At 40.2% G+C, this 141,112-nt stretch overlaps 6 protein-coding genes across 12 annotated transcripts; 2 read left to right on the forward strand and 4 right to left on the reverse strand.

Moving 5' to 3' along the window:
* The first annotated feature begins 9,565 nt into the window (after positions 1-9,565).
* LOC120801133 (general transcription factor IIF subunit 2-like) lies at positions 9,566-53,451 on the forward strand. The gene is made up of 8 exons (XM_040147696.1): positions 9,566-9,755; positions 10,074-10,147; positions 10,412-10,430; positions 10,878-11,022; positions 49,525-49,606; positions 51,364-51,460; positions 51,894-52,037; positions 52,889-53,451. Exons 1-8 carry the CDS (start codon positions 9,690-9,692, stop codon positions 53,021-53,023), a joined length of 762 nt encoding a protein of 253 aa, XP_040003630.1. The 5' UTR covers positions 9,566-9,689; the 3' UTR covers positions 53,024-53,451.
* kctd4 (potassium channel tetramerization domain containing 4) lies at positions 33,821-34,597 on the reverse strand. Its single transcript, XM_040147695.1, has one exon. The coding sequence runs from the start codon at positions 34,595-34,597 to the stop codon at positions 33,821-33,823; it is 777 nt and encodes a 258-aa protein (XP_040003629.1).
* A 1,278-nt stretch (positions 53,452-54,729) lies between the features above and the next one.
* Positions 54,730-83,344, reverse strand: ranbp2 (RAN binding protein 2). Of its 2 annotated transcripts, XM_040147885.1 has the most exons (30): positions 83,053-83,344; positions 81,675-81,742; positions 81,464-81,575; positions 78,632-78,784; positions 78,104-78,334; positions 77,819-77,961; positions 76,860-77,055; positions 76,262-76,402; positions 75,755-75,914; positions 74,999-75,180; positions 73,405-73,604; positions 72,289-72,412; positions 71,398-71,559; positions 70,715-70,852; positions 69,891-70,022; positions 69,475-69,702; positions 69,263-69,346; positions 68,663-68,801; positions 68,417-68,511; positions 63,839-68,324; positions 63,229-63,306; positions 61,629-61,805; positions 61,076-61,162; positions 60,686-60,861; positions 59,064-59,331; positions 58,346-58,435; positions 58,083-58,237; positions 57,682-57,955; positions 56,909-57,264; positions 54,730-55,892 (listed from the first exon to the last, which is right to left on the reverse strand). In XM_040147885.1, exons 1-30 carry the CDS (start codon positions 83,122-83,124, stop codon positions 55,587-55,589), a joined length of 9,213 nt encoding a protein of 3,070 aa, XP_040003819.1. In that variant the 5' UTR covers positions 83,125-83,344; the 3' UTR covers positions 54,730-55,586. The 2 variants fall into 2 exon arrangements, with proteins under 2 accessions (XP_040003819.1, XP_040003820.1); XM_040147886.1 differs by lacking the exon at positions 63,229-63,306 and having other exon boundaries at positions 83,053-83,343.
* A 272-nt stretch (positions 83,345-83,616) lies between these two features.
* On the reverse strand, positions 83,617-115,930 carry LOC120801212 (LIM and senescent cell antigen-like-containing domain protein 1). 6 transcript variants are annotated; one of them, XM_040147892.1, is made up of 11 exons: positions 115,703-115,930; positions 94,416-94,575; positions 92,678-92,744; positions 92,370-92,490; positions 91,819-91,968; positions 91,195-91,345; positions 89,257-89,349; positions 88,776-88,824; positions 88,457-88,532; positions 87,711-87,899; positions 86,306-86,394 (listed from the first exon to the last, which is right to left on the reverse strand). In XM_040147892.1, exons 1-10 carry the CDS (start codon positions 115,729-115,731, stop codon positions 87,755-87,757), a joined length of 1,041 nt encoding a protein of 346 aa, XP_040003826.1. In that variant the 5' UTR covers positions 115,732-115,930; the 3' UTR covers positions 86,306-86,394; positions 87,711-87,754. The 6 variants fall into 6 exon arrangements, with proteins under 6 accessions (XP_040003824.1, XP_040003826.1, XP_040003827.1 ...); XM_040147893.1 differs by lacking the exon at positions 115,703-115,930 and adding an exon at positions 112,453-112,544; XM_040147891.1 differs by lacking the exon at positions 115,703-115,930 and adding an exon at positions 109,371-109,492.
* A 2,236-nt stretch (positions 115,931-118,166) lies between these two features.
* LOC120801380 (GRIP and coiled-coil domain-containing protein 2) lies at positions 118,167-140,055 on the reverse strand. The gene is made up of 24 exons (XM_040148309.1): positions 139,857-140,055; positions 139,153-139,215; positions 138,941-139,025; positions 138,760-138,839; positions 138,530-138,634; positions 137,881-138,379; positions 135,529-137,378; positions 134,759-134,822; positions 134,489-134,589; positions 134,018-134,116; positions 133,173-133,292; positions 131,971-132,135; positions 131,603-131,707; positions 130,358-130,520; positions 129,683-129,783; positions 129,360-129,437; positions 129,044-129,181; positions 127,091-127,212; positions 126,099-126,275; positions 125,558-125,766; positions 123,752-123,979; positions 123,262-123,401; positions 120,590-120,791; positions 118,167-119,975 (listed from the first exon to the last, which is right to left on the reverse strand). Exons 1-24 carry the CDS (start codon positions 139,860-139,862, stop codon positions 119,902-119,904), a joined length of 4,974 nt encoding a protein of 1,657 aa, XP_040004243.1. The 5' UTR covers positions 139,863-140,055; the 3' UTR covers positions 118,167-119,901.
* Positions 121,483-122,640, forward strand: tmem223 (transmembrane protein 223). The gene has a single exon (XM_040148310.1). It carries the CDS (start codon positions 121,681-121,683, stop codon positions 122,506-122,508), a length of 828 nt encoding a protein of 275 aa, XP_040004244.1. The 5' UTR covers positions 121,483-121,680; the 3' UTR covers positions 122,509-122,640.
* Positions 140,056-141,112: the final 1,057 nt, after the last annotated feature.

A 141,112-nucleotide genomic window follows, 5' to 3' on the forward strand; every position in this document is an offset into this window, starting at 1 on the left:
GCTAATATCAAAAAACAACAACTCCAAAGGCTACAAGGCAATTGCCAAAGATCTAGAAATACCCTGTTTCAACAGTTCGTAATTTTATCAAGACATTTCACAGTCATAAAACTGTTAAGACGCTTCCAGGATGTAGTGCTAAGAAGAAACTAAATGAGAGATGTCTGCAGAGGTTGATGCAGATTGTGGAAAAAACACTACACAAGAAATCTAAAGAGCTTGAGGCTGACCTGGAGCAATCTGGAGTGGTGGTTTCAGGGTGCACCATATGCTGCACACTAAACCAAGTAGGGCTCCATGGGTGAAGGCCAAGAAGGACACCAATATTGAAAGAAAGGCACAAAAAGGCAAGACTAATGTTTGCAAAAACTTTAATAGATAAGCCAAAGTCTTTCTAGGATAATGTTCTATGGACAGATGAAACCAAAGTAGAGCTCTTTGGGAATGTAGAGCATCAGTTTGTTTATATGCGATGAAATGAAGCCCATAAGGAAAAGAACACCCTACCTACATGATGGAGGTTCAATCATGCTGTGGGGCTGATTTGCTGCCTCTGGTACTGGAGGCGTTAAATGTATCAAAGGAATGATGAAAGCTGAAGATTACGGAGGCATTTTAGAGCAAATTGTGTTACCAAGTGTCGGAAAACTAGTTTCGAGGCAAAGGTCTTGGGTATTTCAGCAGGACGACGACCCAAAGATCACATCCAGCAGTACAAGGGAATGGCTGAAAAGGAAAAGATGGACTGTTTTCAACTGGCCAGCAATGAGTCCTGACCTAAATCCCATTGAAAACCTTTGGAGGAAGTTGAAAACAGCCATTGCAAAAAAGGACTACTGCAAACTTAAAAAAGCTTGAACACAAAGCAACAGAAGAGTCACAGAAACTTCCAGCAGGCAGGTGCAAGAAGCTTCTAAATGGCTACAAGAAACATTTAGAGGCTGTCATTGTTTCCTAAGGTTCTGCAACCAAACCAAATATTTTGAGTATACAAAACTGGTTAATTTGCATTTATTTCTGAAGTTATTCTAAATTTTGTACTAAAATGCTGGGGTGCCAAAAATTTCAACCAGGACTGTAAAGCTCCCACAACAGTTGACAAACAAAGAAATAATTAAACGTTACCTGTTTATGTGCTCCACAGTCAGGTACCACAGTCAAAGCATACCTTAACATGGAGCATGACAAATTTGACAAATTTGTCTTCAAACATTTTTACTGATTTCAAATTTAAAAAATGTTTTTATTCTAGATGCATTTTTTGTTATTATAATTTTTCATATTATTACAAGTTTTTTGGTCAAGTGCTGTATGATCACACAAGCAAGGAATATAACTCTGGTTGTCAACAGTAGCCCTCTCTGTATAGTTACATGCAACGCCAAAACAAACATGGATAAACAGACATACACATGTTATATATAATTCATATTAATGGTGGAATAAATGGTTCCATGGAAAAGCAGAAGCTGTTTGATCAACAACAAGAGTTTGATTAACTGCAGTTCAAAGTATTCTAGTAGTCCTGAACATGCACATTTCGACTGTATGTGGTGTGTGCTGATATCTAACTCAACCGACAATGAGAATCGCCTTTGTTCAGGCTAACAACAAGCAATAATTACTCGCTGAATAACTAAAATGAGCCATGGCCTACTGAAGGACAAGTAGTTGTGAAGTCTTGAGGATAGAAAGACAGATCTATCAGAGTGGAGTGGTAATGACGGTGGTGAAACCAACCAAAAGTTCTTGAAACAACAGAGGCTTTTGCTGTGGAGAGCATTGGGCCATTGCCAGTGATGCAGGGTGCAGGGTGTCTGTGTCCCTTGTCTGGGGCTTGTGTCCACTGAGCCTCCCCTGCTCTGAATTGAGGCCAGAACAGATGCTGGCTTTATTTTTACTGGACGATTCTCCAGCATAAAATCACTGTGTGTGTGTGTGTGTGTGTGTGTGTGTGTGTGTGTGTGTGTGTGTGTGTGTGTGTGTGTGTGTGTGTGTGTGTGTGTGTGTGTGTGTGTTTGTGTTTGTGTGTTACTAGATGTTTAAATGTCCTGGCCCACCACATTCATTCTTGAATTTTTCCTCCCACAAATACTGTAGTCTCAATTTAACTTGGCGCTGCTGTACTTCACTGTTATAAAGATAGAAGAATGAGGAAACCTTATGAATTAGAATAGCCGGGAAAAGGTGCAATGGTCCTGGACAAAAGCAAGAGTTGCAGTTACAGAAACCTGCTTTTCATTTTTACAGTTCTACACATTGATACCTAGATAATGTAGATTGCTCAAATGCAGACAAAAAGTATTAAGCATCCACTTTGGAAGTTCATATCTGATGATTAATCATCCAGTCACAGGCCTTTTTCTATGTAGATTGCTGCCACCTGCATACTTCATTATAGATTTTCAGGGATACTTCACCCAAAAATACAATCTATAATCTATATTTTTATGTGTGATTACTGAGGGAGTTGTGTGGGGTTTTTTTTTGTAAAGTTCAAATAATGAATAATATTGAAATCAAAGGGTTTAGTACTAATGTTTAACATAATGTCATGAGCATGTCGGACCACGTGTTACATGTTACAGGTAAATGTCACATGGACACCCACACAGTCAGAAATGTATTGTCTTACACTTAACCTTTCAGTGTTTGTTTCGTTCTTCTATCTGAATGAGGGTAAAGACCAGAGGACACGTTCTCTCCTTATGTACAACAACCAGCAGACTCACATAATATGCCTCCAAAGACTTGTCAAAGCAAGGTCCTGGAGTCTGATCTCTGAATGTCTCGTCAGTGACATTTAAACAGTACCAAAACAACCGACTGCTCCCTCATAAATGCTAGTATGGAATGAGGAGGGCTTTACTTGGCAGTGTTATCGGTGTAAATGTGAAGCAATCCTCAATAAGAGTAAACAGATTGCCTTTAGGGTAATAATAAGTGACAAAAATCTGGATTAAAGGCTTTTATGTTAAAATGCCCTGTCCTTATATAAACGTTTGTTTATTCATGAATGCACTGACAGACTATAGCATACAGTCAGCGCAATGAATTAAACAAAGCAGTAACTTTAGACCTGCATGCTTGGCTGTTGAGTGACAGGGAAACTTAAGAGCAGCTGTTGGACACACTGTATTTAATAATGAAGTAGAGGATCTAAGATGGCACAAAGTCACATTCATGTCGACAGAAACTATGTATGTAAGTTATTTTATGGGTAATCTTTAAATGAACCTTCAGGATTTGTAGGAACATATCTGTTGTTCACATGTACAATCATGATGTAAGGAATTCCAGTGCTGAAATTTCATAATTGTTAGCCTTCTTTTTGCATTTTATGACCACCTATCAAGAGTCCCACCAATATGCTGTAAATAATTGTCTTTTCTTTTCCATAAATTATGATGTACTGAAAAAGGACCTTAGATTATTGCACCCCCATCAGTTCAGTCAGCATATTTGTTAGAAACTGTAACTGTGAAGACACAACATATCTCCCAGTTTCACGTACACAGCTAATGACTGCAGTCTCATCAACAATATCAAACATATACTATACGCTTATTCTATATAATAAATATGCAGTATACAAGTTGTCAGTTGCTGTCTGACGTATCAGCAATGGTGCGCTACTGCTACTTGATTAACAATGTACTCTAGAGCATAAAGTATTTTTACATCATGCAGAATGTGGTAATATACAGTAGCTCTGTCAGCTTGATATGAAATCTGCCTGATGACTTTACACCTCACAAAAAGCGCTCCTGCACTTCATAGACACAGTTTTTCCACCTGCCGATGCCACACAAGATGCCTCAGTATTCAAGTGTGTATAAAAAAGAATATTCCTTGAGGTTCGAAGGGAAGGGCCCAATTATATATAAAAGCCAATTAATGAATCCTGTTTAGAATTCAGATTTACAGAGAAACACATACAATCTGTGGCCAACTTTTTAAATTCACCTACTCATCAACAACAAACATCCCAGAGAGGGACTCACATGTTTGCTATTCAATACAATATAGGTCATGAAGGCGGGCTGAAGAGATGGTTTGTTCTTACTGAGATGTTTGCAAGTAAAGTCTAGAGTTTACAGAGAACCGTGCTATAAATGAAGTTATGAAGTTAACAACACTGTAATCAGATGACGGAAAACAGAAAAAAAACCCCATCATCTGCTCTGACGAATCTTTTATGACAATGTGAGTGAAATCAAAATTTTTTAATAAACAGCATAAATCCATATATATATATATATATATATATATATATATATATATATTTGTCAAAGGTACAAAATGGTGGAGGTTGATTGCGAATTATAAATAAGATAATGAGCATGAAATCTATTGTGCTTCTTTTCCTCTTTACTGGAAAGTCCCTTTCTTATGCATGTAAACCAAACTGTCACCTCTGGTTTTGCAATCAAGGTGTATGAACCAGAAAACACTGAAAAGGCAGAATGATTTGGGCTACATTTACAGGCCAACTGGTAAATAAAAATAATTGTAACCTGGCAGGAAACCTTAAACAATATGTCTTCAGTCCCTCTCAAAATTCATTCTATTTCCTTTCCTTTTCTTTTTGGCTTCCTATCGTCGAGACTGTATCTGCCAACGAGGAGCTACCCTGGAAACAACCCTTTAATGCATTTTGAGCACTTACTGTGGAGATTATAAGAATGGGACTCATGTTTTATGTTACGATAATGCCAAATCTCGTCAGGTTCTGGAGAAATCCTTGTTTCAGTGGGACCACTGCTTGATCAGGCTATGAAAATAATATGATAATATCATTGAGAGATTGTCTTTTTAGCATCTAAAGGTTGGGGTTTGTTGATGGATATGGTTCAGCATAAATCACTGTGCTGGCATTTAACTCTGTGGGAGATTCATAACCCTAGTCTTGCCCTGAAGTATACCCAGACTGTGGACAAAAATGCCTACCTCAAAGCGAGGTTGACCTTGAGAGGAAAGCCAAAACCCTCAGCCAGTCACTGCCAAGTTCATTTTATCCCTGATGAAAAGGGATTTCTGAATCTTTCAACCAGCAGAGGACCGATAGAGGATTTCTGGAGTCTCACAGAGTTTCAGACTTGGGCACACACACTTTCAACACATTCCAATGATGCTGAAAAACTGCAGCCAGAACAGAAGCTGGGACACTTTGGAGACTGTGGCTTGATGTCTCAATGTAGATCAGAGTTTTCTCTGTGTTAAGTGAAATGTAAAAGTGCTGACAGAGAGGACTCAGTTTTCTCTGAGCGAAATCTTTGTGTTACAGAGATAGGGTTGGTTTGTTCTAGGTCACACTAATGAGAGATCCTTATGGGGCACAGGAAGTTATATTTCTCCACGTCCAGAGAGCAGTGCCAACTGCTGAAAATCTTTGCTGCCAAGGCCAACACATTATTTTTACATGGAGGTCTTAGTGTTTACTTTCAGCTAATTGTGTTCTGTGCTGAGTGTGCTGGCTTTATACCAATCGAAAACTAAATCAGCTGAACACCAGCTCTGCTTGAACATTGCTTTGAGAATCTGTACACTGCACAAATACCAAGACTAAAAGTATATATTGACCACAAAAGGCTGTTTGCCTCAAGACTAATTTTGCTGTTTTTATCAACTTACCCATGGCGGCGTTGAATGGGCGTTTGCTAGAGGAAAGGCCATAAAGTAATTCAAAATTAAAACTAATCACTCCATTGGGAGCGTGAATGTGCTCAGCCAATTTCATGGCCGTCTGCCAATTAGATCATGAGATATCCTTCATGTAAAACTGACATCATATTTCGCCTGAGAGTGGTGCTAGATGAAAGGTCAGTGTCAGTGCCTGAGTGATTGAAATGGAAAGGGGACAATTGCTGTAGAGCATGCTTAGTAAATTGCGTGGCAGTTTGATGATTTTTGCCAATTTGTTGTGTAAAACGGGATCTTTTACCCTGATGGTCTATGGCAAAAGTCAGTGTGTCCCAATCAGGCTTCAACATCTGGGGATCATAAATATCATAGCAATCTGGCCAGCCTCGGTCGTGTTGTTATGGACCAAAGTACTGGATAAAATGTTCCAATTGACCAACTGACATAGCTGTCCCTAACACTGATGGGTCAAAAATAAGTAATGTGTACACTGTTTGTCAGCGTATTCTTAAATAGCAGAAGTGGATGGAAGAGAGTTTTCAAAGTTTTTAAAAAATGTCCTGGAACAGCCACGGTATTTAAGATTGCATGGTGCCCCGTGTGCAAGACTGCAACTTATCTATTCGGTTTATTTTCTTGCGTATTTCACCTCATTAAACATAATACATTTATATAGTGGAGAAAAACTATAATGGAGTATATAACAAGAGCCATAATTGGGAAAAAAAATCTCTATATTTGTAAATACATTTTAATAAATGAAATAAAGATTTCCATTTTTTTCTTGTTATTGTTCATTCATTCATTCATACAGTGGTACTATGTCGAGTTCTAGTACTTATCCACAAGGTGGTAGTACATACAAATCAGCTGCAGTGGTAAAGGACAATGCTAGCGTATTTACTCCAAATGCTTCCGTATCCGCCACTAAATTGAAGATGCAAGTAAAGATGCTGGTTTTAAGATAAGCTTTGTTTCTCTCTGTGTCTTCTCTATTTTCCAAGCAGCTCATCACAACTGCACAATCCTCAGAAATTAGAACATTTTTATCCAGACCTCTCCAGAGATGATCCTGGTTTAGACAAAGACACAGGACATACTTAGCTCACAGAAGAAAAACAAACAAACTGCAAGCAAGATAGCATCATCATATGTTATTGTATGTAACTTCACATCAGTCTAGATATGCATCAGTACACGTTTGCTTTGTTCTCATGTCATCTGCCACCGAAATAAAATGATGAGACATGGACCATCAGCAGGTCAAGGTACAGTATATTTAAATCAGTCATACACACGTGTATCTCAAGTCAAATTAGAAAAGGACAATCAAACAGGCAAAACAGTGTTAGAGTAATGGTTGTGTATTATACTATATATCAAAATATTTAAAGATGATCATAGCATGGAATTTAATTGTAAAATGACTCTGAATTTCATTTCATTCAGTCTTGATGTCTTAATCATACACAAATGTTTCCCATTTGGGTTGTTGAGACAGTTGTGGCCAAATGGCAAACAGCACTGTCTTTTCTGACTGATGCAGAGCAGTCACGCTAAAATGATTCATGTTAGTGACTTTGAAAGCTAATGTTGATTTACTCTGGTCTCAAAATACATCCTTCGTTTTTAATAATAATAATTAGTGCGCAGCTGAACTGGCTTACCTCTTCATATAGTGCGTAGAAGCAGTGACTTCAAGTCATAGAAGGCTTTTTAAATATTATTTGTGAAACTTCATTTTAACAAGAATGCAGAATTTTTTTTTTTTTATCATAGTGTAATTGGAGTAAACAATGAAATACTAGAAGAAAGAAATAATCTCTATGAAAGGTTTGAGGCTATCTGGCTTTCTTTTATAATCTTGTATGATAAGTCACTCATAGCCAAACATTTAGTGGTCTATGTTTGTTTTTGTATTTGTGATTATATGAGGTTTAAAATTCAAACACACAATGCTATCATCACATTATATATTGCGAAGTTGTTCTAGAAAGTGAATCTCATAACTCTTATCCCAGCCCTCAATTAGTTCAAATCCGGTTTACCACTGTCGCGACTCATGTGTATCCCTGCTCTGCAGTCTGGCAGCATCAAACTCAGACAGCACTGAAGAAAACACCACACGACTGGTTGGTGGCAGGAAAGACAGTAACTTGACTGATTGTGGATGGAAATTTGGAATTTTCTTTTTCTTCACTGCTGATATACACTGGAAGGAGAAATGCTGCCCTCTTGTTGCAATAGATGTAATGAAAGATATTGAAACAGGAAAACTATGAAAATGTGGAGAAAAAAAAAATCAGAGATGGACAGTAAAGGGTAGAATAGCTCATCCCAGCTTTTCAGGTTCACACATTATCTTATCAGACATAATGTGCGAAGAGAGATCATCTTCACAGGCGCTGCTGCAGGTCCAACTGGACAGTATGACCGAAAGCGAGTGTAGGCTTTCTGCTGATCCACATGGTGATGCTACCAGTCTCTGTTAAAAATGACATAGGTAGACAAAAGAGTTGAAAAGTCTTTTCATTAAAATAAATACATATGCGTGAATTTTTAAGATAATTATAAATGACAATGATCAAGAGTATAAAAGTGAAAATTAATTGTAATGTTTAAATCTTGATCATATTTATGACTCATAGAAAACATACGTTAGAAAACAAGCCACAAGTGTATAAATACATCTAAATGTTTAGTATTGTTGTGTAACATGTCTTTAAAAAATCAAACATATTTTTTCATCAACATTTTATTATTGCCAGTCAATCTTAAATGCAAACCCACTATTTGATGTGTCGCCTCAGTCCAAATCCATTGCCTTGTCATTCATTTTGACAAGTGAGTCAGCACTCTGTTTAACTGTGTCTGTTTTATATTTGCTCTGCCCTCTTATCGGACATCTAGTTCTAAAAGATGCTTGATAATGTTAAGATGGTAATTGTGACCTTATTTTTTATTATTGTGCATTAACATTTCAGTGGGACATTTTTCCGTAATTTCAATCTCGCAATAAATATCTAAAAAGAGACGCAGGAAATTTAGCTGCAGGCCCTCAAATGGTGAGATGGCAGACAGTTTCACCTTTTGACTGGGAGTTCGGTGGTCTGAATGTTGAACTTGTGGGCTACAGTCCATCCAGAAAGCCACCCACAGTACGGACATGTTATGCATTCAGAACCATGCTTGACTCTGGACTTAAGTGCCCTGATCATCAGGCTGAATTACAATTTTGTTTTACCTTGTGGAATAAATCAGAGATGTGGGCGGTGATTCAAAAGCTCGGGATGTTAAAGGTTAGAAGCTGTGTTGAGCTCTTGTGGCACTATGACCTCAGTCCGTAGCCCTTTTTTAAATCCGAATTATGATGAGGATATTTTGTTAGACGCCGGCAGCAGTTGCAGGTGGAGGAACAAGACCATATAATTGATCTGTCCATCATGGCCCTATTACATGTAATCTGCAAAGGGGCTTAGAGGCAAAATGAGCTGTTGATCTCCTTATAACCTTTTGTTCCCTCCCTTCTCTTTGCCTAGTGTGCAGTATTTCTCTGTCAGAATATTACATGGCCCAAGTCTGCTGCGTGGTAATTTTTTTTCAAACGCTAAATGTATGCACAATATAAGCACATTATTAGCTCAATGGAGATCCTAGATTTCGAGAGAGGAGCATCAAGTTCAGTTAATAGAGCAGGACCCAATTTAAAGCCCTTATACTGTGCCAGGTGATGTGGTGCTTCGGTGGTGCAAATTCTCAAAACATTAAAACTGTTTATATTACATCACAACCGATACAGTATTATATCACCACAAACTGAACACCACACAGTCATGTGATTGTCTTAGTAGTGGGATGTAATGTAATTTTAATGAGGTCACAAAATCACAAGGAAAGATGAAACAGGAAGTTTTATTTTGTAGCTGATCTGCTTAATTGGGTCCTGCCAACTGACGTGAGGCGTTAACGACACCGGTTTACCTGCCAGTTCTTTTTTTTTTCTTTTTTTTTTTTTTTTACCTGGGAGCTCTGCTAACGTTGAAGCAATGTCGGATAAAACGGAGGTTAACCTGACCGGAGTCAAACAGAGTAAAGGCGTGTGGCTTGTAAAGGTTTGTTTTCCAGGTGTTGTGTGGGGATGCACTGCTACGGGCTAACCGAAGTAGCACTTCTACCGCACTTCGGGAAAGCCGTACTCGTCCAACCTCAGATGAAGCATTTTAACGCTATGCGTTTGCCATCCCGTCAGTTGAGGCTCGCAGGCCACTGACCAATTTTAACTGGACCGAATTAACCAGTTTAATTGAGTTAACTGACCGGATGGAGCGCTTACATTAAAAAGAGATGCGTTAAAACCGTAAACAGACCTTGTGTATGTGTTATTTAGTAATACGAGTGACCTCTTATATTGCCTTCATATCCCTCACCAGGTTCCCAAGTATTTATCTCAGCAATGGGACAAGGCCACGGAAAAGGGAGAGGTTGGAAAGATAACCATTGGAAAGTATGTACCTTATTCTGAAGTGTTCATCAAGAAGTTTTGAATACCTTTTATTATTATCTCATTTCATTATCCTGTCAACGATTAGTCGATTAAATGTTTAGTCGATAAGTCAATTAAAAAACAAACAAACAAACAAAAAAAAAAATTCCTCTGCAACTATTTTTAGAATGGAATAATTGTTTCAGTCATTTCTTTAAGTAAAAATGCCAAACATTTACCGGAATCAGCCTCTCTAATTTCAGCAATTTTTCTTACACCTGACAGGAAGCAAGGCAAAACAGAGGTGAGACATCTTCATATACCAATGAACAGGCAGCTTGGACAGTAGGCCTGTATAACCGTTGTCTATGGCTTAATGGCAGTGATTGACACATTCACTTCTAACTGTGATGAGATGATCTTTTAAGCCCTTTCCACTTATTTGGTGACTTATTTGGTTGGGTCACTGAAGTTAAGGTGAATCAACAAAGACACTGATTCAGCAGGCGCAAGTCTAAACTACTTTTTGCCAGTGGTTGTTTTTACCCATTTAATCTGCCTATTCTGTTGTTTTCCTCTTTCTTCTTTTTTGTTTTCTTTGGTCTGTCACTGTTTGCTGCTGCACTGACCCAACTTCCTCTCAGGGATCAATAAAGCTTCATCATTATATATTTGACCTTGTCTGATGAATTGAAGAGTAGGTTTATAATATGACTTGTCAGCAGTGTCTTGACCCAGCTCTGTTTCTCAGGTACGTTTCAGCCTGAATGCGGAGCTGAGTGCGCTGGGCGCAGTGGGGGAGAAGGATGGATCACTGCAGGTCCCAAGGGATCATCCGTTCACAATGCACACAGTGGGCGGACAGACCATGGCTGTCTTCAGCCAGAACGACACAGGTCGGTCTGCAACTCAGCTGTTCCAGCCCTCGCCGCTCTCTTTCTTTTGTGCTACATAATGTCATGTTTGACAGGTGGCTAGAGGGTTCGGACTGAAATAGATCTGACAGTGTATGGGATTCCTCTAATGGTCCACAGGGCAGTTTGGTTTGTGAGCTTAACAAAAGTCCATATCCTAGACAGATATGGTCTGTAACTCTTAATGCAGGAACCTGCAGATCAGTCAGTCTGAAAAAGTGGTAGACAAGAAAAAATGATTTGCTTGTCGTGAAAATAAAAAGGTGTGCGTATATGCATTGATTCAGGATGAGGATGTTGCTGTTTCCCAGAAGAAAAAGAATAAATATAAAAAGTCTGTCTTGAATCTGAAACATTCCGAGTTTAGAGTTTGGTTGACTTTCTTGCGCTATGTTATAACCTTTGTTAATTTTCCACATTGAGTTGTTGTGAATTGAGCTAAAATCAGCAATAAAAATATCCTTATAAAGAATTTTCTGGTAGCTGTACATAAATGTTTAGTTTAAACTGGATCAAGCGACAAATCCTGAAGCTGCAGCGTTGACAGGTAATAGAGGAAACTAAAGCTCACAGGGAATTTACTCAAAGTAGTGACATATGACGTTACAAGTAGCCTTAGTTCATCTAGTTTCTTAGGTTTTCTTGCTTTGGAGGAGAGCTGGTTTTGATAGATTCTGCATTGATTGCACTGTAAAAATCATGAGAATACTCAGGGTGGCTTTTGATTTATGGAGGATGTTTTCTGCCTGGCATGATGTGTCTTACTGCTTTCTGAGCCAGAGAGATTAGCAGAGAGATTAGCATCAGATGCAGATCTTAAAAATAGCTGCAACTGTGTGGTTCATTGTCTAACAGCATGTGACATGAGAATTACAATAGATTTGAATGTTACTTTTAATGGAATAACTTTATTTGATAACTTTCATGTAACAGACTAATAAAGGTAAATAATAATGAGCTTGATTTAATTAATGTTTCAAGACAATACCAAGGGAAATCACAGATAATTAAAAATCAAATAGAAAATATAATGGGAAAAGTAATTGGAATGGAGTAAAAACAAAGATAAAATAAATAGCTGGAAGCGCTTTCAAATCAGTAAAATCTCAAGAGCAATTCTGTACCTCCCAGGGTCAGTATCAATGACGTTACGACTTCTCAAGGTATTTTTGAAACACTTCTAAGGGTGTTTGTAATTGGGTGTTGATGGCACAAAATCAGCAAGCGTGTTTTGAGCATTCGCCAATTGGGGCCAAATTGGTTTAATAAACAGAGTTGCCAAAACTCTATCCAGAGGGGAGAGTGTGAATCTAAACGGAGCAGTCAGTGGTTCTCTAGTGCAGTTTGGCATGAAAAAAAGGTTTTAAGTGTTGCTACTCCAAGAGTGACAGGACTTTATATAGAGAGCAGCTAAAATGTGACGTGATCTACAGGAAAATGAGAAAAGCAGAGTTCTGTCATCTCTCTTATTGTAAATATAACAGAAGAATCATAAATTAGCTCCTCTTAATGATGTGACTGTATTGTAGAGATGCCAGAGTAGTTATTCACCGACAATCCAATATATCTACAGTTTAAAGCAATGTTTGATATGCTGTGATTTGTGTGACAGATTGGAAACTAGCGGATGGCACTGACAGTGGCAGTGACTCAGATTAATGAGCTGTTTTCTTTCCCCAAGTGTTCTGTTAAAATATTGGTTTGGCTGCTGTAGTAAAATGCCTATAGATTTATGTGCATTTCCCTAGTGTAGTCATGCGTTTAATTTCACTTCCATGTCTAGTTGACTGACCATTTTTATTTGGCCAGTGGCATTTATGACTTTGGTGGTTTAGATCTTTAGGCCAAATTGAGCCCATTTCATACAAAAATCATTGTGTGAAATGTTTTTTGCTCCCTCTAATGCAATCAGGGTCCTGTCTTGAAGGAGATTACAGAATGAGCCCGCTGTGAAAGGGTTCAGTCAGTCCTGAATCCCATGATATGAGCAAAAAAAAAAAAATCCCCCTGGCGTGTGAACTTCATCCCACTTGAACTTCTACAGCGAGAAGGGAAAGAAACATAGAAGGAGGTCACTGTCAAGCTTTTGAGCTGTACGTCTGTACAAGGAGCCAAGGGAACTCGTCATGAATCAACGAGCGCATTGATTTAAATTATGAGAAACAGCCAAGAGAAACAGGAAACATTTAAATAATTATCTCATTAAGCAGCTGAGCAGACGGTAAAACAAGATACAGGCAAACCCAGGAGCACATCAGTTAGATTACGTCTGTTAGCAGCAGAGCACTTATTAGAAGAGGAAGTACATTGGAGAATTATGATGTTTTGGTCAGTATAGCTTATATTTTAATAAAGATGAATCCAATCATACTGTAGCTAACTCAGGACGAATATTACTTTCTAATATTAATATGTAAGTGAAAACAAGAAAGAAAGAATAAAATTTAAATTTAAAACGTGCACTTTCGGTATTTTTTCTTCTTTTTCCAGCCCACAGAAACTAATCATTTCCCAGTTCCTGTACAACCTTGTGTGTCCACAACGAACAAATATATCCTCCAGCATTTTGAATCAGAACATTATGCAATCCTTTTAAATGTTTTGATGGAAGCTTGTGTAACTGTTTAGGAAAGAGAGGTACATTAGCTCACAATACTTCAGATGAGTAAAAAGACTTGAATTTGGTACAAACCAGATTCTGTAGTTTGGAATTGCATTGAAAATTATACTTATATTACTATACTACGAACATAGACCAAAAAAATCCTGGATTTAGAACAAAACAAATGGTGAGTTGCTCCTCAAAACCATACACACATTAGTTTTTGTCAATCGAAAAATATCTGACTCTTTGGCTGCTAAGTGCTGCACTATGTTCATCACCTAGTTGCTAACTTTATCTGTTGTTTGGTGTTGAGCAGTTAGTGTACATAGAGGGTTCTTAGAGCTTTTCCACTGAAAATAGCTGCCTGCTCTGTACTAAAGTGAAGTGAAGGTGAACAAAAACAGTTGCGGGCTGGTTAGGTAAACAATCTGAAACTCTCCATATAGCCCTTAAAGCCAAGTGGAGCTGCAGATTCACTTCATAATTCTCTGTAGGATCAGCAATACATGGGACATTGTCACGAAAATATCGATTTATCGCTGTTTTAAAGGGCTGTGGCAAACATTTACATGCTAATCAACTAGTCTTAAGACCAATAAGTGAAGGGAAAGGGGAAAAGTGGGACAGGGCGCATGGGTGAACGACTGAAAATGAGTGTGCAAGAGAGGTAACATTCGATGAAACTGAGATTCAGCTTTGTTTAATACATATTTTCTGTGGAGGTTTAGCAGAGATTTGGAAAGTTGGAGTCTCTCTGTAACGTCCAAATTTTAGCCTGTGTTAGCAGTCCAATCTGAGTGAGGTCACACCACTTTGCTTTCTTAACATGTAACCGCAGCTTAACTGGCAGGAAATTTAAATTTCTGCATCTTAATGCATGACAACAGATGGCTTCTCATCAGCTACATCTCTGTCATTGTCAGTAAACTGTGCCTCTAAAGTGTAATGAAAATTGAAATAAAACCCCCTCTTCATCAGGATACATCCGACAGTCACAAGGTTTATTCAATCACCGCCCTCATGCACTTTAGGTGCACCCACACTTGCAAGTGCATTAATACCTCCTACATGTGATAATGGATTTTTCTTTTTCAAGTTTTTTTTCCTATTATTTCAGTCTTGTATTACCACCAAAAACAGCAACACTTCAAAATGCTCAGCACTAAATTATTTTTCCTGCAAAAATTCAGTTGAATCATTAAAAAATACATTCAGACTCAAGTAAAACTACTAAAGCTTTGCATTTCAGGGTCAGTAGAGGATCATCGACTTTATATTATTGTGTTTGTGAATGTGGAAACATGGCATTCAGGAGGCGTAAAAAAACTCTTGGTATTTTATCTTAGGGATGTCAGTGCTCCACATGCCTGGCTTGACTGTGAAAGAGCATTGGAAATAAGAAGTAGGATAATGTCCCCAGAGATGTGGTGGTGTGTAGTCTCTATTTACCTGACTGACGCTCAGCTCCACCCCCACTCGCCCACAGGAAGGTGTACTGTATGACACTGGACTCCCACTCACTTTCCTGCAGTCTTACACACGCACATGCACACACAGGTACACACACACACAGGTAGACACACACACACACACACACACACTACACCTGCATGTACACATTTGCTCTGGTTTGATCTACACTTGCACTCTCACTCTCACACTTTTTGCCTCACACCTACTCAGATTTGAACAATTCTTGACACCTCGGACAACACAGGTCTACATTTTAAAATACTAGATTTACATGTGAGAAAATCTAGCCTGAAATCTAGTCAGTTTTACTATATTACATACACATATGGTCCTTGTAAAATTAGATTTTTAACATTTAATGTAGATGATGACTGTAGACATCAAATACAATGTTTGAGGTCAGACACTATTGGCTCTTCGTATAGATTTTTCACATACAGTCTTAACTGTCTGAGTGACAAAGACAACACACGGGTAAATCATGTTGACAGAATAAACTCACGTGTTAATATAGTACTACTGCTATTGTGGGTCTCTTACTACTGACCACTTCTAACATTATTACTGCTTCTATTTCTCTTACAGTACCACTACCACATAATGTGCAAAGCTCACAAACTCTCTGCTCATTTTGTATTTTTCGCAGAATATGAAGCTAACACTGCCAATTGACGATTGAGGCATTACAGGGCACAATATCAATATCATACTGACACTGATAATCCCTGATTTAAGTATTTTCACAACACTTCAGTTCATAGGGGGGTACCTCTAAAACTAATATCGAAACTCCATCAGCCTCAGCTGTACTCGAGATTAATGCAAACATGCTAACACACTAATGTTAGCATGCTAATTGAAAAATTAAAACAAACAAACAAACAAAAAAATGGATTCTTAGGTTAGGTTAGGTTTTATTACTCAGTACACAAAATTCATAATGACGCTAGTATTGTGTTTAAGTGAATCATAAAATCATATATTGTAAATCGCATAATCCATTCCTCCACCTCCTTTTATAAAAGTAATCACTGAGCCAACAATAGCGAGAGGTTTCTAATGGTGACCGTCAGTGACTGATACGTACGCGAATGGTGTCCTACATGGCTTTTGTACTGTAAGGCTGCTAGCTAAATGTTCCTCCCTTATTTCCCCTCTCGTTTTTCTGCTTTGTTCCAGCAAGGCACAGGTATTGATTAAGAGGTTGCTAAGCAACAGGCTTAGCTGCCACAGAAGTGTGCAGAGGGGAACAGAAAGCCAGATGTAACGTACTGCTCTGTTACAGTATGACTTTTCCTCAGCTGCGTCTGTAAAGCTTTTCTCTAAAACTTTGCAATCCTTGAGTCCTTTGTTAAATGACTGAAGTGCACAGAACAGGATGCCTGCATTCATTTTGTCAATTTGTAAACTTCTATAGATTCCAGGAGTTGCTTGGTATTGTAACCTTGAATAGCCACTTTGATGCTCCTGCTTTGTATATACACTTTTTAAATACGCCTACTACTTGTTGAACTCCAGGGTGTGAATTTTTTTTTTTTTTTTTTTTTTCTGATAAATTTCTATTTGCTGCATTGCATTCTGGTCTTTCAAGCACACTATGGATGTAGAAATTGACTCTAGAAAGATGTTTTATTCTGAAGGACACACACCAAATCTGATGTTCACTATCCATGATTTAGATCACTGAAACTATGTGAACATCAAACAGTGTTATCATAACTGTATGTACTGTGTTAGTGTTTCAGCATGGACTTTCCTGTAAGACATTTTTGATGCCTAGACTAGATGCACTGACTACAATTTTCAGACCAATCTTATAACGAAAGAGGAATAAATAGTCACCAAGTGATGCTGCTGCAGTTGTTACTGTTTTAGTTAGTTTTTGTGCAAAACATTTCTTACTTAATTCAGTTTTTCTATATTTTCCTCACACCTGAATATAAACACAATAAATAGTCTGTTCTTTGCTCATACTTGTCTATGAAAAAGATAATTGACCCATCTAAGTGAGTCCACAGTTCTTGTCTTATACAATTAGAAAATATCGGATTCTTTGATTGGAAATTCACAGGTACAAGCCTGTGTACGTAAAGACATGTATAGAAGTTAACTACGAATCTGAAGGTACACTTCGGTAAAAAACAACCAACCCTGAGCTTATGTTATGTACGCTGCTAATGACAAGCAGAAGTTAAGGCCCCTTAAAACTTGCAAATATTTCTCTATAATATTTAATATTTATGACTAAATAAGTACCAATCAAAGTTAAAGATTTGAATAATACATCTTCAGCTATTATTTAACAGTCAAAAACTCTCAACACAATTAAACAATCCACCAGCTGCCATCAGATTTTGATTCAAATGTTGCTTTGATTAGTGCATGGAAAGATGTGACACTTGAAACCAGTTCTAACTTTGCCAGAAAATGTAGATTTATTTATGACTTAATCGCTCATAGTACGAAACTAATAGAAAAAGACAGGGGTTCCTTCAGAGATGACACAGATCAGATTTGCAGCCTAAATTAATTCACTTTCAGATCTGGGTCAGTTTTGCATCAATATGAACTATGGCACCGTGTTTTGTTCCCAAATGCAATGACAAAGTGTGAATTTGCTAAAGCTCTGTTTTGCACCTCTGACTAGCACCTTCTGCATAGCAACACCGGCCAAGGCTCATGGGTATTGTAGTATGTACCTAGATCCGTCCTCCATATTAAACTGACAGAAAAAATGTTATCTCTCAGAAATGAAGTTGAAATAATTAAAACGGATGGCCCTAGCATATATGTATTATTGTTACGTTATTCAGGGGAGGCCTGTGTTGTGTTTGTGTTGAGGAATATTGAGAGTATCAGAGTTTAATGCAACTCTATATTCAAGATATGTCCCAGTCTGTCTGATCCACAGCTTTATAATGTCACAAACTCTAGTTTCACTGACAAATACTGGGATTGGCTTGGCTGTTACTCCGATCAGGACTCAGCCATTCACGAGAACACCACCAGGTCTTTTAATTTGCGGAGTTAAGCAGAGACGTGGGCTGTGATTCAGAGGTCTGGAAGCGGGCTAAATATAAGAAGCAGAAATTCATTAATGTTTCTGTGGTTTGTGTGAAAGGGAGAAACTGCTGCTGTCCTGCTGTGATATTATTTGAAATCCCTGTTGCAATGTAGTGTCATGCACTAAACCAGTGGAACCGTGCGGGCTTTTGGTTGGATCCTGGGCAGACTCGTAGGTGTTTTATTGAAGGAGTGTGGTTGGCTTAGCTTTGTAGGTTCATTCCAAAAGTGTGCCTCATGAATCGCAGAGGGTTTAAAGAGGAATATCTCTTGACTGCATACCTCTTGAAAAGCATGACTTTATAGTCAGACGACACTAACAACACATGCTTTCAGGACTATATTTGACTTCATTCACAACGATTCAGCGGGCATGCAGTGTGAATCGTTGGCATTCATCTCCAGCTTTCAGCAGTTCCTCTCACTGTACTGGAAATTGTGCACTAATAGCTGTGTGGTTGGGCCGTTTCCATGGCTGAAGTCAAGGAGAGCAGTCTTGGTGTTTTGTTAGGAGAGTTAGGGTTGTGTTCTGCCTACGTTAATCCATTGGGAGGCTTCAGACTTCCTGCTGTAGGAGAGCTCAAACCCATTGGACATACTCACTGTCAGAGCTGGTTGAAGTTTTCCGCTCTCCCCTGTTGCTTGAACCACCCTGGTATTTGTTAGGCAGAGTTTATTTATCCATGGAAATTAATTTGAGCTCTGTGCTCATTTCTGACTAGCTCACCGTCTCTCATTGATACAGTTTTACACCTGGCAGCAGTACATTTAGAGTGTAAGAATCCATTGTTTTCTAATGTATACGTTGATTTGAAGGATTTAATATATTTATATTTATCCATTGTGTAAATTATTGTCTGTATGCGAAAAGAGTAGTTAATTGTGGAGTAATGAAAATCAATTTAGTGCCTATCTAATTTGCCATTGAACAAAGGTTTTAGAAGAAGCGGCAGCAGCACAGCTTCACCCCAGCCCCTTGCCACATAATAAGTTGCCAGTCTGTTTGCTATACCCAGCTAAGACTGTGTGGCATGGCCTGAGAGTCACGCCACACTATTAGCACTGCTATTAGGGAATAGCAGTGCTACAGCAACTGCAATTCCCACAGCTATTAGGCTATTCCCTAATAGCCAATGCTACTAGGTAACAATGGCCCTAAGAGGCCACTGCTATTAGGGAATATTAATGCCTTGAAGAGGCATACCTGATATGCAACAATGCTTAGTTAGGCGGCAAGTGTCAAAATGACACCACATGAATGCCTGGACCCAGGGTTTCCACGAGCTTGTCTTCTTCCCAAATGTGCATCCTTGTACCATCACTTAACGAAGTAAATGGAGCATATGTACCTGATCATCCACGTGATGTGAAAGCATACGGGATGCATTGGTACAGGCGACGTTCTTCCATTGCTCGTTGCGCATTTTAGGTGCTTTTGACATGGGTTAACATGGGCACTCTGACCGGTCTGTTGCTACGCAGCCCCATACGTAGCAGGATGCAATGCACTGTGTGTTGTGTAAAATTCCTCCCATAACCATCATTAAAATTTACTGTGACTTCAGTACAGTGGCTCTTCTGTCAGTTTGGACCAGCAAGAATAGCCTTTGTTGCCCTCACACATCAATTAGCCCTGGGTGCCCAACGCTGTGTCAGTGGTTCGTGGTTTGTCCCTGTCGGACCACTGTCGGAAGGTACTAACCACTGCTGACGGGGAGCACCTTACAAGCATTGGTGTTTCAAGATGCTCAGACCCAGTCGTCTGGCCATAACAATTTGTCTCTTGTCAAAGTCGCTCAGGTCTTGACACCTGCACATTTCTCCTGCATGCAACACACTGACTATGAGAAGCGACTGTTAACTTACCATCTAATAAATGCGCTGTTGTTAGAAGATAATCAACATTATTTGCTTCATCTGTAAGTCGTCATAGTGTTTTGGCTTATAGGTGTATAGTGTAGTTTGTTGTGCAATAAAATAGAAAATGTAAAATTTACTTATTGGTTAATTTGATCATTTTAATAGTATACTGTTATAACTTTTGCATCATTGCCAACTATTGCATAGTGTTCAGAATCAAAATTGTGTTATCATGGTACACGTCAAACGTGCTTTCAGACAGGGAGCAATACTGCTGCAGTGGAAGGTCTAATAGCAAATTTTGTAATCTTAAAAACACCATTCATCAACGTCATTTACTGGTCCAGAATTTTAGTTTTTGTGGTTGCCTTGGCAGCAAGTTGAAAAAGTTGAACCATCATCAACTCAGACGGAAACGGCAAATAGTTGTGCACATTAACTCTCCCTGTCAGAAAGCTTTCTGGCACCTTCAAGTCCCTACTGGAGCTGCTCAGTGTAAAGCATCTTGCTCAAGGGAACCTTGATAAATCTAAGGAAGGGGAGGCATGTTATTTCTGTTTTCACCACATGGCAAGCAGTGCCACCTTTCGCTTGGCATTACTGAAATATAGGAGAGGGTAGTAGGCTTTTCCAGTACCCAGAGAGCATGATTTTCTATTTAAAGAGGGCAGGCAAATAGTTCTTTGCTTGTTCTCTGGTCATAAGCCCATCTCTCAGTACATAAAAAGCCTGTTCTATTTTATCAGCCCAAAAAAGATTAAAGATTAAGTGTATGCACCCATCAGGTTTCCTAAAAAAAGTCTTTCCCTGCAGTCATGGTGAAGCATGGGGCTGAATCACTGTGATTCAAGGCCTGCTACTCTTCTCAGAGATGCAGGTTTGATGTTGCCCAAGGTGAAAATAGGATAGTGAGCCTGCAATTGCCTAGCAAGAGAAATGTCACTTGTGTTCTCATTTCTGTTTTGCTTCTTGAAACGATAGTTTGTCCAACCCCTGGTGTGCTCCCACACTCTGTTACACCCAGAGTAATGACGCTCTGTTGCCAGTAGATACAATGTGAGTCTCTGTCAATAAGTTGCTGAAAGAGTGAGGTTATAGTAAAGCATATCGTGAGAAAATGTGAGGGAAGAAGCCTCTTTAAGTCATGTTTTCAATTAAGTTGCAGGTGGAAAGTGTCGAGGTGTTTGTCTCTTTCATGCCGCTGTCCACAGTTATTGTATTGAGTCCTAATTGTGAATGCAGTAAACTGCACAAGCTTTCATTGAAGTCTTTTCTCCCAGTTTACAGTTAATGTTATTTTTTTCATCTTGTTTCAATACACTCAAAGCAACTACACAAAGACAGCTATAGACCATGGTGAAATGCTCGGATTTTACGTTTTTCTTATAATTTCATCTGCATTTCTTCACTTGTAATATCACAAGGCAACGCTGTTATTACAGCGTCCATTTCAGCAATCCATCTTCTTCTATCAGAGAGAGTTGGAGAGCTTGTCCTGTGTATGTGTGTGTGTGTGTGTGTGTGTGTGTGTGTGTGTGTGTGTGTGTGTGTGTGTGTGTGTGTTTTGCCATCCCTGCTGCATTTCAATTGAAGAATCCAATTTATTCTAACAGCCCATTTCTCTATTTACCATCCAGAAGCTCAGCTGACCTGCACCAGTGGGTTTTTAGAGGTAGATTAGAGTCGGCTATTGCCTTTGTAGGGAGTCATGCTCACTGATACATGAATAAAAAATATCACATTATTGTTAGACCAGTGCATGAGCTGGCTGGAAAGTAAGACTGATATTGGCTCTTTATTGAAAATATAATAACAGCCTGTTGTCCATGTCTGATATGATGGCGGTTCCTCTGCACATAGGTCGCACAGTCGGTATATTTGTATTACTTTTGTGTGAGATCTCTGAGCAAGAAAATTGTTTTGTGTTGTGTTGGAAGCTTTTAATGAGCAGTAACAAAACTTCATTCTGCCTTAAAGCTGCTCACCCACAATTAGTCTGGCTTTCAGTGTTCAGAGTTTTAGAGTTCCTTCGGCCAAATCAGGCCGGAGATGAGTATGTTTTACTGAGATTCACCTCCTGAAGACAAGCCCCAGCACTACCAAATGGAAAAGTGAAGACAAATGGAAAAATGCATGAATAATGCTACATACTGAACGTCGGGCTCTGTGTAAGGGTTTAGATGTGAGACTTACAGCAGCTTCCAGATAGTCAAAACTCGGGGTTGACAGACATGTGGGAGACATGGTTAAGAAAGGAACATGCAGAATTTTTTATCAAATTTAAATTAGTCATTTACAGTGAAAATGTCCTCTTCAGAAACAGAATGCACTGACTAGTACTTGTACTTACTAAGGCCTTGTCCACACTAGAGATATTTTGCAAAATAACATTTTCCTCTCTATTTTGGCCTTTTATCCACATGCAAACAGTGTTTGAGATCACTCAAACGCTTTCTGAAGGGCAGATTTTTAAAACCTGGTTTATGTGTATCCGTGTGGACATGTAAATGTGAGGGTTTGGGAAGCAGTGACATCACAGCTCAAATCACGCAGGCCCCTTGTTGCTTTGTGTAATGTGCATGTGCCTAATAATGTATAAACATAATAATACAATAATAACAGATATATACCGATTTCTTTACGTTTGGTTAGGACTCTTAATTATAAGTTTACAGCTTTACTTGGCATTGCTGCACCATTTCACCTGCATGTAAAAGCATCTGCATCTGCTGATTTCAAATTGGTCCACAGCGTCCGCGGTTTTAAGTCTGCCGGAAACAACGGTTTTGTATCAGGCTTTTCATCTATTGCCACATTCCAGCGTTGTGTGTATGGAGATATTTTGTAAAATGAAGGTCATGTGGACAGAATTAAATTTTTTTTAAACGGAGGGGGAAAATATCTGTTTAGAAAAATATCTGTATGAGTGTGGACAAGGCCTAGATCCCGTCTTTCTCTCAATGTACATAAAATTCAGCCACCTAGGGAGGCTGTTGGGAAAATTTTAGCTATATATGGCCCGCCCTCCCTCTCTGTGTCCATTAAGTACAGTTCACACAGCAGACATACAAGGCCGCTTCATTGTTTGTCTAGAGACCTAGACCAGTACTTCTATGTGCATGCTGGAAAACTACTACTACTGATACTAGCCACATGTTTTCTGTGTGTCTGTTTGTTTTTTTTTTTATTTGAAAAAACAATGTTGAAATCATTAACTCAAGGAATCAGCTCAACTCAGGAACTCAATCTTTTCATTCCTGAAAATTGAAAATACTACATTTCAATTCTCCTCCCACTGGCAACCCATACTCTCCTTTTTAGAGGCCTGTCGCCTGATGAGATCTTCTTGAAAAGGATGGTCTTGGTCTGCTTCCAAGCAGACTTTGGTGCAGTTCCTTTGTTGTCCGAAAGCAAACAGATCAACCACAGGATTTCTTTATAGTAGATATGTGATTTTTGCATAAATTCAAAAGCTAAAATACTAATACATCCATTTGTGAACTGTTCAGGAAGCGATCTTATAATTGGTCTGTGTAAGCAATGTATATTTATCTAAATCTTTTGGTAACCATGGTAACATGTATGTGTGTCATCACGTGAGTGCTGGGGTTTTCCCTCATTAATCAGGCAAAACCAGTTAAAACTGTGGTCAGCTGTGCTCGTATCCTACTCTCAGACATAATACTCCCACAGTAATACACCCTGTATATTATAGTACAATACGATTCTTTTTCATCCCGTATCTATCAGTTAGTCATTATTCGTAACGTGGTCAATTTGAGGTATTACAATACTAATTATGCTTATTCTCACTTATCCCTTCGTAAGCTGTTTGTGACACCAGAGTACATAAATGTGCACATAAGGAGCATTCAGGTGCTGCCAAATGGCAGGACATTTGCTCATTTGCTCACTTTAGTGCTTGAAAATGCTTCAGATATATGTCCAGGGTATTCATATTGTTGTCAGCTGTGAAAAAAACGAAACATATCCGTATGTTGAATTTTTTTCCAGCGGTTCCGTTTGCCTCGAGTCTAAGTGTTGTATCAGAGGCCTTTACACCCTACAAGACAGAAATAATGGGATGAAAACAACACATCATTAATAACATCCCTCTACAAATACAGGTGTTGGCATTGATTTTAATTCATTAAGTAATTCTATCAAATGCACACACACTTGTCTGTTGCAGCCTCTAATGTCAGGTTGTGTGAAAGTGTTGATTACCACTTTCACACATATAGTAGGAAGGTGGAGGGCAGGTTGGCTCTGATTTCTTCTTCCACGTCGTTCTGAGTCTCTGCCTCTTCTCTGCTGGAAACCCTACTCATCTTTCTCTCTCTGGTCTGCTCTTTAATGCTTTTTTCTATTTTTTCTATTTCTTTACTTTTTTTAGACCTTAAATTAGTTTATTGCAAAAAATAAATCAGCCGGTACTTTAATCAATGATTCTTTTTTTTTTTTTTTAAGCAAGACTGCCAAAAATGACCCATTTTTAGCTTCTTAATGGAGACGATTTGCTGCATTTCTCGTTTTATGTGATCAAAAAAAGCATATTTTGGGGCTTTTGATTGTTTCTCGAATAAAGCAAGCAATTAGAAGACATCATCTTTTGGTTTGAGAAATTGTGATGGATATTTTTAACCATTCTATACATTTAATAGACATTTTACAGACCAGATATGGTTGAAGCTCTACTTCCACGATCCGGGTCGGAGTTAGATGTATTGTTCTGTTTTACTTTTAATGGCATATTGTCTATTCCGTCACAGATAGCATTTAAATTGAATAATTCATCAACATTATACTAGTAGTAACAGGTGGATCTCTCTCACTTCACTGGCAGAATGATTAATTTTTTTGAAGAAGAAGAATATGTCTTCAATGTTGAATTGAACAACAAATGATTCCCATTAGACTTTTATAACCAAAGGGAAAAAGGACAGTTCTTGGGTGAAACACTTGTTTTTTTTGTATGTTTTTTGTCTATGAAAATGCTCATATTTAAAGTATCAGCTATTGGCATCTTCAGTGTAAAAAAAATGAAATATATTATTCCATAAAAATAATTCTCTACACTCACTGTTTCATTGTGCCCCCTGCCTCTCTGCATCTGTTTCTAATCCTTTTTTTTTGTGTCTGAATAATGGTTGCCGCTGCCGCTTTTGTGTGAGCTAAGAGTGGAAGTGGAAGGGGCCTCATCCCCTCCTCCTCCTTTTCATCACCTTGTCTCTTTCTCCTCCTCCTCTTCCATTGCCTCTGTTTCTGGAGTTGAAAAATAAAAACCTGAGGTATGTTAGTCATTTTCTGGCTGAGCGGCACCACACGACTAAGGCATCATGATAAGGAGGGGTGTGTTACAGAGAGAGAAAGAGAGCAGTTTGCGTATGATGTAGGAGTTGAGTTTGCCTGGCAACAGGTGAAATGACTGAGATGAGATTGTTGATAGTAGTATGGTTTGAGCTTTTGTCACTGCTGTTACCACCTCTCTCCTCTTTCTCCACCTGTCCCCCATCCTCCTTTGCTTGCTTCTGGTGAGGTGTGGACCACTTTGACTATGCGACTTATAAGTAAACCATTCACCATCATAAAAAATACATGGAGCTGTTCTGCAATTACTGCCTCAGACTTGAGGTTGTTGATGGCACAGTGTCTGTGCTAGGGTTGACATCTGAACAGCACAGGTTCAGTGAGTTTATCTCCTCACATTTGGAACATGGTTTTACATGTGCATTGTATGTTTGTTGTCTGTGTTTGTGTGGAGTGGGCTGTGGATGAGGTTTGCCTGATGTCAGAGGTTGGTGTGGGTGTATGAATCATGATGGGGGTGGTGGCGACTGGGCCGGTGGTTTGATGTCAATGGTTGCAGATGGCAGCAGGTCCTTTTGATATCAACACACTGCTATGTATGTTTTACAATCGGAGACTGGAACTAACGGCTTGAATTGATATGGCTCAGGACCACTATGGTCCTTCACCACACTAATGTCTGCTTCAGGGGATTCTGGAGTGGAAAAGACCTCCACCTCCAAAGAGGCCTCTAGCATAAGTGCCCTGCACTTCTATTTTGCTCTCCATTTTTCTCTGGCCTGGGGATGTCACTGACCAACTCCTGCCCCACACATCCTGAGGGAGCTTTCTATCATCAGGGTTTTTGGAAACCAAAAAAATTTCAACAGAAAGCTTGTGTTTCAATCTGGGGCATGGTCTTTGAAAGATATTGGCATTTACCATGCAGGGAAATCTATTGAAAGGTGCAGTTGAGTTGCATTTTGGGAAATGTGGGATTCAGCGTTTTTGGAGCTTTACTTGTACAAAAAATTAGGTTAAAAAAAAATTAGGACATCTCAGCCTCTGTGTGTTGATTTTGATCCCTCTTTTTTTTTAAAATGTGTCCCTTGCATATCCCCCCATTGTGGAAGTGCATTAATAAATTACCGGAGTACCTTTTTAATTATTTTATTGTCTACTCATCTGTGTGTGTGGAGTGGAGGTTTGCCTGATGTCAGAGGTTGGTGTGGGTGTATGAATCATGACGGGGGTGGTGGCGGCTGGGCCGGTGGTTTGATGACATTGCCTGCTGGAGCAGATGGATTCAGTCGCCATGGAGGGGGATCGCACTTACACTTAAAGTGAGAGATGCTGTTCATTCAATGGTGACTGATTGTTGCTCTCCATTCGGAAACATAAAGGTTTACAAGGCAACTCTGCATAGTTGAAGTTCCAAGAGGCAGCAACAGGCAAATTAAATTGTTTTACAGAGGCTTTTCCCCATGGCAGGAATAAAATGTGGAGGAAATGAATGCTTTTCAGTGTTAGGAATTAATACATTTAAACACTTCCACTCCCACCAGTTTCCAAAAATGGATCTTGACGCATGCCTGCTTCACATTATTTGGACATAATCCAGGCGAGACTATTTTGCATTTGCTTTGGCACTGGCAATGTCGTCCACTGCCAAAATAGGTTTTTCATCCTTAAATGCAGCCATTACACACTAGTATAGAGTTTTTATGTGACCCAATATAATTAACCTATTGATTTATGACGTGGTAGGTCAAATTTATTATGTTTTAATTATTTGTTTTGCACTGCTCCAATGAGCTTAAAAGACCCAAACTTAAATTTTTGTCATATTCACTGTTTGATATTTTCCTCCTCCGGATGTTAATGGATTTAATGCGATATTGATTTATTTTTTTTAGGTATCTATTTAAAGAGGTACTGCACACTTAGACATGTTTTGTGAACTGTGAACTAAATGGTATGACTGTACTGTGATGAAACACATCAATGCTGGTGATGATTTTGACATTCCTTATCAAAGTAATAAAAATCTGCTTTTTAATGGGTTGAAAATGGCTCAACATGCCATCTACTGTTTAAAGCATCCTGAAACTTGCAAGGTCAATGCTGATATAGTTAACTGCTTGGGACTTATTTACATCATGAAGTTTATTTAAAAAAAAATGATAACGCCCTCTAATCAGAGATTGGCGCCTCACCTCCGCCAGCACCCTTCTTTGAGGGGGAGTCTGTGAAACACACACAACTTATTTTCAAATATATCCTGATCAAGAATCATCATTCACAGGAGTTTACACCATTTTTTGCTAACCCTCTACTTAGTATTTTTCAATTTTGATGTATTCGTTCAGACTTGTCCTTTTGACAGCTGTAGAAGCACCACTGGACTGCATTCTTTCCCTTCAGACCCTCATTTGGCTTGCCAATGGTTGCAGATGGCAGCAGGTCCTTTTGATAGCAACACACTGCTATGTATGTTTACAATTGGAGACTGGAGCCAACGGCTTGAATTGATACGGCTCAGGACCACTATGGTCCTTCACCACACTAATGTCTGCTTCAGGGGATTCTTTAGAGGAAAAGACCTCCACCTCCAGAGAGGCCTCTAGCATAGGTGCCCTGCACTTCTATTTTGCTTTCCATTTTTCCTCTGGCCTGGGGATGTCACTGACCAACTCCTGCCCCACACATCCTGAGGGAGCTTTCTATCATCAGGGTTTTTGGAAACCAAAAAATTTCAACAGAAAGCTTGTTTCAAACTGAGGCATGGTCTTTGAAAGATATTGGCATTTACCATGCAGGGAAATCTATTGAAAGGTGCAATTTAGTTGCATTTTGGGAAATGGGGGATTCAGCGTTTTTGGAGCTTTACTTGTACAAAAAATTAGGTAAAAAAAAAATTAGGACATCTCAGCCTCTGTGTGTTGATTTCCCTCTTTTTTTTTTAAATGTGTCCCTTGCATATCCCCCCATTGTGGAAGTGCATTAATAAATTACCGGAGTACCTTTTTAATTATTTTATTGTCTACTCATTCATTTAATTTAGGAAGAGGTAAATTAACTTCTCATTAGATTTTTATTGTAATAATGTTTAATCACAGGTCACCTCAACTAGACTAGGTAAATCAGGACCCCATCATAGAGTCAGACATGTGAGGGTAGTTCGGCGGCAAGCATCCGGTGGCCACCCCGTGGGTGCACCACCTGCAGGGAAAGAAATCGAGGTTGGGTGCGATGCAAGCCGGATGGCAGTTAAGGGACCTGCCATCCCGTTCCCTGGCATTGAAGACCAGTCCTAGGGATGTGGAATGCCACATCTCTGGCATGGAGGGAGCCAGATTCAGTCAGGAGGTGGAATGGTACTAACTAGATATAGCTGGACTCACCACCCTGCACAGCACGGACTCTGGAATCAAACTCCTGGAAAGTTCCGGTCTCTTGCCTCTTTGGGAGTTGCCCACGGTATGAAGTGCTTGATGGAATTTGGGGATACTTACCAACCCCAGCTGAGTGTCACAGTGTTGGAGTTTTTCCCGGAGAAAAAGAGGGTCGCCTTCGTGAGACTACAAGTTGCTGGGTGGAAAGCTCTCACTTCTGTTTGTGCTTATGCACCAGGTGGCACTTCAGAGTATCCAGCCTTCTTGAACTCTCAGGTTGGGGTCCTGGAAAGGGCACCACCAGGGGACCTTATAGTCCTTCTACGGGACTTAAATCCTCATAAGGGCAACGATGGAGAAACCGGGAGGGGGTTGTTTGGCAGGAATGGCCTGCTGATCTGAACCTGTGTGGTGTTTTGCTATTGGACTTCTGTGCTTCTGATCTGTCATGGATTGGCCATAACAAACACCATGTTCCAGCAAAGGGTGGTTCATGAGTGTACTTGGTACCAGAAGACCCTAGGCCAAAGATCGATGATTGACTTTGTGGTCATATCAGATCGGTGGCCATACGTCTTGGACACTTTGGTGAAGAGAGGAGCAGAGCTTTCAACTGATCACCACGTAGCGGTGAGTTGGATCAGATGGCAGGGGAGGCTTTCAGAAGGACCTGGTAAACCCAAACTGTAGTGAGGGTGGCATGGAATGACTGACTGAGGCCCCTGTCAGCAAGGTTTTAAACTCCCACCCCCAGAGGAACTTCTCATGCATCCCGGGGGGGTTGGGACTTGGAATGCGAGCGGGCCATGTTCAGAGCCTCCATTGCGGAGGCGGCTGTTCGGATTTGCAGTCTAGAGGTTGTAGGTGCCTGTCGTGGCGGCAACCTGAGAACTGAGGGAGGCTGTCAAACTGAAAGAGTCCTTTCAGCCATGGCTGGCACAGGGGTTTCCTGAAGCAGAGGCCACGGACGCAAAAACTCAGTTGTGGGAGGAATTTGGGTAGGCTATGGAGATGAGCGTCAAAGCTCATTGTTGGGCTGTCTCGGTTGACACGCCTTTTCAATGTCACACGGAGGTTAGGGTCCGTGCATGTTGGCTGGCAAGACTGAGCTGGTTGTTTCCATATTTAAAAAGGGGGACTAGAGAGTGTACCTTAATTTATCGGGGTGTCACACTGCTCAGCCTACGCAGGAAGTTGGAGACTCTGACAATTGTTGAACCTCAGATCCAGGAGGAGCAATGCAGATTCTAACCTGGGTGTGTAAAAACAGACCAACTCTTTATCCTTACAAGGTTACTGGAGTGGTCATGGGAGTTTGCTCATCCAGTCTACATGTGTTTTGTGGAACTGGAGAAGGCTTACAACCGTAATCCCTTGGGGTTCTTGTACCGGGGCGTTTACCACAAGCCATCCGGTCCTTTATAAAACCAGAGCGAGAGTTGTTTTTGTATAATTGGCAGGACTCCCTTCAGGTTGGGAGCAAGTTGCTCTCTCAAGTAACTGGGGGTCTTATGAATGAGTGAGGGTAAAATGGAGCAGGAGATTGACAGGTTGATTGGTGCGGTGTCAGCTGTAAAGCAGGCATTGTACCGGACCGTTGTGTTGAAGAGGGAGCTTAACCAAAACTTTTCAGTTTAATAGGTGATCCTCTTCCTAACCCTCACCTATGGTCATGAGCTTTGGGCAGTGACAGAAAGAATGAGATCGTGAATACAAGCGGCCAAAATGAGTTTCCTACTTAGAGTGGTGGGACACACCCTTATAAATAGGGTAAGGATGTCTGACATCCAGAGGGATCTCAGGGGAGACCTGCTGCTCCTTCATGTTGAAAGGAGCCAGTTCAGTTTGTTTGGGCATCTAATCAGGATGCTTCCTGGACGCCTTCCATTGGATGTTTTCAGGGCATTTCCAACTGGTAGGAGGCCCTGGGGTAGACCCAGAACACGCTGGAGATACTACATATCAAATCTGGGCTCGGAACGCCTTGGGGTCCCCCAGGAGAAGGTGGAAAGCATTGCTAGGGAGAGGGAGGTCTGGGCTACTTTGTTTAACTTGCTGCCACTGCGACCTGACCCAGAAGATGATGGATGGATGGATGTTTCATTACATTTGTGTCACTGTCTCTTGTTGTTATTATCAATACTAATTCTAACTTTTAAAATAATTTTGTCACACCTAGTCCTCGATTCACATCCTTCTTTCTTGATGAAATACTTACACTCAGAGAGGCAACTTTGTTCCCATTTTTTAATTTTTTTTTAATCATTGAGGTTATCATAAGCTCAGGGCATTCCTGCATCACCTTTTAAAGAGGAGATTATCACAAAAACAAATCAGGAGAAGGGAATAAATATATTGTTCCACTATTAAGAGGGAGGATAACTAAAGTTATCACTTTTGACAACTATAATAATACTGAAATTGGAATTGGAAATAATTACACTGATCATTGCTAGGAAAAATAGTAGACTGTATTACTAATAACATTGATGATGACACACATCAGATCGCATTGCAGAGAGATAAAAAGAGGTCCTCCTTGAGGGAAAAGGGCAGAATGTATCTCATACTGGCCTACTTTTAAAAAACCAAATGTCTTTATTGGATCTGGGAGTGTTTGAAAGGGCTCCCTAAAGGCTTCTGCAGGTGGAGTTGCTGCACTGTGGTGGCAGGAAGCCAGTACAACTTACTGTGTAGGTCATTAGAGCAGGTATTGTGAAGGTGTGAGCGGACCTGAGCATGTTTTAAATAAATATTTAATTGATAATGTATGACAAAGATGGTTACATGCTGATTATGAGAGTTTTTTAAAAAACTGATTAATTTAATAACTACTGTGAAGTAATTATGTCCAAAAATATAAGCCTATACTGAACCAGAACAAACTTGGTCAAGCTGGAAAAGCTGATAGGTCCTGCAGGATTCCTATAAGAAACTAGGATGACATTAAGATGATCGATTATTCATTAAGATGAATTCTGATATTAAGGCGGACTTTAACATTACAAGCGTTGACTATTGTTGTTTATGTTTTCTCAAGTTGCAGACCTTGGTAGAAATAATTACTTCAGAAACAGCAACAACAAAAGTCATGGGACTTAGCAAAATGAGAGGAAAATTTCACTATTTCGTTTGGTGTGGCTTCAAATTGACATCTTTTTCATTCTTTGGTTTAGCTATTCCTTCTAGTGCAAGGCAAAATATATACAAACAAACAGTATTGCATTGTTTTGTGACATAAAACTCTACACTGTTTTTACTTTACAATAGATTTTATCCCAATTGTATGTCTCATGAGCTATAAATATTCCAAGTTTCTTTCCTCAACTTAAATTCATAGTTGTGTACTGTATAATATTATCCACCAGAAATATCACTTTGTCTCACCAAATATGAAACTTTTACATTTTAATTTTTTTTGACACCACTTTCCCATTCAAGTGAATGGAATGAATTAAGCAGCCTGATGCAATCTTTTTCTATAAAGAGAGCAGTTACATGTCTGTAGCTGAAAAGCATGCAGTAGCATTAATTAATCAAAGTCAGTTTCACAATTATTTGTCAAAAGTGGGCTTTTGATTCAGGCAGCAAAAGCCCCTGAACATTACACCTTCTACTATTCTGATAACTAATATGTGTAGCGACAAAGGCTTTTCTTTACATGGTGTAATTTTTGTCCCTGTGATCCTTGAATTTTTATACACACCTTTTTAATTGTTCCAGACATGAAAAAAATGTGTTCAACACATGTAGAGAAGTGTCAAAATAGTTATTTATGAAAGGAAATTGTTCTTGTTTGCTAAAGCTGAAAGAGAGGGGTAGTTTTGTATGTCTCCCACTTAATTGTATCAGAAGGTTCTGGAAACTTAACACTGATGATGCTCCTTCCAGGCTCAGTGGTGAACAGTTACTCACTGAATAGACTGTAAATTCAGGTGGACCAGGATTAAATAGTTATCAGTATACCTTTTATGCTAGTGGCAAGCAAAAATACTCGGGACATTTCTAAGACTGGCGGTCTGATGTTATATGTAAATTATGCAAAGTAATTCTAAACACTCAAAATTTATTACCAGCAGTATCTGACAGGCTTGCTACATCAAACAGTGGCATTAAACTGTACAAAGACTTTTCCAAATACACTTAAAAACACTGTGAACCAATAGATTCAATGTCACTTTTATTTGTAAAATATTCACATTGAAAAGTAATAGGCATTGTTATGGCACTGGCTTCACAGAGGTTCACAGCACTAACAAACACAGTTTATTTAGTGCACATGCATCATGCTAGATTCAAAGCCCTTACAATAATCACAGATCTTTGCACTTAAACTCAACTTGTTGACATGATGTGAGAAATGGTTAATGTTGCTTCAGTCTGATTTGGATGTGAAGTTTGTTAGTTTCATCCAGAATGATCTCGGTGCGCTGCTGTGTTCCCTTCAGGCTCCAGAGAGGCTAATAAACTAAACACAAGCTATTAAACCCACTAAATACAGTACACACAGTGTATAGCAACACACACACGCACAGACTGTAGTAAAAGCTGAATGGCACAACAGTGCACATCACGGCTGGTTTTGAAGGCTTTTTCAGCCATTGACAAAGCAGCAGAAGCAGTTCTTGTGCAGAGACAAATCCACTGATAAAGCTGTTGATGTTCAGAACCTGTTTGATCCCTTCGTCTCCTCAATGGAAGGATTCACTGTTGGCTTGTCTTCCAAATTACAGAGTCGTACAGTGTCACATCCAATTTAGATATAGTAAATGCTAAGTTGATCTAGATTACTCTGAATTCTATAACTACTAGCTTACAAAGCAGTGAAAAAAGGTTGAGGCCAACATTCCATTCTATTGATAAAGCCTTAAATGATCAAATCCTGTCTTTGTAAGCCAACGTTGTGCTGTAAAGATATAAACACTGTCCTGTGAGACAGTCCAACCCACCTGTTCTCCTTCTCCCATCCATGACACATTAAATGTTACAAGATCTTCGAGCTAATAACTTACATTAGCAGGGGGGATATAGAACCAGGCACTAATCTTTTCTCTCCCTGCCCCCCTTTCCCCTCCTCTTTATGTTTCCCTCCATCCTACTTGACAAAGTGCAGGGCCTCAGCTGCCACTACGGAGCCTCTGCTGCTGTCGAGGCTGGTGACCAGCTTGAAGCCTGATCTCAGTGCTAGCATCACTGTCTCTAGTTTCAGACAGTCAAGCGTGCACAAGAATGTGCTGTCTTCCTTCAGAACGAGCCGTGAGCCGGGCTCCGACTTGATGAAATGTCGGAACTGGATCACGTTGGACGACACCTCAAATTCTTCCGGAAAGCCATCCAGGCGGCTCTTGGAGATCTGCACCAGCCGCCCTTTCACCTTGTCGATGAAGGCGGGGTCACTGCAGTACACCTTGAGGCCGTGTGACCTCTCATGGCTATCTGTCATCTCCAAAAAGGCAGGTTCTCGCTGGGCTGCCCTCTGACTTTCCCAGTCGACCACGGCCTCCACCAGTTCACTCAGATGGTAAAAACTGGCCTCCCGTCGCAGGAGTCCTGCCTCCCGGAAGTCGTCAGGCAGCTGCAGCTCTCCGGTTCGCAGGTAGTTGAGCACATGGCGAAAAACTGGACCATCTCTATCAATGAATGGGTTGCCCATGGAGTCAGTGTGCTGAACCGGCTTCTTACCGTTGGCCAACTCCTCTAAAAAGGACCCCTGGTGCTTGGCAAGAGTGGTCCGGTGGGCGGTGTACAGGAACCCCCCTACGTTGAGGGTGATGGTGCCTGAGGAGGGCTTCTTGAAGCTCTTGCTGGGCTGCAGCAGGTCTGGGTTGACGTGCCTCAGTTCACTTTCCATCCTTCTGAGGTTCCATTCCATTCTCCAGTCACCGTCTCCAGCCTCGACCCAGCCTCCTCAGAGCTGGTGTATCTGCGTGCGTGCGTGCGTGCGTGTGTGTGTGTGTGTGTGTGTGTGTGTGTGTGTGTGTGTGTGTGTGTGTGTGTGTGTGTGTGGAGTGCAAATCGAGTCTGGTCTTTTTTTTCACTCTCTTGTGGATCTGGCTGTGTGAGTCAGTGGTGCTGCAGAGAAAAAGAAAAGGTGTTGTCAGCTGTTGTATAGTGAGAGTAAATGTGTTTGAGAGTGTGTGGTGGATGGGTGAGTCCTCTCTGGCAAAAGAGCTACAGTGAGCTGGGAGCTGAAAACAGACTGGCTCTCTGTGCTGTTCAGTGTCCCGCCTCTCTCTCTCTCTCTCTCTCTCTCCCCCTTAGGAGTGGGTGGGCAGACAGCGTCACATGCAGGGAGGAGAGAGAGGGAATATGTGAGAAAACAACAGAAGAGCATGGACTCCGAGAGCTCTTTCTTTCTTGCTCTCTTTCCCTAATTATCGCTGATTTAAAAAAAAAAAAAAAGAGGTGCGGAGCTGAGCTCTAGCAATTAGTACACACACACACCCTCCTGTCACCAGATTGGGGGGGGGGGCTGCTTTTTGTGGTGAGAAACTGTCTCAGCTTGTGTGAGTCTGAATGTGAAACTCCTTTTGCAGCCAAGTCCATCTGTTTACCACACAATACTTCATGTGAACTGGAATCTGTTTGAAAAGGAATCCAGTTTATTCAGGGTTTTACTGACATGCTCTTTTTGTCTCATCTCTGGTTATGACAGGGAGAAGAAGGCTGCTGGTCTTACTTATGTAAATGAAAGCAACGGGAAATTTATGTAAATAGGGTAACAAACAGTCCTCTGTCTTAGCGAATGTTGCCTGTGAACTGATTGACTGTGTGTGTGTTGTGTGTGTGAGGGCTTTGGGGTCCTGTGGAGGAAATGTACCAATTTCAGGCAATGGTGGTCTGTACATGAAGGGCAGGCTTCTAGACCCCCCCCCAAAAAAAAAAAATCTGCAGCATGACAACAGCTCAAACATACAACCAGAGTCATAACGAACTCTTCTCAGCTAGGAAGCCGGTAACTACATGGCTATAGTAGTGAATGATATGTAGCATAGTCTGGCAGTTTTGTGCTAGTAATGTATTAGCTAGCGGGGGGGGGTTTCTATTTTTTCACTGAGAGTGTAAGTGTTTGGGCTTTAGAGACTGCAGCTAAAAATCAGTGTGTACTGAATATATGGTCTGGCTGCTTCAGCTCCCACATGGTGAGATAATGATTTTTTTTTAAAAAAAAAAACCTATAATCACATTTAATTTGTTGTAGGATACCACCTTCATTTTTGCCAGATTTCATGTTTGTTAGTGTTTTAATTGGGTACCATCTTTTGGAAAATTACAAAAATCACAGGGGAAGAAGTAGAAAATTGCAGAAAACACTTTCCTATGTTAAACTAACTGTACTGTGGATTAACTTCTTATTTCTCAAACACTCTCTAACACAAATAAACAGTCGTGCGGATAGCCTGCACACTAAATTTATGCTTTTTTTACACCAGTAAAGCCATGCCAGTCAATCTGCATAATTTATCAGCACTTGCACAGCAGTCTGACAATGACCGAATACCTGGATTGTGGAAGCATTTTTCATTGCAGGGCAGCAGAGACAGTGCGCTTGCTTTGCAGGGGTGTTTATATCTTATATTTATTTTTGATTGTTACTATAGATTAATCTCCAGATTCTAAAGCCGGACAGTTTAAAATACTCAGTGTACAGAAAAAATATTGACCCTTGTTTAGAACCTCATCGGAAACCTCTGGACTTGAAAACAGTTGCTTAATTTCATGACAGTGACTCAACACAGGAGCTGTACCACCCTGTTCTCCACCTGCCAAAGACCGATGGATGGACGTTTCTTAACGTTGCTGCATGCAACTTCACTCAGTTCTGTAACTGTTGTGCTACAGGCTGGTGATTATTTTTTATAATATTCCTCAAACCACCAAATCACAGTTATTTCTACCTAGAGCCATATCCCACAGAACAAACAGAAGAGGTGTCTTTTGTTGAGAAAAGCCCTGCAAACTGCACGGTCATGGTGATGCTCATATCCGCCCTCCTGGAACCCACGATCTTGCTTTTCTTAAAGACTGTGAGATCTCACTTGATTCCACTTCTCAGGTCTATTCACACGCAAAGTAGGTGTGGAAATGAAGGTACTGTTACTTGCATCTCTTTTTATTTAGCAACACAAATGAAAAAGGAAAGGATGATATTTTTCTGGACCCACATTTCTAAAACTTTCAAGAAATACATTTCAAAATGGTCCAAAGAGAATATGCAGTAAATCAAATTTGTGTTTGGAAGTTAGAGCTTACAAGAAAGCAGCAGCTGCAAATAGTACAGTAAGCTAAAATTACCCTATTCTGAATTAAATGTAAAATAACATCATTTATCATGACCTGTGAGATATTGTACAGTCATCCCAAAACACGGTTGAGAAGGTGGTCGTCTCTGTTTTTGTAATGCAGCCATCAAAGACCCGGGCAGGCTACTGATAATCAAACTCAGACCTCTTCAGTGCTCATAAATTAGCATTAGTATTAGCAAAAGAAATTTGATAGATAGCCTTTATTCTTAAGCTTGTGAGTGGTTGGTCACAAAAGTCATCCATGCTCTTTTCCATTCAATAACAAACTATTGATATAAATTAATAGGGTTTTGTGAACTGTGTACTCTCTCTAAGTCAAACAGTGAGCAACAGATGTATTACATTTGTGCATCAGGTTATCAACCAGTTACACCTCAGAGCTATTGCTGAAAATGGAAGAGCCTTGCATAGAGAATTAAGAATCATTTTAATTGAAAGAATCTATTCAAACACAGTGACTGCAGTGATAATTGATGTGGGTTATGGAAATGCTGCTTTTCTTTCTGTGTCTGTGTTCATCTGGGAGAGGATCCCAGAGTGATGACTCCCTGCCTCTGTGGCGATTTTCTAATCGTAAGTGATTAGTGGCATCATCATCAACAACACTCAATTGGAATTGCAAACGAGGCCAAGATGAAGCAGAGAGGATTGTGGGAGGTTTGACCCGCTTTCTGCCTCCTGTTCATTAAAACTGGCTCATTGAGGACGATTGTTATATTCAAAGTCAGTGAGAATCTTTTTGTCACAGCTGTTGTGTCTCTTTGACAGTTTAGGACGTTTGAATTAAGTTACCCAAAATGCTGCAAGCAAGGACCCTCCTTCCCTCTTAAAGGTGGTGAATTACTCATAGAGATGCTCTAAGAACTTATGGTGTAACATGAAGCCACTTACTGCTGTGAAGCTGGCATGGCAACCACTTAAAATAGGGTCTTATATGAGCTCAGAGCTGTCAATCTTCTGCTTGATTCATTATGGAAATCTGTCTATTATATTATTAAACCTATATTATATAGACTCGGATTGTGTGTGTAAGGATTAGAGTTAATCTAACCCAAAAAAGTCAGGCATGGTGTCACAGGTAAAAGACACAAATGCAACAGTAACAGTAAGTCCAGGCTAGAAAAAGATTAGATGTGTAGAGTCAAGGTGAAATGATAACACCAGGTTGAAATATTAACCTCTTTTTTTAGCTTGGTGATTTGAATTCATATCATTAAATTGGTTTAATATTTAATCATTTTAATTATTTAAACAGAAGTTAAACCATCACACATTTTTGAAAAAAAAAATTGTTAGTGTCCCCAGCTTTAATATAACTGTAGAGAGGTTCACATTAAAATGTAAAAACATTAAAAACACAATTATTATTACACGTGATTTTTGATTTTTCTATGGGAATCTCATTCATTTTTGTTTTTAAAAAAAAAAAAAAATTAGTTTAGTTTATTTGATGTTATGAGAAGGAGTATGCCCAATCTCACAGAAAAGAAAAAATGTCAACGACACAACAATAAATTTCAAGACATATTTTCATTGTCATCCTTCATGTGAAGATAGTAAAGGGGATGTCATATTACCAACAAATCAATACAATGAATTCCTATATCATCATCGATAAAGCCACTACAAATCATTAAAATCCCGCACAAATTAAAATTTAGGGAATAAGATTACATTTTGAATGTGCAAAGGTGGTCTTTCAACACACAGAAATGGACCTGGTAATCCATTTTTAATTTTCTGTAGTCTTAAAATATACTGTATTCCGGTTTACCTTTTTAAAACCCACGATGCACCATTTGGAAAAACTTGAAAACAGCCAATGAGTTTTTAAGGGTGAGAAATAGAAAAATAGACTAGAGCAGTCCAATCCATTGGTAATTAAATTGTGCACCAGTTCTCTCTGTTAGTAGCACTTTGAAGCCTATTTGCTGCATATGGATGGTGCTTATCCATGTTCAAATCAAAACGAGTGGGCTGAATACAGTTACAGACATCGGAAAATCACTTCAAAGTTGATGAATGGAATCATTAAAGTTCCTTAATGAAGCAGCCTCTGGGCTTGGTAGAGATGAGCTCTAATGGAAATTTATATTTGGAGATCCAATCAGCGACTTACCCCCCCTCTGCCATTGCTTCCTTGTTGTCATTGTGTATAGACAAGGTCCTGTCACTACTGTCTGTGTGTGTGTGTGTGTGTGTGTGTGTGTGAGAATTAGTGCAGTTTCACCAGTTGTGTCGCAGCTTCAAAGTTCTCCGACAAGGCCAGAACAGCTGTCATTAAGCGCACGGCAGTGACTATTTATAGCACCTGTATCATTGACTCATCACATGTACCTGTAAAGCATCATTAGCAGTGAGATCAGAAAGGTAATGATGTAGTTTACATTGCTCATATTATATTGTTAGATGGGCTTCAAAATAAAGGATAAAATGAAAAGTTCATAAACTCTGAGAAAAAAAAGAAGACTTTATTTTAAATAAATAGAATGATTAAATCAATCACACAAAAAGGAATTGTGCAATATAGTTGCAACAATATTTTCACTGATATTTTCAGGTGAAATGTGTAGGTTGACATGGGCAACACAATACTACAAGAACAGGGTCTTTGAATGACATACAGTATGCAAGGGGGTACAACTTATGGTCACGCATACTTGTGTATATAGTCTTTTTATTTATTTATTTATTTATTTTTACATATTGTTCATATTTTAGTGTTAAGATAAAGGTCAGTTTGTCCGTGCAGTTTATTTCATTGAGAATTGCAGTACATTCGGCCTTGTTGGAGCATTCGTCTGCAGCCATTTCCGTGCGATGGCTTTCTTGCTAGCAGCCAAAACTATTTTAAGATAGACATATTCATTCTGTGTTCGTCTGGGATTTTGCCCAGGTACAGTTTAACAAAACAGCACTCAACAATTCTAAATATTTTCACTATTTCTTTAGTGGTCTCTTGCCAGTAGGAAAAAAAGAGAACGCCTTTGTATAAATTTCAATTTTGGAGTCACAAAATATGTTATCTTCTTCCAAAAGAACTTTCTCCAGGAGTTTGAGTTGGTATTCTTAAAGCCTGATCACACCAGAAAGCCGTATGGTGAAAATAATTCTTATGTTTGCAAAACACATGGTTTGAATTGTTTGGTAGCATAATGACTGCACTTGCAGGGCTATGTGGTGAACTACTGGGGCACTTAGCTGGCGAGCTAGCCGCTAAATCAGTCAAAGTAGCCCCTGGCGCTTCTTTCTATTTTCTTTCTACTGTTCTGTTGACTTTCCGCTGGCATTTTGTTCACCAATGTACACCGTTTCCACTCACTAGCGGGCTCATTTAGCTCAGTCTCTTTAACGAGACAGTACGTTCACATGGCTTATTTAAAAGACAAATTGTTGCTATCAGTTACTGTCTCGAAACAGTCTGCAACCCCTTACTTTTTTCCTCTCTGGCTCTGCATCCTCCCAAAGGTTAGAACTGACATGACTGTGCAAATTTGCAGGGCAAATCTTACAAAAGTTGAACTTGATGTGAGACATTTGTGCAGATTTAATTGGCCCCTGTGAGTGAATCCACTAATTGCGGCGATTCCACTGTAATTGATGGCAATTGCTGCGAAATTTTGCCATTTTAAATGGTTGTGTGAGCAGTCCTCTAGTCCAGCTTTCCCATATATATACTACTCAGTCGAGTAGTAGGAGTTTTATATTCTATTGTGTAGTGTATCTGCCTTTTCTGGGTACTGTACAGATTCTTTGTAGACTGCAAAAGTAAAACAATGAGGAAGATTGCCTAACAACTTAAACAAGTGTTTTATGATTATATTCCAACTCTCACCTTATATTTCCATTTCCACCTCATTATATCACCTGCTGCTGGCTCCAGAAAACGGTGCGTATGCTTGGTTTGAGCTATGCATTCTCACTGCACCATCTGTCTTTATCGATACCTGTTCATGTGTGGGGAAATGACGTATTCATCGTTTTTGTGTGTACACGTTGTTTATACACCTGGTCCCATGTCATTCGTACAAAAACCGTTCCTGAGAGCAAAAAAAAAACCCAACTCCAACACTGGCATTATAACCAGGAGGTCACGGGGCTTCAGTCAGATCTTGGTCGAGGTCAGAAGTAACAGAGTTTAGTTTTAGAGAGAGAATGAAATCATCCAGAAGCCTTATTGGAGAGGGATCTCAGAGCAAAGAGAGCCCAGGTCATATGAGTAGCCTGAGGCACAGCAACAGAAGCAGCATGTGTAGTGCGTCAGATATTGTTTAAAAAAAAAAAAAAGGACCTAAAGGCTAGTAAACCTTGATAAGAAAAAAGGAACAATTGTTAGGCAGCAATAGCTTTACAATACTGAGGAGCAGCATCCATATTGTGTGCCGATATCGGGCTTTAAGGTATTTGTGTTTATTGCTTAACTCCACTGTACGTAGGCTCTTTGTGTTTGTGGCTGGTATAGATGAGGGGGGATAGTTTATCCAGAGACAGCGATGGTGGATGGAGGCCTGGTGGGTGGCAAGCTATTTGTAGTCTTTAACATTAGGAAGGTCAGAGCTTTGAGGAAAGGGCTTCGGAGCAGATGGAGGTAAGAGATGAATATGAGGGGGCGGAGGAATAACCTCCTCACCCTGGCATCTGTCTCTCTCTTCATTTGCCGTCTTCAGTCGGCCATTTTTCACTTCTCTACTCTTAAAGAATTAGCTAAATATAATGCCTTTAAATGTCTTGTCTTACCTTTCCATCTACATATTCATGTATGTTTTCCCGATTTCCCTTCATTTAATAATAGTTTGTTTTTTTTAAAATCACAAATAATCTGGTGTTACCATTTTTTGGATATAATTCAATGGTCTGATCTCCTTGTATTAAAAAGACACTTTGATAAGCTTCCTTATTTATTTTGCCGGTTAATTGTGTATTAAGAGGTTTTAACATTGTAAAGGGACTGAAGTGCAGTAGATGAGTGTAGTTTTACAGAGAAATAAAGAATGTCACTATGGGTACCTTGTACACTTAATTTCATGAGTATACAGATGTTGCGGTGTCTTGTTTCAATTGTTAGCAGTGTTTCCTAGGAATAAAATTATTATGGTCATGAAAAATATTTCATTATTTGCCTTCAAGAAATTCATATTCATCAGTTGGTCTCTGATTCAGTTGCAGTGGGGCCTCTTCAGTTGGTTTTGATGGCAGATTTGAACTTGAAGAAAGACTGAGGATTTCTTTCAGGGACAGAACTGGGGTTAAAGCAGGAGGTCTGTTAATTTAGTAATATATTGTTTTATATAATTTCCATTTGTGGTATTTGTAAGTAAGTAAGGAAATAACGAGACAAAAATGGGGAAATTATGGCACAACTCTAAACATCAGTCGAAACAAAGCATCTTAAATTCACTAAGACAACGATACAGCAGTTGTTTCAGAGAATGATGTGATGCTGGAATTGTAACTGGTGTTTTTCACTAATTTCTCACATGTCATAGACAAAACGAGAAAATAACCTGAAAAAGCCCCAATCTGAACAACAATGGCACATGCTGCATCCAGTGGACAGGGAATTCTGAGGTAGGAATGAATGATTGATTTTCGATGTACAGTATATTTTGTCTTTTTAGCTGCAGGGTCCAAGCATGGGGACATGAGTTGAAGGAGAGGTCCACCCAACACCTAATGTCTTACGGTACCCTGTGGATGAATCCTGATGTTTTTAGTGAAACTTTGAACTTTCCTGAAGATCCATTATTAGCGGCAAAAATGCAGACAGTGTAATGGGCCCTGTGTCTTCTTTAAGACATGATATAGTGCAGAAATTACTGATCAGTTGTCAGTCTTGTTCTTATTGTGGATCACTCAGTAGCATTAAGATTCAGTAGATAGTCATGTGTGTCTGCATTAGCTTTCTTGTCTTTTGACACTATTTGTGCTAAACTCAGGCCTCTGTAATTTAGAGTATGACATGATGGGCAGGCAGAGAGCCTGTGTGTGTGTGTGTGTGTGTGTGTTACACAACAATGTGGGAGAAGAGTGATTACAGCTAAAACCAAGTGTAAAGTGAATATAGGCTGTTATCCCTCGGCAACGGTTTTGTTCACATGTAAAGGACATCAAACCAAATACATCCAGATATGTTGCACTGGGGAACGTCATAACCAGCAGCTGCCAATCATCACCATCAGGTCCAAATTTGCACTTTTACACAAGAAATTCTACTTGGACCTGAAACAATGTAAACTCTTGTACAGCTGTCAACACTGCATCATCACAGAGCCATGACAGAAATAAAGTCCCAGAAATGGACCTGGTGATCCCTTTTTTCCATTTTCTTCCAGAGAATACAATTATAGGAGATGTTAAATTGTCGGGCATTAACGGAGGATATCACCCATGGACTGCAGCCTACATTAAAACCCCAAGGCAACTGTAAGGCTGCGTTCGGACCGACAATAGCGCTGTGCGTAAAAACGCAGCCCTGTCATCCATTTGAATGGAACCAGTCCAGTCTCAAATAATGCAAGGTCGTGTCAAAAAAGTTGACACTGCAATGCAGTGCAACGCCATCTGCCAAGGCACTGCATTAGCCAATCGGATAAATACAAGCACACATTCGTAGTAGATAACTTAACGGGAACGCCATATTTCTGCTGTTTTCCTCATGAAGGATAAAATAGTTGCTACCATGACAAGTTTCCAGAGTATTACAAACCATAAAATCTGTTGCTGGTACTATACATTAAGTTTTATTTATTTTATGCATTTTTTCGATTGGTAACACATTTAAACTCCAAATTAATTTAGCATAAGTCATCATAATTAAATTGAGCAAGTATTTTTCCCTTGTATGACAGGCCTGGACCACAGTAGAATTTTGTTTGCATCTAATAGAAAATTTAAAGAAGAAGAACAGTGAATGTGACTAGTTTTGTTAATCATTTGTATGTTACTTAAAGAGGTACTCCACTGATTTTACACATCAATGTCTGCTAACAGGTGTTGGAAAGAACTACACTGCATACGTGGGGAAAAAAATGTATGTATATAAATCTTTTGTTGTTCCAGAAGGAGCTGCATGAAGTCAGATACATTTGTCAGTGAGGGCTGCAGACTGCAAGTTTGCAAAAAAATCTGGGGGTTCTAGAAAGATGAGATCTTACCAGACCTCAGTAGCCCACTCCTCATCTCTGCTTGAGGCTAGCGCCTTAAGGCTATATTAGCCGCTTCTGGCATTACACACACAAATCTCCGATCTGAACTGTCCGCTTTCGAGGTGCATTGTGGGGAATGTAGGCGCCATGGCTTCGACAAGGAAGACGAATGTGTGGAACGAAAAAGCGGATATGTGGTGGTAAATCTCAGCACTGACTTTTATTCATCTGATAAAGCGTAGTAAAGTCTTATGCCGTCTGAATGGCAGGCGCATGTGAGAATTAGGATATTGAATGTCTGCAAAAGGTGCATACAACCACATTGATCTGGCACTTAAGAGTTTTTCTAGTGAAGCAAACATGCAGGAGTCTTCTATTTATCTCAAGTGCTCCTTCTACACACAGCTGCCTTGAGCTATACTCACTGTGGTCATACACAACCAACGCTGGTCCTCTCTCAGTCTACAGTATGTGTGTGTCCATGTTTAGCGAGGCATTTCTCTCCTACATAGTGTCCCTCTGGATCCTGGAGAGAGGAAACAGGAAGACTTGAAAGGAGTGAAGCAGTCCTCATTTGTGTATGGCCTTGACCCTTTTTGACCATAACTACTGCACAACAGGGATGTTAGGGTCGGATATTGAGTAGTCTTGTGCATGTGTGCACACGTTTCTTGTGTGTGGGTGTGTTTTTAGACATGTAGCTGGCAAGCGCTCTGGCACTCACCAGCCAATAATTGCACATAATCGCATCCATTTGTGGAAAAGGCAATGATCAACATTAGTGAGATCTGTGACACGCACTACAAAGTCTTTGTTGCCTCAAGATTAAAAGCGGACTCTTGCAGGCACTTGATGGAATGTTGCGTGACTCGTGATGTCAGGTAGCATGTGACGGTTACTATGGTGATTGTGGCTGTTGCACCTGCTTTTGTTCAGCTTTGATTAACACTGAATTGGACATTTGATTAACAAATCAAGGCTGGTATTGTCTGTTTTTTTTTTTTTTTTTCTCATTGTCAGAATATCCCATGAGAGGAGCAGAGCCAACAATGACTCGATCCTACTAACAAGTACTGCTTTGTGCGGTCACAGCCTGATACTGTGTATTTTTTTTCCTCTGTGCCACGGGGCTTCGTTCTTGTGCACCACATGCGTATTAATCCTGTGATGAAAATAGGCCCCAACAACTGCACCATTTCATTCTGTTTAGGTAAAAAGCGCCAGCCTTATCCTTTACTTGGCGAGATGGGTCAGTGTAGGGACCAGCATTTAATTTTTATTACTTTTAACTTTTACCAGGACGGATCAAGCTTTATACTGCTACAAATTTTCTTTGGGAAAAAAGGCTCAGGTTTGCTAACAAGCACCATCATACAAGTAGCCACTTAAAAGAAAACCTTTTTACCAGTACCAATTAGTGTATGATCACTAGAACAGTAACAACTCACCATAAAACTAGACAGCGCTTAAAGAATTTACATAATTCATAGCACAATAAAATATGTAACTTTCAAAGATAAAAACAAAAAGGCCCTATCAAAGTGGTACAGTAGAGTGAAGTGTTATTCTCCCAAACAAACAAAGTACTCAAAGAGCTGGGTCAACATATATAGCCACTCAACAGACATGCTGCCTGCAGTTTAGCATTATTACTTAAATTTGTCTTTTTTTTAGTTGGTTTCACATATATTAATTGGACACACTCGCACACGTCGAATTGATGGGGTGTTTAAGAAATGTTAGCACCAAGTTTGAGCAAACGTAAGGGCCATCAATACATAGGGTACATGTCATTTCTCCTATTTCACTTTTCCTTGCTCCTTGATCCATGTTACCCAGAAAGCGATCAGGTCCACCATCACTAAGGACGTGATACACATGATGTAAAAGAAAAGAGGATTCCTCAGACCGTGCTTCCTTCTTCCATTGCTTCATGGTCCAGTTCTGACGCTCATGTGCCCATTGTAGGCGGTTTTGGCAGTTGACAGGGTTCAGCATAGGCACTCTGACCAGCCTGCAGCTGTGCAGTCCCATACACAGCAAGCTGCGATGCACAGTGTGTTCTGATAGCTTTCTATCATAGCCAACACTGTTTTCAGCAATTTGTGCTACAGCAGCTCCTCTGTGGGATCGGACCACACTGGCCAGCCTTCGGTCCCAACGCGTATCAATGAGCCTTGGGTGTCCATGACCGTATCGCTGTTTCACCAGTTGTCCTTCCTTGGAGCACTTTTGGTAGGTACTAACCATGTTGAGGCTGAGTGGTGGTTAAGCTACTAAATTATTTTCCCATCATTTAATCATTTCATAAATCATTAAATAGTGACTTTACAGGCACAACTTCAATAAATTCAGACATAAAAAATTGATGAATAGAAAAATGCTTCGCTGCCAGAAGAAAAGGCTCTTGTGAATTCAGTGAGAACAGTGAAGAACATTGGATTTAACCTCTTTTCAGACTGTACAGTCTGAAAAGAGGTTAGTTGTGCATGTGCGGATGCTTTAAACAGACAACATGCAGAGACAAATTGTTTTTTACATTCTCTTTTTTCATGTGGGAGGATATCAATAAAACAATAAGTGGAATAACAGGTGGAAACACAGACTAGGGACTATTCGCTACCAGTGCCTCCTAACCGGGTTGTTCACCTCTACAGCTCTCTGTAGACTTATTCTCTCTGTTTGCTCTTTGTGCTTCTCACTCTCTTTCTGCTGGTTTTGTTAACTGGTGATTCTCAAATGTAGCGGCTTCTCAGACCTTTTTTTTGTGTCCAGATACAAACGATGCCAAATCATACAACAATCCACAATAAACAGAGCTGTTTCCAATATAACGCCAACGCTCACCAACTGGACTCCAGCATCTTCTGAACAGTTGATTCAAAATTTCCACACACAAAAAAAAAAATAAACAATGCAACTGGGTTGCAGTTGTGACTGGAGGGGACCACTAGAGTCATTAAAATGGTTTAGGAAAAAGGTTATGGGTTGGACAGTGGAATAATTGGCTTAAGCACCTCATGAAAGAACAGCTTGAAAAATAAATGCAGCAAATGAAAAGACCATATTAAAGGTGAATCAGTAAGAGCTGAAAATTTCAAGCTGCAAGTGGAAGGCTGCCTGGACCATAACTGGTTCAAGGCTGAAATGTACTGACTTGATGCTTTTTATTTATTAATATCTAGGACCACATGATTTATAGATCTGATTTATAGATCTCTCAATTTAAAAACATACTCCCAAAATGTGTGAATGGGATAGAATATCAGCCTGTTTGTCCTGCTCTTCAGATTTTATTCCATCATGGAAACACTGATTCCCGGTTTAAGGAGAACACTGATGCAGCTTGTCTTTTGACCAGTTTTGTTGCATTGTATCGGTCTAATATTCCTAATTATATATTTTTGCGCATTTCTTAAAAATAGAAAATTGAACTCCGTGACATGTGGTACATGGTCATTCATTTAAATCTACTTTTTGTAGAAGCACCATTTACTATTACAAGTATTTTTGAGGCTACTTTTGCCAGCTGTGCACACCTGGATTTACAAAGTTTTTGTCTATCCACATTCTCTCCTGCTGTGTCAAGTCAGATGGGAAAGTGCAGGTAAATTGCAGTTTTCATATCAGAACACAGATCTTTCGTTGGGTTCAGGTCAGGTTCGGGCTATTGGTTGCTCGAAGGCTTTCGGAGACTTTTAATAAAGCCTCTCTAGCGTTGTAATGACTGAGTGATTTTTGATTTTTTTTTTTTAATTGATGAAAGGTCAAATCCCATGTCATGTAGCTCATGCCCAGGTTTGCCATATTTAGGGCTTTCTCCAAAACCAGTTAGTGAGTAGAGGAAGTGGACTTTAAAAACCCTATGAGCATGCACAGATGTTAATTTACAAAACGGAACTAACCCTAAACTGAGAGCAAATGTTAGGGAGGCAAGAAAACATCATGTCTTTGACGTACTTTGACATAATGGTCATGCATATCAGCCTTTTCTGTGTTGACACTATGTCTGAAATGGTGATCGGTAATTGATGTTAACATAATAACATGCTTTTAATACATCTGTTCTCAACCAAAAAAAAAAGGTATAAGCTTCATAAATGCAGGATTTATTGCAAGACTGTTGTGTTGTACTGCATTTAGCTTGGTGTACCTAATAAACAAGCTATGTAATATATGCTAAGAAGAAACAATGTATTAATCCTTCAACTAAAGATTATTTTCATTATCAGTTACTCTGTCAATTATTTTTCACTTAATAATTTTGTGTATAAAATGACAGGAAATAGTGAAAATTGCCCTTCCCAAGTTTCCAGAGTCCATAGTAATGTCACATTGTTTGTTTATCAGACCAACAGTCCAAAACCCAAAGATATTCAGTTTACAATGACATAAAACAAAGAAAAGCCTCAAATTCTCACATTTTATTTAATCTTAATAAATGGCTCAAAGAAAATTCTTATTTGACCAATCATTTCAGCTCTACAATGATTCTACAGCATACCATAAACTTTGATATTAGGAAATGTTTTGCATTTCCTCAGAAACTGGGTGCAATATGATACAACGACTGGAAGAGCAATGGGTCTGTTGGTGTTCAAAGGCTCAAGGTAAAGGCTCTCTGTGGAGACGGATGAGAGCACAATCCCACAATTCACCTGGTTCTTCATAGCCTCCCTGTTTGCACAGAGAGCTTCCACTGCTGTGAGTGTGACTTCACGTGGAGCAACACTGTGGTTCCTCCCCAGTGGCCCTTGGTGACTGTTCGGTAAACGGCCATGGCGCTGCGGAGATGACTGTCTGGTACTTTGTCTGGTCTCTGCTGAGCTCTGTTGGAGTTAGCGCTGGGGCTTTTGGTCTCCTCCAGGGCAAACTTTGGCTCAATCAGGCGGAACAGGAGGCAACTTAGATTCATTTGAAGTGTAGACTTCTAACCCTTTTTCGTGATAGAATTTGTATTGCTTGTACTACATCCTTGAAACGTACTGTGAAGGTCCAGCAAATTACATCCTTATAACAATATATGTAATGTTGTCCCCACGCCACACAACAGGCCCTCGTTCTTCCAACCCCATTCCTGCCATGTTGCCATTTTATAACCACCCTACCCCACCCTCACTACCACCCTCCGCCCAATAGCCTCCAAACAAATAATGAAAAAATATCCGGATGATAAGAGCAAGAAAGTCACAAAATTGTGTGGTGTGGTGTTAAAATATTTGCAAGTGATTTCCTCTTACAATAACAAAAAGTGGATAACATGAAGACTTTGTTTCAACATACTCAGTGTGTCTGTGTGCGTGTGTCTGGATCATGATTGAGCAGCTGAGTCAGTGTCTTTGTTGTAGATGAAATCAGTCTGGAGGGGATGGTGGTGCACAGAGCTGAATGCAGACCGGTCGTCAATGACAACTACATGAAGCTGAAGAAGTGAGTGACCTTTGAAGGAACGCTGCAGTCTGAAGAGACTGAGTGGTCTAAACACAAATGACATCAGATTAAGTAAAATGAATTTAAATGTTATGTTGCCTCATAGCTGCGCTGGGTTTGAATAGTGGGACACAGATATTCTTCAGATTTAAAATACAGAAAATTGATGTTACGGACTAATTAAAACAACAGTACCGACACTCGGGACATGCAGTAGTTAGTAGAAATACATGGATAAAAATGCAGGGGAAAAAAAGATTGTATACAAGCACACAACAACACAATATTTATGCAAAATTTGTTAAAAAAATAAAACATCAGCACACTCCTGCTGTATTAGAAAAACATCACAACTCTCAATAAAGGCAAACACACTGTAGGAGTCGTTAGAAGTTGGTATTTTAGAGATGCGGTAACGTGCAGTCTGTAATACTCCACAAAAATGTCCACACATATGCAAATTAAAAAAAAAAAAAAAAAAGGGTCAGGGCAGCATTTGTTTTGTAAGATCATTGCTGTTGAATTTGCTTCTTTTGACCCTGGAAAACACAAAGCCAGTTCAAGTGTTGTGAATTGATTCCAGCAGGAGTGGAGAATTCGCAACGTGTTGATAGGGTCATCGCTGCAACTTAATGTGTGTACACTAAACACTCCAGTCCACTCTGCCGCCCCCCCCCCCCTTTTTTTTTTTTTTTTTTTAAACTGCTTCCTGTCTCATCTTTATTGGAATCCATTATTCCAGCCAGAGTTAGTTGGATGATATTGCTATAGCAACGGCATCACTGTGGCAGATGCACCGCTACGATACAACTCAAGACAAACACACACAACGCAGTTTGCGTTAGTGGAAGGGACCATTTCTGTGTCAACCATCGAATCCGTAAGAAGCATCACACATCACACAGCGAGCTCTTTAATGATTGTCATGCTCCCGGCCCTCTCAGAGGGTCTTTTGCGTGGATCGTCTGGCCCGGATTCTTACAATGTTACAAAAAAGTGCACGCTGAAGTTGGATTCGTCCATTTGAATTTCATTTCAGAGTTGAGAACGAAAGTCTTCACTTTTCGCTCCAGTTTTATAATCTCCCATTTGGGTGGCAGCTGACAAATGTTCCTCCATCATGGCAGGCTACAGGATATGAAGGACATTTTGTTGTCTTGGTGGGTGTGTGTGTGTGTGTCTGTGTGTGTGTGTGTGTGTGTGCATGTGTGTGTGTGGGGTGGGGGGGCAATTCAAGAAAAGTTTTGGTAGAAACTTCACCACAGGTTTCTGCTGTAGATAAAGTGATTATATGGACTATAAGAAGCACTTGACATACTTCTGTAAAAAAGAATAATCGTCTCTGGTGCATCAGTAAGATTTACTAACAGCCTCTTTGGCATAACCGCTTTTAGTTGAGATATCATTCTGAATATATCATGGTAATTATGGCAGGAGACCAGGCAACTGCGGTGCTTTGTGTTGAACATTTTTTCAGTCCTTGCTGTGGTGTCCGGCCATCAATCTAAATAAAATATGTTGAGTGACCAACCCAGTCAAGAGGAATGAAAGCCAAAAAAAGAAAAGAAAGAGAGCAGAATATCTCTGAAGTAGTTGGTTAGTTTGACCTCAAGGTGCTGACAGTTCTTTGTGCCAACAGGCATATCTGTCAGCGTAGATCATTTAGATCACAGAAATCTCAAAGCAAACTTTGTCTTTCTCTCTGTGTGCACGTGTGTGTGTGTGTGTGTGTGTGTGTGTGTGTGTGTCTCTCTCAGGCTGCAGATTAAAGAGTCAACCAAGCCTCAGCGTTTGTCGCAGCGGCTAGAGCGAGCCGTCACTGTCTTCAAGCCTGTGGCCAACCACGATTTCAATGTGAGAACTAATAACAGCAAGGCTGTGTGTGTGCGTGCGTGCGTGGTTGGTTTGATTTAACAACATGGTGTCACCTATTTGATTGGATAGAGTGATTGTGGTAATGGAGGTTGTTGCTGAGTTGACCTGCACATTTTGCCTCTAAAAAGTCACCTGTGGGTCTCAGAAACCGTTTGTTACGCACCACAGTCTGAATCACCCGCCGCTCAGCAGAGTGTTTGATATTATCTGATCCTGAAGGTGCTGTAACACCAGTGGCATAAAGGGTATTTTAGCCTCTGTAGGTCACCACTTTTCTTCTTTTTTTAAATTTTATTTTCCATTTTCCATTTTTATAAATTAAATTCTTACATTATGATATGGACTGATTTCACATGTAGTCTTATTCACAGGCATAAATACAGACTAAATGCACAAACATACTTATTCTCAGATGGAGTATGAGAAGAAGAAGAAGACGGAGGGGAAGATGGTGAGGGCTGAGCGGCAGCTCGTGTTGGACATGCTCTTCTCTGCCTTTGAGAAGCACCAGTATTACAACATTAAGGACCTCGTGGACATCACCAGACAACCTGTGGTGAGCAGTGCACACACACACACACACACACACACACGCAAACAAACGCACGTAACAATATAACTGAGAGGACCACAAAAAAACCCAATGCACCTGCCCACTATCCACCTTTCTTTGTTAAATTTGAACAAATCGCCCACAGCATGACGTTCATGCCTGTTCACGCTATCTGTTGTGGCTGAAATTTGGGCCAAAATGCTCGTGCGTGACACACACGCACAGACACGGGATGAATCGATACGGTGCAGTGGATGCGTTCCAGCTCGCCGAGAACGGCAACGTGTAGGTGCTGATGAGACCTCGAGGTCCTCTTCTCCCTCTGATTGCATCTGATTGCATAACAACCGGCTGAGTAGGAGTCAAACGCTGCAATACACTCCACGCCATCGTTTCTCTCCTAAAGCACTTGGCCAACACTCAGATTAACTGAACTAAAGTAACCGAAATGCCCATTATGAAAAGTCTTGAAACACATGACACGGTTACTCATTAGGTGGAGCGGGCACTTCTCTCCAGGCTCCACAGAGACACCTAGTGGTTGTTGGAGAGTAGGGTCTCAGCACCACTGAGTTGTCCGCTGCTCTTGTAATGACAGACCGTCTTCCTCAGCTCCCGCTCAGTTGTTAGCCGTGAGGTTTGTGTTGGATTCACGGCTGTCCGAGAAACCAAGCGGTACCGCCACTACAGAAATGGAAGCTCTAGGCCTAGATTAAAATGTGAATCAGAGTTGGGTGTGTGAGTCGCAGGAAAAGTACCATTTAAATGAGTATAAAACTAAATGAGTATAAAAGAAATAGTTTGTCATTTCTGGGAGATAAATAATCTGTAAATTTCACTCTTATCTGGTGCAGACCTACCTGAAAGACATCATGAGGGAAATCGGGACGTACAACAGCAAGGGAGCCCACAAAAGCACCTGGGAACTGAAGCCAGAGTACCGACACTACCAGTCGGCTGAGGAAGAGGAGGAGATGGAGGCCGCCTAGTTCCAGCAAGAGCCTCTGAGCCTGTTCACTGATGTGTGTGCCTCATCGTGTGGAGCAAAAAATGCTGCCACCTGACCTTTCAGCTGGTTGATATTTGTCAGGAATTCAGGAAATACTCTTTACCAGACATGCAGGTAGTATGTTTCTTGGCTGTGTGGAAGTGGAAGGTGGAAAAAAAAAAAACACAAAAAAATCTAAAATGCTGACGTGTAAAATGTAGAAGGCCAAAGCAATGGTAGGAAGATGATGAATGTTTAGGTTTTTTTTTTTTTTTGCATCTGTCTTTGAAACATTGTGTGGCTGAACTGTATGACTGTAGAGTCAACTGTTGTGCCTATTTAATTTGTATGACGGGACAGTTATGTGACAGCAGTCCGTCCATCTTGAACTTTTTACGTGTTTTCTGAATAAATCTTGCTGAACCTTGATGGCCGTACTGCTTTCATTTCCCAAACCAGTCAGATTTCAGTAAGACGGGCCTTTATCACAGCAGACATATTGACGGGTCATAGCAGCTAGAGCTCAAGTGGAGCCAGTGATGGTAACAATGGCTCATTTCCAGCAATTCCTGCAAGGGCATTGCAGTAATGATTGATGTTATTAGTTACACTTCTGTTCGATGAGTCAGAATTCCTCTATTCATCAGGTGCATCGCCCAGTTTGGGATCTACAGATTTAGAAAACACGTATCAGTATACGTCATGTCTGTTTGTCTCAAAGTTGCATTATAGTTTTGAAAAGGAGTCAAACCAAGTCTGTGTCTAAAAACAATGTAGTGTCCTTTGAAAAAAAAAAAATGGATGGCATTCATGGAAAGTATGCAGTTTAATCAGTTACGACATGTAAAACAGTAATTTAGGGGCAGGACAGCAGCTGAAGTTGACAGCTAGAAGGTTGTTTTTCTCGAGGCCTGTTTGTTCAGCCAGTGAGTAGGTTCTGTGTGAGAGCGTTTTTCAGAAAATGAAGACATCCCCTTTGCAGCAAATTTGAACCGCAGCAGTGAATCCGAGAAAAACTATTAGAAAGGTGCACCATGACTGGAAACGAGTGCACCTTTTAAGGTGCGTTACTATGGCAACTGTGGATAGCATTTAACTAGATTTCCAATGATTCACACAGGACAAAAACCTGCTGGTGTTTAACATTTAAAGCATGTTGACCACACCTGACCAAATGTCAGGTATTTTCCATCAACTGTTAAAAGGGCAGAGGCCGGATTAGTCAACTTTTTCTTTTTTCTTGATTTAGCCTTAAAATGAACATTTAGATGAAAACCGTTATAGATGTATCAGGTCACACCAGAAACACATGTTCATGCAGAAAAGAGATGACACATGCCACACCTGCTTTATGCCAGGATTCACCACTAAATACTTCTGCTGGTGAATAAGAAATCATTCGTTTATTTATTTTATGGCTTAAATATATTGAGGCTAACAATAATACAATCAGCCTATAAAATCTCTGTGTAGAATGGAAACTCAGGCTCTTAAAAATCTTTCAAATGAAACACATTTAGAAGGAAAATGCCTGTGGTTGAACTGCTCACAACAACACACGCCCACACGGAGACGACAGCCTGTGATGAGAAGTTACAAGCGTAGACATGTAGACTGTAACGTAAAATCGGTATCAAACTGACCATGCACGCTGGGTGAGAGTGCACCGATGTACTAAGCAAGGATAAACATGTCAAAGATGTCAAAGAAAGGCTTTCAAACAACAACCACCCATTACTTGTAAAGCCAGTTTATTCCTCCTCTATCAGCATACTATTTTGGTACAACAAGCACCATTTCTATTTTAATTGTGATCATCTCAAATGATAATGTATCGCCTCTGTAAAATCCAAACCAGATGTGACGTTACCATCCAGCCACCCTGCGTCCACAGGACAACACCGTCAAATGACTCAAGTCTATGTGGGCAAGTATGAAACCCATCTGCACAAAGAAGAATCACTGGGGGAGCCCTAATGTCAAAAGTACACAGTGGCAGCATTTGAAGAGAAGGCAGGGGCACGGTTGCAAACCAGTATGTGCATTGAAATAACAACCTCACCTTTCAGTTACACTTAAGACTTCTTCAAAAAGGGAACAAATACCCAAGTGGAGCTTATGATGCAGACCAGCACTTTCAAACTGAGCACATGCAAAACAACAGAACAAAAATAAACATTAAAAAAAGTCGTCCATGTACAATTATACACACAAAATAAATGGTAAGAATTTATTGACAGACAATGATAAAGATGCAAGTGCAACACTTGCTCCAAGTGCCTCATCCCACTCATAGTACTACTCCATGTTTCCCATTTGTGAAATAATAATTTCTAAAGCAAAATCATTTCTAATCCCAGACTACTGGAGTGAAGTTTGAGATGAAAATTCTTTTGCAGTTGTCCTGTGATCAGTGTTTAATTTTCAGATGCCTAATGACTGTGGATTCGCTTTTAGCAGGAGGGTATGCACTGCACAGGGAACACATCATTATCCAAGGCCTTCTTGACCTTGACTTTATAACCGAAACCCAGCTGTAAATCTGGATCTTAACATTTAACAAGCTACAGCTGTCCACAGTCTGTGACGACCAGCTTCTTTGTGGGCGTGCCTCCCTTCGTGCCCAGCTCCCCCATCTGTTGCACCACATCCATGCCATCCCGAACCCAGCCGAAAGCCACGTGTTTGAAGTCCAGGTGTTCGGCTTTCTTCAGGGTGATGAAGAACTGTGAGTTGTTGGTGTCGCGCCCGTGATTGGCCATCGACAGAATACCTGGGCCTGTGTGCCGAACATCGAAGTTTTCATCCTCAAACTCGCTCCCGTAAATGGACTTGCCTCCTGTGCCGTTGCTGTTCGTGATGTCACCCCCCTAAAAGAGCAACGGGGAACGCGTTAGTAATGTTACTTAGAGAGCTACTATTGAAAAATACAGTCATCCCTACGTTAGATACAATAACGATTTGTCCATTTGATGGAATTGTCAAAACAATACTGTGCTTGACCAGTGAAAGAATGACATTTGAACAACTTAAAAGCATGTGCATCTGCAATATTTACATTATATATCATCAGGTAGCTGTAAGGCTGCCGTCTGAACACAGATGAATCGAACATCCGCTGAGAAGCACTTTGAACCTCATGATGTCAGTCATGACAGACTTTTGTCTTTTTTGCTGCCTCATTGTACTTTAAAGGGTAATGAGGTTAGTAGTGATGGGGATTTTGTCAATAGGAGGACAGAGCAGAGAGACCATTCTTCATCCTTGTTCTGATGATTCTAGCTCGGCTGCAGAATAGATCGGTCACTTTTTATTTAAAACTGAAATGACCCGTTGAACGTGGAAAAAAAATATTAAATCTGTAATGATCTTTTCACATTCAAAGCTCTCAGTGGAAACTATAAGGACGACGGGCTGTGCCTTGTACTCCAGCAGGTGGTTTTCTTTAAATGCACTGTTCATCTGACCCATCACATATCTTGCTGCCTTATCAGTAAGAACAACAAAACCCTATCAGGACTGTTGTTGTTCTCTTACTAAGGCAAAATGAAGTCACCAGTGAGCTGTACTGAACAAATCATCATGACACACAACCACATGAGAAGTTACGATCCATGGAAAATTCTGATTCAAATACAGCTTTACTTTAGAGTATCTGCTAGAATGTGTTTTACTAGCTGTCGATTAAGCACTGTAGTCACAAATATGGAAGTGCTATCATTAAAAACGTACAGTGGGCACTAGTGAGAAAACATCACCCAGTGAGAGCAGAGCGTAGTTTTGTCAGCACTGCGCAAAGTCCAAGTCATTGTTATCAAGAAATGTAGCTCTGCACATGTTTCACATTTTAATCCTTAGTGAAACTGAAGTTATCTAATCTCCTCACCTGACACATGAAGTCCGGTATGACTCTGTGGAAGATGGAGTCCCGCAGTCCAAAGCCTTTCTCGCCAGTACAGAGAGCCCTGAAGTTCTCTGCCGTCTTGGGGACGATATGGGAGAAAAGCTCTATGGTGATAGAGCCCAGTGTTTGGCCGTCGACTGACACTTGGAGGAACACCTGTGGATTACTGTCTCTGGAGTGCTCTTGAACTCTAGACATCTGTGGTGAGGAGATGCACGAGGCATCGCCGCTAGTTGGGCCCATTCGGCTCTGACACTCGCAGAAGGTCTTCTTGAATGATTCAGCTATCTCAGGGGTTTTGAACTTGGCTGCGAGCTGCTCCACTACACCCTCGCCGTCTGGAAAGAGAGAGGAAAAAGACGAGACCATCATCAAGAGCTGCAGCTGAAAAGCATTGATACACGTCGGCACATAGTGATGAATAATAATTATGATAATTGACAGTAATGGCTAATGTCTGCCTTGAAAAACCTTGTGTTGAATCCACAGCTGCGCCAAACATGGCAATTAGAATATTAATGCAAAAGAAAGCAAGACAAAGGTAACTGATTTTAAAAAAATTACAGGATATCAATGTACAATTTTAACAATACTGCATGTGGGCTTCTGTGTCTCCATGACAACATCTGAACATGAGAACCAGACAGCTGTGTATTAACTACAAGGTCTTTCAACAACAACAGCTAGCTATTTAACATCGGACTAAAACTAAGAACAGAACAGAAACTGACTTCATATCTCCTCTGTGTGTGTACCTGAGTAGTCAGTGGCAGTCCACAGCAGTGAATTAGCTGAGGCGTTCATGGGTTTGAGCTCCATCGCCTGTGAGATGGTGTGGTTGGCACAAACCCTCAGCACCTGCTCTCTTCTCATCAGGATCCGGTAGAAATGTTTGGTTGGGTGAAAGAGGATCTTGAGGTCACCGATGCCGCGCTCCTTCCACTGGCTCAGGTCCCTGTCCCATCGGTACAGCTTTGCACGTTCCTTGAACAGGATTTCCTCGTCCTCCTCTCCAGACTTTGTCTCCACCTGAGAGAGAGACAGTTACATGATGAGCTGTGGTCCTCATTTACTAAACTTCAATTAGAGGGGGGGAACAAAACAAAAAAAAAAAGAAAAAAAGACCAAAACATTGGAGCTTGGCATTTTAAGCTACCTCTGGCAGTGACACTATTGGCTCAAAGTGAATGTCCACATTATTAGGAGCTTCCTCTTCATCACTGCCCTCTTCATCACCGTTGTTTTTTGGTGCTGAGGGCACTGTGGACCCAAAGACTGTTGCTCCAGCGTTTGCCCACGAGAAGTTGGAGTCTACACGAAAGAGAAAACAATAAATATGCAGTTAAAGATCATTTGGTTGTGATGATACCTTGGTAGAGACATGCCGAGACAGTTAGTTAGAACAATGTTGAAGCAAACCTTTGGTTCCAAATGCAAATCCTTCTGTGTTTTTGGCCAAGTCAGCAAAAGAAAAGCCACCGAATGAGTTGAAGCCAAAAGCGGAGGATTCTGCAGTGGGAGGAACAAAGTTGTTATCATTAAATACTGAACTGAATGCAGCTTCTTTTACACATCTCATTGTTGTTTGTTGGATTCCAGCAGACAGTGGGCTGGACACAGCAACATGAACACTGTGTAAAGTCATGTTAAGCAACAGCCCTACAATAAACATGACTTGAAGCTAAAGATGATACTCAGGGAGAAGTTTTGTGACTTTTTTTTTTTTACTTGAAAGTACCAATAAAACAATGTAAAAATACTCCATTAAAAGTCTTAATAATTTCACCTGAGTAAAAATACTCATTATGCAGAAAAATGGCCCCAATGACTTTTATTATATTATGACGTTTTACATTTTTATTATTGATACATCGATGTGTAAGTTGTTGTATCTGGTCGAGGTGTAGCTAATTTTTACTACTTTATAATACAATACAGTAAGGAAGTTTAGTCCAGTGCTCCTAAACCTAGGGGTCGTGATTAATCTTGTGAAGATGGATTGCTGAGGTTTGTTTCCAAAGCTGGCAGGAACATTTTGACTAGGAGTTGTTTCTCAAATTTAACATACCAGTGCAGACCCACACACAACAGGTACTGTCAAGGGTTAGTGGTCTGAGGAACAGGAGGTGGTCTATACCTTGACTGGTTGTAGCAGTAGAAGCAGTAGACACTGCAGTCCCAGTGTTGGACTCCGGCTCTGGGCTCTTCTTCGTTGACAGGTCAATGGGAGAGCTGCTACTAGTAGCTTCACTCTGAGTCTCTGCTGGCTGGTCTGAGGTCTGCTCCCCAGGTGCAGACATGCTGCATGCAGTGTCTGTGCTGCTGGATGACGGACCTGGTGTCGGCTCTTCTGGGGCTTCAGCAGTGCTGCTGGAGACCTCTCTGTCTTTGTTTAACTGGGCATCCTAATACAAATTTAGGAATGAAACTCACATTATACCTTGACCACAAGAAATACATTTTTCTCACTCACTTGTGTGTGTCTGTATTCTTCAAACACACTTCCAGTCAACACTTGTCCTGCACTATTCTACTTCAGGGTTCTGCCTATTAAATATTAATCTGCTAGTGACCATAATAATATTCACACTGCTTGATGCTACATTAACAAAAGACGGCAGCTGGTTAAACTAAATCAAAGTTAAACTAAAAGGAAATAATTGACTTTTCCTCTCTGCCTTGTCCATTATGTTCTGATTTTTATGATGATTTATAATGCATCATTGCTTACTAATTCAACACCATAAATAGATACAACCAGGATGATCTGGCCATCACATTGATGGAGTAGAAACAGTGTTTGTGTTTTGAATCAATGCTTGCCAGCTCACCACATGCATGAATACTGTGTAATCTATTGTATTTAGAAGACATATCCCTAGCTTAGCCTAGGGATCAGTATCGAGGCAGATCTGGGTATATTTTAATGGATTGGCATCGGCCAAAATAACAAATATCAAAATCCAATCCTCTCATTACTGTGTGTGCCATGTGTTCACTTCAGCCTGCTAGTGTTGCAGCTCCTCTCCTATAGGACAGCCAGGCTCTACCGTGCAGCATCCTACTGCATAAGCCAGTGAAAATTAGCCTGTGTGAATGTAATGATTTGGGCGCAGCAGTAAGTGACTCTGAGTTCAGAGAACTACACAAACATACATTTAAAACGTCGCCTGCGGTATCATATCAATTGTCACTAATGTTGATTCTGTAAGTAACTTGATGGCAGGCCGAAATTAAACTTGTCTGTTATCGGGCGTGTGCTCTCTGCACACCACTGCCAGTTCTTGTGACAGATAATTTGTGAGGGAAGAACCTCCACTCTGTAACACCACTGCACAATCACAAGTGAACTGAGTGTCTCTTTAGTTCCAACAGATCCAGAGTGAGAAATCATCTTTCTAGCAGACCGTGTTACATCACTGTCAGGGGTGGACATTCTCCCAATTAAACTTTCATTCATATCATATCAATAATTTAAGCTTTTAAACTTTATATTTCTGAACCCTGAACTTCAGTATTTGTCATACTCATAAAAATAAGGTGTGTGAGATTAAGTAGGCAGCATCTGTGTTATTTAAATGTGTTAGACACAGGCTATTTCGTCAGCATTTAAGTAACAGATGTAGGTACCGGATCAGACTCGGTATTGGCAGATAATCAATATTAAAGGACAGTATTTAGATACTGTCTGCTTGTATGGTTATTTGATTTATTATCTGTACAAAATTCAGTGCCTTTTCTAATTGCTGTATCAGTTACCAGGTCTTGCTGTGCCTTGCGGACTTCTGTTTCAAAGTCTTCAGGCTTGTCGTGGTCTGTGTCGCTGTCTGTGGTGCTCAGGCCACAGAAGAAAGTGGGTGGGAGCTGGAGGCTTTTGGCCTTCTCCTCTTCTTCCGGCGTTGGCTTCTTCTCCCACACCACCTGGCAATCTGGCTCTGAACGCAGTACACACAAGTTAAGGGCTAGAGATTGGCACCAGCAGTTGAAGTGAGCATGTAGTGTACATCGCATGCAAAGAAAAGAATTATTTACCTATCACAGCCTTAATGTCTGTGAAATGAATCAAAGCAGTGATACTTGATGAATAAGTGAGGGTGTTTAATTGGACATAATGGAGTATCACTTTTTGACATGATGTGACATACATACCATCACCACATGCTGCAGCCTTTTTCTCAGGAGGATCAGGGTAGAGCTTTCCATTCAAAGCTTTCACTGCCGAATCATAGTCCTCGTCTGAAAATTACATTAAAATATGACAATTACATTTTGTTTACTAATAAAGAAGATATGTTGATTCACCTGTTCCCACTTCATTGCTACAGACTTGGACAATGGAGCAGGAGTGTTAGACCGTTTTTTGAAGGTCCATTTTATTCATACTTATTTTTCAGATATTCAGATTTCAGGATGGTTATGTGTTATGTAAATACAGTAGTCATGCAGGCAGAAAGCACTTGGTGCTTTTTTTAATAAAACTGCACAGTGGTAAAAGCACTACAGAGCTTTTCTAACCACCTAAGGGGATTATAGACGTGTGGGGCTATATTTCTGTTCATGAATGGGCTGATGATAAATAAATAAAAAAGTTACTATACTGTCTGTGGAAAATGCAAAAATTCAGATCTAACGAGTTATATTGGTCACCATTTTTCACTGGTTATATATTTTCATACTCTTGTTTCCTATCTTATGGTCTCACCATCAGTCTGATCATCACTGGAGTAGCCTGGTTCATTCTGATAGCAGAAGAAGGTGAGTGGCAGCAGAAGTTTCCTGGCTAAAGCTGCCTGTTCAGGAGTGGGTTCCCTGACATAGACAACCTCCACGTCCGAGTCCTCATCCGACCCTGCGCCACCTCCTTCTGCCTGAGGGGGGCCTATGACACACAGATACGATAGAGGTAGAACAATACTTAGTCAGGATCGGAAGGAACTGCTAAGAACAGCAGAAATGAATCCACTGTATTGCCTTTCTAACCACAGGTGTTAGTTCCACACACACAAAAAAGTCATGCACAGCAAAAAGGAATAGCATGCATTTGATTTACAAATATGTGAGACAACTTCTACTAAGAGCACATTTTCTGTATGCATGTCTCCATGTTTTTCATTTTATTTGACAGACTGTAACACTTGTTGGACACATGATATTGTAAAATTAAAAAGTGTAAATACCTCAGCTTTAACTCTAATTGGCCTTTGCAAATAACTGGCAGAAGCCAGACTAGACAGGGAATTGCATTTCACACTGTTGCTACACATCCTGCACTAAAAATGGAGCGTGTGACATTTGCACAGTGCATTCCTCCCTGAGGGAATGCTGTGTGTGGAATCTTCTCAGCTCACCTTTCAATAGACATCAACTTTAACTGATCTGCCTGCTGTTGGGATTGAGAACTCTAGTTTGATTCTGTCTAATGTTTAATCAACTGGTCATTAATCATTATCAAATTTTTATTATGTATATAATTATATTACCACTTTCCCACAAACCAATTTTAGCATTAAAAAAAAAAAAAAAAAAAAACCCTTTACACCCCTATGAACTGAAGCACAGTATGAGATCTTACGATGGTTCCTCAATCTAGATTCAAGACTCAGATGAAACAAAGTCTAACCAAACATAACAGAACATTTGCCCTCTGGTAGGAAGAAAAATTACTGTTAAAATTTTAAGTTTGCATTTGTACTAGAGCAAAACTCAAATAACTATTTAGGAGCCCAAACTACAGTTTTTGGTCTAATTTAACTTTAATTTCCTTTAGACATGGGAACTGTGAACAATATCAAAATGATAATTACATAAAGACAGTCATATGAAATGATCATAAATGATAATACTGAATTACCATTCACCTAAGCTAAAAGGTCTCCTCGTTTATTTAACGAAATCTACTTGAGGAAATCTAAAGATGATGTAGATTTAAATAGTATAAATAGTAGATTTCACAGTTTAATAACTGCCTTTTATAAAATTATATAACTGCATTACACACTACTTCCACCATTACTCTGATGAATTAGCAGATATAGAAAAATCAAAATACCATATTTTGTGTAGTTTTGTATAACTTCCTCCTGGGTGAGACACTTAGCTCTTGTTACATAGGCGCTACTTGAGTATTACTATAAAATGCTAAAATTCTTTGTACTATAAAAACTGCACCTCCACACAACGGACATGCAACACATTAGCTTCACTGTTTTTTCCACTCCGTGCATCCAGGTTATTTCTTTCTAGTAAGGGCCAGCCAGGTGACAGCTGAGAAGTGTTAAATCACACTGCAGTGATTAGAGTACCTGGGGGTTCAAATTGGGTGGTTGATGTGCTGGTCCAAAAAGCCATTGGGTTATCTTTGAAAAGCCTAAAATCCAGCCCTAAGGGATGATGGGTTGTTGGGCGAAGAGAAACTAATTGTGAGGTTGGTATCATAATCAGAAAACAAGGCCAAAAGTGTTAAAATAAAAAATGTGAAATACTATGAGTATGTGTGTTGATGGAATTATATAAAAATGTGTTCCAATTAATGCTACCTGACAAACTACAAGTATGCAACATACAGTATGTGCAGCATATTAACCAAAAACCTATTGTTCATCACTTACTGTATACATTTTTACTAAATATACAGTAATATCTTGAGTAAAATTTAATAATATACAGCACAAAAGTGGCTACATGTGGATGAAATGGAAAATCTGTGATTTAAATACAATTTCTGTCCTAGTAAAAACTGAGGAGGGTCTTGGCTGGGTCAACTAAGAGGATGATGGGGCAATGAGATGCAGATGGAACAAGACAATGAAGTAAAAATAAAATGAACAAAACAGTCATGATACTCATTCAAAAACAGAAAATCACAAATATTTCACATATATTAAGAGATTTTTTAAAAATGATTTTTTTTACCTTTCTCTGGGATTTTGAATGCAGGTGCTGCAAGCAAAGCCTTGGCTGGAGGTCCAGAATCTTTGGCTTTCAAACCAGATGCAGATTCCTCAGTCACAGAGGGAGATTTAGGAGTGCCAAAAATCTTCTGAAGGCTATCAGTGCCAAAGACGAACTTAGGGGGAGACACTACTGTCTTTGAGGAGGTCACTAGACTCGGAGACCCAGGGGCACATTGCTTAATGTTGGGGGAAATCTCTGTACGTTCCTTTGTGGTCTCTTCCAGAATAGCGATGGCTGCCTTCCCACATACAGCTGTAGCAGTCTTTGCAGATCCTGCAGGACCACTGTCTTGAGACGTGGCAACTCCGGATGTCACTGGAGTCATAAGTTCCTCTTTTCCTTGTGCAATCTTAGCTTCCTCAAAGACCTGTTTGAATGTGTTTGCGGTATCCTGCAGTTTGAATCTCACAGCCAACTGCTCAATATTACCCTCTCCTACTTCAGCAAAATCCATGGCACTCCAGACCCAGGCCTTCTCAGCACCTTTCATTGGCTCCAGCTTCATGGCTGCTGTGATCCAATGGTTGGCACAGATCTTAAGTACCTGGTCTCTTCTCATTATCAACCTGACTCGTTTGGTGTCATAATTCTGCAAGATCTTGAGGTCTCCAATACCCCTCTCCTTCCACTGACCAAGTTCCTTATCATAGCGATACAGTTTGGCCCTGTGACTGAAGACTACCTGTTCATTTTCCTCTCCTGTAGAAATCTCCACCAGATCAGGCAGGGGGACCACAGGTTCAAAGTACTGGCCATCCCTCTCCTCATCCTGGGTTACATCTTGCTCGTCATCAGTACCCACTGAGGTTCTGCTCTGATTAAGCTTAGCAGGAGACTTAGAGGGGCTGATGCCAGGTTGGAAGCTGAAGCTGAACCCACCAGTGGATTCTCCAAAGCGGAAAAGGTTCTTTCTCAGGGGGCTACTAGCGATGGGAGAGGCATAGACTGATGTGTCAGCGGTATCATCTAAAGCTTCTTCTCGTAGGTCGTAGTTATCCCACTCCAAGGTGGGGCCAGCGGTTTCACTGTGAGCCTTGATTACAAGGCTTGAAACATTGTTGGATGTTGTAATGTCTCCCTGGCTGTCATCATCTTTGATCTTTGTTTTCTCATCTGTCAAAAAGAATTTCAGGTCTTTCAAACCAGACTTCATTTCCTCTGCTTTCTGAATGAGATGTGCTGTTCTGCCTGTGTCAACAAGTTTGTGGGGGGTTTGTAGGGGGATGTCCAAAAGAAGTCTCTGACACTCTTCAAACTTCTCTTTAAACTCCTCAGCAAGCTCTGGGCTTTTAAACTTAGCAGCTAACTGTTCGAGTTTAGCATCTCCATCAGAAAAGTCATTAGCCATCCAGATCCATGCTTTATCGGAGCCTGCCAAGGGCTTAAGATTCATAGTAGTGGTTATCCAGTGGTTGGCACACACCTTCAGGACCTGCTCTCTTCTCATCAGCACCCTGAGCCTGCCATTGTTGTTGTTTTTCAGGAATTTCAGGGTTCCTACACCACGCTCTTTCCACTGGCTTGTGTTGGAGTCAAATCTGAACAGTTTGACACGCTGAGAATATAGAACCTGTTCATCCTCCTCCCCCGTCACCAGGTCCACCTTCTCAGGCATCTGAACCACTGGTTCAAACTGGATATCGTCATTTTCCTCTGTTTTATACATGTCATCATCCTCCAGTTCATTTGAGGCATCTGTTTTGGTGGGGGTTGACTGGAATGATGAGAACACCTGCTCACCAGCCCCAGAGAAACCTTTGAAATTGGGGTCTTTGTGGCCAAACTGGAATTCTGCTCCAGAGGATTTTGCCAGGTCAGCAAAACTGAATGTATTGGTTTTTCCAGCAATTAATGGATTTTGATCTTGTTCTGTTTGGTCCAATGAGGGTGTAGATACGTTTTCTTTCTCATTGTGTTTGTCAGCTATGCTTTTAAGAAAACTAGAGGCTGACCCTGATTGAAGTGTTAGATTATCAGTTGAGGGAGTCTCTTTTGCAGTGTCTTGAATGCCAAATTTGAAGCCACTAGCTGGAATGGGCATTGAGAAAGAGAAGCCTGAAGCACTTGTGGTACCAGATCCAGACTGAGGAGCATCAAACTTGAAAGAAGTAGCCAAGCTTTTATCTTTGTTTTGACCAAACTGAAAAGTGCTGCCAGTTCCAAAAGGCATTGTGAATCCAGTTCCAGCGGGCTGACTTGATGAACCCTTGGTTCCAAAGGTGAAGCTGAAGGTGGAGGCTGATGGAGCAGTGCTGGTTGTGCTTTTAGCATTGGGATTTGGTGTCTGACAAGCCACACACTTACTGGCAGAGGCATTGTTTCTCACCAAACAAGTATCACAATCCCATTCTCCATCCTTCTTGGCAAACATAGCTTCTAAAGAGGGAGTCTGGTTTGGGGCATGGCAGGAAACACATTCAGCAGCTGATGCATCATTTCTGACCGCGCAGGCAAAGCAGTCCCACTGCTCATCCTTCTTTGCAAAATCAGCCCCAAATCCTGACATTGTTGGCAGATTTGATGCTACTGAAGCCCCCTCTGTTGATTTAGCAGAAGCGCTAGGGCTGTTACAGGCGACACATTTGTCAGCAGAGGCTTCATTTCTTACTTCACATACATCACAGTCCCACTGTCCGGGCTTCTTGCTAAATTGGGCACCAAAACCAGAGTCAACAGCACATGTAGGGGGGTCCGCTACAGGTGCATCTGCAGCTGCTGTGATTTGTGCTGTGGTACTAGTTTTGGCTGAGGCTTTAAGAGCTTTACAAGAAACACAACTGTCTGCAGAGGCCTCATTTCTCACAGAACAAGTGTCACAGTCCCACTCCCCTGGCTTCTTTCCAAACTGAACCCCAAAGCCAGAACCAAATGCACTGGTTGGTGTGTCGGCAGGTTTTGAGGTGCTGGTCCCAAATGTGAAAGAAGAGGGTATAGAGGCTCCAAAAGCACCAAATCCAGTAAATGTAGAGCCAGAACTACTGGGTCTTGATGAATCAGTCCCAAATTTGAAAGTAAAGGGGCTGGCTTTGGATTCACCAACGGCCTGAATGTCTGGTTTTGATGAGGAATTGGGATTGGCATTTTGACATGCGACACAACATATATCTGTAGGTTTATTTCTTACACAGCATGCAGTGCAGTCCCATTCCCCTTCCTTAAGTGCAAACTGGGCTGCTAGTGATTCAGAATCTTTTAAGCTTTCCTCTTTCTTCTCCTGTTGATCGTGCTTTTCTGGTGATTTGAGCACAATTTTCTGGGCCTCCTCAAACTTAGCTTTGAAAAGTGATGCTTCATCTACTGTTTTAAAGCGAATGGCCAGCTGCTCAGGCTTAGGCTCTTCATCTGCATAATCAATGGCATTCCAGACCCAGGATTTGTCGGAGCCAGCATTCGGTCTCAGTAGCATATCAGCAGTTATGTAATGGTTGGCACAGATCTTAAGGACCTGTTCCCTTCTCATCAAGAGGCGCACCTTACCTTTGGTGCTGTGTTTTAGGATTTTAACATTGCCAATACCCCGCTCCTTCCACTCTTTTGTCTCTGTGTCAAATCGATACAGCTTTGCCCTGTTGCAAAACATCTCCTCCTCCTCTTCCTCACCTGTTTTCACATCTACTTTATCAGGAAGAGGTACAATGGGTTCAAAATGAGGACCATCCTCATCCTCCTCAACATGAGTGCTGTCATTGTCGCTCTCTGCTGCCCTTTCTTCTGCTGCTGCATAACTGGATAACCCAAACACTGGCCTGGTAACATCCCCAAACTTAAATGGCTGGTCCACCTTTCCAAACAGACTTCCTGTGCCAGTGCTCTGTGCAGAATCAACAAAAGAGAAGCTAGTAGCACTTTTAGTGCCGAAAGTGAAAATGCCTGTTTGGCTTGGGGGCTGTTCCTGAGTTGGAAGCTGCTCTGGAACAGTGTCTGTTTTAGTAGGAATGTCTGACGTAAGAAGACCAAGCAGACTTTCACTATGCTTGGCCTGAGAAGCTGAGAATGTGAAATCTCCATCATTGGATTTAAAGTTGGAATTGAATTTAAAAGCAGCTGAAGGTGTTGACTGGGTGACTGCCCCTGCTCCAAAACTAGGCACTTTGGGGACTTCAGCAGGTGCCTGCTGGCTGAAGGACAGCTTTCCAAAGTCCATAGGCTTCTCTATGCTCTTTGGAGGCGGAACGGGGACTACAGATGGCTTGGTGAAGTAGCCAGGTTCAGGTAGAGGAGGGTTAGTGGTTTGTTGGGTTACACTCTGGCCATAATATTCTTCACTATATGGGGAAAGAAGGCTTGTGGCTGGTGATTCAAACCGCAGAGGGGCACCAAAGACTTGTTCTTGAGGAGGGTAAATGCAGGTTGGGCCTGCTTGCAATGGAGGTGTGTGAGTGGGCTGCTGGTAAGCATACATATGCTGCTGAGGTGGCATACGGTTCATACTATACATTGGGCCCTGGGTAAAGAGAGAGAATAAAAATCAAATTTCACTCAGTATACTCTGAGCATGTTTATTAATGTAGACCAATGTTAGATGATAATGATTACCTTGGTCGGGGTTACATTAGCTGCTGTGCGCAGGAGATACTGAGAGTTATAAGCTGGAGACTGGTTGTAGTACACAGAGGGGCCAGTGGTGGCAACTTAAAAAAAGATAAATTGTATATGTTTTATATATATATAAACACACACAAATATGAAGATTTTGTTAAAAATTATTTCTGTCCAATAGTTGCAGAGAAAAATATGGAACAAAATATTTAGACATGCTTTGGTTCTATGTAGTATGCTTACCTGTTAGGGGGGCACCATGGTAGGATTGGACTGGGGTAAACGGCTCCTGTAGGCCCTCAGCCCCATAGCTCTCCCCATACATTTTATGAGGAGAGCCTGCATTCCCTGAGGAGTTGTGCCTCAGATCATGAACTTCATTCTGCAAAACAAGAGCTTAATGAGAAGTGCCAATCCATGTAAAATATCAACACTTTATACTGTGACATTCTCATGGTAATGAATGTTAATTGTCAAATAGTTCCTGGGATTTTTATTTACCTCAACTGCAGGGATAACATGCCTTTTATTGAAACAGGCGATTATTAGAATAAGAGCTTTTATATGTAATTTCTCCTGTTTTCTAAAAAAACTTCCTCTCTCCGATTTCTGATCTGCTCCCATTTCATTTACTGTTGCCAAAAACTCATTCCTCCATGTTTACCTTTTCTCTTGATGAATTCAGCATAATGCACTGAACTACTGCCAACAGCATACCATACTCACCACTCTACTGGCTTTGAGTTTTGCTTTCAAACTTAAGTAAACTTCACTTTAAGTGGAATTTGTCTGAGGTTGTGTGGAATTTAATTTAAAAAACGATCTGTAATCTTTGATTCTGACCTTGAGGGCTTCAACTTGCTGACACAACATCTGAAGGAGACTCTTCTGGTCCTCCACCCAATGAGGTGGTGTCTTGGGAGAAATCTGAATGACGGGAAAGAAATTATAAAAAGTCACTAATTTGAGTTTTATACAAAGAAATACTTAATATATAAAAGACATAAAGAAATCTCAGATGGTGCTTTGAATGATAAACAACAACCTGAACCTACCAGTCTTTTGGATGGAGAGACCATGCTTTTGTTAGGAGAGGGAGTGGATAACTTAATGTGGGATATGGTGGCACTGGTTTCTGTGGGATGAGCAGGACTAGAGTGGGCTGGTCCTCTTCGACGCCCCTCCTCTTTCTCCTCCTCTTCATCCATGGCCTCCCCACTCTCCCCCAGCTGCTGGTTCACATCATTCAGGAGGTCCACAACTTCCTCCATGGACACAGGCAGCTGGGACACAAAATGTAGGCAATAGTTACATTGCTGCAGGGTTCACTCTTACAAGTAAAAGCATAAAGATAACCTGTGTCAACCATGCTAACTCAATCAGTAAATAATGTGTCATGAATTAAACATGAATTGTGAAATTATAAGTTACTAGTTTTGCCTTTGATATTTTGAAAGTTCAAATAAATTACCTTCTCAATGTCGTCAGCATTGGCATTGTAGATCTTAGACAGGGAGGTCCTGAACTTTCTCAGGAAAGTGATGCACCTGTCTTGGGTCTCCTCAACCCCACTGCTGGCCTCCTCTGACAACCGCTGGTAGATCTGCCAAGGAAACGTAGCAGATCATAGGAAACAAAAATGAAAAGAAATGTACAGGTGTCAGAAGCACCAGCTTCCACATTAAAAAGGTGCACCAATCTGATATCACATATTGGCTTGCTGATCCGGTTGAATTTTGAAGAATCTATCTGTTAAACGTTTGATCAACATTCTGTGAAATGCAACTCTGTCTGCACCACGGCAGCCGAGGATGCAGTGACCAAAAAAAACAAACACTCATAACACAGAAGTGTTAAAACACTTGTTGCGTCACAGACAACAAATAATTTTACAACTGGACCTATTTTGTCATTTTACACTATTGGCATCAATCATCAATTTATTAAAATGGACTGGTATGACAAACAAAACCCAATTCACAGTTTTCATAATATGAACAATCTTGCACATCTACAGCAATAGTATGAAGACAGGTGCTGATACAGCTCCCACAATCTATGGCAAATGCATGTTTATTAGGCCTTAGCTCCTTAAATGTTTGTCATCTATTCTTGATAAGACATACATTTATGATTGTGGTGACACTATTCCTGTTTTATAAGGGACTTTGGAGCCACTAGGTGCCATGAATGGAAGCTGATCAAGTAAACCTGAAACCTAGAACAATAATAAATAAATACATAAACAAAACAAAAACATATCCAAGTTATGTTGTGTAAAAGCCAGTGACTTACCTGAGCCAAATGCCAGATGGAAGACATGTTATTGATGGTTTCTAAGGTAGCAATGGCCTCCTCTGTTCTGCCTTCAATGTCAAGGAGAGCTGCATATGCTATCTTGAATTCTTCTTCATAACCCTTCACAGAGAAAATCTGAAAAGGGACACAGACATGCACACATATGTACTCTAAGCCCACATGGTATAACTTAGATCTGTAATTTGGCAAATTCTTCATTCTAAATGCCTATTAGTATCATAGGTGCATACATATCTGCTGCCCCAGACCCTCTACCAGGCTCTACCATTTGACCTACAGGTCACCACACCACTAACTGATGGAAAAATATCAAAAAAACTGTGTGACCTGTTTTACAGCCATTTCTTAGGTTCTTAAATAAAAACAAACATCATACTTATAAATTAATTATAAACTAATAAAAGCAACACACAAGATGTAAACACGGTAAGATAAAGCAATCATATTCATAGAATCATAAACGGCTGGCATGAATATAGCTTATAAAGAGGTACTTCAGAGATTATGGTTTATTCCAGGTAGAGCCAAAAGCCTTAACATCTTTAGACTCAAGACTAGACTGCCTTAGGATTTGAGAGTGGACAGAAGATGCATCAACCCATCCCCACATGTATCCAAAATTTCATATGATAAAAAGAAACCATGAGCTCATTATTAACCTGAATATCTTTGGAGGAGAAGTGTATGAAAAGGGGGTCGAGGGGTTCTGGTATACTGCGTCTGTTTTTGATCCTTTCCAACAGTGGGAGGACAACTTTCCAGTAGTGGACACTGCGGCTGATGTACTCCTTCTGGTCGTAGTATGAGTTCACTCCATCACCCTGTTATAAAAAATAAAAACACAGCTAGATGTCAAAGAAAAAAGGTGAGCTTACCACAATAGCTTATTGCAGGGCAGACAACATTAAAAAGGTAAGGAAAACAGTGCATGCTATTTCAACAGAAGTAGTTTCTTAAGTTACAAATTCTACGCAAAACAAATGGACACAGTAAGAGAAGCAGCACAAGTGGCTGTTTGGACATCTTAAAGTTGATCACAATTAGCAGTTGTCGAGTGAATGACGGAAAGGAGCAGGTTTAAAGGGATGTGTATCTGTACACAGTATCTGGCAAGATGCTGAATTATCTAAGTGGTATTTTTCTGTCTATGCTGAATGTGTGTGCATGCCTGCCACCCACATAAATGATGCTTTTATTCCTACTGCAGTCCAGTAGCACTCACACAGTATAAAGGCAAGGCAAGAACTTTTGATACAGTAATCTGTTGCTTTAGTTGTCAATTACAATTTTAGTTAGCAAGTATAGTGTTTTGAGTGAATTTGAGTTTGACATATTTTAAAATCTATTTAAAGCACACAAAGGACTCTAAAGTCAAACCTACTTATTTATTATAAATACAATCAAACAACTATATAAGTATTAGAAATCTGTCAAGACAACCCCACGTGAGGTCAATACCAAGAGTGACAAACACCTTTCTTTTGTCTAGCTGGCTACTGGCTACTCACTGAGCTTGTGGAAAGTAAGTGTGTGTGTTAGTGTGTCTGTACCGTCTGGCTGAGACACTGAGCCCAGTGGATGGCCAGTGCTGGTTGAAGCCCATGTTTCTCTCCAGCCCTCAGAGTGTTCAGTCCATGCTGCACAATCATCCGTAGCTTGGCTGACATGCTAGGGCTGCAAGACGACATGTATCAATAAAATGAATAATTCAACTCCGTAATAATTATACTAAAATTAGTGAGTACTCTATTGTGGCCTGCTCATGTCACTTATAAAGCAAGCAGACACCTAACTGCTCTCGTGAAAATTTCATGTTTGTTCCCACACCTACTGTCTAAACACATTGACACAAAGGCCTGTTGTCCACAAGTTTGGAAACTGTAGAAAAGTTCATTCTTGCTTTGGTATGATTTTCTTGAGATTTCACACCATTTACAGTTACTAGGATATTGACAAGAAAGTCTTTTTGCGAAAATTTTTTTGATGCAAAAGAGGTTATATCAATTAGTAACTGATTAAGGTCAATACGAGACATAGCCTGGCAGCTGACAGCTATACTGGCGATTAAGTGAGGTTAATATTTAGTGTTTAAGTATATTAACTTCATTACTGGCACCATCACGATTTAAATTTTGCAAGACTGACAATGTTCAGATTGTGAGACATGAAAGCTCTGCTTTGACAGCCAGATAACAAAATTATTTTGTATTTGCATATTGCACTCTAACACTGCCGTGAGTGCTGTCTCAATAGCTGCATATCTACGAACAGATTTTGATTTGACCATTATATCTTCTGAAATTTGTCGTGTTTCAATGCATACACTGTTTCTCACTCACACACACACACACACACACACACACAATAAAAACAACGCAACAGTAAAGTTAGGAACAGCAGAGATCAACACCAAATTTAAACCACTGCAAAGCCTACCTTGCAATAATTTAAGTCTTATGCTGTGAGATATTCTGCAAACAGCCAAACTAGAAGGTGTTTGAAAAAAGTTAATTTTTTTAAGTAAACAAAGGTAATCAATCATATCCATTATGTCAGATGTGGGCAAAACTGACTGGTTGATAAAAATCACATTAACAGCTTATATTTTGGCAGATATACAGTAGGTTTTGTTTCAACCCTAGTTTTTGATTTTTCGTCAGACTCACGCTGCTCGTTTGTGAATGAGGCTGTAGATGGCGTCCCACCACTCCCTCTGTCTGTCAGTGGTCAGGAGGCGAAGGAGAGGAAGGGGGAGACAGAGAGGCTCATAGAGCTGCTGTTGTTGCTGCTGGTTCATTCCACTGCTGATCTTCGCCGTCTCCTGGAGCTGACAGTGGCTACAGAACACCACACCATGTATAAACACCTGGAGGGAAAAAACAAGGCAGGAGACAGAAATACATTTACATTTTGAAAGAAGCGCAGGAGAACCTGAATTTTAGAACCAATTAAAAAAAAAAAATAAAAATTAAAAAAACCCTGAACTGCAAAGGTACCTTTATCTCTCTTCCTTACTTTTTATTAGCAAAGACCTGTAACAGCTACACTGAAACATTAGTCTCTTGGTTAATTTGCTCTCTCCAAGGTGCTGACTGTGCTCTGCCAAAGATTGTTTATGAATTTAAAAATATAAATAAATAAAATAAAAAAAGACATAACTATAACATCACTCGACCAAAAGTGTTTTTGTAGTTCAACAGAGTGGAGACTCTTCTCTAGAGAAACGATCAGCTGATTGTGACACATTAGAAACAGTGGGTATACCCAGTTAAAGGTGCTATATATAAGTTTTCTCAGCCACCAAACGTGGTTTCTTGCCGGTAGCGAGTGGTGTTGAGAGACAAGACAAGATGTGACAATATGCCCTCTGAGCAGCACTACTACATGTTGGACTGAGGGCAGACTGGAAGCTACAGTGACTCACTATCGCAAAGTAGTATTATGAGACGGGCCGGGCCGGGGCTAGCTTGTTAGCATGCTACCTTCAGTAGAAGAAAAGAGGTGATAGAGATAGAAGGAAATCAAGTTAAAATTGGCATTGCTTTCCACCGCGTTAGTTACTTGAAAATGGTGAAAGCTAAACTATATGAAATTCGACAAGGTGTTTGAAAGGATTCTGATTTGATTAGTGGAATGGATAATAAATTTGGATTTGATCAAAATGAAAGCACTACTCATTCACACATACAGTGTTTGCCTATCAAATACAGTCTCAGGGGTATGCTTAACCATTGAATCTATTTATAGATTTTAGATAGTTATGTATAAATAACTAAGTAAAGCCTCAATACACATGAAACAGCGTACAACAGAATGCAATAACATACATCTTAAGGAGATTGGGGAAGAAAGAAACAAGACTACTTTCTAATGAACTTATCTCTAATATAAACCCTCACACACAAATGTGCACACACCAATAAAAAGACATTTTGCTGAACTGCAGACATGTTTACACTATTCACATCACAACATGCTTTTTTTTTTTTTTTAAAAGAAAAGCCATGCTCACTTAAGGCTTTAAACCTGTGATCCTGGGACAAAAAAATCCTAAGCTTTACAAATGGTGAGTTTTTGAAAGCTCTAATATACTGGCTAAAAATAGGATTAATGCATCATTAAATATTTTCTCATGCATTCTGTCACTCCTGGGATTTCCTGAACATTGGTTATTAGTGAAAAACTATCGCCAGACTTCTCCTTAAAGGCTCATCCTGTGTCATGTTGACCCATCAAACCAGCCAACATAATTCCTCATACCTCCAGGTCCAGCAGGCAGATAGACTCTGGTGCATTTGTGTCCAGTTTGGAGGTTTCCAAGGTAAGCCTAGGAAAGAGCTGCGGTAGCCAGTCTCGCAGTGCTGGTTTTTGACCCAGAAGAGTCCACTGCAGCCCTAACCAGCTCAGATGTTGCAAGTCACCACCATGCAGAAGGATGGAGCCTACAGAGGAGGCACCACAGTTATTACAATGTAGGAGTACTCAAAATGCTACAACACTAGCTTTTATGCAGAAAAATTGCATTTTTCTGCCACTGTTTGGGAGTATCAGAAAGGTTTTTGTACAACAGTAGATAGTTACAAATATTATCAACTCTCCGGTGTAAACTGTACTGTATCACAAGGTGATCTATATATGATACTGTAAACCACAGCATTATTCTACTATGACTTAAAATTATATTTAGCTTTAACTAAAAGGCAGTGAATTGGTTAGTCAGTGCCTATTTTAAAGAAAATTATGACTCACAGTTTTACTTACTGTGAATAAAGTTAATCTGTGCCTGGAAATTACTGTAGTTTGTATGTTTATAAATGGTTTGCACATTCCGAAATCTGTCTGGCAAAGATACATCTAAATAGTGATGACAATCATTTATACAGACGAGCCCAATTTAAACATGAAAAAAAATCTTACTGCAGTCTGTCAAAAAATCAAAGCAACCTGAATTGGAAAAAAACAACTGAATTGATCTTCATGTTACTTTAGAAGTCAGTCAGATTATTAGTTTTGTACCGGTGTCCCATTTGGCAAGTTGAGAGAGCTCTGGAGCCGTGGTGTTAATGGAGCGAATGTCATCGTTGGCAATAAATGAAGATCCAGTGGAGGCCTGCGGTCCAAACAGGAGTTCAAACAGAGAGTCCTGACCACTACGGTTTCCAAATGCCTCCACCACCTAAATACACACAACATAAAATTATAATGTCAGTTTTATAAAAATATAAAATAAGCCATCAGTTTGTCAGTGCTGCCTATGTCTGATGTGATGAATATGATTAAAAAATGATTAATATTAGACTTTAAAGACAAAGTAACAGTGCAGTTGTCATGGGTGTAACAGAGTGGTAAGATGTGTGCATCTCATAAAGTCTAAGTTCCATGTGTCAGATGTTATACACATGCAAGATTAAATTACATTTGCGATTATTATTACTACTTTGCTTCTCTATGAGATAAAGCCCTTTATTCCAGGTTAAAAAGCTATAACCTTTAACTAAACTGACTCAGAACACACTGACAGACCTCTCTGATTAAGGTGGATGAATCAGTGCTCAGATTGAGCAACATGTGTCCCGCCTGACTCTGTCGATCATTGGCCAGCAACTCCAGAAGCTGTGGGGCTGATAGGTCTCTTTTGGTCACTTTAGGCTTTGGTCTGGGGACCTGGTGGAAGGACAAACAAAACAAACTGTGAAAAGCTGACTATATTCAAAAGTTCCTGGCTATGGCTGCCAAATAAAGTCTGTAAACTGAAACTCTAAAAAAAATAAAGAACAAAGACTAGATAACATGTCCTATAGGGCATCTGAGTCTATAAAGTGTAAAAGTAAAGTTCCTCTTTATCCATCTTCAGGCCATAGCATTGCACCATTAAGCATGCATTGCATTGCACAATGTAATATGATAAAATTAATATAAAAACGTAGATCCATAAAAAGAAAATAACCTACAAAATAATCACCATTAACATTTCCTGTTTAACCATCTCAAAATAAAATCCACTAGATCAATGCATTCAGAGATTTATTAATGGCTCTGGTAATAGGCTAGCCTCATTCCTGTCAGGCTGTTAGCTAGATGACAGGTACAGGTACATTTGTGTTATTTGGTGCGTCAGTACCTGGTATGCAAGCAGGTAGCACAGTGCAGCCAGGTCAATGACGACCCTCCAGGTCTGTTGGCGATCCTGAGCCAGCTTCAACAGCAGTGTGGCAGCATGCAGGTACAGGTGACCTCTCATCTCCACAAACACCTCACAAAGATCATCCGTGTGGCGACCTGCAACGCTGCTTAGTGTCTGCATAGCTTGGTCAAAACTATGCACACATAGACAAACGCACATACATACACACAGAATTTAATATACAGCACAGAGTTTCCTGCAGTTATGTTTTAGTGGAATAAATGGAAACAAATGGTCACCCAAAAGTTGGTGAAAGAGATCCAGAAATCTAAAACACAATGTTGTACTTTGAAAAATCAGCTGCACCAAAGTCTTTCTGATTTTTACTAAATGGTCAAAGCATACAAAACACTGGCAGGGTTTCTTGGAAGGCACCTTCTGTAATCAAGATGTAAACTAAAGGCTCACCATACCTAATTCAAAACACAGAGTGGGGCCTTCCCACAAACTGACTGACTGGTCTTTTAATACAAGGACAGGACAACAACTAAATTTAACTGACTTCAATAAAACATCATATATCAGCACCATAAAACAATCTATCTGATGTTCTATGATGCGGTTTTAAGGTTTGTATATATCAGTAATGTCTGAGAACACTCCCATATCTAGGCGTTCAACATGCTAAATTTTATAAAATGTTCAATGCAAAGACCTTGTATGTTGATGTTTTATGCCTTCTACAAGTCTACAAATTTCCCTGAAAACAGAATTGTGACAAGAATACTAGGATGTATAAAAACATTGTAAATATATAAACAGACTGAGTCTTGGGGGAAATTACTCCCAAATCCAAAAATGATAATAAATTGGAGTCTAGGTTTTGATTTGATTTCATGGATACAGCATGTCCGTAGAGTATGTACACAACACCCTAAGACCTCAATATGACCTACCTTCTGAGTGCATCAAGACTGGGCTGCAAACTGCTCTCAGACAGTGTGATTCTCAGCAGGCTGCAGTGGGCCAATAGCAGCTCCCTCTGGAGACGCCGACACATCTTTTCATTGCTTGATACACTGGGCTGAGCCAGATATTCCTGAAAAAAAAAAAAAAAAAGTAATCCATTTTTAGTATTATTATTTTTTTAAAACTTTAAACAGGGTATATATGAAAAAGCTTAAAAGCATACTGGTCCTACCCTATCAAATATACTAAACTGCAATTACTGCTTTGCTGACCTGCAGTGTGCGCACAACTACTGTGTACCAGTCCAGACTGTTGCTCAGCATGCCCCTTTTCTCAGCTGCCAGGCAATGCTTGACGGCCTCATCCAATCGACCGTCCTGACAGAACAGTTGAACCAGCTTCACGTTCACATGTGCATCACCTGGCCTCGCTGCCAGCTCGGCCTGGAGGAGGTCAAACAACCGGTTCCAACCCTGCTGACCCTGACGACTCAACAGACGCTCCTGCATGAAGTGGCACAAATATTACACAAAAAGTCAGTAAGCCATCCTTTCCACTTTTAGTTAATATGCACCTCTTTCCTGGATTGGATCTACACAAGACTGACAAGAAAGTCTTGCTCATGAAAAGTTAGCAAATTAAATTTAAGACACTGACGATAGAGTGAGGGACACAATAGGAGGTGATCTAGGCACCTGTTGGTGCACATTAAAAGAGTGGTATTAGATTAGTTCAATGGTTGACAGATGCAGTGTATAACAGAGGTTTTTACTAGAGATTCAGACAGAAAGAAGCCTAACCTTCAGGTTGAAAACTGCAGGGTTTCCAGGCAGCAGCTTGGCAGCTTTCTCCACCCAGAACTCTGCTCTGCTGTCGCATTCCTCCTTACTGACCAGTAACTCAGCCACCTTCAGCACCAGGTCCCTCTGGGCTGGGTTCAAGTCCACTGACCGCTAAAGACACAGACACAGACACAGACAGAGGTAAAGGCATACTAGAGTCAGTATTTACAAAATCCTGCAGACATGTGATTTATCCAAAGGACAAGACACTTCCAACTTCCATGAAAGAGGTGGGAAAGAAAGACCTATAAGCTGACTACTTTATACCTCAGTGAAGTAACTAACCTATGAAGGAGGTGAGGTAAGTCTAATGAATTTATTAAATAAACATGATGAATCGAGAGTCTAAGGCAAGAGATTGTGATTTTGAGCTAAATAAAACTGACTTGACTTCAGTGTCATTTTATCTCCTGATTTTATTTACTTAAAAAGGTGCTATATGTATGTTTTCTCTGCCACGAACATGGTTTCCTTGCCAACAGCTTCAGCCATCATTGCGTTTACAAGACAAGAGTTTAAAATACGCCCTCTGAGTAGCGATACCTCTTCCTACTCTCATGCTAAACTAAGGACAGACTGGACACTACAGTGATTCACTATTGCAAAGTGGTATTACGAGATGGGACAGGCTGGGGCTAGCTGGTTAGCATGCTAACTTCAGTAGAAGAAAAGAAGTTGCAGAAACTGAAGCATAACAAGAGTTAACATTGGGGTTTCTTTCCACCACTTGAGACAGCTCTTTGGGGAGTAATGGAATGAAGTTTGATGATGAACTTGCAACGTTTCTTCTGGACTGCTAAGTAAAAAGCTGTTAATGCTAATGTTGGCTATGAGTCAATAGCAAAAACTTACATGTATCTCCTTTAAGAATTCTACCATGTGCATCATATATTCTGCCAAATGTTTTTGTCTCCCTAGTTTGTGATAACGTACAATAAAAACCTGACACCTCCTCCTCCTCCCACTCTGATAATAAAATGTCTCATTTTTTAAATTAATGCAGTCTAGGGATGTTTTTATTTAAACTGTAAGTAGCAGGCTGAACTGTAGTCAGTCCTGGTCATGCTGCTGTGGTCCAGGCACATTGGGAACAGGACCCAGTGTTTAACAGCTCAATGATACATTTTTCACAGCTGGTATGTCCAATGGGAGTGCAATGGGATGCAATAAGGATAGGAAATTAGCAGAGTTTATACAACCAATAGTACTTAATAATACCTAGATGTTCCCGAACACTGACTTTGCACATGGGCTGAGGGTGTTCATGATTACAGTGGGGTTCCAATTACAGCTGGGTGTCAAACACGAATAAAAGGAGTATGGGTAAAACAGACTCTTATCATTTAACAACCATACCTATAGTTTTGTATATTTTAGCCCATTAATTAGAATGCAACTACATTTTTTGAATCATTACTTATAACCATATTTTTGAACATATGCTAATTTTGCAGATTGGTTTCCATTCAGTACAGTATAAAAATCAACTTAGACCCTCTGGAAGTTGTTTGAGATCACAATGAACATACAGTGGCCTTACTTCATTTATATTTTTATATATCTTTGTAACATGGTAATACAGGCAAGAATGGACTTTGTCAAAAACTGTCACTGCTGGTGCTTCCAACTTTGCTGAGAACCTCTGAGATTTAAGATTTGACTTTCTAAATGCAATTAAACAACAACTGCCACATGAACCTTTTCATAATGTTACCGTTTGTTATTGTTTGTCTTCTTGATGGATAATCCATCAAAAAAAGCCTATCAGTGGTTATGGGCAACTGACTATCAATCCTTGAACGTAAGAGTGAGCTGTGTTGCACCATTATTTCAGAAAACAAAACAAATAAGGGACCGTAATGTTCATTTTGAAGAATTTCCTTCTGTATCGCAAAACACATTTCTAGTGTTCACATTTCACATAACTGACATCAAAGAAGGTAGGAAACCAATCTAAAAATTTATGGTATATGCGATGGGAATGATAGACAGGAAAGTATATTAAACTACAATCAGAGCAAATGTATGTATGTAGATATTAATATCAAGCCCCAAATACCTGTTTGGTTAGTCTACTAATAATTAAGGTTGGTTCCTTGTACTATCCTTGTATTTTAAAATTGGATCTCTTCATACTAGAACAACGCTGTCATTTAATTTCTTCAGCTCTGCACACTTTCTTTGACGTGTAAATGGCAGAACTTAATGTGTTTTCGATAACCTGATTGACAGCAACCCATTAGGACTGTGTGCGCCAACACACACACATGCACACGCACACGCACACGCACACACACACACACACACACACACACATATATATATATATATACACACTTATACACAAACACTTAAGAGTCTGTACATTCAAAGATAAAGAGAAACTGAAAGCTGAAAGCAGTTAAGACGTTTAGAGAATCATATGCTGGAAGCCAAATAAGATGCAATGCAAGCTAGAGATAGGACTTTTATCCACTCTGTAGGGTTAGCTGCCTTGACTTTAATCATTTATTGGCTGTGGAATGAGTCCTTTATTATGAACCACTTGCTGTAATTTGGCATTAAATAAAATCCCACCCAGAATGAATGTAGTTAACCAGGAGAATAGTTAACCATGTGGCTCATTAATATACTCATTCATGTTAATCCACATTTTTAATTATCCCACTGAATTGCTGTAACTTTATGAATCAACTGGTACACTGACTGCCCTTACAGAGCACTTTTTTTCCTGAACACTTCTCATTTATTGTTTTGCACTTTTTTTTGTCAGTGACATGTTTTTCCTACCTTGTAACATCCTACTGCCTTGTTGATGTCTCCCTCTCTCTCATAGAGCTGTCCAAGGAATTTGTGTGCTTTAGGATCCCTCTGCTGGACTTTGAGATACTCTGATACATGTCTAGGAAGGACATGAAACATGCAAGATCACTGTCAATATCACAGAGACCTCTTGTGAAGCAATAACACATTCAGTCAACAGGGAAGCTCATGTGCTTACCTTTTTGCAAGTTCGTATTCCTTTGCTTCGAAGTACAGTTTAGCAAATAAAAACCCTTTGACTGGCTTCTGTGGAGAGAAAACATTGACAATCAATTATCAGTGGAGCAAAAATATTTTGAGCAATTTCACTCAGAATTTTTTTTTAACTTTCTTTTATCCCAGATACGAATGACCCCTCTACTTCTTAGTCGACATGGCCATAGGATTATCTCCACTTATGATTTACTGCTGACCTTCCTCATCCACCAGACTTGAGCTAGTGTTATTGACTTGCAGGTGCTTAGGTTTAATACCTTAGTATTAAACCTTTAATTCTGTGGTGCCAGGAATAGGAATAATTTACCTTTGCATATTAAGATAATAAGTAAGAATAGCAGTTTATTCCTTATGAGAAACTTAAGTCTGTTTTTCTTCATTTTTTTTTTTTTTGATGTTTGACTTAAATTGATTTCATTGATGACAATATAGGTATTCATTGTATTGGATTGTTGGTAGTATGATGTTGCCTGTCTCTGTGACTTTGCTATCTTTAAATCAAGGACCGAAGAGGAAATACTGAGAGTTTCGGGCTTTCGTCTTTTGACTTTTGATTTTGTCATTAATATTTCTGTAGTTTAGTGTGATTTAATGCCGTCATTCTCTCCTGGTTATTCCTAGGTCTTGGCTAGTAACCAAAGGTGACCGGGCTTTTGTAAGAGCCACCAGACTGTGGATCACACTATAGAGATCAGACAGACTACATCCTTGGCGTCTTCTAAATCCTTTCTTAAAACATTCTTTATAAATATTTAATATGTTGCAGGGTTTTATCATACTTGCCATTTTATGATTTGTTTTATCCCTGTTTTTTTTTAAATTTGCATTTATCTGCTGTATTCTCATTTTTTCTACTTTTTCTGTAAAGCAGTTTGTAACTTTGTTGAGTTGTTTCTCCTTATTTTTATCATTACGTTAAACAAATGAAACTACATAGTTATGAGGTTACTGTAATTGTTCTTCTCCTTCTTCTTATCAGTGCCATACGACCCAACGACTCAGATGTATGAAACTAGAACTAAGTGGTGTAACTAGCTGACTGTGTGATGGCTAACTAGCAGGGCTAGTGAGCTAGCGCTGCAAAAACCCCATGCCGCGCATTTTCCGAGTATAAAGGGGAGGACACGACGAGGCGTCATCATGCCGGTTTGCTAGCTTCCGCGCTGCTAACTGGGGACCATTAACAGAGTTTACACAGAACACGAGATGAATGCCAAAAGATTTAATATCAGTGTTATTCAAACTACAGCTGGTGTTCATTTAACCGGGAGTTCAGACTGACACATGCTGGCTGACATGATAGCAGCAGCACGCTAACATTAGCCGCCGGCTCAACTTACCTCTTTGAGTGAGGGAGAGGAACTCTGTACTGAGGAAACGTAACGGTCCACTTCAGCCTTACTTCGCCGCATGGCTTCCAAAAACAAGTACCTCTAAAACGGTGGACTAAGGTGCATAGAATATCAGAAAATCACAGAATATAAAAAATAACGAACATAAATGTCGCTTCGACCGTCACTCCTTAATGTTAACTGTCCATGATGATATTGCGCAGTCTCATTACCATCAAATGGCAGAGGGTCACGTGAGCCGTGAGCCTACTTGAAGCAGGCTTCTCAACCAATGAGAGCCGAGTATTCAGTATGACGCACACTGACGCACTTTATTTTGAAGGAGGAATGGGCTTGGTGGGATGAACCTTCCTTGAAATGGTATAATTCTACGAATGTAACACTAATCAAGCACTTGTGAAACCATAGTTGGCTTGCAGTTTAAAGCTCAATTTAAGTTTCATCTGTATACCCACGTATATAAATATAATATAAAATAATTTAATAAAATATGCTAAACTTTAAAGCACTTGAGGATGACCGAGGATACTTTCAAAAATAATGTAAAGAATTGTTTTTATTTATCCAATAAGTTCATACAAAGTGCAGTAAAAAAAAAAAAAAAATCTAAATTGAATCACTACTTTGTGTGACCAGCAACGTTCCCCTCAGCACACATTCACACAATTTCTCAAGGTACTTGGCAGGTAGGTTGTTCCGAGCATCTTCTGTGGATTTAGGCTGTGTCAGTGTCTTCTGTCTCTTCATGTGATCCCAGACTGACTCCATGATGTTGAGATCAGGGTTCTGCATAGGCCATAGCGTCTGTTGCACAACTCCTAGTCCCTCCTGTCAGATAGTTGTTGAAGATAGTTCTTTATGACTCTGGCTGTATGTTTGGACTCGTTGTCATACTGCTGAATGAATTCGGGACCCATCAGACGTGATTTGCTTCATGGATAAGAATCGAAACATATAAATTGCCTAGAAAGTGCACTAGAAACATATTGTAAGGACAAAGACTGCAAGTATGTCTTAAGTTTTAGAAAAGCAGTAATTTCCTCTGTATCAGTGTTGTCTGTGCTTAATGCGTCTTAAGTGGGGGTAAAGATGTACCACAAGGCCTATTTAAATCTATGTCATTTTTCCAAGGGATGGTATTGTATTTTAGCTCGAGTTAGTTCAGATACATCACTTTCAGTTTAGAAACTTCAAGCCAAAGCTGCTAAAAAACATTTATAAACCAAAACAACAACTTTTAAGGGACAATACTTCCTATAGGTGTGATTGATTATGTGTATTTAATCATAGTAATCAATGCAGCCATTTATGTTGCCAGTTAAGGTGGAACTGGAGGGAACATATGTTAAATCTGGGGAATCTGCCATACACACCCGTGACTCCTAAACCTGCTAGTCATGTTACACTCTGAGAGGTGTCAGAAATTGTAAATCAAAAATACTACTACATGCACACCGTAGCATTGACATACATGTTTATTCCGATTATTATCTTAATATTATCTGAGATATAGTGAAAAATAACTTTCCATTCAGGTGTAGAACATGCACTTTGGTGTGTTTACATGGAGAAATATTTTCTTTTGACAAGCATTATGAGGATAAAATACAATAAAGGAGCAGTGGAGTCATCTCAGTCACCCAGGTATTAAGAAAAAATAAAACTATCTATTGGACTATTTCTAGTGGAGGCGAAGTTCTGCTTCACGACATTCTGATGTCTGAATATTTTTATTTCTACCTTGACATATGAGAAATGTTGTGGCCTAGGTAGTGAACTTCAGTAACATAAGCTTTGTAAAATAGTGGAATGTTTCTGTCTATCAAACTATTATGTAAAAAATAAGCTTTCTATTATAAAAAAACTGCTCAAGTGAAACATTGTGGAAATTATTCTTTCCGATTCACAGCAGTTGGTTTTCCTAAGAGGGTCTGAGCCCAGCGGAAGTCAGTACACCTCCATAAGAGGATCAATTTCTATGGATTACAAACAGCAGAGACACACGTTCTAACATCAAACATTACTCCCACATCCGGCCTCTGCACATGCCACAAGCCATCATGTTGTAACACACACATGCAGTTACCAGTTGTCATGCAATAAAAGCTGTCACTGCGGAGCCTGGCATGTTCAGTGTTTGTTGACAGTTTGTCAGAGGTGTTGCTTCAACTATATAGTAATTTTTTAACTGTAGTTTTGGTGTTGAACTGGACTGCATTACTTTTGAAAGGTGTTTCTAATATTCTGTCACTGTCATGTATTTACTGTAAATTTAGGTGGATGAAACAAAATTGAACATTATTAACTTTGGATTTATTTCAGGGTGGTTATACTGTATTATTTTAGATTGTACAAGTGAACCTGGTAATTTAGGGTAAATACCACTTTGCCCAGAAAATGCATAGTATGTAACCAGGCAGTCCAACATACTGCAGGTGATGGTTGAGTCCATTACTGTAGCATTAAGGAGGGTTACAGTATAATATCAATAAACTGTTGATGCGGAAAATTCTAATCATATAGAGCTAAACACAAACTTATTTTGTATAATACTGCAGAAAATACACATTAGTAATACATAAAAATGTGTTGGTGGAAAACATGAAATATTAGAGATATTATATACACATTCAGTACAACTGCAATTTTCCCCCAGCTTTGTTTTGGTTTTACTCTAATATTATACAGGAGTATCAGTAACATACAGTAAGTCAAACAGGCAACAGATTTTTGGCATCCCGGGACAAGTTGGCAAACAGCTGAACAAGCTGTCAATACAGCTTTGAGTAATTATATTATCCCCATGTTTCAATGTTCTCCTAAAGCTAATGTTATTATTAAATACACGACCATAATCGCTTGTGTTTATGTTTATACTGTATATATGTATACATATGCATAGCAGTGAAATAAAGCAAGCATATGACAAAACGTACAGTGCAGTAATTCAGCCTAAAGGAGCTGAGCAGGTTAAAGTTAAAGCTGCTGACTGACTGACTGAGCAACAATCTGACTGTTTCAGTTTCAGGCTCATGAAATGAACCTCAGTGCTTTGCAGCTGCATCTGAAATAACTAACCTAAATTTAAAATAACAATGATATAAAACACACAAATTCTATCTTATACGATTGTCAATTCTGGAAATGTGACTTCTTCCATGCATGGCCACCTCACGGCCTCATCTTTCCATCCCTCCTGCGGCTCGACTGTGTGTTTACTTCCGTGCAACAGTTTCAGACAGCTTCTTCAGTCTCTTCTTCAGCTCTAGAGGGAATTTCTCGTAGCACTTCTTACAAACTGGCTTCATGTCAAACTCCACAAACTTGTTCCTGTGGAAGGAAGATTACAAGAACAGTTACAGTTTGGACGTTAGATGTTGTTAGTCCCAGTATGTACATATATGTGTGAATGCTATGTCTAGTAGCATGGAAAATGGTTTTGCAACTTGTGGGTTTGTGGCTGCACCCTAGGACGCTGCCAATCATACAGTTCACACCCTTACAAATCACCTGTGCCATAGCACATACATTGAGATGTTGACACAGAAGACATAACGAAAAAATCAGAAGATTATGGTCAGTGATTAAAAAGTAAATATTGTGGATGGGCATTTTTAGTTATTTATTATTTTCATCACCAGCTGTATGGTATGACCGCCCCTGCTCGCTACTTTGGTTTTTAGCTCAGCCAAGAAATGTGCATTTCTGGCCCTGTTTTGTTTGTACGTAAGTTAGCTGAATAACCCCACCATTTTTTTTTTTTTAGCCTTTTAGTTAGATGCCAAACCCAAAACTTGCTCACAGATTTCAGGAATGACTGGGGAAACGTTAGGACAAGTAATTCATCTTTCTGCAGAACTGGATGCAGTTACACATCTAGCAATTTTTCTAAGGATCTCTAAGGCCATTCTTGAACATTCTTGATATGTTTTGATGAAGTACCGCACTTTTGTGAATGAAAACCATCTGGCCCATGACAAACATTATTATTATGTAATGTGATATAGATCCACATACAGATTAAAATTTTCTAAATATTTTCTATGATTAACATAACACGTTTTGAGATCTCTGAAGCCTTTGCAGAGGTACAGTATGCATTCTATGAGTGCCTTCTTGTTGTTTTCTGTATTACATGCCAATAATTCAAATAACACCAGTCAGCTCTCTAAAACTTCCCCCCAGCTGCCCCTGGACGACACTCCCTCCCGGAGTAGATAATCGCCGGTAGGACCAGGCACGTGTCAAACCCAGGGGGGGACCTCGGCACTTACACTGCTGCGGCCAGAAAGCTGCCGGAAGTGATTAAGGCTTTACCCCTTACACCCAGACAGATCTGGAGACCAGAGAAACAAACCCTTCCCTTCACCATGTGACCAATCTGATATCCCTGTTTGTACAGCAGAGATTACCAGAGTACCAGCCTTAATCTTGACTAGTGTTTCCGGATAAGAAGTGTTCATATACTGAAATGTTTCCAGTGTTAGGTCACTCAAATGTGTCCAGTCATTGTACGTTAGCCTACTAAATCTCGGCTTTTTTCAAAAGCCGAATAAGGAATGAAACTGGCATGGAGCATGTTTGAAATATGACGACATGAAACAGCAGAAGAATAAAAATATAAAGGAAGAAAGATTGACACTGACCAAAGGAAGAACAGTGGAAATGAGGAGAAAGGAGAAAGAGAGGATCACAGACACATGGGTATCAATAACTTCTTCTTCTTCTCTTTTGAGTCACGCTCGCGCTTGGCCAGCCGGCGTTTCATGTCATCTGGCAGGCGTTCGTAGCAATGCTTACACACCGGCTTCAGATCTACCTCCACAAACTTATCCCTGACAGGGCAGGGAGGAAGGTGAGATGAAAAAGGGGGAAGAGAAGAGGAGGGGCAGTTGAAGAGGAGGAGGAGAGAGACATTGAGGAGGCAGGAATAGAGGGAAGAAACAGAAGGATAAGAAGGGAAAGATAAAAGGTAGGGGGAAGAGAGATGAAGAGAGTTGGGGAGAGGGCAGGGGAAAGAAAAGTAGCACAAGAGAAGCATACAAGAGGGCAAAGATGTAGGTTGATAAAAGGGAGGAGAGGTGGAGAGACAAGCCCACAGAGACACAAAATTAAAAGAGAAAGGTGAGAAAATAAGGAATTGACAGGTTTGAAAAAACAAACAGTTAAGAAGCCGCAAATAGTCTCAAATGCAGGGCAGTTGTGAAAGAAAAAACATGACAAGCAGCAGAGAGAGCTTGGCCAATTCACATGTGAATTCCTGACAGTCTTCAGAGAACAGAGTTAACACCTAATAAGTATATAATCCAGGTTAAAATGTGTGAATTGATCCCACTCCATAGTAATAGCATTAATGTTACAGTATGTCTCTTAGACTCATTGCATTTCTTACTTGAGGGTGAGCTTGGTGTTGCAGGTAGAGCAGGCAAAACAGTTGACACACCAAGCCTTGTTAAGAGCAGACACCACTGAAAAAAAAAAAGACCGTCACATGAGTCACTGAAATCTAATTTTGAGGGAGACCTTGCCAAATAATCAACATACAATGTATAAATCCAGTCAATGTCATGTAAAAGAGAAGCACGTGTTAAAAATTGCTCTAATAAACACCAATGTTACCAGGGCTACACAATGAGTGATGTATGAGTACTCCAGCCATAAACTTCTTCAACAGTCACATAACTATTTTCGGTCTAAACAAATTTTCTCACCATCTCCTTCAATAACACGGTTGCAGTGGTAGCAGACATCTCCAAACAGCTGAGTGTGGCGAGGGGAGAGAAACACAGAGGGTGAGCAGTGGCAAATCTTATGAGTTACAAAATTATACAACACAATGCAGCAGTGGTAGTTTTCATCCTGGATAAGATAACACTCGGCATTCAGATGCCATGCAAACAAACACAGGCTACAGAGGCATATCAAAAGCTTCCCGGAAGTCCATGTGTACTGGTCCCATAAAACGTTTTAACACTAGGTGGAGTCATTACATTGACTAAATGGTGGTCTCTCTGCATAGCTCACATTTTTCTCACAGAAATAATACATTTTACTGCCAAACCTCTCTTTTTTTCTACTATAGAGTTAATAAAACTTTTTTTTTTTTTTTTTAAACAATTAGTGCCAACTGTAACTGTTCCAACTTCTGTTTGTGTGTTCAACATAAACAATCTCAATACAGTTGAGAGTTACCTGGTTGTAGTGTGTTTCGCAGTAGGCCAGGCCCTTGCGTTCGTAGTGACGGTGTCCCAGGAAGGGTTTCTCACACTTAGCACACACAAAATGCTGCAAACAAACCAATGGCCAAGCACACATGGTTAGCACAGCCGTCAGTCAGTACATTATCACATTCAGACCGTGTTGCAGGCAGCGGCACAGTCTGGCTTAGACATTATCAGGTCAGACCAGATGTCTTGTTACCGCGTCCAAACTGATTATATAGAGTAGAGGAGATGGACAGAATAACGACCTCTAGAGGTTGCACTAGTCCTCCAAACAGACGGGTGGAACTAATGGTAGGATATGATAGAAATTCAAGTGAATTTTACAATGTTTCTGATAATGTGTAGTTTAGCCCTCATAACTAACTCAATGAGGACATAAGTACCACAGAGTAGGGTTACACCAATGTGTATTTTTAAAGCCAGAACAAAGGTGATATTTGTGATGGAGGGTGTTTCTAGCCAGTTTTTATTTATTTATTTATTTTTTACCAATATTCAACATTTCCAAATTTGACTATTATATACCCAAAATGAAGAAGTGGTTTGCCCCAGAATGTTACTCTTGTAGAGTATGAAAAGCCTCTGACAGATCATTAGATATCATTAGATAATGAAACTCTTCAGAGACACTAATCAACCCATTTAAACCCTAATTGTTTCCTGCCACGTCAGGATGTGACTTTTACCTTCAGGGTCAACACATTATTGAAAGTTTATGCCCTTTCTTTTCTTTTTTTATGTGACTATTGGGAAACTGCATAGCTGAAATTTGTAAAACTTACATATTGTAATTCCAGATAAAATAAATTGATAAGGAACAGTAAAAAAAAATGATTATGTTGGAATTTACTTTCATCTCAGGTAGCTTTCTTTTTCTGACATTCAATGTATTCAGTTTTAAAATATAAATGTTGAATCAGCCAAAGTGACTAATTTGAGGAAACTGGGTTGAAGATATGGGCATCAAGACAAAAGGCAATCAGGCCCATTGCTGTCAAGACATCATGCTGTGATGGACAGACAGATGGAGAGCGTTTTGATAAAAGAACAATTGGTGAAGTCACAAATTAGTGTAACCATTATATGAGGGCTCGTTGATTCTAGCCAGGCAGGGAGAAGTGAGACACGGGGCAGCAGTCAGCAACAGGCCGATCCTTAATCCCCTCACCATGTCAAAGTGTCTCTCACAATAGGCCCGACCACCTCGCTCATAAAATGGGTGGCCCTGAAATGGGCGCTCACACACAGTGCACACGTGATGCTAAATGTGGACATGGGAAGACAGGAAAATGGCCATAAAACGTGAAATGGCAGGAGAAGATAACGATACAGAAAATGGTGGAATGATGCCTGAGAAAAAAATAATATAGAGACAGACTGCAGATAACAGAGAAATGATGTACACAGCTCGGAGATGAAAACACTGAACCTAACTGTGGAGAAGCTGATAAAGGTATGTGTCACACATATAGCACATCTTGAAGAGCACTCAGTGGAGTGAAATTAATGAAAAAGCATATAGATAGAAAAAAAACAAAGGCCATAGACACATACTGAATGAATAGCTATTCTCAAATTGTAAAATTGCGAGTAAATTGCATTGCAGCAGGAAATCTATTTAAAAACTATTGGAAATATTGGGAACCTCAGATATACTGTGCTTAGATTAGATCTTTTCTGTTCATATACACAGAAAACAGGCAGTAAAAACGATTTCAAAAAGAACATTGGTAATATATCGTTTAAAATGTAAATAAATCTGAAAGCAATCTGACAATAAATGCTAAACAATTATCTATAAATTCACTTTCCCCAATGTGAGCGTGAAACCAGTGTAGGCATTACAGTGTACTATGCTCAAACTAACTGATATTGCTTCCCAGAGGTTTACAGTTTAACATCGCACCTCCACATGCCACTGCTTGCCCATGGCATTGACCACACGGCCCTCAATGGGTCTCCTACAGGCCCCGCAGATGGGGACACCCATTTTGTCATGGCAGGGCAGACAGTAGAGCTCCCCCTTCAGCTCCCTGGCATCAGCAGTCAGCTCCTTACTGCATAGACGGAGGGAAATAACACTAGATCAGTTCTGTTTTGATGCCGGTAACACAAAATAATACGAATGCAGGACATGTAAACACATTCCACAGTTATTGATTAAAATAAAAAATAAGTATTCATTTACGCATGTGAAAGCATTCAAAAATAATGCCGATTTTGATGGTGTATTTATATTTATGTAAAAAGAAGAAAAACATGAAAAAATAAAAACACCAAATCTGGAACTTAAACGACAATTATACATCTGGTACAGAAAATTACACCAACACTATTTTACACAAAAATCCCCACATCATTTTATTTTTGTTGGATCTTTGTGGAGTTTTTTTGAAAATATTATTAAAAGACCTCTATATGCATGTGTGAACAAGAAGTGTTTGCAAGACTATCTCCTCTCAATGTCTTCATGATGTGAAGGATTTGTGAGACTGACACAGCTGACCAGGTTGTGTGGGTGCATTTTTACCCGCAGTTGTTGCAGTTGAAGTGATCGGGATGGTAGGGGTCATTCTTAAACAGCAGAGGCTGCTCGTCAATAATGGCGTGACACTTCTGACAGATGTACTTGCCGAGGCCCCGAGCTTTCTCTCTGTTGTGACATGGGCGACACAGGTGCCTGATGGAAGAGAGAGAGAGAAAAGTATAGAAAGGCAGAGAGATACTTGATTAGATACTTTATTCAACTTAACTGAAACTCAAGTGAGTTTGTGTTGACAGGGAACACTTGACTAGTTTGCTCAGTATCTGACCCTGACCCGGTTTATAGTACACAACAGCAAGTTAGAGTTTACTTCTCTCTTAATACTGGCTTTCACCTCACCTGACACTTCCTCATTTTTGAAGCAAGACAACTGAGACAGTTCAAGAAGAATAAAGTCTTGAGTCAGTTTGACATAAGTGCACTGTAGTCATAGAAACATCAGTACCAGACAAAACAACCTTGCAAAAGGCAATAACTGATACGATTACACTAATATCACCGGTGAAATTAGGGTGGCTGCTTGTAGAGGGACTGACCTTCCAGCATTCTTTACAAAACCAACATCGGCTAGCACAGCCTGGCAGATGTCACAGCAGAAACAGTCCGGATGCCAGCTGTTGTTCATGGCCTTGATCACGCGGCCAATGATGAATTCACCTGAAAGAAAAACAACAGAGTATGGAGAACTTGATCATGTGAAAACAGCTACTTACAATAGATATTTATTTTAAAGACATAATACTCTAAGCTACATCTCCATATGACCCTGAAGAGGTAGGAGTAGGTCAATTTAAAAAATGTACGAATGGTATTCATTCTCTTTTAATGCAGTTCCAATACTTACCACACTGGTGGCAGCAGGGAGCGAACAGCATCTGGAAGTCATGTTCACAGTATTTCCTGCCTTCAAACTGTCAACGGAATTCAAACAGTTTGTACACAATTAACTAAAGCACAATAAGGTATATTAACACGTTATAATAGCAATCATATTGATGTAGTCCTAAAACTTTATGTACACAATCTATTTCTAATATTTGAACTCAAGAAGACTACGTTGTGTTGATCAAAGAATGGCAAAAATAACAATACCCAGCTAAAAATATGACACAATGTATGAATTTTTCTCGTGAAAATGTAAATCTTACAAAAAAAATAAATGCCATCTGTCAATTAGTGAAAAGTCCATGCTAAAACCCAAATTTGCATTTGGCTATGTGAAAATGTGACTTTCTTTGACTTGTTCTTAGAGATCTGATTCTTGAAATACAGTGATTACTCTGCATAGAGAGTGTCCTGGAGTAGAAAGCTCAAATCAATCAAAAGGGTAAAAACCTGAGAGGTGGATTAGTGCATGGGAATGGTTCATCTTTATTTCATCTTTCTTATTTCATCTTATTTCATGAATGTGCAGCACAAAATATGGGTTGAAATGTGTAATTCACTTCCGGTGGCACAACTCCCCATGTGATACTAGTCTGTGTAAACATGGCTATACATTGTACTGTATAAACACTGTGGTATTCCAAGCAGCCATCAGTGCACCATGGCTTAACATTTGCTGTACAAGAGCATTACTTAATAGAATGGATGCATTAAGGACATCAACAAACTGCTTTGCAGAAAAAGATTTCTCCCCTCACTTAAATATAGTCAGAGCTTTTAGAGCAAGCATCTAGTGGCCATTAAAACAAATACAGCTGTGGAGGTTTCTGCGTGCCTGTGACAAGCAAAAGTTTTCTAACTATTTTAAATCAACATAATCAAAAAGAGTGTGATACTACTTCAATCTATTCAACTGATTGTTGTTTATTTATGGCAGTGGAATAGGGAATGAAAAATTAATGTCATGTCCGTTGCTTTTATGTCTATATTGATCAGAGCATTAGAGACACCATTTCTTTGATAAACTGACTAACATAAAGAGAATCAGGTTCTCTGGAGCCTGCCGGAGAAACATCTGGCCTTGTGTCAAGGCTGGTGAGCAAACAGTTTACTGGAAATGGGCTTCTGATAATTCAATAATGCATTAAGGTTGTGCTCTCCCCTCTTTATTTACCTTATTAGGGTTGTGTGTTTAAAGTCTCTGTCTAAGGGATGTCCACTAACAACATCCTTGCACAGTGATCTTACTGCCGGTAAAATTGGAAAGCCGGTTCATTAACCCACCACAATCATTCCAAATGTATTTTAAGATGAAAAGATGAGCAAAACCATGGTTACATTTATCTTTTCAGTGAAACGTCTGTGTTTAAGGGCAGAATCTAAACATATCTCTGAAAATATTGATCTGTCCACACATGCTTCATTGTTCGGTGTATTTCACTTAACTGCAGCCTCTGGCAGATTCATATAAGCAGCTCAGACAGGAGCTGCATCCTACAATGTTTCCCAGGCATGTCTAGACTGATCGAGGCAATTTGAATCAATTCATATTAACTATATAAAGTCCGAACCATTTGCAATCCCATGTTTATTGTAACCCCCTGCCCTCTGGATGTTCTTAAATGTGTCAATAACTGCATCACACATCTTTTATTGGATTATGAAAGTTACACGGACATCAGAGGACATAGTCTTACCTCATAGAAGAGTCCCTCTGGAAACTGCTGGAAACACTGGGCGCACACAAAGCACTGCTCATGGTAAAGTTCCCCGTTACTGTTCACTATCTTCTCTGCCGGGGCAAAGCCACTCTTGCAGCGCTCACACATGGCATTGGCCAGAGCATTGGCCATGTTGCTGAAAGGAAAGAAAAATCATACTCAGGATCAAAGTGTACTTCCATAATCAAAATGGATATAAAAGATAATTCATATACATCAAATTCAATTTACTGTAAAAGGCTTTGCCAGTAGGGTTCAATCTGACTGCTGATATATCACCTCCGCCAAGGAGGTTATGTTTTCACCCATGTCTGTTTGTTTGTTTATCAGTCAGCAGAACTACACAAAGCGTACTGAACCAATCTGCCTGAGGGATGGGGGATGGGCCAGAGAAGAACCCATAACATTTTGGGGCAGATCTGCATCAATTACTATGAATTTAAATTTTTTTCTCTTAAGTCTGGTGTATGTTGTTTGCCATTGGCCTTGGCGAAGGTCTGCGCTCTACTGAGTGTCCTCCTAGTAACAGTATATATTTAGTGTTTTCATATTACAATATATTTGTTTCTTAATTAATTTTATTTACTGTTAATTTATTTAATATTGATTCTTTTAAAACAGCTGGAAATGTACTCAGAAAAAAGATAAAGGAGACACACACACATAATAACTTGGTTCCAGGTTTATTTTGGCTCTACTTATCAGGGTGTGGGGATCAGTGAGGTGGGAAACCTACATGTTTTCTTTTGAGAGCCAAGCTGAAGTTACAGTTCATCCATCTGCACTGAACTCTGTATCAGCAGTTTCTGTTAGTGATGTAAGTACATGCAAAGTTATAGGTCAGTATCATATAACAAAAAACACCATACTGACGTAGTCCAATGACTGTTAAGAACAAAACTAATGAGGGCCCCAGGCTAATAATTTTACGTTGGAAGTACTGTTGCCAGAGCTTACAGAACAAATGTGGTCACACCCAAAAACCTGCCACAGTGCTTCACGAAAAGGTATGTATTTCTACCCTTTTTTTCTGCTCACTATCATTGCTCTTCAAAACCCATAATGATGACTGCCTTCTCTGTCCTTCACCTCAAAACAGGAACCCTTTATACACATGATAAATGCACCGCTCACTGGGTATTAATCATTGGTTTTTGCTTCTGATTTTCAAAAAGGAAATCATGGCAAATGAGCTGGACAGGCACAAGTAGTCAAAATTCTCCTACACTCACTTTCAAACTGAATAAATCCATGGTGGGAAATGTGCCATGCAATTGCTGAATCGTACATTAGTTTATATTTACAACACTTAGTTTTTATAGTTGTTGACAAGGTTTGGGATTTTGCGAAGGCAACTCATGCTATCATCTAAACACCGTTCACAGTTGGCTGATTGTATTGTATGTATCTGACCAGACTGAATTAAGTCTCAGTTGATGTTTTTAGGACTTTAACCTTGCAGGAAAAACTGAGCTCAAGAGTTTGAATTCTTCTCCTATTTAGGGATGGATGCTATGGATGAATTTAGTACAGCAGAATTCTTTATCGTCTGATGATCTATAACATCATACTGCAGCAACCCTACTTCAATTACAGATTCATGCTTAGGCTGAATTTTGAACTAATTCCATGATGATCCTATTCCAATAAGGATGACCCCAAAAGAAAGGGCTTGAAATCAAAAATGATCAAACTTTTCCAAATCAAATATAAGCAGCCGATGTACAAAACTGCCCAAAACTAATTATTCAATAGCAAATGTCCCAATGCTGATGCCCACAGTAACAACGCTTGCTTAATACCTGAGGCAAATTGGAAGTAAACAGGATTAAGTTGCAGACAAAGATATTAAAAGGGAAAAAGTAAAAGGAAGAGAGAATGGTGGGACCCTCCGGCCTTTGCTGCTTTGTTTGAAAGGTCAGAATACCAAAGTGTATCCAGGCAACACTGACATACACACACACACACACACACACACACACACACACACACGCACACACACGCACGCACACGCACACACACACACACACACACACACACACATTCTTGTACTACTTTCTTTGTGGCGACACTCATTAAGGCTGTCAACGGATATTTTAAATTTGCACTACTGCAGCCGTCTGCCTCGTGAGTTTTCCTATGGGCCTGGGCCGCATGATGGACAGGAGTCACACTACGCCACTTTCACTGACTGCAAATGAAATGTAAATCAAGCTGATGTAATGATGGCAGAGTTGACAACCCAACTTGGCTGCAAAGACAGTGATTTGTACTCAGCAATCTAAAAAGATCCATTTGGAAATTCTTCGGATTTTGGTCAGTACACGGAAAAATTGTGGAACCTCAAGATCAAGTTGTATGGAAGCTATGTAAGCTACAGTTAGACGACCATTCCAGCACTAGCAACTTGAAGGTACATATCAAAAATATGCACCAAAGTTGTTATGTCTCTCATTGTATTGGTTTGCCCTTTTATGGGCATTATGAACAAAAATAGATATTTGCATGGTTCAAAACCTATGCGTTTTTTTAGAAGGAACAATTGAACGCCATTTTTGACAGCTTTAAGACGCATTGACATAATGCATTCCCTAGCCCCTTACCCTAACCTCAACCATCACAACTAAATCTCTAAGCCCAATTTATACACTAACCCTAACATAAACCTAATTCTAACCTGAACCCTAAAACCAAGTCTTAACCCTCAAATAGCCCTTTGAAGTTGTGAGAAACAGCTTCTCTTTCCCAAAATGTCCTCATTCCCAAACTCTAAAATTTGTCCTCACAAAGATAGAAGTACAAGTACACACACACACACACACAAACACAAACACACACACACACACACACACACACACACACACACACACACACACACACACACACACACACACACACACACACACACACACACACAAGAACAAAATTTTGATGGAGTGATGCCTTCTGTTCATGTTAACTTAGTTAGAGCAACTTGGGAATCAACAAAAATTCCAAAAGCTCCCAGACACACTGCTCATCACCTCTCATTTTTTGGGCTTCACTCTAAACTCCTCATCATTTTAACAATGCGCATTTCACTTCTACTACGTCTTCAAGAATCTGAACTACAAACAAGGGTAGCTGGTGAACCCTGAAACAAGATGCAAGAATAAGCACAGCTTCCATCTGGGTCCACTCCTCATAAACTTATCAAATACATATTGTTTTACCCGGTCTGGGCTGATATCACACACACTGACAGCCCTGCCCTGTCCAATGGATTTGCTGGAGGAAGTGATACATCCCTTAGGCATTTCCACCCTCCAATCTGCCTCTAGCACCCTGCATGAGTTACAGACAAGCCTAAAAACAGTTGAAGGACTAAAACGAAAAAACCCAATGCAATGGGCCAGTCTCCCAGTGCTTATTGCTGTAACTCGCATTCTTAAAGGGGATGTAGACGGAGGAAAACAGTGAGACCAATTAGTCTGAAGGAGTCATTAGTGTCGCAAGAAGGGCATGATACCTCACCAGCTTTCGAGCAGCTGCTAACTGTGTTCCAAGCGGTCAAGACAAAAGTAACACTGTCGAGTCTTGCAGTGGTGGCAAAGTGCTTTTTTACCTTGCACCCTCCAGGCTCCCCAAACAGTGAGCAACTTTACTGACTTCAGTTATTCTACCTTTAGTTCAGGCTGAATTGGTACAAATGTGTACTTTTAACTAATCACAGAACTCCTTTGCACATTTATGGTGGATCAAAATGTACACATCTGTTTCACTTACATCTGTGAAAAAGGTACTCCTGTACCTCTGCTTCTGAGTCTGGAGGGTTTGTGTGATGTCACTTATTTTTGTGGCAAAAAAAGGTATTTTAACCAGAAAAATCTAAAGTAGACCAGCGTGGCAGAATTCTCCACATATGACTCTCCTTCCACTCTGCAAGCCCACCAGGCCTGTGACTATAAATGGAGTCTGGTTGTCAGCAAAGAGAAAGGATGCAGACTATCACTTCTGTTATGAATACATAGTGTTCCCTTAACGCCCCTTCCTCTGGTCTCCTCTTATTTTCAGTTCTTCTCTTCTGCATCTCCTCTATACCATTCTCATTGTTTGTACAACTCTTCAGTCACTAAATATGTAGGCACGACATTCTAATCTCTCCACATTTTCATGTATATTCTACCTTTAAAAATTCACACAAATTTTAATTATTACCTATGTCAAGGAAGTTATATTTTCACCCGCTTGTTTGTCAGCAGGATTACACACAAAATGTACTGAACTGATGTGCACCGAATTTGGTGGAGGGATGGGATATAGGCCAGGGAACAACCCATTATATTTTGGTGCGGCTCCAATGATGATCCTATTCCAATAAGGATTATCCCAAAAGAAAGGGCTTGAAATCAAAAATGATCAAACTTTTCCAAATCAAATACAAGCAGCCAATGTACAAAACTGCCAAAAACTAATTAATCAATATCAAATGTCCCAATGCTGATGCCCACAATAACAACACTTGCTCAATACCTGAGGCAAATTGGAAGTAAACAGGATTAAATTGCAGACAAAGATATTAAAAGGGAAAAAGTAAAAGGAAGAGAGAATGGTGGGACCCTCCTGCCTTTGCCTTCTTTGTTTGAAAGGTCAGAATACCAAAGTGTATCCAGGCAACACACTCCGGTTAAAGACATTTTCTATCCAGTAGTTTTTTTTGCTTTCCTTAACATTGCAAGATTGCAATTTTCACCTTGGAGGATGTATGCGCTCTACTGAGTGCCATTCTAGTTTTCGACTTCTGTGAAAATGTCATGGAAAACTGGGACCCACATATTGCTGAAAGCTGTCTGAATATTGAAAGCTCAGTCAATGTCTTTGCTGAGCAAATATGTCAAGCTCTTATTGCGCTCAATACTGCCTTCTCAAATTCTAAACTATTTTGACCAGCCCTGTGTGTTTATATTTTAGCTACCAAAAAGTAATGACTGACACCAACTCTGTTGCACATCTGTGTTTAATTCAACTCAGAAATATAATATCCAACCCCATTTTGTGTACAGCTTGGATCATCCACATGGTCAGAATTCAAATCGTGTTAATGAACAAGGACCAGTTTATACATCTGAATATAACACTGCTGAAGACAATTTTTTAGTAAAATTTGTCAGCGGTGGACTGGGTTTTTTTATGTACTACCATTAGAGGGCACTAAAGTCAGACATTTTCAAATCCCAAACACAAGGGCTTTAATGTTTCCATGACTGACAGGAGTCTCCGTTAATCATTTCATCTTATAGTCACTCCAGTGTTGGCTTATGCTTGCTTATCCCGCCTCAGCGCTGGCCTCTGGATCCAAATTTGGATTTTTCGTCTCTAGTTCCTAATGATCCTGAGAGAGAAAACTTCACAATATCCCTTCAGAAGTCCGTGGATGACCCTTCTTCCATGTTTTCCCAAAGCCTGTGATGAGCCCAGATTAGTCAGAAGTACAGAATGTATATTTAGCCTTCCTGTCCCTCATGCTTACATACTTGGAATGCCAGTTGTCATATTCTACTTTGCATAACAACTCCCCTTTGGCACAAAAAATAGCCCTATATATGTGCTTCTTCCTGTGGCCACTTTAAGCAAGTCAAACAGGCTGGTAAAATCCAGGTACCTCGATATCAGAATTCTTCACATTCATTACACTACAGTAACCTTAGAGCATATAGACTAATACTATGTCAGTGCACGAGCAGACCGAATTACTTAACACACACCTCCTCTTTAACATACCATTTTCCCTGCACTGTCATCTGTTCAATTGACATATCAGTTACCAAAATGTATTATTACTAATCAGTGATGGTAATTCCATGATGTGGAAAATCATGCGCCAATCACAACCGTCAAAGCACCAAGCCAGGGAAACAACCTACAGCTTGTGACCTGGTCTATGCTCCCTGACAGTCCATCCGAAATAAAAATTAGACTTAAACGAGTAATGGATTTTTGTTGGATGATAATGATTAAAGTGATGGAGTGTCCCAGAGAATGATACAGACTCTGAAACAACACTTTCATGTATATTTATACAACTAAAGGCATACCTTTTTGGTTGGTCAACAGCTCTTTTAAATAGGATGACGCAGGTTTTACTGCTGGTTTTAGAGGCTGCTGAGTAAAATCTTTTCACACCAAACTGATAGGATTTCTCTGGTGAGACATCTAATATACAGTATAACATAATAAAAACATGTTCACTAAGTGTCATTTAAGAAGAAAATTCCAATAATCAGATTTTGTTTCAAAAGGTAAGTGTTATCATTATCTGTTCAAACATTTATTTTGATGGACAACTAAACTGCAGTGCTCTAACCCCTGTCCAATACACTTTGTACTTACAAGCGAGCGTAAAAATCACAAAACTCCTTATAGACTTTGACATCACTCTTCCGCCTCTGGGACTTGGACACTGGGACCTCAGCCTCTCCCCCGTCCCCACCCTGAAACCTCTGGTGGTAACCGTTCATCTTCCCATGAGAAACATGGTCCAGTGCTTCTCTATCCTCAGGTATTGACGGTGGCAGGGCACGACCGTTCATCTCCATACTCATCTACAACTGTTTGTATTGTATAATTACTTGCAAATTCCACCTGTATTAAAGTAACTGCTGTCAAAACTCCTAATACTCCAATAAAAATCCTCTATGCTGGTTCAGTGTTAGTTTCCAGTAATGACAAGGGGAGATCCAGTAAGCAGTGGGAGCTGTAATCCATATAACAAGAAGAGGACGGAACCACTGATCAGACTGTGCTGGGAGTACTCTCCCTCTCTCTCTCATTCTCTCTCTCTCTCTCTCAAACACACCCTCTCTCACGGACACACACCCTCTTTCCCTCATTCCCACATCAACTCTCTCTCTTTTTTCTGGCACATACACACACACACACACACACACACACACACACACACACACACACACACACACACACATGCACTTAGTCTCCCCTCCTGTCACACTCGCTGTCTATTCTTGGGCAGGTTACTGAAATTAAAGAGCTCACCCTGAGGCTTGTCCAGACAGAGGTCACAACGCCATGGCACGCGCACACACACACACACACACACACACACACACACACACACACACACACACACACACACACACACACACACACAGGCACACGCACACACCCACACACACACTAACCACACTTATCTCTAGTTTTTAAATGTTTTGTGTCCATAATATTTACGGCCTTTGGCTAATATCTACCCATGCTATCAATCTGCACATGACTGTGTTTGCATGTTAAACAGCTGGACCTCTCAACTTTCTGGGAAATATAACAACGTGGCTCCAACTCAGTATTGCGTAAAGTGGGAATGTTGCACTGCAAAGCAGAGAAGCTAAAGCAATGAGATACCAATACGAGAAGAAAAGAAAAAAAAAATACTTGTTTTATCATGTGTTTGACATTATTGAATAAACGCACTAGAGCAAGAAATCAAGTGACAGTATGTTTAGACAAACATACAGGGGCTGAATTTGGCGCTAGATATTGTCTAATCTGTGTCATCCTCTTGATATGAGGAATGCATCAAAGTTTGTTTAATTTTATATTTATAGTTTAACTGACACGGGTTGGAAAAACCTGAACCCTGCGTCTGACCTAATTCAATGCTGAATTTTTAAACTACTGATTTCAACTGCATGCATGCTCCCTTTGTTTCATCCACTAACATAATACATCCTCCCTTTGCAACTCTAGTGTTGTGCATCTACTTACGTGTATGAAAAACGTAACAGAGGTTGGCATATGAAAAAATAGCAAGTGCCACATTTGGCTTTAATCGCCACAGTGAGCACACACTAGCCAGCTGAGTTGGAATCTTTGCACACTTTCACGTTCACCATTTCCAAATACACTTTAACCCCCCTTCTGGTAAACAATGTCATGTGATTATTTGTGGACTGCCTATTTCTGGCTGTAAAGGACCCTGACAGGATTCAAACTCAGGACATAATAGAGACATGGAATGGAGACATGGAGTTTTCTCCAAGTGAGTCAACAGAACGGCATGAATATCAGTTTAAAACAATTCTAAAACATGTTAATCGCCTTTAGTAGTCCAATATTGATCTAAGCCTTGACATACCTCTAAACACATGAGTCTGTGTCTCCCCTGTGTAAATGATAGCTGCTTATGTGGTTAAACTGTACTAGCATCTCAAATTAATGATCACTTCCCAAACCATCAAACCATCATGCCGGATCCGGAAATACACTCCAGTGAAACAAACATATTTGATGCTCCACTGGAGAACAGCCGCTGCATTCATCCTGCAAAACTAAGGGACAACCAATGAATATATAAATCTATGAAGAGTCATAACTGCAATGTTATACTCCTGTTTGTGTGTGGTCTCAGACTTTTTGGACCCCGCTGCATGTTTGTGTCCCAGCTGAAAAACGTCTCCAAGACCTTCAGTACAACAGTCCTCTACATTACTCCATCATTCTACAAATAGATACTCAGTGGAGCCTCAACTCCAAACTAGGTGCTGGCAGCTGCTGTTTTGTGTCTGTGTGTGTGCATATATGTGTGTGAGAGAGAGTTTGTATACATAGTAGGGGCCAACTCTGCCTGATCTGAAAGGGGCTGCCAAACTGAACATCCATAGTCATATATTCACATTTTTCATCTAAATCCTCAGCTTCTGTTAAATCTTGCCAATTTGGGAATGATTGGATTTGTTTCTGAATGTTGTCCCAATTAAGTTTTTAAAAAAAAATTTGCACCATATTAGCACTTTTCCCCCCAAGACTATTCTCTTTACCGAAGTAGTGGTGTCTTATAGTTTAGTATATTCACTAGAAAAGCACTAGAAAGACTAGACACTAGAAAAAGTTTCGATCACTCAACTTTACATGCCACACTTAAATGCTATTTAAACTATATTGATTGACATAATGAAACAAGCATTTCACCAGCCACCATTTAAACATTCCAGAGCCTTTCCAAAACCGATCATTGACTCCAGATCAAAGTCACCTGCTCTGTGGGGGAGTCTCATCTACTGGGAACCAGTGTTGAGTGACTGGGTTACAATAGGCAGAGGGTGGGTGCTTAACAGGAAACACGTAATCTTTCCTCCTGATTACAGCAATTCCCATTTTGCAGAGAGTTCCACACTAAAATGAGAGCACAAGAACTATGTAGTTCTCTGGTGTAGGACTGACATGACAATGTGCATTGTTCATATTCAATTTAGTCTACAATTAACATTGCAATTAAACAGTATTAAGCTTTTCAAACATATATTTACAGTGGAAATTTACAGTCAAAATAATCAGGTTGTAGTTAAATACAGCACTGCAGTGTACTGTTCTTTAGAACCAAATTCAACCAATGGCATGTCATTAGACTAGAGCTGCAACTAGACTAAGAATTTTTTTGTGATAATCTGTGGGATTTTCTTACCACAGTGAAGAGAGGGTGGAATATCGATTTCCATAAGAAAATGAAAAAAGTTTGAATTGACCCTGGCTAAAGCCAAGTTCAAACTTGTTGTTTGGAGAGGCCTCAAATTTTGTCAGTTTTGGTTTTCACTTGGTATATTGAGATCATTAGGACTGGTGACTTTACCTTGGTACACACTTGGCCTTTACTCAAACATGAATGTGTACAGTTATATGAAGGGATCAGACTACACAACAATGACGCCCCTTTATGGTCACTATGTCATATTAAATGCAGGGAGGCCACTTTCTCTTGAAATAGACATTGTCAAACTAGACAAAAAAAAAATCAGCCATACAAGTTTTTCTGTCGTGGGCTCCTGAGTAGTGTTGTACTGCAAATAATTTTGAAGGAATTTTGTCCTGTAGTAGTATAGCATTCAAATTCAAACACTCATATAAAGTAATAACAAGACATTTTAGCAAAAAGAGTAGAGGTTTTCAGTGCCTGAGAGAGGGAGATAGAGAGAGAGAGAGTGTGAGTCCCAATATGACTGTCAACCTAACCTTGAAAATGGCTATAGCAACTGTCAGCAGTCGACAAGGTGTCTCTGGTGTGTTCCCACTGCAGGATGGGATTTTCAGATTTCCTTGTGGGGTGATTAAAAGTCAGAGGTCAGTTCACCCGTGCTAAAGATAAAGATGTAGGAAATATACCGTTCCAGTGCGCTGACCTCTGTGGCTATTATGGAGCTAAAGCCGTTAATTTTCCAACAGAGGGGGGGTTGTGTATATAAGCTACTGCAGTTATTCTCAACTGTCCATGTGGGTCCCCACAATCAGAAATATTTAACTCAATAACACACAGTGACAAGCATTTGTCTAATATATTTTCCATGTGAGAAGAGAAGCCCTGGTCATTTTTTTGCAAAATCTAAAACAATTATAAACCATTACTAAAAAAGGCATTAGTGAACCTTTTCAACCATGACATTTAAAACTTAGATAATATGAACAAATAACAGCTAATTCCATAAAAAGATTATTCTGATGGACAGTTTATATAAATGTCCCAAAAAGTAATGCTACACCTCCCAGACAAGACAAGTGTTTGGAGCCAGCCCTATAAACGTGAATGTCTCCTGACTGACTGACTGAGTGGGTGAGTAATAAAATTACACCATTGATTGACCAAATGCCACGTGACCGAGTGCCGACGTTACACCATTGGTCCATTGCTCTTTCAAAATGAATTGGTGCAAACAGTTTCTATTGTGTGATCAGGGAGGCGTTCACAGGCTGTGCTGCCAATTTAGTGCCACTGTCACTAGATTTACCGACTTTTCACACCCCGTAAAGAACTTTTCTTCACAAAAGCACCTAGCGACAAATATAGCGACCAGATTTCGCTTGGTTGCTGTTTAATTTTGATTTGTCTGACCAACTCTGATCCATCTGATAAGGATGGATTAGGTTATATATGGTATGAAACAACAGAAATCAAGAAATCATCCAGTTCACTTTTTGATATTGTACAATTGATTCATTGATTGATTCATCATTAAAGTAATTTTTCAAGCAAAAGTGCAGAAAAGTTACTGACTCCAGCCTTTCAAATGTGAGGATTTGCGGTGCCTATTTGTTTTAAGCGATAGTAGACTGGATGTCTTTAAATTTTGGACTAAACAGGCAATTTGAAGATGCCACTTTGGGCTTTAGGAAATTTTGATTCGCTTTTTTTGCTAATCTCTAACATTTTATAAACTACATGATTAATCAATTAATAGGGAAAATAAACAGCAGATTAATTGCAAATGAAAATAATTGTTAGTTGCAAATTCAATGTAACTTTGATAAATATTCACTCATAATCTTGAGTGACTGGGTTACAATAGGCAGAGGGTGGGTGCTTAACAGGAAACACGTAATCTTTCCTCCTGATTACAGCAATTCCCATTTTGCAGAGAGTTCCACACTAAAATGAGAGCACAAGAACTATGTAGTTCTCTGGTGTAGGACTGACATGACAATGTGCATTGTTCATATTCGATTTAGTCTACAATTAACATTGCAATTAAACAGTATTAAGCTTTTCAAACATATATTTACAGTGGAAATTTACAGTCAAAATAATCAGGTTGTAGTTAAATACAGCACTGCAGTGTACTGTTCTTTAGAACCAAATTCAACCAATGGCATGTCATTAGACTAGAGCTGCAACTAGACTAAGAATTTTTTTGTGATAATCTGTGGGATTTTCTTACCACAGTGAAGAGAGGGTGGAATATCAATTTCCATAAGAAAATGAAAAAAGTTTGAATTGACCCTGGCTAAAGCCAAGTTCAAACTTGTTGTTTGGAGAGGCCTCAAATTTTGTCAGTTTTGGTTTTCACTTGGTATATTGAGATCATTAGGACTGGTGACTTTACCTTGGTACACACTTGGCCTTTACTCAAACATGAATGTGTACAGTTATATGAAGGGATCAGACTACACAACAATGACGCCCCTGTATGGTCACTATGTCATATTAAATGCAGGGAGGCCACTTTCTCTTGAAATAGACATTGTCAAACTAGACAAAAAAAAAATCAGCCATACAAGTTTTTCTGTCGTGGGCTCCTGAGTAGTGTTGTACTGCAAATAATTTTGAAGGAATTTTGTCCTGTAGTAGTATAAACGTGAATGTCTCCTGACTGACTGACTGAGTGGGTGAGTAATAAAATTACACCATTGATTGACCAAATGCCACGTGACCGAGTGCCGACGTTACACCATTGGTCCATTGCTCTTTCAAAATGAATTGGTGCAAACAGTTTCTATTGTGTGATCAGGGAGGCGTTCACAGGCTGTGCTGCCAATTTAGTGCCACTGTCACTAGATTTACCGACTTTTCACACCCCGTAAAGAACTTTTCTTCACAAAAGCACCTAGCGACAAATCTAGCGACCAGATTTTGCTTGGTTGCTGTTTAATTTTGATTTGTCTGACCAACTCTGATCCATCTGATAAGGATGGATTAGGTTATATATGGTATGAAACAACAGAAATCAAGAAATCATCCAGTTCACTTTTTGATATTGTACAATTGATTCATTGATTGATTCATCATTAAAGTAATTTTTCAAGCAAAAGTGCAGAAAAGTTACTGACTCCAGCCTTTCAAATGTGAGGATTTGCGGTGCCTATTTGTTTTAAGCGATAGTAGACTGGATGTCTTTAAATTTTGGACTAAACAGGCAATTTGAAGATGCCACTTTGGGCTTTAGGAAATTTTGATTCGCTTTTTTTGCTAATCTCTAACATTTTATAAACTACATGATTAATCAATTAATAGGGAAAATAAACAGCAGATTAATTGCAAATGAAAATAATTGTTAGTTGCAAATTCAATGTAACTTTGATAAATATTCACTCATAATCTTTAATTAGGACACAATATCCTGCATCAAAAAGAAATTTATGATACAACACTTTTCTGTTTAAAACTCTGTCGGCTAAATGGATTTGTGTCCGCGGACCACATTTGAAAGTTTTTAGACCGAAGCAACAGCCCTGACCCTCTCAGCCGGTGCAAGACAAGCGGACTCTGGCTGGAGAAACAAATCAAACACACCCTGCTCACAAACGCTGTGTCAACAGCAACCATGGCAACACGGACGGGAGGGCTGCTTGGGCAAAACCATTTTTCCTTTGGCAAGGCATCAAGTGCATGTACACTAACACAATCACATACTTGCGCACATAAACATGTAGCACTCAGTGACACACACTGATTCAGTGACTGTGCAAACACAATTCATGACTAACATTTCCTTTGTTTTGCACTTTTTGTTCCAGACGCCCATTTTGACCTGCACTATCAAGGGTCCATTCCAAGGACAGCCTGGAACACATACAGCCCACAGGAAAACAGTAACACATTATACATATTATAACTGTCAGAACTAGAGTAAATAAATTCATATTCTCTTTTTCACCACCACTGGTGGGGTTTCCTTCATTCTTTCTCGCTTGTACGTACTTTTGTTGGTCTCCTAAAGCTGTTATCACTGTTATTGTTTTGTCTCTCTCTCTCACATGCTTTTTTTCTGCTTGTGTAAAGTGTATTTTGTACTTTGTCTCATTGATGCAACTTACAAACAAATCGGAAATGCTTGGTTTGATGCAGAGAATCTACCCACTCATGCAACTACTTTAAAATCAGAACTGTCACGTGTGAATGAGATTACATTGAGGTATCAATCAAAAATTGTGATTTTAATACCATCATTCCTCCAGTACTACTGTATGTATGCTAGACTGATTGGTGAAAAAAAGAATGTAAAAGGTTTTGCATTGCATGGGAAGGGGGAGGCTACAAGGACAGAAGTGAAGTGTCTTCGGTTTGACTAAGGGACACCACCACTGGGAGAGCTCCCTCTTTCTGCTCACATTCTTCACATTACTACATTCCTCTGATCACTTCAGGAACACACACACACACACACACACACACACACACACACACACACACACACACACACACACACACACACACACACACACACACACACACACACACAAAGAGAGACTGACACAGATAGAGAAAGAGAAAATGAGAGAGACAGAGAAGTGTTTGTGAAAGACAGAACAAGAACATCCAAAACTGATGCAAATATATTGTGAGACCAATTTCGCAAGTCTGCACACATCGTACGTCTCACACAACTCAGAGGAATGCAGCCTCAGCTGCAATATTTGCCCATCAAATACTCCACCACATCTCACCTTATCTACCCTTGTCAATACACACCACACAGAAAAGGACTTTCCTTCAAAGGTTTTGTGATATTGATAGTGTTCTGTAGCAACACATACAGACCCTCTCTGATCCATCATATTAAGCAAGACACTGTCAGTCAGCATCCGATAATGATAAACCTGCTGATAACAAAACCAACCGGAAAGACCACAGGACACCACGTATAAAAGTTAACATTCATGGCAAAGAAACTGCAGGATAAGTGACTGATAGGCCTTCAGCTGATTTTAAAAGGTCATCAGAAGCATTTAAATATGGCATTTTAACAAGAACCCAGCAAAAATGACCAGTAACTTAAACAGTCTACAGGGAAGCATTCTCACAGGCAAGTTTTACAAGCCCACTATAGTTATTTCTTTTTTCCTAAGTAGTTCCTTAATTCACCATTAGCCAGTTAACTATTTAGGTAAGCTGCAATAGAAAACCAAAAGGGGGGTTGATTTGTGTGACAGTTGAGGACGATTTTCTCATAATGCATAAAACAATTTTATTTAAAAAGTGTACACTGTCTGGGAGAAATTGAGAAGGACTCACATACAGGTGGCAGGCACAATATCAGTGACACGACATACAATACAATGCACTTAAAACACCAACACAAATACCAGTCATCGTACTGCTGAATCAACATTTCTCAAATGCAGTCACATTAGTAATTGGACACGAGATTAAAAGCTTAACAAAAGAAGACTCACCTGAAGCTGTCCCTAGCCAGACTTCCATAGCTGTCTGGTCTTTCCTGTCTGCGTCTGTACAAGTCTGAGTTTGACAACTCTTTCAGCCTCAAAGAGTTCATCTCCCCTCTACCCCTCTCCCTCCCTCCCTTCCTTCCTCCTATCCCTTGTCTGCCGAGAACACTCAGTCCACAGAAATAGAGATACTCCAAAGAAACTGTGTGTGTTAATGGTTGATTCAAATAAAAATATTAAATCTTGTGCTGCTCCCGTCCTCTCCCTCAAACACCCCTACAGCAATCACACCCTTGAGGAAGGACATATATAGAGGTGTGGTCTCACAGCCTGCACACCTATCAGCTACCTCTTGCTCCACCTCCCCCCTCCTGAAGCAGGTACAGGGGGAATGCTGCAGTTAAGAAGAAAGAGATAAATAAGAGGAGAGCAACATTGCCCTTTTCTGGCATTTGTCACTGTTGTCACTCTTTACCTCCTACCTCTTTTTTGCATCATTCCTCTGTTTAAACAGAAAGATTAAGGACAAGAGAGAGTACAAATACCTGAAAAGAAAAAGAGGGGCTATTTTTCCCTTCTCAAACACAGATATTACCCATACTGTGCACACAATGGCAAGCTGTTAGTACTGATAAGTAGTTATGTAGAGTGGAGATGCACCAGTCATCCTACAGGGGGCATTTGAAGTCTGCATCAGAGCCCAACCAATACTGGATGTTTGAGGCCATGTTCTGTATCAACACTTTAGAGTTTAATAAAATGCTACAGCGCTACATCGGCCAGCACTTACGTGGACCTTTTTGGCAATGATCCCCAATGTACAGCTACTGAAGCAGGATCTTTTACACTTCAGCAATAAACTTTTAAGTCAATACTGACAGAAGCATTCAGAGTAAATATGTACAAGATAATAGTAAATTAACCTGAAATTAAATGATTATGAAGAAAAACTGTGAATAAACACAAATAAAATAAAATCTTAAATGTGGATTAAGAAAAATAAAGGTTAAATATACATAAAATGCCACCTATAACACGTTTATGTACTTCAGTTTCTTTTTTCCAATATATATACAATATCACACAATATGTGTGATATGTCCATACTTGAAGTTAAAATAAATCCAATGGACAGATCACGCTGTACTAAAATATGAAAAGGGGTATAAAAAAATAGTTTAATATACAATTTCAATTACTGTGTGGAAGTTCTGCCTTGAAGAAACCTTTTGAGCTACTGGCCATATCAAAACACACATTAAAAAAAAAAAAACTGCAGTCAGATTTTCAGTCTGAACAAAGCTTGTATAGAAGGGTGGGAACACACAGACCGAGTAAAGCAGCACTCTATCGAACAATGTCACATATTATGGAGTAAACTTTTCAAGTTTTCAGACATTCACATTCACTCCTCTTCAGTTTGATTTGTGCTCCTCTGTTGTAAACTCTGAGATTGTCTTCCAGCAGAAACAACAAACTATTGAGAAAGAGTAAAATGTCAATCTATGAATAATTCATCACAAAGGTATGTGGGAGGAAGAGCTCCTCTCCTCTCCGGCCAGCTGATGCACAGTTTCAGACATAGCCCGCGGCTGCCTCTCAGACATGTTTAATTGCAAAAGCAAGAGTTGGTGACATCATCAAAGCGGGGACAGGATGGGTCAGAGGACGTGGGACCCGACGGGCGAAGTTATCATGCAGCCGAGGAAGAAACAAATGTAAACCGAACATGCAGACTGTTGTCCGAGCTGAGTGTTAGGCTTTGCCGAAAAACACAGCTCTCCTTTAAAGTGAACGCCAACATGGCTGACGGAAACCATGCCTCTCCTTGATAGGTAGAGGGAGTTACCCCATGCAGATTCACCCTCGACCGGCTTGTCTCGACCTGCTCAGCATTCCACATGACACGGAAACACAGAACGTGAAGGTTGAACTTCAATGTCAGCCTCACATCCTGAAGCAGCTGCAACAAGGCCACAGTAGCACAGGCTGACATGTCCGAGGATGCCATAACATTCATGGTGAATCATAGAGTTTTAGACTTTAAAACTATGGTTTCTACCCTCGACAGTCATCATGCTCCTGTGGGTTCACTGAGTTCCTATAACTTTCAATTCAGTCCATAGGGGATGTGCATTTTCTTCAATTTGTCATAAAATTTTAATCTAAATTATATTCTTCTTTACATTTCAAATGGAGTTAAAGATGGTGAGGACACAATGACAACTCTGGGATTTACAAGCTAATGCTGTGTTTTGGATTGAAGTTGCATGCAGCCAAAGTTTCATGTTGGTACGAATGTGCTGAGAGAGCAGTCTCACACAGACTCATCATCGCACACACACACACACACACACACACACTCCCAGTCGGCAGAAAGAGAGCAGACATTTCCGATGAGCCCGGCACGCTCCATAAACAACCCCTCTGCCACGTGGGCGCAGTGCTCCTGTGTGGACAACACTGGTACTACAGCTATTCTATCAACTTCGAGCTCTGATCTCATCACTGCAAACCTACAACACTGTAATGACTCCAGTGTATGTTACATGTTTAATTGACTGTGGAATTACTGTTTGTTGGACAAATTAAATCAGAAACTCCACATTTTTGCCTTTTCAAACATGTCACCTCCGACTGAACCTCCGTTCCAAACGTGCTCTAATGGTGTTGTAAGTTGAATTATTCATAAATTTCGTTTAATTGCTGAAAGTATCTCATTACTGTGTCTCTGTTGCAATAACCCTACTCTCCATAGGAAATTTAAATGAATGGCAATCTTGGCGTCACTCACAGACATAAGAGGAAATGTACAAACAAGTGCATACGAAACAGTCCAAATTCTGAGCCACTGTTCAGAAATACACGCAATAAAACCTCACTGAAACCCAGGTGGCTTTCCTATCAATACGATTAGAAGAAATGCACAATACGACATTCAAAGGTACACTGAGGTGCTGCACAGTTCTACAAACAACTCGATAATGTGGTTCGTACATCAAACATGACGCAAGTAATGGTGCTTAGCTTCTAATGCTACTACAATTACAATGAAAGCAGTTACGACAATAAAATAAACTTATCTTACCAATGTTTTCTGTCAGACTGTAGTGAGGATGTTTAGTTGTTGCTAAAGTCCCTTTGCTGTCACTGCAAACACTCCTACTGCCGTTATCTCAGTCTGCATGGCCAAATCACTTCCTATTTGCTGTAGTGTGTGCGCATGTGTGTGTTTGTGTGTGTATGTGTGTGAGTGTGTGAGGGTGTGAATGTTTGCGTCCACTTGTTTCTGTATGCCACTATTTGTTTGAGAAAGTTGGATATAAGGCCAGCACACAAACCTCTAGTCACGTGTGTGGTTTAGGAAGGTGTGAGGAGGAGGAGGAGGAGAGTGCCTCAGGGAGATAAAAGGTGGAGTGGAGAAAGGGTAGGAAGGAGTGAGGAGGCATGAGGAGATGCTGGGAGCCTTCAGTGACCAGACTGAGTGGATTATAAAGTAGGTCTTTCTCTCCAGCTTCTATATAGGAGGTGAAAGGTCAAACCAAGTGACCACACTGACTGTCACTGACTCCACGTTGCGTTGTGTGTGCGCGATGCATCAAAATCATGGGTGTGCCTTAAAACAAGTAACACAGCAGTGTCCCACTGTGATTACAGTAGACGAAAAAAACTTCCCCTTACTGTTTGGCAAGTGTCTGTGATATTACCGTAACTTAAAAATGAAATAATATGAATGATGTTATTGAAACTTTATTGAAATTGGCTGATGCAAAACAAATATCAGTAAATAAGAATACCTTCAGTATAGAAAGAATCAGGTGCATATTTTCTGTTAATAAATGGACAGGACAGCATGAAAATAGACTGAAGCTGCTGGTAGCTGGTATTTTTGACAGATACTTTACTTTTCAAAAACTGTACATTTTCTGTGTTTTTCCACACATTTGGCAGACCAACTTTTGTAGACTGTTGAGTAAAACCCTCCCGAACAACTCAGCCGACCTAATTTGGTGCTCATATATCTGGGAGAAAAATAAGCGAGATGTGTTGAAGTGGGAATGAAAACAGTGTGGCACAGCTACCTCAGTGTCTCTTTACACACACACACACACACACACACACACACACACCCTACCATGGAGGAACTGCTGTAAAAGGACCATTGTACATCCTGTTGTTCCATACTTCCTTCTTCATCGGACAGGCAGTTATCTATCATCGGTGTACTTGACACATACTACATACTATACACTGTGAAGAAAAATTCAGTGACGACAGCGCATCACTGTGTCCTATAGCCATCACCACGGTGTGGGCCAGCACGAACAAGACAACAAACACTGCTGTGGCTTAATCGGCAGCTGGTGTTACTAATACTTTAAGTCAAAACAATTATCCAATGGACAGATGAAGCTGTGCCAAATTATGAAAAGGGCTTTAATTGAATAATAATAGTATTGTATAGAACCCAACTTTTCTGACTGAATATTATAATTTGACATCTCAGAGTTGTGGCTTTTTAAGTCACACATATGTGATACAAAGTCATGCATACGACAGCAGGTCCTTGTGCACAACACTGCCTATTTTGTCATTAACGAAAAGCAGCAGAAGCTTTATCTCTGCAAGAGCCTCGCTGTTTTCGGTTCTGCTCTGTTCATTCATTGCAGCAAGCAAATGCTGCTGCATAAATCCACTATTGATACTAACATAAGACTTCCTGAGTCTGACTGACTATAAATGCATTTTAGTGTGAAGACAGTGGCAGGCATTTATTGTGTCTTCAAAGCATTGAGATCACGGGACATCCAAATCCCCCAATAAAACCTCGATAACTCACACAGCTAAAGACACTCATTTTACCTCAGGATAAAAGCCAGTAATTCAATGGAGTGTCAATAAGTGACAGTATGTCTGACTTACAACGGAACATTTCACACTCCCTCCCGTCACATGCATCGGGTTAGCATACACACACAGCCCAAATCCTACACCACACAAGTTCACTGCTCTTCCAAACAAGGACAAGTCCACGCTGCAGACTCAGACATTCTTCTAAGCTGTAGTTGTAGCAACACACTTTGGAATGAGATAAAAGTCTAATGCGCCGGGAATGCAGAAATCCTCAGGCTTCTAAAAAGGCTCGCCCTCTTGGAGCTTCAAGTGTCCGGTGTGCTTTACAAAAGCTCGATTCGTCCCGGGCCCTGAATAACTGGTGCTACAGCTACACACAGTAGCATTCACACGAGGGGGAAAAAATATTGCTCTGAACAGCAGTCCGCAGGGAACGGACTGTCAGGAAGTGGTTTGGAAAGCAATGACTACTGTCCAGTGAGTTTTTGTGGACATTCCTGTGCAGGGAGGAGGCTGATCTGCGGAAAATTGAGAAACATCCTCTTTTTTTCATTAAAGTCTTTCTTCAGTCTGTCTCACTGCTTATCTGTGAGCCTATCACTCCTGTCTGAAGTGTGAGTTTAGGTTGACACAGCCATACCTAATAAAAGTTGCCTTTAAAGCTATTTTTTTATCATTTAAAACCGTAACATTACTTTGTTCAAGCCATCCAGCCTAAAGTTTGTGGATACGGATTTTTTTTTTTTTTTTTTTTAATGTACGATGATTTAGTTGATGTCAGATGTGTGGATAGGGAAATGATTCCGGCGTGGAGTAGGAGGATTTTACAGGTAGTCTTTGGGTAAAGGGGGAAAACTGCTTGAGCCATGGTTAATATTGGTGGAAGCTGTCAGCACGCTGGTTTGAAACGCAACCAAAGTACGAGGTACACGTTTCCAGCAAGGCAGAGTTACTGCCGCGGCACATCTGGATTCACTGGCGGCGGGTCGGACGGTACCGACACCAACGTGGCAGCCTTCACTGCCCTTCCCGATCCATTTATTTACAAAGGCTCCTGGTGTCACTGTTTAAATAGGAGCAGAACAATAGACTCCGTGTCGCTACTGTGGCGCTAGCTAAAGGCGTCCGCCGATAACCCCGGTGGGGGGCGCTAGTGAGTGGCCTCAGTGAGCAAGTTGAGGTTGCGGCGAAATGAAGTGTGTAGTTATTACGCTTCAATTCTCCGCGATACATTTTTCCTGTTTTCTCAAATGCACATAAGACGCGTTTTTGTGTTTGAAAGGCAACGGTAACCCGGCAGCCTTTTAACGGGATTAGATTACGGTTTTCCCGGCCCATGAGAGAATGGAACATACCGACCAGGACTGCGGGTTTTTTTTTTCTGGTTTTGGTTTTTTTTTTCCGCTCCAGCGTCAAAACGTCAACTTCCCAACTTTTCAGGCAAATGCCTCTTTCAGAGAAACACTTTCAAACTTCTCACTTACCCGTTTGTCATTTCAGTAATGCCGAGCATCACTCCGCTCTCTCCCGGACCAGGCTTGTGTTTCTTGTGTTTTTTTTGTTTTGTTTTGTTTTGTTTTTTTGCCTTCAGCTGCAGGCCTCCAGATGTTGTACAGTCGGGGATGTACAGTAACGTTAGCGAGGGCTGGTTGTCACGCAGCGGGCAGAATGGCGAAGACGGGCCTCGCCTCTGTCCCCCCCAACCGTCAAGACGCAGGCAGCGGGATATCGCACGTCCGCTTCTCCCTCTCAAAATAAAACCACTCCGCTGACCATTGGAAACGTGTCGATTTCGTCGCAAAGTAAATACAAACAAATGGAAATAAAACACTTAGAAAACAAATGCAATGGAAACGTCGACACTTCCATAAATATTTTTGAAAATCTGCATCATACATCACATGCGATTCTTCAAAGCTGCTTCAGTGGATCAATGTTTACAAAACACGTTAAAAAAATAAAATCAAAAAAAGGGATATGACATCTAACAAATCGAACAAATATTCTGTATGTGTTATTGGCACAAATATGTTTAAGTGTCATTTTATAGATTTTAAATAATGACTGCTTGTTTTGGTTTCGTATCTCTTCAACGAGCTGCCATTGTACACAGATTTGCTCACAAGCACCTTAATCTATAATATACAATGTATGTATATCTACAAAAGTCAGGTTGGCTACTCAGTTTTGAACTATGTCAACACATAAGTGCTTCTGCCTATAGGGGTTTTTTTTCACAGAAGAAAATCTGATATGTCACAGTAAGAAAAGCACAGGTGTAAAATAAATAAAATAAATCAGAGCTGCTTCAGTTTCAGGGTCCTGGTATTGTGCGTGTCCGATCACTGTCACTCTTACCGGGACGCTTGAAAAGAATACAGCCCTTGTTAATGTTGCTACTAACACCTATGCTCTTAATATCAAATACTGGCTATGAAAAAGAGCTTCTTTTTCTCAGTGCTTTTTTTTAGTTAGTAGATGTTAGGGATATTAAAACTGTTAATTGTAAAAAAAAAAAAAAAAAAAAAGGCTGGTTTCATGATTTTTAATGCCACTAATTTTGTTTTACATATCACACATCTCCATGTGGCAATTATTTACAGCTGGATGATTCGATTTTTAAGAAGAGCTGAGGCAACCAGAGATGGATTGGGTCCAACATGTTCCGGGAGGAGGTGTGCAGACACTATGAACCAGTAACCCGTCCATGAGAGGGCTAACCGAGAGAGAGAGACACACACACACACACACACACACACACACACACACACACACACACACACACACACACACACTCAGATCAAGGAGACTAATCTGTGCTTTTACTTTGAAAACCAACGGATCCATTCACTGTTTTTATTGTGTATCCCAGGCAGCTTCTCACCCAGTCTACGAGCTCCCACCACTGGAGAATTACAATTTAGGTTCCAAAGCCAGAAACCTGCCAAACTCAGCGCCAGATGTGCTTTTGGATCAACTCATGAAACGTGTGCGATGAGACTGACGCTTCTGCTGCTGCCCCTGCATTCCCTGTAGTCCTCCAATCATGTACTTTTGAAACATCTGTCCGAGATGTATGGAAAGTCTTAACTTTTCATCGTGGATGCTATACAGAAGTTCAACATGGCGGGTGGGCGCCACGAAGAAAGCTGTCCCTGACCTAGAACTTCACTTTAGATAGTGAGTTTTTTTTTAAAGCCATCCACAGTTTTTTTTTTTTTTTTACAGACACACTTAATGGAAAGAAGGTGTCACTATTACTACTGTGCAAGAAAATAAGAGGAAAAGAACATATGATGAAACTAAGAGCTAAGAAATTTTCAAGGAGATTTGCATCACAAAACTGCAAAGTGTTAACGATAGTGTTGCTCTCCAGGGAGGTGAGAGCATAATAACATGTTTACCTTTCCCTCCAGATAGGGCAGCTATTATTTGTTGTTTCCTCCCGACTGCGTCATGATACCCGAAACACATTTATTTCCTTAAAAGGAAAGCCCCTGCACCCCCTTCCTTCCTTCCTTCCTTCAAGAGGGATGACGACTTTCATAGTGACAAGAGAAACTCAGGATAAGAAACACACGACTGATGCATCCGATCACACTGCAGTCTGAGACTGAGGTTGAGAAACCTGATGCCTCCCTAACGGAGATGTCCAGCAGTAAAAACGAGAATTTACAAATCTGAAGACATGGAGGGGGGATATGAAAACACTTGTGTTTTTATGTTTATCTTGCAGCCCCTCCTGGTAAACATCTGAAAAACGTATGCCTCTAGTGCTCTAGCACCATGGACATTCTCATCCAAAAATAAAATTCAGATTTTGATCTTTTTAAAAGAAACATCTGGCTAACGATGCTTTTCAAGACTTGCAGATGCAACGTTTAAAGTCGAAGAGCATTATGATTAATGAATAAGCAAGGCAAAGTAATCGGAAACATTCTCATCCATCTTGATTTTATTTTTCTTTACAGTTAGAAATAAACCAGAAAAAACACAGAGATTTCTCTGAAATAAGTTGTTGCCTCATGAAAAGTTCTCAGCAGAAACTTCAGTACTAAGTGTTAACCAGCGAACTAGTTCATATACGGTACATGCTGTGTCGCTCTTCTACAGATAATATGTTATAATTCCTGTAATCTCTTACAGCCTCTGCTGACATTAACCACGATAAATATAAAAGCCTCGGATAAAAATACATTCACTCACGCTGAAGGAATCCCAAAAAAAGAAAAAAAAACAAAAGCTGCAATCGGAATGAGAAAACGAACAAGCCAATCATCTTCATCATCGGTAGGACTTGAGCAAAAATGTATTCGTGTAATGGAAAAGTGTGTGGGTATGTGTTTTTGGGGAAGGGGGACTTCTGTGCAGCATTATGTGCCCCCCCCCCCAATCTCAACAGGGAGGTCAGATGTCACAGAAATGGAAACCATGAAAATAATGGTTTGTTGTGGTGGTTATTATTTATAACCAAACAGTAGCAACAAATTACAGAGAAACCAAAACAAAATTCCAAACCATCCATCACTACAGGATATGATTAACCACAACTCAATGAATGAAAAATTTAACTGCTTCTCATTTCAGATTTGAGGCAATGGTGAACAAGTGCTAAATCAGTCAGAAAAAGTGAAAATATACTATATATGATACTATATGATAATATTCTGTCAGTCATTTTGGTTAGGTGAACCTGATAATGTAAGATATGCACTTCTTTGTATCTGAGGTGATTTGATGATAGACACACTGAAAAGACTTAAATGGACCACACCAGTGGTTTAGTATGCTCTAGATAGTTAATTAAATCAAATATTCTGCTGATTGTTTTCTAAAGCACATTGCAATAAAAGTTACTTAATCTCTTTGTTTTTACCTCGCAGACAACGAGTAACGCTGATGTACTGAGCAAGTTTCGTGTTGATTTTCATACTACAAAGAATAGTAGTGAAAACACATTCAAAAGTCTTTAACACCTAAGTATGCCCTTAAAATCAGTTGAAAGAAATATAAAGAATGTGTGTTATTTGTACCAAAAGAGCTAAAACACTAGTAGAGTCCTTGAAGTTTACTTCGCTACCTAGTACAAGCCCATTAGAAGTGTGAGCTAAATCTTCTTTCAAAGTAATCAAACATCTGAATATCATATTCACATGATGCCATTAACTACAGTTACCCTTGATTAACTCCTCCCCCTTCATTTGTGCAGATCATATGTATTATACAATGTTGTTCTTACAACATGATATACCTGATGTGTTGTATCCATTCACAATATTCTCATTGTGATAATGATGCTTTATAATGCCTTATGAGCTCCACTTCGAGGAAGTGTAACCATGTCCAGTAAATGTTATAAATACAGGTACATGTCAATAGTGCGAATATGGAAGACAGAACTATGTCACAGTTAACATTCATTAGTAAGAAGACTAATGTACCTATTGCACTGCTAGTCCAATCAATACTCATCTCAAATGTTTTGGTTTCACCTCTATCCCGTCCCTTCCGCCATTCTATTGTGTCCCAAAAAATATGTAAATGCCCCAGTTAATCTCCCAGTCATTTGCTACCGTTCTGAATGTACAGCATTACTGCTTTGTTCAGGTTTTCACAGAAAAAGGCCAGTAACATCTTGGCATTGTGCTCCCAGTGTTTTTGCTGAGTTGCTTGATCATCAAGTCTATCTGATTCCAGACCAGCTGTGTAGATAGGAGGTCCAGCCTGAGCCCCGAGACCCGGACCCCTCCTCCTCACCTACACAAAAGAGAGCCAAGAACACCTGGTTAGAAATTATGGAGGCTAAATACAATGGCACGTCAAGAACCTGGAGATCAAAATTAACAAAAAGAATTTTGTTTGAATTAACCAGAATTAGGTGTATGGGTTTATAAAAGTTATTGCATAGTTAACAACTAATTTATTGGGAGTTTGAGTCCTTGTGTGCAGAGGTGCTGTGTGTGAACATTGTTGTATTGTGACTGTGTGACACATTGTGATGATGTATGATAATTGGTTTGATGCTGAGTTGCCTAATACTGTAGCGGTTAACAAATTCCACCAGCTAGGCTGTGTGGTCATTTTAACTTACAATATAACCAAGGAGAACCAATATCACTTGACAGTATTGGGTTGACAAATTCTGAGTTTATAAGCAGTTCGGTCAGTGCTCAGGTTGCTGGCATATTTTTAACCAGTACTGATATATTTTTTGTGTGTATTTTAGTTTATATGTTACATGATAAACCTTTTTAACAATGTGACAGTGCTCTTTTTTGGGCACATTTGGGTGCAAGGCACAGGCTCTGTAGTGAGATGCAAAGCAGTATGTTTCAATGTTACAGATGCTGCTCACATAGTACGTACTGTACCTTGCGCAATGGCAGCCAGTTTGCTTTTCTCCTCTGGACTGAGCTGCAGCATGGTGTGAATAACTGGCAGGAGCGCCTGCCTCTCGCTGCCAGATCGCAGGAAGATGAACTGCAGCAGCACGTTCTTCAGATACTCCAGGTTGGCCCCGCTCTTCTCCCTCTCCTGGTTTCGCTCTAGACGACGCACTTCACTCTTCAACAACTAGCAGATGAAAAATATCAGCAAATTGAAATTAAAAAAAAAAAACCCTTAGATTTGACTAAGTTCCTGCATCTAACATTGTTAGCTTCCCAAAATCTGCACATCTCTTATTAGTGTAGACAAGATATATTTTTTTGATCAATAGGCCTTTTTCACAGCAGACATTTTACTTGTCATAACAGCTAAGACACAGGTGAAACTAATTATATCAAAGTGGGTTCTGTGACATGTTATTGAGCAAGCCTGTACAATGCAAGGGCTCTGGAACTGGCAAAAATAAATGGTACACACTTATTGTTAAGGTTATTAATTAAACACGTCCTTTTCCTACTGTGCAATGTCAAAAGAGGTATCTGCTGTAAAAAAAAAGAAAAGGGAAGCAATAGGCTAATGTCAGGATAGGTGAGTTGACACAAGGAAAACTGAAATTAATTATTTTATAAAGAGGAAACAAGGTAGAGTAAGTTTCCCTTGGTTTGTCAAACAATGACACTGAAAATAACAATGTTTTCTTTACCATTACAAAACAAGCTCGAATTTCTTAGTATATCATGTAAACCGGTTGTTTGTTATTAGATTAAACAATATATTCCTTCATAGTCATAAAAAAAATCTGAATTTGAAAGGTAAATGGGTTTTTTTTTGGTTGTACAGATATCGCGTTAGTCCTATAGACGGGCGATAAGCAATTTTGATCCCCGCTACTTTCCGTAGTGTAGGAGCGTACGTCACAAATAACAAGTATGGCGGCGTACCCTGGGACAGAACCGTCGGGTGTATTGGGAGAGACACATTAAAAGGCTGGTTATGACAACGATTTCTGAACGTATACTGTTGTCGTCTGTCAAGTAGGTGTGAGAAACTCAAAACCATTTTAACACAGTGAAAGATGGGATTAGAGCGTCTGCTGTGCGGGGCGCTGGAGTTTTACTCCAGACAGTTTCGACTCGTTAACATTCAGCCCAAAGTCAGAGTCTTTCGAAACTCGTCCATGTCGGCACAGACCTCACCGAGCAGCGGCCTTTCCAACTGGGTTACATGTATTTCGGGACTGTGCAGTAGGACATTCGTCCACACAAGGTGCCGCGGTGCCGCTCACAGACCGCTGGCAGACCGCCGCAGCCTCTCCACCTCCTCCCAGCCCTCCAGAGATGTCACTCTATTCGAGCACGACAGGACCGGCTTCTTCCGCCTCCTCTCGGTCTTCTGCGGCGGACAGTTTATCTTCTGGACGTACCTGGCTCACTTCGCATACACCGGGCTCAGAAACACAGGGGGCGCTACAGAGGAGGGGAAAGCCGAGGCGTCCAAAGCCGCCACCACCACCACCACCGGCCTGGCTGGGATGTGGAGTTTTGAGATGAACCTGGGGTCAGACACCTGGAGGTACGGCTTTACGCTGGGATGCCTCGCAATAGGAGCAGGGATAGTCGGGCTCGGAAATCTGTTTTGCCGTCGCTCTGTAAGCCAGGTGGTTTTACATCAAGGGGGGAGGATGGTGACACTCTGCACCCAGTCACCTTTGGGACCAGGCCAAGGCCGGAGAATAACAGTCCCACTGTCCGAGGTAGCCTGTCACGTTCACAGACAGCAGTCCCCCTCATTCATCCCCCTCAGGGTCAAAGGACACAAGTTCTACTTTCTCTTGGACAAAGAAGGGAGGCTGAACAACGCTAGGCTGTTTGATATCACTGTTGGGGCATACCGGCAAGTTTAAGTTGGGGTTTCCGAAACTCTGTTGAGCACCAGAAACCAATGGTCAACAGATCTGACTTTACATAACTACGGCATGCCAGTTTCTGTTTGATTGTTTGTCTACACTTAAATAAAATCTACAAGATCCAGAGTATAGACCTGTTTGGTTTCATTTATGCCTAGTATAACATGACATTTGTATTCTGTTAACACTGTTCAGAGCTGAAACAATTAAATCGATGTACAAAAATTAATCTGGAGCCATTTGGACAAACACTTAATTCATCATTCATCAAGCAGAAATGTCCAACAATCTCTGAATCCAGTTTCCCAATTGTAAGGATTTGCTGGGTTTCTTGTCTTAGTCGATATATAATTGAATATCTCAGGTTTGGACTGTTGGTTGCTCTAAAGAAGTCACATTAGGTGGCAGTAAATTGTGAACAATATTTCTCACCTCTTTCTGACATTATGTAGACTAAATGATTAATTGAGAAAATAATCAGCAGATGATAATTGCTAATGATAATTAAAATAATTGTTAGTTGCAGCCCAAACATTGTCAGAATGAAAATGTTTGAGAGGGATGTTCAAATTATATTTATGAAATCCTTTATCATATTTAAAATTAATTAGAATGAGCAGTGTTTAATCTGAAACAAAATTAATCAAGTTAAATTAAGTGTTTGAACAAACTGTTTTGAAAGTTAACTGATTAACGTCTCTTTACTTTCTGCATGTGCGTGTGTGTGTGTGTGTGTGTACATATACATACAGTGATCTGCTCCATGAGAACAGCATTGGTGGCCTCAGTTTCATGCAGCAGGCCGTTCATATGCTCCATGCTGCGGGTGGCTGTGGTCAGCTTCTGACTGAGCTCTTCCTTGGTAGGCTCCACCGTCCACACAAATGGCTCTGGGGAGGAAACCAAACACACAAATGAGTAAAGACCGTGATATGAGAAGTTCATGGGCACAGGAGCCAAGTGTGTGCCTCATTTAATAATGTCTTATTTTTTTACGTAAAGTGGATGATCACATGAATCACAGAATAAGCATCTATCATAAATAAATTAATGTACTGAGTGTTTTTAATAATGCTCACGGACTACTATCATGCTGCTACAAAAATAGATAAAGATAGATAGATATTTTCATTCCTTGACCCAAACAGGATGACTATTGTTTTTGATTGCCATGTTTGGGTCACAGATTGCTTTTATAAACTGAATTAATGTTATGGTGCACCTTTGCTGTTAAACACACCTTGTTTGGGATCCGGAGACGTGAGAAGCTGCTCCAGAGAAGGTAGGGGTGTAAGTGCAGGAGAGGGGCTCTCACTCTCAGTTGTCTCCATACCCTCACCCTCTTCCCTGGCCATAGACTGAAGGTCATGGATGGCCACTAGTCCCAGCCCTGCCTGGTTTACATCTGTGTTTCTGCGCTGAAGGTCTGATGCCAGAGGCTTACGGCTGGACTGGACCAACACTACACCTAAGAGAGGGTGTAAGGTTAGTAGAAGAACAAAATTTTGTCATTCATTTTTAGGCGATTGGTACATACATTAAAAAGTAGAGCACGAGAATAACAACAGAAAATTACATTTAAAAATACAGTTATTGTAAGTTAAGGGTGGGTTACAGACAATGGCATTACTTTTAAAACTGGATAAAGTTACAGTTTATCTTCCAATTTAATGAATAATGTGCTCATTGTATCAAGCTCTGAATGCAGTAACCATCATGGCTTCACCATGAAGTGCTTTTATGCACTCAGAGAAGAAGTCAATCATGTCAAAGAAATGTTAAGGCGACTTAAATTATAGCTCTGGACTATTCATGCGTACACAGTATGAACAATCCTTTTCCATGAATTCCTGCTTAATTTCCCACCAAGCTGTGAGTCAGTGTCGTACTTCATTGTGACATGAGGGGGCACCAGACGCACTCTGGTGTTAGCCAGCCCAGCTGGCATAAACAATGCCAGCAAGTGTGAAGGGAAGGGTGAGAGGGAAGGATTGGACGCTTGAGAGAGTGGGTGGACAAAAAAAGAAGATGGTGATTAATGAACCCAAAACTGAACCAAGAGGCCAGAGTCTTAACTAGTCCCCTCACCTTCCCACCTCCAGTCTCGTACTCTACTCCCTCTCCCCATGCAACTGAGTGAGATTTCCAAGACGATCGAAGTCCTGCTACATGCATATGTCAATTTTTTTTGTGAGTGTGAATTCATTAGAGTTCAACTAGCCTCTGTAGTCTGATCGGGGCTCAGCAATAAATTTTGTTGATTTATAACTTTTTTTTTTTTTTTTAATGAGAACAGTAAAAACTGTGCAGAGGCCAGCAGTTTTATGCCCCGCCTGTCCGACAGGGCCGGTGAAGCACACTGATGTTGAACCCTTCTGCATTTTAACTGCCACTAAATTGCAATATAGTGGTAAAAAGGCTCAAATATGACTGTCAATAAAGGCTGATACTGGCCCTATATATAGGACTAATCCTGGTGTGCATTTGTGAGCCACTAATGATGAGTCTCTCCAGATGCCACAGTGAGCTGTTTGCCGCACTGAGAGGCGGGAAACTGTGCTGAGGGAGCCTCACCAACACCTGGCCGTGCTGAAGTGACAGAGAAGAAAGACTCATGCGCACATGCACTTGCCGTTCCCAGTCATTACTGTGTATGTATTTGCTGTTTGAGTCCAGAGGGCAGCTGTGTGGGAGGTGATGAATGAGGTTCCCAGTGCTGTTCCACTGACAAACACACCAAGACCCCCTTCCTCTGCTATCTCTCCCATCATTCCTCTCATAGAACAAGAGAGTAAAAATGATAGAAAACTTCAACACTCAACTCAACACATGATGCTTTGATAGATCTCTTCATATGATACCACTCATTCACTCCTTGTGCCTATTGCTGTATATTTGAGCTGCAGTTACTTTTTTGATTGTTTAGTAATATAACAGATGCATGGGTGACCTCAAACTTTTCGACTGCAACTTCATGTACAGATTCAGGCACTCACTGCCTGATAAAGTTGAATGGGTCAAGTCTACAATTCGCCTGCGTTCTTACTGCTCTGGCTCTGCAGGTTGAAGAGTTGCTCCTCAACACGGGTCAGCTGGCTTTGCAGGGTCTCCACAGTGGTTCGGTGGTCATCCTGCAGCTTCCTCAGCTGCTCCCTGTATGTCTGGCGCTGGGTCTCCACCTGAGACGACAGGTCAGCCTGAGCCTGGGACAGGTCCGACCGCAGTGCCACGTTTTCCGACTGCACCGACAGTATCCTGGAGGCGGAGACAGAGTGAGGGGAAATAAAGGAAGAGTTTAGAGACTGTCCATATAGTAGAGAATGATCAGTTATGGCATACAAAAAGGAAGGACAGAGGAGTGACAGCTGTTTGCCAGGCCTAATCAGGCGTACCCAGCATGAGTGCCTATGTCTCATGATTGCAAAATCACATCTGAGGAGGAAAAGTCAGACTTAAAAGAAAAACAGAAAAAGGATATATGGCGCGTGAGAAACACACAGTATGTCAACAGCATGGTAGTATGGTAAATTCCAGACAAGACAGGGTCAGATAACAACAAAAACAAACCTTAAGCCAAGCCAGCTCACCTCTCGCGGAGCTCTGCCTCTTTGCTAACAGTTTCCTGGAGGATTTTATTGTGTCTCTCCAGAAGAGTGTCGTGTTCAGTCTGGAGCTGCTGGAGCTCTGCTGCGCTGCTCTGGAGACGCTGCTGGCTTTCTGCCAGCCTGGACATCAGCTGTTCTACCTGGGAGGACAGCTGCTCCCTGCCGGACACACGTCGCATCCATTACATTCATATCACTCACACCACTAAATTAGTCTTCACTTTAATATGGTTCGTTGAGATTGTACCGGCAGTTTAATTACATTAATCTTCAAATTCTTTCTCATGTGATATGTCCTGTTTTTTGCCAGCGTCTGTACATACAGTATCTTAGTGAAAGACCAAGCCATGGTATCACACCTGATCCCAGCATTGATATTGCAAATGGCTTTTACTCGTGTTACACAATATACAACAGATAGAAAGTAATCATTTCTTTGTTTGGTTTAAAAATTACTAGAAATGCAGTTTTTTGGTTTAGTTTTAAAATATTTATTACCGTATCTATTACCTTTTCTTACACTATTAGCTATTAATTGAACCTGCATTAGGTACTTGCCTGGCTGTGTATCTTTCAATAGGTTCTGATGTTTTTCACAGCCAAAAATTAATTAATGCAGCTTTCAGGGTGTTTGAGGGTGCCATACTGGGTAACCAGTGTCCGAAAAGCAGCCTTACATATAAACAGTCTTCCCAATTTAGAACAGTTGCAGCAGCACAATGTCAGGGTTAAAATTCCTCCACTGTCCACTCACTATGAATGTGAACACCCTCAAATTAGAGCTGAGAGTCAGCATTTTACCTTCTGATTTGGTTTTATTTCAAATCCAATGTGCTGGTGTGCAGAGCCAATGTCACTCTCCTCTGTAGATTATACTCACTGAACACTAACAGGACGCAATCCACAGCTTTGCTTTCTGTTTGCCTCCCTGCCTCTTCCTTTGTGTGCAACTGTCATAAAGGTGTTGTCCTTACCTCTCTAGTTTGCCAGAGTCTCCTTCACTCTGAGCAGTGGTTTTGCTCTTCTGCTGTTTGAGCACATTGTGAACTCGCACCTTGTAACTCTCAAACTCGCCTGTTGTTGCCACAAACTCAGCCTGGATTCAACACAAAGATTATGGAGAGATATACAGTAAATAACACATCAAACGCAGACTGTAGATTAAACTTTTCGGCTCTCTCAAACAAGGAAATAAAACTGCAAGGAGTTTGACTGACTATGAGAGATGAACAGATTTGTGGTTGCCAATTATGTTGGACAGTTCATTAAAAATACTAGAGATTTGCCTCATTTCATGGTCATGGTCTTATATATTACTCAGCCTCACTCTCAAGGACTTGGTATTTTTTGACTGGTACAGAAAACAACTGGTAAACTGGTAACTTCATTTTCTCACTCATGATGTTTCAAATAGTGCATTATCAACTCACTTGGTGATATCCCCTTTATCATATTTTCTCAAATTGCTCTCTTTCACTCTGCTGCACTCAAACTCACTGACCTTGCATAATGTAACCCTCTCTGGAAAAACACCATTAGGTAAATGTCTCAGGTGAATAAAAACGTAATGCCAATTTCAGTAAGAAAACACTGTTTGTGTCACTTGTGCTTCAGCTTGGGTTTGAAATTGCTCAAATATGGTCAAAGGCTCAGTCATCTTTTACTGAATGTGCATTTCTAATCGTTTCAGCCATCCTTCCCACATATTAATATTCATCGTTCACAAACCTCTTTTTAATGACAGCTGGTTTGAACCATGTAGCACGCACTCGCACACCGATCAAATAAAAAAAATAAAATATGAGGCTTCTTTTAACAAGGCGATGAGAGAGGACAGGAAGGAGATGAGGGAAAGATGAAAAGCTGCAAAGGCAAATAATAAAAGTTCTAATGCAAGAATACAGAGGAAAAAAGAAAGATGTGTGAGAGGAAAAGAAGAATGGAGAACAGAGAGTAAATTGCTCTACATAGACTCTCACTGATATAAATGGGCAGGACAAATTATATGAAAACCTTCTCAGTTTGACACAGGTCAACAGCATCACAAACTACAGCCTCCAAAATGACCATAAAGTTAAATTAACAAATCTCAAGGATGGTTGGAAAATGTGGCCTTCACAGTGAGTGGAAGAAAAAGAGATGTTAGTAGAAATGTAGGCTAAGACTAAGCTATTTTTAATCACCAGTTATAGATGTTAGCGAGCAGTGAAAATGATAGCTAAATCACGTTCTGAAAGTTAATTAGAGCTATTTACCAGAAATGCATAGTTGTTGGGCAGTGACTTTTAATGTGTGTGCTTTTTTTTTTTAAATTGTCCTATAAACAATATGAGCAGTTTGCTTATTGCTGTTTGGCTTAATTGATATAAATCCTCCTGCAGTTTGACAATAGTCTGTGTTGCAGCTCCTCAAATATTTGATCATTTTCTCAACCTCATGCTCTGTATGACACCACAGTAATGCTGAAAAAGGTAGTTGATTAATCGATTAGTTGTTTGACAGAAAATTAATCGACAAAAACAATTGTGATAATTGATTGTTTAAGTCATCCATCAAACAAAAACATCCACTGGTTTCAGCTTTCAAACAGGAGAATTCGCTACTTCATCTGTTTTATATTACTGTAAAAGAAATACCACAGGATTTCGGACTGTTGGTCACATGAAAAGGAATTACAATTTGTCATTTTGGACACTTGGAACTTCGTTTTCACATATTTTGATATTGCAGCCTTCGGTTACATTCATCAAAGTTGGAAGTATCTCATACAGCTTCAGCATCTCAAAAGTTACTGCTGGTCTTTTTGTAATGCATTCACTCTTACATATTTGTGTTGGAGCTGTTTGAGTGTATATGAACTCTATGTTGATGGACAACTTAAACCTGAACAAACCATCTAAAAAATGTAAAGCTCAATGTGTGGGTACCTTAGCGGCGTCTCTCTCCTGCTGCAGGCTGTTGATGCGTTGCTGCAGGGAGCTGCTGGTTCTTTGTTGCTGTTCCAACGCAGACCTCAGCTGCTCCTGCAGACGATGGCACTCCGCCATCAGCTCGCACACCTCGATCTAATCATATAAACACACACACACACACAAACACACACACACACACACACACACACACACACACACACAGACTTTAATATGTGACTTGTGTATGGCCAAAATGTTGATTTTTAAATTCTATATTTTATCAATAGGGACAGCAGGGAGAGGTTTTGCTGAGTAGTGCTGCCTGTGTTACCTTGGAGCTTTCTAGCTGCTGTTGGTTAGCCTCCAGCTCTCCTTTCAGAGAAGCCTGCAGCATCATGAGGGAGCTCTCCTGCACACACACGGACACACAAAGTGAGACACGCCGAGTGAAAATTTAAACACACACACCTGCATACGCAAACACGTCAACACACACAAATGACTAACGATTCCCAACGTCTTCAAGGCCCTCTCCACAATCGTACCACACATGGTTACATAACACTATTTACATTCATCAGGCAGTGACACACAGTAATAGGAAATCCAGCAGGACACACTTACAAACACACACGCACTCTCACACAAACAGACCTGTTTCTTGGCATCAGCCAAGTCCTTCTTGGTCTTCACCAGCAGCTGTTTCATCTTGGAGGTCTTCTCCTCCCCCTGGTCCAGCTGGGACTTCAAAACCTCTGTAGACACATACAGATGCATAGGCACATGTTCACACACGCATACACAGACACACACATGAAATAGTTTTAGTGCAATTCATACTGTAGGCTTTTTATTGGAGGACATTTTTCAGTATTTTGACTTCATTATACAGCTTGACAGTGTGGAGCATCAGGAAACATGGAGAGAGAGAGAGAGAAGGAGGGAAATTACACGAAACGGTGGTTCCATCTGAGGACCCTGCAGTTACATTGTAGACAGCAAATCATTAGGGCTCAGTAGGAATAATGGATGTTTACCATCAGTGAATGCAGACTTGTGTTCCTTAAACCTGCAGTATACATTACTTTGTCATTAATGTAGAACTGAACAGTAACTGCATGGGTTAGGTTTTAGGTCTCATCAACCAACAAAAAAAGAAGAAAAATTTATGTGGAATCATGCTGTGATACAACAGTGTGATTAAAGCTGCCATGTTTTTATTATTACGCAATTTCATAAATAATCATACAGTGCAAAATAAAAGAAATTGTATGTGGTATGAATCTGTTTGTCAGCAAGTGAGTGTAAATGTGAACCTATCATCCATACCGATTTCCTGCTTGAGTGTGTCCTCTTTCTGTGTGAATGTGTTTATCTGGGTCTTTAACTCCTCAGCACACTCATCTCTCTCTGAGAGTTTGGCGTTCAGTTCTTTCACCAGACGCTCGTAGTCAGCCATTTCCATGTCCAGCAGTGAGTTCTGCTGCGCCTCCTAGGGGCAGAGTCAACATACTACATCATTACAGCGATCAAAGCTAAAACATCATCTCCCTGTCAGTCATTCATCTCAAATTTTTTAGGGGGGAAAAAAAAGATTCGGTTTAGAATTAGAGCTCATTTTCAATAAATGACTTTATATTATCTAAATTTAAGTTACAAGGTTATGCTGCATACAATACATTGTTAGAATTTTTAACACTTTAAAATATACAGAGCATAATCCACTGTAAAATTTGCTGTTCTACCTAACAAAGATATTCTTAAATAAGACACTTGGATACAACAATACAATTGTGACATGTTTTCATGATATCTTTGTCTGTGATTGTGTGTGTGACTGGTGAGAACCTTGCAAGGCATGTAGTAGTACTTACAGGGATTTAGGACCTGACCTTTTAAATTCTTGAAACATTAAATAATTACAATTCCAGACACAGTAAAATATTTTCCTATGTGGTAAACTTTATGCAAGGGTTTTGGGTTTTTTTTGCATATTTGACCCTTTTCTTACTTAATTCAAAGTTTATATATATTTTTTGTACGTATTTAATTCCAGTGAATTTTACAGTTAAAAATGACTATCACCATGTATTTACTGGTATAATTAAGTGCTAACAATAATCTAATAACTTTGATCAACTTAAACATACTATATTTACAGTATATCGTTATCACTGCTCTTAAATAAAAAAAACTTTCTGGGATCTTTGCAAAAGAATGAATAGTGCCCAGTGTATTATTATCTATTATTCTCTCTCTTATTTCTTTACTCTCAAAAATCACTATCAGTATCAAGCTCAAAAATAACATGTTTATTGGGCTGTACTAACAATGTGGACACATGACAAAGTCAGTCCTCCTGGCAGCTTTTGTGTACACTGCTGTACGATGTAGGTCTCCACTAATGGAAAAGCGACAGCAGCTCCTGTGCTGTGGGCTACAATTGCTCTCTTTCTCTCTGAGAGTTGCTGCTGTGGCTGCAGGCCGGCCATCACCAGTCCAGCAGCTTGGCTGGACAGGCCCTTTGAGACCGGCTAGTGTCTGAGAAGGATTTGTGTGTTTGTGTGTGTGTACCTTGCGTAGCTGCTCCAGCTCCTGGGCAGTCTGCTGAGACTCCCGCTGCTGCTTGCGGAGCTGGCCTGTCAGCTCTTCTACCTCCTTCATGGCAGATGACAAGTCCTGCAGAGTCAAGCAAACACAGAGTGGGGGTTGGTTAGCCATAAGATTACTTTATATTCTGTAGGCTTCATATAATGAAATTAATGAATTATGACATGAAGATATTTAAGTATTTGTAAAAGACACTGAACCAGGTTTGTCCGGTTCTGCACATTTTTCTATTAAAAGATTGGCTAAAATAGAAAACAGGGAGCAGAGGCTGGAGTGACCGCCGGCCAGTACACCAGTAAAAGAGAGTGTCCATGTCTCCGTATTTTTTCTACCTTGATCTTCTGTTCTTTCATAGCTCTTTCAGCCAGCAGGTCTTTGTCCAGACTGGCTGACTGTCTTTGCAGCTCCTGGTTCTGGGCCTCCAGCTGCCTCACTGTGCTCCTAATGGTATCCATACAAGCCAGCAGGTCCTCTTTCTCACTGCTCAGTGTCTCCTTCTGCAAAAGCATAAATACTCCAGATTACTGTTTCTGTCAGGTTACAAATATATATCTTGAAAATGACTACTTCACAGGAGTCACCAATACAGAGGATGTGATCTAATGATAATGTGTGAAATGAATAAAGGGTGAGATCCATACAGATGGCCAGTTTTTATTAGTTGTTAGCTAAAATGCTATTTTTATTTAGCTGTGATTTATTTTACAAAATCAGTTCTGGTGAATTGACTGAGTTAAGTACAGTTAAGTATTACTGTTTTCTGTACGGGTCTTTTACAATCCCACTGGACACAAAAAGGGTGGGTGTCACACTGAAAAAGGTTGTTTTACTTAAATCTTAAAATGCAACCATTTACAGATGCAAGGTAAATGCACCACACCTGCAAATGCACCAAATCTCAATGAACACACATGACACATCTGAAAGTCATTCATGCAAATTTGACAGCGGCAGGCTCTGTGGGCTTTCTCTGCAAAGAACACTGAACCAGCAGCAGCAGCAGCAGCAGCAGCCAACACCTCCCATCATCTGTCAGACAAAAACTGAAACTATGATCGGTAAACAGAGATGTCAGGATGTAGTCTGAGATCCCTGACTAACTTCTAGTCTGCCTGCCTCCCCTGAGACCCATGAGCGCACAAAAGAATAAACCTGTGTCTCAGAAAATGGTGTTGCACTAGAATGCAGCAGATGGAAGCTCCGCTCCATTTACCTGCCTGTTGTTCTTTCATTGGAAAGAGACAGTTATGAGCTTGGGGAGAGGAGTATATATAAACACTATTTCTCCCTAGCTCACCCAGTCACATCTGATGGGCTATATGTGGGTGCGGGGCTGTCAAGCATGGCTGGGTAAAGTGTTGCTGGCTAAAATGACTCACTGTAAATCAGATGAAAACTGAGTTATGCCAGAAGTATTGCAGAGATGTATTGCTGGACAAAGTGGCACTGCTTAGATTTATTGGTGGTTGAGAGCACTTTGTGTGTTGGTTAGTGGTAATGTGTGTGTGTGTGTGTGTGATTTAGTGTGTGTTACCTGTGTGACAGCACTGCTGAGTCGTTTGGTCAGCTCCGCAATCTGTCTCTCTGCCGCTTCCACCTTCTCTCTCTCCTTATCCAGTTGCTCTGTTTGCCTGTCGTAATCTATCTGCAGGTTCTACAAACACACATACACACATACTCATTCATTACTGGAAGCCGGTTGAACAGATCAGTGAAGGTAAACACTATGCATCTCAAATCAGCTGCATTTGGATTTGAGTATGGGACAAAACTCTCATTAGACACAACAGAGTGCTTTCTTCTGTAATGGAGTCATAAAGCTCAGTGCAGTCTGGGGGCTGTTTATGGAGACCACTGGGAGTGACTTCACACATAAAGTCTCCTTTGAAGAGCGCATCCTTCCACTTGCCAATTAGTAACATATTAAGAATGCATAAAATTAATCAAATGTTTAATGATCAAAACTGTCAGTTATATTTTGGGTAAAGTTATAATTGTGCTTTTATTTTGACGAAAATCGAATCATTTATGTTGCCATCAGACAGAGTGACATGTGATACACCCAGATGCTGGAAGTTCTGCCACTTTAAATCAACCACAACAACAAATTAGACCAAGACACAGCATAAATATTGAACTGTGTTGTTGACGTTCTGGCATGTCAAACACGAAGCAATATTGATTCCATTTTGTCTTTACTGGTGCTCTATTACGGAATCTATCTACAGTCCACATAATTACTTACTTTCAAATTTGCATCCCTATTACATGATATGTTAAATTACACTTAACTTTTGGTTAGATGCTTTCGTAAAAGACAAAGTAGCAGAACTTAATCAGGATATTCTGGTAGTCTTTCGATCCCACACAGTCTCCTACCTTGTAGCCTTCAGCACCGTGGATGATATCTTTCATGGAGCTGTTCACTTTCTCCCTCTCTGCTTTCAGTGATTCTACTTCCTCCTTGAGGGTTGCAACCTGGAAAAAAAAAAAAATAGAATAAATTGTGGATACAGCTGTGTACAATCACTAATCTGAGCACTGAGGAGAAATTTTATGTATAATTTATAGTTATCTTGTGTTCTGAATATGAAACTCTACTTTCTGATACTATTCACTTCATAACGAGTAGAGTTTTAAAGTATTTTAAGTTAGAATTCACATTAGAATTCTTGCAACTTAGACCATAATTTTATACTGTATTTCTTTGTTTCCTGCTTATTGTTTAACTACTGTGACAAGAAATTTCCTGTTTATTTACTATATCATGGTCCAAGATTATATTCATGTTGGTAAATAAACGATAACAAACTAACATTTACAGTTTAGAAATGTCATTCTTCACTCTACCTCTTTCTTACTGATGTCCAGCTCCTTCTTTGCTTTGACAGCAACCGCCTTGATCTTGTTCATCTTCTCGTCCTTTTCTTTGTTTTCTTTCTCCAGGGACCCTGAGGGGAGCAGAAGTTCTGAATTATATTCTGAGATTAAAATGTATCATTTCTTATCTGCTCCAACAAGCCGCCAAACTAAAGGACCACATATTTCGTAAAGTAAAATGTGCAGTTTGAGATATTAGTTTATTCTACTCTTTTACATGGGCAAGTGTCACCTCCATACCTATTTTCTTTGTGGTCTCATTTGCTACATTTTCCTCAGAGGAAGCAGACTGGGCAGCAGACTCCTGTGAGTGTGACAGAGGAAAAACAGAGAAAGTAGGAAAGTGCAGAGAAAAGAAAAGAAAAAAACAACACTCCAATTACATGTTAATCACCACTGTTTTATAAAGGAAGTATTGTTTTTTTTATTTCGAAGCTGCCCACAGTCATATTTTTGCTAATATTCAACATCTTTATTGTTTTCATGAGAGAAAAATTTCCCCCCAAAATTGAAATGATGTTTATTTTTATTCAGAATTCCAGTACTGTTAGGGTACTACAAGTAACATTTAAATTCTCTGTCATTTGATTTATATTATTTTGTCAGTAAATCAAGACAGCAGTTTAGTCTACAAAACTACAAAAAAAAAAAAAAAAAAATTATGCCAAATACCTGCCCAGAAGTTGCCCACTGGAGTCCAAGGGGAAGAAAAACAAGCATTTCTTCACCTTTATCAAGCTACTTGCTAAATGACTAAAAGCAACTATTAGCATTTGGAAAAAAAATCTCATTTAGGCAATTCCGAAAGGTGGTATCAGAAAAAGACAACACTACAGACAGAAATGCACCATGATTGACTGTTGTGGCTGCATGATAATGTCTCATCAGGCAGTTAAGACAAAATATGGTCTATCAAAATGAATTATTTTGAATATTTAGCTGAGATTATGATCGGTGATTAGAATGACACGATTCTTAGATGAACCTGACACATCAGGAGCTCCACTCACCTGGAGAGCAGCCATCTCGCTCCTCAACTGAGATATGAGTGAGTCTTTCTCCGTCAGCTGTTCTCTGTATTCTCTTCTCTCTTTCTCCATAGTCTCCATTTCCCCTTTCTCCTTCTCTTCTTTCTCTTCAGTCATCAGAGAAATTTGAGCCTGCAGTTTCTGGTTCTCCTCACTAATCTTCTCACTGACTGACTTCATATCCAGCAGGTCTTTTTGCAGCCCTTCGGTATCCTTCACCACCTCCTCCAGGTTGTTTCTCAACATGTTCCTCTCCTGTTCCAGATCTTTGATGTGGGCCTGTAGCTCCTTTTGTGCCTCCTCTATTCTTCTCTCCCCTTGAGCCTCTTCAAGACTACTCCTCAAAAGATCTCTCTCTTTTTCCAGCTCATCTACGCGTGCTCTGAGCTCCTCAGCCTTCTCGGTACAATTTTTGACAACTTCATTCTGATTTCCTTCCAGAGCCCTGATGGTGGTGCGGACCTGCTCTGCCTCCTCTGCCACTGAGTTCAGCTTGACCTCTAGGTGATGCTTTTCAGACGTCTCCTGCTCCAGCTGAACCTCCAGGGCGGCCAGCTTGGAGCCCAATAGCTCCCTCTCTTCCTGGGCTTTGGCAAGCCCCGAGGATGCCTCTTCCAGTTTCTGATGGAGGTCAGCGTTTTCTGTGGAGAGCTCTTTGATAGTCAGCCCTAAAGCTGAAACTGTCTCCTGCCTTCGTTCTAACTCCTCTTTCAGGAGCTCTTCTATCTTTTCCCTCTCTTTTTTCAGATGTTGCAGTTCATCCTCCTTCTCTTTTTTCAAGCCTTTCAGCTCCTTTTCCTTCTCTCCTCTCAGCAAAACTGCCTCTTTCTCTTTCTCTTCCAGCAGCCTCTCAAATTCTTTTGCTCTCTCATCGTTCAGCTTTTGCGTTTCCTCTTCCCGCATCTGAAGTAGGGATCGTATTTTGTCTCGCTCTTCAGTCAGTGTGTTGACCATCTCTTTAAGGTCCTTAATCATCTTTTCGTTCATTTGCATTTGGGAGAGGATCTCCTCATTCTGCGGGGTTAGCTCCTCCACAGATTGCTTCAGCTCACAGGCTAAAGTTGTTTGTTCGTCTACAGATGCCTGGAGTTTCTGGTCCTCACTTCGGGAACCTTCAGGCATGAGCTTCTGGTCTGTCATATTCTCCGTCCGAGTGTTTTCCTCCTCTGTAACCTCTTTGAGCCGAACCAACAGTCCATCTCTCTCATGGCTGAGTTGTTCGAGCTTGTCTTGGAGTTCTCGTACAGTATTAGCCCCTTGCTCCTTCATGGCTCTGTACTGAAGAACAAAATCTTTCGTCTTCTCACCCAGTTCTGTCTCCACACCTTGTAGTATGTCCCTCATGTGTTGACATTCAGCCTGGGCAGAGTCTCTGTCTCTGGTCAAGGCCTCACACTGGTCCCTCAGCTTCTGGTTCAGCTTCTGCTGCTCCTCTGGGTTCACTGCTGACTCTTTGGTGTCTCCTTGGCCCTCTTCTTGGTCAGGATCAAGGGTCACTACAGGGTCAGTGGGGGGACTTTCCCTGCCCATCTGGAGCTCATTGATTTTGAACTCCAGCTCTTCTCTCTCCATCTGGAACTCCTCCTTGGCCCTCTCCAGCTCTGCCTCCAACTCGATCTTCACATTACTGAGCAGGGTGAGCTCATCCTGTAACATGGTATTCTGGGCTTGAAGGTCTTCCAAAGCTGCTCTCAGTCTGCCGGTCTCTGTCTCCTCTCCATCACCATGGCTGGAGTCGCCCTGACTTAAGCCAGACAGCTCCAGCATTTTGGCGATACCTGAACCACGGGCAGGTTCCTCATCTTCCTCTTGCACATCCTGCAGATAGCTATCTGGAAAAAAAGAAGAGTCACGTTAATTTAAAAAGTCATTCTGACTTTCATCTAAACAATTACGTTATGCAATGGACAGAAGTATGGACATAGCATGTTGGTGCTGAGCTACCAGCCTAATTTACAGCAAGCAATAAATTAGCCCTCCTTTAATATGGCTTATTCAATCGAGAAAACTTGTCATCAAAAGGTAATGATGCTCTTAAATATTTCTAACATATAGAGATGGTTTTACTACCTCTTTGGTGTCAAATATAAAGAAATAACATGACGGTTTAGTGGACATTTTTTTATAAAAAATCTGGTGACAAAATATTTTGTAGTTTACATAGTTAATTTAAAAAAAACAATATAAAGTAATCATTAAGAAAATAACTTAATTCACATTGTGTTTTTGCTTCAACAAGTGAAACTGCCTACTTGAAACTGTGATGGGCCTTCACTGTAACAAAAACAGTAGTTGATGTTCTCATCTCTGTCTTTAAATTAAGTGCTGCTGTACCTTTGAGAGCGAGCTGCTCCGTCAGCTCCTCGTGGAGCAACAGGAGACGCTCCCTCTCGATCTCAAAGTCCTCCTCCAGAGCCCTCATTTCCTCCTCGTGCTGCAGACTCTTCTGAGCCAGCTCCTCCCTCAGGTTCTCCACCTCCTGCTGGGCCTCTGTCAACTCCCTTTGGTGGCTCTCCTGTAGCTCAGCAGTCTCCTGGGATTTTATCTCTTGGATCGCTTCCAGTTCAGCTCGAATTGTTTGCAGCTGGACTTCTAAGCAACAGCGGACTTCTTCGGCGCTCTCTTTAGCACTGGCGTGTTCAGCTTGGCGCTCCCTCTCTCTCTCCCTCTCCCTGTCACTCTCTTCTCGCTCTTTCAGTAATTTCTGGAAATAAGTCACTTCCTCTTGATGTTTATTGTTAGATTCTTCAATACTGCTCTCTAGGGTCTTGATCTGCCTTTGGTGGTCTTCTATTAGATGGTCAAGCTGTCCTTGCAGCACCGCTAGATCATCCTGCACAAAGTAGCAGTCGGGCACATGTCATAAAAATCCTGTTTCATTATGAACATACATCCATCAATGAAGAGAATTTACAATCTACTTGAATATACCATATTTCATAGAATGCAAAACTGGATCTTCTTTGCTGTTGTTTTTTTTCACCTTGGCTTGCTGCTTAGTCCTTTCTAGATCTTTACGAGACAGTGTAAGGCTTTGTTGAGTTTCTGCCTTCTCCAGCAGTAAGGCATCCATCCTCTCAGTCAGCTCCTACAGTATTACAGACACACCCATATGTTTCAGATGATGCAGTATGAAAATGAAGTACAGCATGTTAACATACTGTATGAATATTTATAGTAGACACATGATGAGATGCTGCCCTACAAACAAACCTGTATCAGTGTGGAGTCATCAGGACTGCTGTTACTGATTTTGGATTGCTGTTTGAAGGATTCAACTTCTTTTTCCAAATCTGATAAAAGAAACAACATCATGTCACACACTTGTACACTATGGGCCCACAAAGCCACAGAATCAAACACAAATACAACCTTTAACAGAATTTATAGCTACCTGCACACCTGCTCTTCATCTTCTGCATGGCAGCCATCTGCTTCTTGGCAAACTTGATGAGGTCATCTTTGGACAGCGTGTCCAGCTGAGAATACAATGTTAAGAAAGAAGAGGAGCTTTAAACCAGACAACAGCACAATTTTTCTTGATTGCCTTTTTGAGCAACAATGTTTAAAATATGGATGGGTGTAGTGCTTTTTGAAGTGCAGTACCTTTGACTTGGCTGCACCTGCAGGAGATGGAGCCGCAGACTCTCCTCCGGTACCACCAGGGTCCTGTTTCAGCGAAGGGATCAACAACAAACGACAAATGTACCTGTTAAAAGCTAAAGGAATATTAAATCTGTCAGGTTTGCTATATAACCTGGCCGTTTTGCTCGACTTCAGAAATGCTCAATAAAAGACCGGTTTCACAGTCAGCACAGTGTTTTCCTTTTGAAAAATCTTAAATTTAATGTTGCTCGGTTTGTCGACAAAGGTGTATTGTTGATAGGACATGTTCTAAAATAGGAGCCACGTTTCAGTTCAGCGTGGCAGAGGAGAGCAATGTCAGCCACTCCGGAAAGCTTACTTTGTGAAATACGGTAATGCGGCATGGTTGTTACATGCCTGTTGTACCAGAAGACATTAGAGTTAACGCTTCGGAGTGTTGTCATGATCTGTCGTTATTCACCGTGTTTAAATGGTTTGGGATGAAGTTCGGTTGGAAAACAGCACATGATTTAACCTGCTGCGGGCTGGAAGGGCTACTTGTGCTGTTTCAAAGTCCCTTCACAATTAAACGTGAGTGGCTTTGCGCCGCTATTACAAACGGCAGAACATTAGATTACATCGTTAGCTAACTTGTAGATGCTAGCAGCATACGCTTTACTAAATTGTGGCTGGCTAAAGCTAACCCCTCGACAATGAAAATTTACCTCCATCTCAGTCGTTCAGCTGTTTAGCAGTGTAGCTGCTTCTCAGTCTTCTGTCAAGCCCAGAGGGACTAACAGCTAACTTGACCGGACAGAGTCACAGTGATATCTAAGATTATTTCCGATTCCTTGGCGATTTAACACGAAAACATCCCCTATGTTTTGGTTTGGAGTTAACAGGATAAAGCAGCGACCTGCTTCCGCAATCGTCAACCAAGTGACGTCAGTGTATTTTACGTCACAAATTAAACAGGATGCTTATCCAGGTTATTCAAAATCAACACCCCCTTTTTGGCTTTATTTCTTTGACGGTCTTTTGCAGATTCTACCCATGTGAATTGTGCACAGCATATCTGAATTTACTTGTCAGATACAAATATGTCTTTTTTTTTTTTTTTTTACTGCGGAAATGAAAAATACTGATAACACACTTCAGAATAAAATCTAACTGACACCGTTTTGACACCTGCTGGTCCCCAGGCACTAACTAACTAACAAACAATGGTCTTAAACCACTATTGCAGAGATGCAATGTATCTGGCCACCTACAGCGGAGGCAAAAATATCATTAACACAGTGAGTGACCTGCACCTCCAGCATGTATCGTAAACGACTGAGTAAAGAAGGGGTCAAATTAAGACCCTCAAAAGAGACAGAGAGATGTCCAAGCGAGATTCAAATATAGAAGAGAGAAGGATAAATACAAAACATAGTGGCCTATAGCCTCAGTGCATATTAGCTGGGGCCTACTTTAAATATGCTGTTCACAGAATTCAGTATTATATAGATAAGTAAAATTTCACGTGATTGCATGCTCTGACATCTGTTTTATAAAAGTACATTATATGTGTGAATCACCATCACAAAGAGGAGAGTTAGCTGGGAGAGGAAATTGCCCCTAAATTAAATGCTAACATTTAAAATATAAATTGTAACATTTTCTTTTTTCACAGATTGTTTTGTATTTAATACCTCTTGTGGCCTATATAGCTTCTAATCAACCAGTTATGTCCTCGAGATAGTGTAATATCTGCGTGTTCTATTAGGAAGAAGCATCTAGCCAAGGAATAATGTCATGGAATATTGTTTAATCCAAGGGGCTGTTATTGTTGCTTGAGTAATAAATTACATTTGCAGATTAACCATGTGAAAAGAGATTTTGTATCTTAGAGACTCTTTATGTTACAAGATATGTAGTAATTTTACAACTCTTTGCTGTTTTCTGTACATTAACACATGCAGTATGCATGAGAATGAGA

Source organism: Xiphias gladius, chromosome 16 (genome assembly GCF_016859285.1).
Source record: "Xiphias gladius isolate SHS-SW01 ecotype Sanya breed wild chromosome 16, ASM1685928v1, whole genome shotgun sequence".
Lineage (NCBI taxonomy): Eukaryota > Metazoa > Chordata > Actinopteri > Istiophoriformes > Xiphiidae > Xiphias > Xiphias gladius.

What these genes read in the sequence shown, in the direction of transcription:
- ranbp2 (XM_040147885.1), bottom strand. Translation starts at nt 83,124, where the DNA reads ATGCGGCGAAGTAAGGCTGAAGTGGACCGTTACGTTTCCTCAGTACAG. An exon ending in CTGCAGTTTTCAACCTGAAG is followed by an intron (nt 78,335 to 78,631) that starts GTTAGGCTTCTT and finishes CACTTCATGCAG; the next exon opens with GAGCGTCTGTTGAGTCGTCA. An exon ending in TAGTTGTGCGCACACTGCAG is followed by an intron (nt 77,962 to 78,103) that starts GTCAGCAAAGCA and finishes TTTTTTTTTCAG; the next exon opens with GAATATCTGGCTCAGCCCAG.
- kctd4 (XM_040147695.1), bottom strand. Translation starts at nt 34,597, where the DNA reads ATGGAATGGAACCTCAGAAGGATGGAAAGTGAACTGAGGCACGTCAAC.
- LOC120801380 (XM_040148309.1), bottom strand. An exon ending in GGAGCAGCTCGCTCTCAAAG is followed by an intron (nt 137,379 to 137,880) that starts GTACAGCAGCAC and finishes CTTTTTTTCCAG; the next exon opens with ATAGCTATCTGCAGGATGTG. An exon ending in GACTCTGGCAAACTAGAGAG is followed by an intron (nt 126,276 to 127,090) that starts GTAAGGACAACA and finishes TGTGTCCGGCAG; the next exon opens with GGAGCAGCTGTCCTCCCAGG.
- LOC120801212 (XM_040147888.1), bottom strand. Translation starts at nt 101,020, where the DNA reads ATGAGTATGGAGATGAACGGTCGTGCCCTGCCACCGTCAATACCTGAG. An exon ending in TTTGTAAAGAATGCTGGAAG is followed by an intron (nt 91,969 to 92,369) that starts GTCAGTCCCTCT and finishes CTCTTCCATCAG; the next exon opens with GCACCTGTGTCGCCCATGTC. An exon ending in CCGTGTTATTGAAGGAGATG is followed by an intron (nt 88,533 to 88,775) that starts GTGAGAAAATTT and finishes TTTTTTTTTCAG; the next exon opens with TGGTGTCTGCTCTTAACAAG.
- LOC120801133 (XM_040147696.1), top strand. Translation starts at nt 9,690, where the DNA reads ATGTCGGATAAAACGGAGGTTAACCTGACCGGAGTCAAACAGAGTAAA. An exon ending in AACTACATGAAGCTGAAGAA is followed by an intron (nt 49,607 to 51,363) that starts GTGAGTGACCTT and finishes TGTCTCTCTCAG; the next exon opens with GCTGCAGATTAAAGAGTCAA. An exon ending in TGGCCAACCACGATTTCAAT is followed by an intron (nt 51,461 to 51,893) that starts GTGAGAACTAAT and finishes ACTTATTCTCAG; the next exon opens with ATGGAGTATGAGAAGAAGAA.
- tmem223 (XM_040148310.1), top strand. Translation starts at nt 121,681, where the DNA reads ATGGGATTAGAGCGTCTGCTGTGCGGGGCGCTGGAGTTTTACTCCAGA.